The sequence below is a fragment of the Chionomys nivalis genome, chromosome 3 (genome assembly GCF_950005125.1).
Source record: "Chionomys nivalis chromosome 3, mChiNiv1.1, whole genome shotgun sequence".
NCBI classification, from domain to species: domain Eukaryota; kingdom Metazoa; phylum Chordata; class Mammalia; order Rodentia; family Cricetidae; genus Chionomys; species Chionomys nivalis.
Genome location: NC_080088.1, coordinates 7,159,475 through 7,303,653, shown reverse-complemented (window position 1 = coordinate 7,303,653; position 144,179 = coordinate 7,159,475). Strand labels below are relative to the sequence as shown.

General features: G+C 46.9%; 1 protein-coding gene and 1 non-coding gene across 5 annotated transcripts; one reads left to right on the top strand and one right to left on the bottom strand.

The window, feature by feature from the left end:
• The first annotated feature begins 51,766 nt into the window (after positions 1–51,766).
• LOC130871178 (interleukin-10 receptor subunit beta-like) lies at positions 51,767–138,062 on the top strand. 4 transcript variants are annotated; one of them, XM_057764486.1, is made up of 14 exons: positions 51,767–52,053; positions 64,185–64,276; positions 65,284–65,325; positions 65,493–65,525; positions 66,350–66,473; positions 68,385–68,554; positions 71,674–71,840; positions 73,606–73,771; positions 88,645–88,768; positions 92,084–92,241; positions 95,581–95,747; positions 99,923–100,070; positions 103,946–104,103; positions 109,156–110,031. In XM_057764486.1, exons 1-14 carry the CDS (start codon positions 52,040–52,042, stop codon positions 109,399–109,401), a joined length of 1,809 nt encoding a protein of 602 aa, XP_057620469.1. In that variant the 5' UTR covers positions 51,767–52,039; the 3' UTR covers positions 109,402–110,031. The 4 variants fall into 4 exon arrangements, with proteins under 4 accessions (XP_057620469.1, XP_057620467.1, XP_057620468.1 ...); XM_057764484.1 differs by lacking the exons at positions 51,767–52,053; positions 64,185–64,276; positions 65,284–65,325; ... (3 more) ...; positions 71,674–71,840; positions 73,606–73,771 and adding an exon at positions 86,860–86,873 and having other exon boundaries at positions 109,156–110,068; XM_057764485.1 differs by lacking the exons at positions 51,767–52,053; positions 64,185–64,276; positions 65,284–65,325; ... (4 more) ...; positions 73,606–73,771; positions 109,156–110,031 and adding exons at positions 87,182–87,410; positions 138,007–138,062.
• On the bottom strand, positions 99,550–99,684 carry LOC130872298 (small nucleolar RNA SNORA70). Its single transcript, XR_009056908.1, has one exon. It is a non-coding gene; the product is annotated as a small nucleolar RNA SNORA70 (small nucleolar RNA).
• Positions 138,063–144,179: the final 6,117 nt, after the last annotated feature.

Below are 144,179 nucleotides of genomic sequence, written 5' to 3'. Positions count from 1 at the left end.
CATCACAGGAAACAGAATTAGTACTTCGTAGTGGTACTGGTGGCCACGTTAGTTGACGTCTATCCTCTTTCTGTATCTTTGTTTGGATTTCCCGCCTGGCTTTACTTTGCTAAGCCATTGGCCAAAACAGCTTTTTTCATTAACAAATAAAAACAAGGCATATACAGAAGGACTTCCCATATCAGATTTCCTTACAGAATATGGCCCAGGTAGCCCAACAATGACTGTTTCACACTGATCAGGATGAAAATCCGGTGATTGTTCAGCACATGAGGCTGAATGTCTTAGAGGTCCAATCTGGATTTAAAGGCCTGGAAGATTCCTGGAGAGCTACTGACCTCGATGCAAGCATCCCAAAGAAGCTGCTTCTAAGACTGGTGAAGGGATGCTGTCACAGCAGGTTTGATGAACTCGCCAGCAAGAAGAAGCAAGCAAACAAAAGCCAAGTTTCTTCTACATCCTTTTATTTGGGCTGTCATCTGAAGGTGCCACACAGATTTAGGGTAGATTTCCTGCTTCAAATAATCTGATCAAAAAAATCCTTCATGACCAGGTGTGGTGGCACATGGCTTTAATCCCAGCACTTGAGAGGCAGAGGCAGGAGGAACTGTGTGAGTTCAAAGTCAGCCTGGTTCACAGAGCAAGTTCAAAGACAGCCAAGGCTTCACAGAGAAACTGTCTCAGGAAAAATAGAAGCAAATCCTTCACATGAGTGATCAGGAGTTGTGTTTTCGTTGATTCTAGATATAGTCAAGTTGACAGCCAAGGTCAGCCGTCACAATCCCCATCCTTGGAGAAACAATAGCTTAACTTTCACCCCACACCATTGGCTGGAAGAAACCCTTAGGCTACAAATCCTTGACTGTTGAACTTCAAGCCAACCAAGCTAAGGTTCAGAGGGCAAGAGGAGTGAGTGAGTGACCATAGACCTAAAGAAAGCAAAGTACGTCTCAGTTAGGCGTGGCTCTGCCTGTGACACCCTAGCCGTGATAGACGCAGGCTGGAAGTGCTTGGGGTCACCCCATGCACCGTATGCATGGGGTGTTGAGCAGTTGAGTTGTACTTGGGGTCACCCCATGCATCATACACCTTGGGATGTTGAGCAGTTGAGTTTTCAAAGTTGTCATCTGCAAAAGAATGGAAATCCTAAATACATGGCTGGGAAGGTTTTGGAATCCTTTCCCAGGGCTAACATTTATCACTTAGCTATGCATGAATTCATTCATAAAATAATAGCGAACCGTGAAAAGAAACCCATAGACCACAGCACTGAGCCCATCCACAAGCATGAGCAAGGAGAAATCAGATGGATTTATTCATTTGTTCATATTTAGCTGCCACAATTTCATCTTTCTTCCTAAGCCTGTGTGACCCACACAGAAACTGTGTTGGTTCTTACTTCTCCCCCATCTCTGCCTGTCTATTCTCCTCTGCGCCTCCAATATCTGCACTGCTCCAGCACCAGAGACTATACAAAAGCAGAACGAAGCCAGGTGAGGAACCTGGAAGCCAGAAGCAGTGGTTACTGCCGATGTACTCTTAGTCAGTATCCCTGCTGTCTTGAGAGTGTTCTGATCATGTGTAATCCATTTTCCTATCTCTGTGACCAGACAAGCTAACTTTACGTAGGAAACAGCTTCCTTGAACTCAGAGATCTGAGGGTCAAGGGCATGGTGTCAGCATTAGTTCTGCTCTGGCGAGAGCCTCACATCACCTCACAGGACAGCTTTCAGAGGCTGAGACCTCAGGGGGCCAGAGAGGCTGAGACCCTGCAATAAGACCACACCTTCAGCAGCCTCCCCTTGGGCTTCACCTTTCAAAGCTTCCACCCACATACCACCATCACGCCAGCTTATGTGTACTTGGGGACAAACCGCATTAAACCACAGCGGGCTGTGAGGCCACACTGGGCCTGAGCAAACAGTGAATGTTACGTGTTAAGTGTTCACATTCTCAGATGAATGGTGGAGAGGAGCCCAGCTTCCTTGCCCCTGCCTGATCGTCACTCACTGTCCCACAGAGGACCCCAGGACACTGACTTCTGTGGTGTGACTAGTCTGATAGCCCACTTTTCAAACTGGGTTTGCTTCTTTTGCAAGAGTTACTCCCCTACAATATTTCCTAGAATCATCTCCCTAATACGTTCTTTACCCTGGAGTCTTTGCTTCAGCCTCACTCTAGATACCATGCTGATATGTCACTGTCTGCGACCTGCTTGTCTGCTTCATAAGATGTGTTCTTACAAGGCCATCTTCATCCCTTGTACGTGGAGGACAGGAGATTCCGTCAGCTCTCAGCTGGGTTGGATGACATCAGCTGCCTCTGTGAAAGATGGAAAGTTTTTCCACAGAGCTTTCCGGAAGGGGAAAGCCAAACTGACGTAGGGCCATTGTAGAACAGTCTTGTCCAAGAGGAGAAAGGAGAGGTCAGGCAGGAAGTGAAAAGGAAGGGACGAGGGAAAAGACACCAAAGTCTGTTTATGTCACGACAACAGGTCAGGGAGGACACCAAGGTTACTACGCTCAAGAAAAACCATGACACAACATCTGCACAGGGATTTAAGTAGACTTCACTTTCCCAGGTCACAGGGCTACAATGTGGCCATGAAGTTGATGGGGTAAAGTTGATGCATTAAATTAGCAAACTTCCCCCTTTCTCGGGAGACCCCCCCCCCCTTCAGTAACATTTGCTGTTAGAACAACGAAGTTAGAGGAAGGATGAGACATTCACTACTCCTTGTGTGTAAAAGGCAAGGGAAGCTGTGCGTGGTCCCTGGTGGCTTCTTGGCTTACTCCATTGTTTCTGGGCTCTGTAGCCTACCACATATGGTATGCAATATTATCCAAACACCATCACAGGTGGACAAAGGGGCAGCCATATCCCTAGTCTTGGTTCTGTGCCTCATTTTAAAGCACTGAACTTCTTCCATGTCAATTCTGTGCCTCAAGGAAGAGTGAGGAAGCAGAGTGCAGGGTGGAGATTGCAAAAAACCAGCTTCGGCCACAGCCCCAACTCACATATCAATTATAATATGGCTTTATAATTAGGGGCTGTGCACAGCACAGAGCTGCACCCCAGAAAGAGCCGGTGTTAAGCCTACCGTTCACACATCGGTAAGACGGGGAGTGAAGCGCCCGTGTTCTGATCTGTTTCAGCTACTAGGAGAATCTATGTGGTGCTTCTGGCTCCTGTAAGCATCAAACTGTTCCAGTGCGCCACTTGGAATAAAGGAATCAAAAAATGCAAAGTTCCTATAGATGCCAACATTTCACTTTTTAAACTCTCCCCTCTCTCTCTCTCTCTCTCTCTCTCTCTCTCTCTCTCTCTCTCTCTCTCTCTCTCGTACATACACACACACACACACACACAAAGCTATACAAGTGATGAATTTACACCAAGTCCCCCCCTCACAGGAAATTCGCAATGGAAATGGCCACTGGCTCTTAACTACAGAGTCCAACATGTAGCATCATTCCGGTGTCTGATTTGGAATTCACTTCTCCCCAAGACAACAGCCCTTTGTTACACTTCTGACGCTCACTACCTTGCCTTCTGGCTGGCTGCATCCCATGGACCGCATATCCTTAGAACAATTCTAACTCATCGGAAGACATTGAGACAACTGGCCAGAGGGAGCCAACCACTCAGAGTCACTGAACTGACATCCACACACCTCCGGCCCCAGGATCCTGCTGTCGGCCATCGGCTGACCTCTGTGGCTGCCAAACCAGTCTCCTTCGGAGTGGAAGGGGCCATCTCAGTAGCTGCCCCAGGTACCTGTTGACCAGCCTCTCTCCCCCACCCGCTCCAGCACAAAACCTCGCTGCTGTCAGTGACACATGCTTCCTGGTTCATCTGGGTGGCCCAGCCTCATTAGGAGGGGATTTGGTGTCTGTTAGTTAATTGAGGCCTGCTCCTGCCACCTGCCACTCGCGGGCCTCATCTGCACACTAACTGCCCCTAATTGTCGTCATACGGTAGATCCCCTCAACAACTTGAGAACAGGTCCTCCCAAGTCCGTGCGGGCCCCCCGATATTGCGGGAATCAGGCTTCTGGAAGCATCGGGTGTGGTGGCAGTTAATCAGAGGCTGGAGGTTTGGAGAAGAAAGGCACCTTGGGCTAACATTCGTCTTGCTTGGTGAATCGGGAACACAAAGCCTTCCTCGGATAGTCTGAGCCCAGACTGCATGCACAGTGTACCAATATGGTTTGCGTATTTGTGCAAGAGTACAGGCCATACGTGTGTTTAACCAAGAAAGGCTGGGGTGTAAAGGCAGTGGCCCCCACCTTGTTGGAGTAGAAAAAGGCTAGAGGAGAAATTAAAGAACTACTCCCAGGAAGAAAGCCAAACACCCAGGGAAGGATGGGGGCAGGAGAAGGACCATGGCATTGAAGAGCTGGGGAGATTTCGACGTAGAGACAGGATGCCTATCTGGTAAGAAACAAACGTCTGCTCTAAGACACTGTGTCAGGGCCCTATACCCACAGAGAGGAAGAGAAAGGGGCTGTTACCAACCAGACCCTTGTCACCAGCTCCAGAATTGTGCCTGTCCCACCAGCTCACCACAAACGTGCCAGAGGGGAGGGCAGCTGTACGCGGGAGAACCAAGTCCTCTTCTTGTTTCCACAGTGAAACAAGTTTTTAAAACACTTGACACCACCAGTTTTCTTTGAAGTTTCTTTGAGGAATCTCCCAAGCTTTCAGAGATCTTGTGTACACTTGCTGTCCACGCAGCCAAGCGTTAACTTGCCCTGAGCAGCCTCACGCTGCACCTGTGTCTCAGGAAATCAGCCCCAAAGCTCCTCTTCTCACATCTTACCCAGAGGCTCCCAGATCTCTGAGTCCCCCTCCTCCGTGTCTGTCCTTCTCTGGATGTCACTCAACACCTTCCCTGCTTGCTTCCTCCAGCCTGGGAACCCGAGGGGCCTGGTCTAGGCTGATTCCAAGAGCTGGCAGATTTCAGAGGAAAAAAAAAAAAAAAACAGGAAAAAAAGAATGGCAGTTTGACACCGCACTGTCACAGTTAAAATGGGCTCGGCGCGTGACCCGGGCTTGGACACTGATGCCTCGTGCCCAATCACAGCTGAGGTTGCATCTGCCACGGTTCACGGCCGCTGCTCCATGCTGGGGGACCAGATGCCTCTGTTGATGCTGCTCTCCTCCCGGCCTTCTGCCGGACACGCGGCCGCAAGACACAGCCCGGCCACCCGTCACTGGACATCATCTGCCTCCACAGCCTGCCCCTCCGCACATTCCTCCCTCCATCCCTCTCTGTTCCCACACCTCTTCACAAGCAGAGGAGATAGTTCTTAAAGTTTGACCCGAAGGAGCCAGTAGAATAAAATGCTAACCAGGGAGCATTTGATTCCTGCCACATGCAAAACAACAAAGAGTGCTCAAAGATGGGGCCAGGAGGCCAGCAGCACGGCCTGCTCTCTGTCCCCCACCAAACTCCTGTTTAAATGTCACAGTGGTCATTGAGAATATTGGCATTAGAGAAGGGAGTTTAAAGGCTACGCACTTAACCTCCTTAGTGAGTTGACCTGTTTTGTGGAAGTTTGGAGGCTGGGAGATAAAGGAGCCAAGCCAGCAGCTCACTGTCATCCGTGTGACTTCAACATGGATTTGGGTTTTGAATTTTAAGTACATCTTCCTGGAAACAGCATCTTTTCTCTCTGACATCCCTGCAGGTCAGGAAAGCAAAGCTCAGTCTGTAAAGGCACTTGTGCCTAGTCTTGTTTGTCCAGGACTGGTCGAAGGGCCAGTGGCTGCCTTGTGCACTCTCCAGAGTCCCACAGCTACTGGCAGGCCCCACCCACTGCTCTTTGACTCCGCCCATCATTCTGGGACTCCGCCCACCAGTCTGGGACCCAAGCACCACACATTTGACCAGAGGGCACAAGGTGGTTTCCACTGAAAAGCTCTATCCAGGTGCCCAGGTGACAGCTGTCTCTCACATGCCACAGGTTGTTCTCTCTGGGGACTCGTGTGTCCCCATGACTCTACGGAGATTCCCTTCCTCTCCTCTCCACTTCCCACCCCTCTCCTCACCCACACCCTGCTGCTGAACACATCTCTGTCCAAACTCGATTTCAACACTCCTCGCCCAGCAGAGCCTGAAACTGCAGATAGACCCCAACCTGACAGTGCGATTTTTCTTACACATGAGATACACGGTAAAGTTTGGCCAATAAGTTAGACACCGTGAAAGTTAGCAATAACCAATAGTAAACTACAACAATTATAATTAATTTCAGTCGGTAAATTAGACACCTTGAAAGTTAGCAACAACTAATAGCAAACTACAAAAATTATACAGCACAATAAAAGTTATTTCAAACTTAGGAATTGTTTGTGACTGGAATTTTCCATTTTGTGTTCTTTGGCCACAGTTGGCCATGGGTCACTGGCACCAGAAGCGAAAGCCATGGGTCAGAGGACAGCAGTGGGTTCTCTTCGCTCTGATCTCACCACAGGTGATGCTCACTTCTAGGCTGGCCCAGAGCTGTACCAAACACACTGGGATGGGTGTGAGAGACGGGCAAGCAAGCAGCTGAGAAGAGCACACAATAGCAGGGAGATAGGGATGAGACCAGCTAAAGATTAGTTAACATACTAACTGAGCTTTTCTGGATGGGGCTGCAGAGGAGGAGCCTGAGATTGTGGCTGGGGTCAAGCAGTTTTCCTGACGGCATGGCATTGTGTTTGAGCCAGAGATGCTTCGGAGAAATGCGCCAGAGGGGAGAGAAGAGAGGGGACCGTTTGTAAAGAGGAAAACTGTGGTCCTCTCCACCACTGAGCACGCGCTACAAGCCACACATGGCTCTGGGTAACAGAGACAAATGAAGAAGACTTCATTCCCTTCCCCTAGGTGTGATGACATTTTTATTGAGAAATTTGCAGTAGAAGCCTCATGGCGATTTAACAAATGAGGCTTCAAAAAACAGCGCTTCTATAATCTGGCAGTTAGCTAAATATAAATGTCAAACACAGAAAAACAATTTGTTATATTTAGTCCTTCACGATTCCCTGGGACCAACGTGTATGCAACAAGATTCAGGGTGACCATTGTATCAATACTCCAAACTTAGAAATAATGTTTATCATTCCTCAGTACATAAAAAGCACCCAGTAAGTGAATTAATAAAAAGCATTTGGATTAGTAGATTTGAGTTTATACAAACCAGTATGATATGATCTGATATATATGATGATACAGCACACTATAAGCAACGATACAAGGCTATAGATACTCTATATCATGTTTTCTCAACAAGATCGGTTAATAGTAATAATTTTAGATAGTCATCACTCAGAAACCCTATCATGTGCTTTTTCTTTTAGAAATGACTTAACACCTGAGCCAAAGCTCTTTACACAAGGTGATAACAAGACAGGGACGCATGTAGACCGATCAACGCCATGTCAACACCACAAAGCCTTGGGTCTTTCCAGACACTGTCAGTCCCCTGGGCTGCTGCTGCTGCTTTAGTAATATTGATATTTCTGGGGTTTCTCTGCTCAGGACAACCCCATGTATGTCTCCAAAGACAAGGCAAACAACAACCCAAGAATTCCAGTCATTCTCTTGCTCCCAACTCCCTCCTCCTGTGTGTGCATCTCATCAAAGCCAGGGTGTTCATACACAGCACCAAGGACACCTCCCACTCTGGGTCCTGCTACCCTCATTCCATTCTGATAAAGGTCAAACAGGGCTGGTGAGTCTGACTCAACTGGTGAAGATGCTTACTACCAAGTCTGATAGGTTGAGTTTAGTCCCAGGCACAAAAGACCTGATTCATGCAAGCTGTCCTCTGACATCTCCATGTACACATGTAAACAGACAAAATATGAAGTTTATTATTATATTAATATTTAGTAGTATCAATTTAACTTATATGTCTCAAAGATAAGCCATAAAAAACTAGCTGAAAAGTTTTCATTTATAATATAATAAAAGGCACAGATGACCTGTCTGGGGCCTCCAGGAATGCTGACTGCACATGCTCCTTATTTTGTAGATGATCAGGCCAAGCTCTGTCAGGGTGGAAGACCTGCCTGAAGGTCATTAGTCGGGAACTCTGTCTTACCGACTGCACCCTCTTCTAAGTTGTGCCCAAACACTAGGAAGCAGATTTATAGCTAGACTTGCTCCATATCTCTGCTAAGGCATTTCCCCCCTTTAATAAATGTCTTAACCAGCAGGCTTTTCAAAGAGTATCTCTTTGGGGATTTATACATCATCAGCTTTCAAAACATTCTTCCTTTCTTTTTATCCACTCCTCAGGCTAAACAAGGTCCGGATCCTCCATCTTTGTCAGGTCTCTGGTGCTAGGGGCTCCTTGTCTCTATCACCTTCATTTCCACATCTGAGTGCTGGTGAAGGAGTAAAGACAGGAACAGCCAAGTTCTTACCCAATAGATGGCAAGCAGAAGGACCCTCCCCTGCTCTGATTCCTAACCCCTTTATATGTATCCATCACCTCCTAGAAACCATCGGCTCTGTGACTCTCTGCTTAGAAGAGAAATCTCCATATAAAAGAGTGTAAACAGATCTGGAGAAGACAATAATCAACTTTATATGGAAAAACAAAAAACCCAGGATAGCCAAAACAATCTTATACAATAAAGGATCGTCTGGAGGCATTACCATCCCTGACTTCAAACTCTATTACAGAGCTACAGTACTGAAAACGGCTTGGTACTGGCATAAAAACAGAGAAGTCGACCAATGGAATAGAATAGAAGACCCTGACTTTAGCCTGCAAATCTATGAACACCTGATTTTCGATAAAGGAGCTAAAAGTATACAATGGAAAAAAGAGAGCATCTTCAACAAATTGTGCTGGCAAAACTGGAAGTCAATCTGTAGAAGAATGAAAATAGATCCATATCTATCACCATGTACAAAACTCAAGTCCAAATGGATTAAAGACCTCAATATCAGTCCAAACACACTGAACCTGATAGAAGAGAAAGTGGGAAGTACTCTACAACACATGGGCACAGGAGAACACTTCCTACGTATAACCCCAGCAGCACAAACACTAAGGAAATCATTGAATAAATGGGACCTCCTGAGACTGAGAAGCTTCTGTAAAGCAAAGGACACTGTCACTAAGACAGAAAGGCAACCCACTGACTGGGAGGAGATCTTCACCAACCCCGCAACTGACAAAGGTCTGATATCCAAAATATACAAAGAACTCAAGAAATTAGACCGTAAAAGGTTAATCAATCCAATTATAAAATGGGGCACTGAGCTGAACAGAGACTTTTCAACAGAAGAAGTTCAAATGGCCAAAAGACACTTAAGATCGTGCTCAACTTCCTTAGCAATCAGAGAAATGCAAATCAAGACAACATTAAGATACCATCTTACACCGGTCAGAATGGCTAAAATCAAAAACACCAATGATAGCCTCTGCTGGAGAGGTTGTGGAGAAAGGGGCACTCTCATCCATTGCTGGTGGGAATGCAAACTTGTGCAACCACTTTGGAAAGCAGTGTGGCGGTTTCTCAGGAAAGTCGGGTTCAACCTACCTCTCGACCCAGCAATACCACTATTGGGAATATACCCAAGAGATGCCCAAACATACAACAAAAGTATATGTTCAACTATGTTCATAGCAGCATTGTTTGTAATTGCCAGAACCTGGAAACAACCTAGATGTCCTTCAATGGAAGAATGGATGAAGAAAGTATGGAATATATACATATTAGAGTACTACTCAGCAGTAAAAAAACAATGACTTCTTGAATTTTGCATACAAATGGACGGAAATTGAAAACACTATCCTGAGTGAGGTAAGCCAGACCCAAAAAGAAGAACATGGGATGTACTCAATCATATTTGGTTTCTAGCCATAAATAAAGGACATTGAGACTATAATTCGTGATTCTAGAGAAGCTAAATAAGAAGGTGAACCCAAAGAAAAACATATAAGCATCCCCCTGAATATTAACCTTCATCAGGCGATGAAAGAAGACAGAGACAGAGACCAACATTGGAGCACTGGACTGAAGTCTCACGATCCAAAGGAGGAGCAGAAGGAGAGTGAGCATGAGCAAGGAACTCAGGACTGCGAGGGGTGCACCCACACACTGAGGCAATGGGGATGTTCTATCGGGAACTCACCAAGGCCAGCTGGCCAGGGACTGAAAAAGCATGGGACAAAACCGGTCTCGCTGAACATAATGGACAATGAGGACTACTGAGAACTGAAGAACAATGGCAATGGGTTCTTGATCCTATTGCACGTAATGGCTTTGTGGGAGCCCAGGTAGTTTGGATGCTCACCTTAATAGACCTGGATGGAGGTGGGTGGTCCTTGGACCTCCTACAGGGCAGAGAAACCTGCTTGCTCTTTGGGCTGAGGAGGAAGACTTGATTGGGGGAGGGGGAGGGAATGGGAGGTGGTGGCGGGGAAGAGGCAGAAATCTTTAATAATTAAATAAATTAATTTAAAAAAAAGGAAAAAAAATAAAATAAAGCAGCAAAGTAGTAAACAAAAAAAAGAGTGTAAAAACACTAATTTTATAATATCCACTGTTTATTCATTTTATGGCTTGACTACCAAATGTTTTCCACTTGGGTCCCAGCTGGTGGTGCTATTTGGGAGGATTCTGGAACCTTCAGAAAGTGGCAAGTATCTGAGGGGAAAGGACTTCTGGAGCCTGGAAAGTCTGGGCTGCTGTGCCGTGGACACAGCTGACCCCCACCTGAGCCTATTCTGAGCTTTAATTCCTTATTGCAGCATGTTGGGAGGAGAGGTCTGGTGGGAGGTGGTTAAGTCGCCGAGGGGGAGTGTTGTAACACAGTCACGATTTTCTCCAGTTCTGAACGAGGCAGAGCAGGAGTCGGCCCTCTCTCCTCTGTTTGCATGCCGCCTTTGCTTTCACACCGTTGTCTAAAGCAACATGAAGCCCTCGTGAGAGGCGGCTAACAGACCTTGAACTTTTCAGACTCTACAACAATCTGCCAAAATCCCCTCTCTTCTTTATCAGTTGTTCAGTCTCACGCATTGTTAGAGCAACAAAAACAAAAAGGAAACTATCATTTTCGTTTACTTCCATCTATTCATCTGAGTTATTCAACCAAAATAACAGAGTAAAATATTTTCAGACAACCGCAGTAAACCCTGCTTCACCATATACACATCCCTGCCTGAGTTCAAGCCTAAAAATAAGACACGATTCCCATCATTCCTTGCGGCCCACCAGACATTTGTTGTCCCTCCTGCTTGTCCGAAAGGGCTGGAAGGAACTGCTGTGAATTTTACAGACGTCACTGCGCTGTGACAAAGGTCACCGGCTCCCTGCACCACCTGCCTCTGACTCCCACCAGAAGCCATCATTCCTGAGTAAAGCAAACACTGTCAGTTCAGCCATAGCCCAGGCCATTCGGGTCCCCTCTGAAAACGTTGCCAAACAGCTCTCTGACTGGGTCATGCTAGGTCACGGTATCCACGGGCGGACAAAATGGAGTAAAAAATTTTATGGGCCACTTGAGACCTCTTGGATTGGCAAGGAACAAGCTAGGTCCGAGTCTTTTCAGAAACTGCCCACATATGGAGACTTCCCCAAGACTTCTCCACCCCTCCTCAGCCCGTGTATCTGCCCATCGCTCTTGTCAGCCCAGCCAGCCGCAGCTGTTCTCCCTCAGCTCCCATGAACAAAGAAAATTTTAGAGCGGGGTCTCTCCATTGTGACAACTGCAGAGAGACCAGGGAACAGGGTGGAGTTGGGGGTGGGTGGCCTGCGTCCTCTCCAGAAGGCATTATCTTTCCCAGATGCCTGTGAGGCTCCACGTAGCGGGGGCTTGACTTCGAGGAGTCCTATGCACACGTGTACATATGCTCTAGTCCCACCGCGGAGGGCCCCAACCATCCTGCACATTTAAGTCTGTTCTTGCGGGTGCTGGCGGCCACTGGAGGCCTCAGAGCAAGACAGCGAGCTGCCCTCAGCTCTGTAGGGCCTCCGGATTGTCACCAGCATCCAGGAATTACAGGAGAGTCCTGAGAACCCGTCAGAATCCCTGAGGGTTCCGCTCCCAAGGGATTCTGGGGAGGCTTCGGTGTAGAAACCACAAATACAGACTCCTAGTTTTGTTATTGGCTGGGCCCTCAAGGTCTTTTCAGAGCCTCAGTTTCTCCATTAAGAAAACAGGAAGAAAGGGTTGTTGGGTATACAGCCACACTTCCGCCAACATTGCTAAGCTATAGCAAAAGGAACAGTACTTTATGGCTTACCCCTCGACAGCACTTGGCAGGCTTCTGAGGAGAGGCCTCCCAGCTCCAGGGTCACACAGGGAAACATTTGACTCCATGAGAGCCGTCAGAAGGAAGGTGGCTCCCCTCACCACAACAGACCGACCAGCAGAAGAACTTGCTGTGTTTTCCTTTTCTCCAGGCAGAGTGTCATGTAGCCCAGGCTAGACTTGAACTCGCTATGAGGCTAAGGATGACTTAGAATTTCTGATCCTCCTGCCTCCACTCCCAGAGCACTGGGATTGATAAGCATGCAGCACCAGAAACTTCCTGTTTCTGAAGTAATGTTTGATTTAGCATGCAGTATATAAGGTCATGTAGAATTGCACATGAATCTATTCACATGCATAACTATTCACATGTATAAATATGGTACGTTATTATATATGCAGAAGCAATCGTCAGCATCTGACCTTCTATAATGGAGCCCACACTTCTCCCACGGGGAGCGGTGTCTGCCCATCTGCCTTGAAGGCAGGCACGCTTGTGTCTCACCTACAGCCGACAGTCTAAGCCAGGAGTGAGGTGCAGGACTCCTGGAGCAGGGTCATCCAAAGCGCTGTGGCTCCCACGCTGGCCCTTGGGACATGCGTACCCTGAAATGGCTGAGAGACAGCCGCACTGTGAGAAAGCCGTAACAACAGTTTTATGTCCATTTGATACAGGCTATGGTCATTTCGGAAGAGGGGACCTCAATTGAGAAAATGTCCCCAGCAGATTGCCATGTGGGGTATTTTCTTTATTGATGACCGCTGTAGGAAGACAAAGCTCACTGAGGGCCACCCTAGACTGGCGGCCTTGAGTGTCCTAAGGAAGCAGACTGAGCAAGTCATGGGGAGCAAGCAGTAAGCAGCTCTTCCTCATGGTCTCTGCTTCCGTTCCTGCCTTCAGATCCCTGCCCTGAATTCCTGTCCTAGCTTTTCTCAGGGATGGACTTAGAGAGCTGGAAGTGGAAATAAATACTTTCCCGCCCAAGTGGCTTATGGTCACAGTGGTTCATCACAGCAGTAGAAACCCGAACTAAGACAGAAACCAAACAGTTCCACATCGAAAGGCCTCCTGGGAAGGCATCTGAGCACACACGCTTCAGAAGCCCTGGCTTTCTGGTTTCTAGTCCTGGCCACCATCTGGCTGTCTTTAGACAAGAGACCCTAAGATCGGCCCGCAGCTCAGCGTTGCCTGGGCTCAGAGTGTCACGGGTACGAGGGCTAATAAAACAGTGGCGCTCGGGCCGCCCATTTCTCTTTGGTGTGTGGTGGATGGGACACAGAGACAGCAGAGTGACAAGGACCAAGGATGCCGAAGCTCCGGGCATGGTGTCGTGCTGGCCTGCTCTTCTCCAAACAGCCACCAGCAGCTTGATGGGTGACAGGAGCACCCACAAAAGCTCTACACATCTGAACCCCTGGGAACAGTCTTACCATCGGTACCTGTCACCTCTAACCACAACCTCTGTGAGGGACTTGGCCTCTAGTATACTAGGATTATCTGGGTGAGGGGACTGAGCCCATCCTAGACAAAGGAGGAGAGCAGCTCCAGGCTATGTGGCCAGTGAAAGCAAGTCCACCAGTAACGCAGAAGCTGCCCTGGGCCCTCTCTTCTCTGCCATCTGTCCCTGTCTGTCTGTCAAGCAGAGTGAGTGAACAGGATTTCTCCAGACCTGTGACAACTGGCTTGTGGCTCCATGACAAGGCTCTCAGGGAAGGACCATCTCCAGGGAAGGCAGGGAGGAGGAGAAGCCTGCCTGGTCTGGGGGCAGGGAGGTGGGGAGCTGGAGCAACACGGGGTGTTGGGACAGATGGGGCTTCGTGGGCACCAGGGCTAATTAAGAAGCCCAGCGGCTCAGGGCCTGGGCCCCAAGATAGTGCCCACAGCCTCCAGGGGCTGAGCACACATGGCTGCACACCGGTTCCCAGACTGGCAGTCTAAACCAAAGCGCTCAGCACTGAAAGAAGGACGGAGGGAAGGGGGCTATTGCAGGACTGCCTTGTCTCCATCTTGGACCCAGAAACTGCCATCAAAGAGCGGCAGCTTCTAATTCCCTCTGAGCAGTCAGCTGCGGGGTGCAGGACCCTATAGGGGATCCAAGGAAAAGGAGGGAATGGATGAAGAACTCCATACAAGAAGATGCTGCCCCTCCCTGCCCTAGGGGCCAATAGGACTGACCCTAGGTGATAAATGTGAAATTCTCAGATTGTTTGTGTGTATGTGCACACATGTGTGAGTGATGTGAGTGTCAGAGGGTATGCACGCGCGTGTGTATGTATGTGTGTGCCTGAGCATGTGCGTGTGATGCTAGAGATGGAACCCAGGACCTTGCACATTGACAGACAAGCACTCTGCCACTGAACTATACTTTTTAAATTCTAAGCGAGAAGTTACCAGCGGGTTCCTGACACAAACCAACTGTACATGCCCGTGCCACAGAGGGCTCCAGCAGCATTTGCATCTGAGTGCGTGTGCTTGTTTTGCACAATTGTTCCCTGGGTCTTGAACATGCTAGGGAAGGACTACCCTCCTGAGCTCCAGCTCCAGCTCCTGTGTTTGTGTCTGTGTTTGATCAAGGCTAAGGTCGCTGGCTCTCTCCCAGTGTAGAGTGTTTTATCTCTGAAAACTCCATGTATGTCGGGTTCCTAGCTTGAAATATTACAAATATTTGCTGAATAAATCAGTTATTCTTTCAATAACAATCCGAGACCACATAGAAACTGACATGTGTGTGTGTATATAGACACATATATATGCCATTTTGTATGTGTATGTGTGTGTATTCATGTGTGCACATTAATGTGTGGGCACACATATAAGTATGTATAATGCATGTGGAGACCAGAGGCTAACATGTGTCTTCTTCAATATCATGCTACTTTACCCTGTAGCTCACCAATCTGACTAGGCCATTTGGCCAGGAAGACCAGGGATCGCCCTGTGCCCACTTCCCGACCCAGGGATCGCCCTGTGCCCACTTCCCCAGCACTAGGATGACAGGCACACACGCCCAGCCTTTCATGGCTAATGGGGGTTGAACTCAGCTTTTCCGGCCTCAGTTTACCATCTGAGCCATCTGCACAACCCTGTTCTGCTGGACATACAGCTCCCAAGCAGCAAGTCACAGAGACAAAATCATTCTGGAATTAGGTCCTCTCCACAAACCATTTATTCTATATTGATGTGTGTGTGCATGTGAGTGGGGGGGGGAGAGGGAGAGAGGGAGGGAGAGAGAGTTTACTTGTACCACATGTGTGCAGGTGGTACAAAAAAAAAGCCCTTTTGGTTCTGTGTATTCTATGCACTTTGGAAAATGATTTACAGTCCTTAGGTTTTTAACCCTTGGTTCCAAATTCAAAGCTATCCAAGCACGTAAGCATTTACTATCTAAACAACAGTCCAGGAAGCGCTATTCTCCTGGCGGTAAAATGAGCCGGTGTATTTGGTCTCAGCAGTGCCAACCAGAAGACCAGATTGCCCCATCAAAGAGATCATCTGTAGGTGACCAAAGGGACATACTGCACTGTAACAACTGTCCCCAGCCTGGGACCTGAGCGAGCACGACCGGAAATGCTGGGGCTGGATTTCCAAGGGACTCCCAGATGACCTTGGCGACTCAGTGCGATGAACTGGGTACTTTTGAAGGGGAATAGCTGGACTTGGGAAAACAGCCTATTCATGTGCTGGATCCCGGAGACAGAAGTAGGAAGAAAAGAGAGGGCTCGGCTCCAAAGGATGGGCCTGAGACATGAAGAGCATTCCTGCTCTCTGGTAATTGTGATGTTTGATTTTACATTATAAGCAATACACTGTTTTTCCACCTTTAAAAACAGACATGTTGGCTGGGCAGGTGGCATACGCCTCTAATGCCAACACTAGAGGCAGAGGCAAGCAATATCTATGAATTCTAAGATACCTTGGTCTTAGTGAGTTCTAGGCCAGCCAGGGCCACATAGTAAAACCTTGACTCAAAACAAACAAAAAAAAGGTATCTTGACATTTGAAAATGTGGAATTTTGGGATAGCTGGAGCAATTCAGACATTCCTATGAAAATACCCTGTGATACCTCTTCTGTGTCGAAGCAGGAAGCAGTCAGGTACATAGACGTGAAGCAGAGAACACAGGGGTGGTTTTGCAGGGTTTGGGGCTGGAGGAAACAGAACATTGGTTAGATAGAGTGAAAACTTGTGGTGACAAGATGAACCCATTCCAGCCCTAATGTATGACACTGTGGCCATAGTCAAGAATAGCGAAATACATGCTCAAACTCGTGAGGACGTATCTTAAGGGTTCTCATCCTCACACCATGCTCACACACAAAGTAATTATGGGATGTGATTTGCTGGTCAGGGTAACTATAGAAATCATTCCAGAGAGCTTATGCATGGGCAACACATGGCCACCCTGAGTGTGCAGTCAGCCGTTGTCTGTGGGGATTGTAAGTCCAGGTCAGGGGACTGGAGAGATGGCTCAGAGCTTAAGAGTATTCGCTGCTCTTCCAGAGGACACGGTTTGACTCCCAACACCCACATGGCAGCTCACAGACATCCAGAGCCCCCATTCCCAGGTGCGCAGATACAAATGCGGGCAAAACACCCACACGTACAAAATAAAAATACTCTTTCTTAAAAATTAAAGCCAGGACTCGCAGTGGGAAGTCTGGCCAAATGCTGGGGGACACAGGGCTGTTTTAGAAGAAATGAAGAACATCAGCCAATCTGTGAGTGGACAGACAGGTTGTGACATCGTGGGAGCAGCAGGTGACGCCTAACCTGAAGTCATCCCTGCTCAACTGTGGTCAGCCTTGGACTCTACCCTCTCTCACCACATAGCCCGTCTATCCCGGAGTCATCCCCTGCTCAACGGTGGTCAGCCAGCACCTTGGACTCCGCCCTCTCTCACCACATAGCCCGTCTATCCCGGAGTCATCCCCTGCTCAACGGTGGTCAGCCAGCACCTTGGACTCCGCCCTCTCTCACCACATAGCCCGTCTATCCCGGAGTCATCCCCTGCTCAACGGTGGTCAGCCAGCACCTTGGACTCCGCCCTCTCTCACCACATAGCCCGTCTCCTGGAAACTCCTATGGAGAATGCGACCACTGCTCTTGCTCCACTGCCTCCTTGGGCCACCGCTGTGGTTTTCCTGGGTTGCAAGTCTCACCAGGAAGTTGTTTTAACCGAGCAGCAAACCAGTCCTTCGCAAAACCTGAGTCAGACCATGGCTACTGTCTGTCCCCAGCTCTCCTGACTCCTCCACTGCATTCGTCAAACCCAGGTCTTCACTGTGCTTCAGGGTTCTGCAGGGTCTCCCCACCACAGCCTTACACCCTACATTCTCTAGTGGACTGTAGGGCCTTGTAGGATCTTCTCTCTCTCTCTCTCTCTCTCTCTCTCTCTCACTCACACACACACACACACACATGCACACCCTCCAATGACAACTTCTGAAGGGACACAAACATTTAAGTCAAGCACTATATAAACTTGATTTCTCTGTGACAAGATGAGTGAAATTAAGTGGCTCAATAATGTTGCTAAAGACCGTGCACCATGCCCAGTGTAATGGCTCACACTTTTGACCTGGGTGTGAGGGATCAGAGGCAAGCAGACCTCTGAGTCTGAGGCCAACAAATTCCAAGTGAGCCAGAGCAACAAAGCAAGACCCTATCTCAAACGTAAATAGTAATAATGATAACAATAATTTAATGTGTGGCATGTCCAGGCACAAAGCTAAGTGTTGCAAGATTATAACATTCAATTTTCACAGCAACCTGAGGACAATTTGCTGAGCTAAAATCTGCTGAGACTTGCCTGGGGGACCTGTTTCACAGTTTCATCAAGTGTCCTAAAGACTGGTTCTCCCCCCCACCCCCCCTTCCCCGCCAACCAGGGTCTCAGTCCCTGCAGACCTTACATAACTGTCATTCCCCAGGACTCTGGCTGTCTCCATGAGCTTTCCATGGTGGTCCTTTGTCCATGAGTTTGGCTGTCACTCGTGGGTTCTCCTCTAGGCTTTGGGCTCACGATCTAGACTCACACGTCAGTCATGCTGGCCTTCTTTGAACCTTCTAGCATTTATCTGCTCTGTGCCTCCCAGCCACTGTTAGAGCCCTGAGGAGGAGGAAGAGAGGTGACGAGGCCAGCTAGAAGGACGCGCCCTGGTGAAACTGAGAAGGGCCCTGTTGTGTGCCCTGCTGACAAGCCCACACTCCAACTCCTCTGAAGTGGGAACCATTCACAGGCGATGCCTAACTCAGGACGAGGAGGCTCAGGTACGCGACTAGGAGTGATGTATTGGCTTCCTCGTACTTACCTGATATGCCCCTCACTGCTGGTATTATGCCATGGCTTCCAATGTGCTTGTGCCTTTGCTGATAGGCCGTAGACCCTCCTTCTGGTTGGGTTGGAAGCTGGATGGAGGAAGGGCATTTGCTCATTGCCAGTGAATCTTCAGAGTCACCAGTCAATGACACTACATGAAAACATTATCATACTCTCAGAGCTGAGACAGGACAGTGGACAGTGGGGTTCACAGAGGCATACATGCAAAGCTATGGGGCTTCCCTTCTAGGAGAGGTTTTAGTGAAGGGGCTGAAGAGGGTCAGATCTCTGAGGAGAAGAGGATGACAACATGGTGGAGGATGTGACTGAAGGGAGAATCAGTATGAATCAAGGCTGGAGTATGTGAGTGTGAGCCAAGGCTGGAGCGTGTGAGTGTGAAGCAAGGCTGGGGCATGTGAGTGTGAACCAAGGCTGGAGTGTGTGAGTATAAACCTAAGCTGAAGCATGTGAGCCAAGGCTAGAGTGTGCCATTATGAACCAAGGCTGGAGTGTGTGAGTGTGAACCAAGGCTAGAGTGTGTCATTATGAACCAAGGCTGGAGTGTGTGAGTGTGAACCGAGGCTGGAGCATGTGAGCCAAGGCTAAAGTGTGTGATTATGAACCAAGGCTGGAGTGTGTGAGTGTGAACCAAGGCTTGAGTGTGTGAGTCAAGGCTAAAGTGTGTGATTATGAACCAAGGCTGGAGTGTGTGAGCCAAGACTGGAGCATGTGAGTGTGAACCAAGGCTGGAGTGTGCTCAGGAAGTGGCCAGGATGCTTCTGCAGTCTTCAGAGACTGGATAGGCCTGAAATGACCCTGACCAACTGAACCACTGATACCATAAGCTGCATGCACTTAGTCCCCAAGTCCTAGGCAGATCCTAATTCCCTACAGGCACCTCATGGGTCACCAGCAATGACCAGCCGTGTGCTCCCCTGTGAGTGGGGCTGGTCCATGGCATCACCTCAGTGACTAAAGGAGTGCCAAGGACTTTGATTATTTTCCTTTCCTTTCAAAGAGTATGAAGTATAGAGACTGGATTCACAGTGTAGAGAAGAGAACCCCGCCTTCAGAACCATGAGACTCCCCATCCCACCTCCAGTGTTCAGGGAAGAAGGACAAACAGCAGGTCGGCAGAATGTTCCAGAACACTCTTCAGCCAGAACAAAATGAGTTCTGCTGGCTCCCAAGAGGAACACTTGGGCAGAGCAGGATGGACTGGCCTGTGTTTTCTCTCTCCAGAGGGAAGAAAGGATATGAATGACCTTCCACACTACTGAACATAAGGAAAGGTCTCACCGCCATGTGGAGGGCAGAGCTGGCATCAGTTTCCTCACACCGGAGCCAGGACCACTGATGCAAAGTCAACCCTCCCTTCGCCAGAGGCCGGTGGTAAAAGTTAAAATAATTACCTGTGTCTGACTGGGTATGTTTCTGTCGTCTAATTAGGTAATCTGCCCAGGTGTTTAGCACCAAGGACTCGGGGCTTTAATTGGAAAAAGTTAAGAACAGAAACTAATTAGCAGCCACAATGCAAACCAGAAGCCTAATGATATTAATCCACGAGTCATCATGGCGCTCGGGAACCGTTACCTGCACTTGCTTGGAAACAGAGGAGGACAACGCGTGTGTAAGCGTTCACATTCTGACGTTCAGTCACCAACCCAGGCGACTTTGACCCACAGTGTCAAGGAATGGAAAGGACTGTGATCACAGGCAATGTAGAATCTAACTAAATAGACGCTTCACCCACGCCTCCTCCCCTTTTTGTGCATGTGTGCGTGTGTGTGTGTGTGTGTGTGTGTGTGTGTGTGTGTGTGTGCGCGCGCGCAAGGCTGTATATATGTATGAATGTGGAGCTAGAGGAAGCCCCAAGTGCCGTTCCTCCGGAGCCTACCACTTAGTAAAATGAGGTCACTCCAGGACCTGGACATTACCAAGGAAGCTGGCCTGGGAGGGCAGAGAGCCCCCAAGGATTCTCGGGTCTCTGCAAACACTTCCCCAACTGAGCCATCTCCCCACTCCCTCAACACCCCACGTACTTACTTACTTTCCTACTGATTTATTATCATTTATTGTGAGTGCATGTATGTGCACCCACATGCCACACTCCAATGTGGAAGTCAGAGAAGAATTTTTTTTTTCAAGACAGGGTTTGTCTGTGTAGTTTGGTACCTACCCTGAAACTAACTCTTGTAGAGCAGGCTGAACTTGAACTCACAGAAATCAGCCTGCCTCTGCTTCCTGAGTGCTGGGATTAAAGGCGTGCACCACCATCACCTGGCTCAGGAAGCAATTTTTAGGAATCCATTCTCTCCTTTTTAGTCAGGGTCTCTCTTGTTTCAGTCTCTGAGCTCCAGACTTCAGGTGAGCCTTCAAGCTTCTACCAGTTCTGCTGATCTGTCTTGTATCTCAGGGTGGGAGAGCTGGAGCCACAGAGACATGCCATTTCTTCTGGCTCTTGGCTGGGACCCAGGGCTCAAACTCTGGCTGTGAGGTTTAAAAACTGCAAATTTTGTACGAAGAGCCACATGCCCTAGCAGGTACATCTGTTTGGGAAAGAGTCTATTGTTATGCAGCTTCATCAGCCTGGTCTTAGACTTGCTGTGTACCCCAGGCTGACTTCAAACTCTCGATCCTCCTCCCAAGAGCTGGAACCAGAGGTATGTGCCACTGCATAGGGCTCCAGACTGTGTTAAGCAAGACATCAATAAAGCCATCCTAATATCGGTTTTCATTCTTCTCTCATTGATGAGGAGCCACAGGAACCTGGAACCCTCAAAGAAGCAAACTGACTGATGACCCAAAATGTCTTCCATATTTTCCTCGGTTCGGTCCAGCTTTCCTTTCGAAGTGGGAAAACTGCTAAAGTCCTCAAGCAAAATCCCTAGTTCCAAGATGGCTGCTGCACTGTTAACTAACAAATCCAAGAGGCTGGTTTTTTTTTTTTGTTTGTTTGTTTTGTTTTGTTTTGTTTGTTTGTTTGTTTTTATCAGGGGACTTTCTGCTTTCCCCTTGTTTCTGTTCTAGACTCTTCCCTGCCTGTGGTGTTTATTTCAGAAAGCACAATGGAAGCAGAGCGCAGCGCTGAGCGGCTGTGTGATGCTGTTCTTCACTACAACACGGCGTTAGATCCTTTTACCTCCCTGGCAATGTGACATTTAAATGACCAATTAGCTGCACGAGAAAGTAGGTGGGAAGCCAGAATCAGGTTCCAGAGAAAGACAAAAAGAGACTCTCCGGTGAGGACCAGAAAACTCAACATGTATCTTTTCTAATTTGTTGTGTCTGCGTGCTCTGTTTAACCCTTCTGCCCCGAGGTAATTCCAGCTCTGTTCAAGAGGCCAACAAATCCCTCAAGGTTAGGGCCAAATCGCTTAAACCTGGGCCCCACCAAGTAAAGGAACGAGAGCTCTGATCTACCTCTGATTTTCTACTCTTTCTATTCATTCTATTCTTTGTTCCTCACCTTCACTATTTCTCAACTCCCTCAAAAATACAGCAAATAACAACAAAAAAATATGTTTAAGCAAAACTTCAAAGAAAACAAAATTTGATCAGTTTGCATAAGCCAGTATCTTTCTTCATAAAAAAAATAATGACGGGAGAAAAAATAGTTTTATTTCCTCTCCTTGTAGAATGTAAATGGACTCTGCCTCACGAGGACATACCTGTGTCCCCAGCATTGGCCCCTGAGAGGCTGCGGCTTAGAAACAGGAGCTGGTAAATAAACCTTGTGTATGCGCCATGCTCCCTGCAGCTGCTTCCAGAGAGCATTCCGGTTTGTTTACGTTTTTTACCCCACCGTACTCTCTTTGTTTGACAGTAGGCTTTTTCTAGCTAGCTATCAAACATTGCTCATGCTCAAGGGTTAAAATAATGGGGTCATTATGGGACTATTCGGAGAAACACGCCAGAGAGACCCGCAGCGGACTCCTCGCCCGCCCGCCGCAGCTGTTGGGAGCCACCGCGGGCCCCTGGGGAACTTGCTTATTTCTCTATCACACTCTCCCACCTTGATACCACGGACAAAAACACACCACTGCATTTGGGCCCTGTGCTAAGAATAATTGTCACCAATATTGATTGGCCCTTGGGGACTCGGCTGAATTCAAAAACTGCAGGCTGTTAATTCCCAGTTGGAACCGCCTCCTTGAGACCGAGGCTTATTTGTGCCATGTTCCTATGTTTAAACTTATCTGTGAAAACTGTGAAATTAATAACCTCACGTTGAGCACAATATGGTAACACCGCCCTGAGCACCACACAGCTATTTTTGTTCTTTCTGCTTTCAAGCTGGCTCCAGGCTCCCCTGGAAACTCCCTGAAAAGGAAGCCTGGTGTATTTGTTACCTGGCATTTCACGTTCCCATGGTTTCCAGAGATTGTCTCTCTCCTTTGGCTGGACATGGACTTTCAAGCTGGTTTGGGACCTACGCCAGCTCCCGCATGGCCTCAGCCCTGGTGTGGAATGAAGTCAGCTGTCAGCTGAGTTCTGCCCTCCAGGAGGGGTCAGACTTAAGAGTTTGCATTTGCACTTGAGTCCCAGAGAGGGAAATGTGCTAATATGGGCTGCAAAGATCACACATGGCAGAGATAAAAAATTCCAAACTATGCCGAAATCAATCACAACTCAAAGAGAGAAGCTGATTCCACTTGGACTTGAGTCACCTGGAAGGGTGTTTCTAAGTCTCTCTCTCTTTCTCTCTCTCTCTCTCTCTCTCTCTCTCTCTCTCTCTCTCTCTCTCTCCCTCCCTCCCTCCCTCCCTCCCTCCCTCCCTCCCTCTCTCTCTCTCTCTCTCTCTCTCTCTCTCTCTCACACACACACACACACACACACACCCCTCTGTGATGAAGCTTCCAGGGAATCCGGGCTGTTTCCCTGACACGGTTAAAAGCCACTGAAGATCAGTTCTGCTTCTCCTGCACCCAGAAGCCCTTTGTGTGGACACTAGTGTCGCAGTCCTTGCAAAAGCTCTGCTTCCTTCCTCTTAACCCGAGTTCCCCTAATAATAATTTAAAAAAACAAAAACTAAGTGATATATTTTTTAAAATCTATAAGAAAGAAAAGCAGTCGAGGTAGAGAGTGTACAACCCTCTGTCTTGCAGCCTGGAATTTTTATTTTCTCTGGCTTATCTCCATGCCGCAAACCTGCAGCAGCGTGCGGAGTTAGGTTTGGTAACAAGAATTGCAATCAGGTATTTAAAAAAAAAAAAAACACACAACTGATAAAAATAAATAGCACAACTTCTATCCCTCACATGTAAATTATATACACAATTCCCCTTGTATCGTAAAGTGGAAAGTCAATAAACAAATGAAAATAATGCCAACTTTAGCGTTCACCTTTATACTCTGTCTTTAAAGAATTCACTTTCCTGTCCAGTTTCTGCAAGTTCACCCTAAAGCCTCCCGGGGGAATATTCAGATATGGCTGCTCTGGTTTCTTGCTAATTTGCACTTTGAAATGAGGGACTATTATTATTATTAATCATCTGAGGTTTCTAAAACAGAGCCTCAATAACATAAATATGAACCATAACTAATGAACCAGGGCACATATATGGGATTGCAAATGCAATATACACTAAAATTTGTTTCATTGCCTGAATTTTCGAAATAATTCTTAAAAGAGCGACCATGCCTATACCAGACCAGAACAGAGCAGAAAGGCAGTGGGAAGCCTCTGCCTGGAATCTTACTCAAGTCTCTGTGTGAGCCACGATTTAATCTGCATAGCATTTAATGTGTTGTCAAATACACTTTGTTGCTTTTTACTGAAAATAAGGTCTAAGGGACAAAGACAAAGTGTGTGGCTACTTCCCTGGGACTAAAATTGTTAATGGTGGGGATATTTTTAGCATGGATGTATTTGGGACTGCTTGGTCTCGAGACCCAATGAGCAGCAAAGCAACTCCGGATCAATAGCAGCATGCTCTATCTTGACGTTTGCATCATTTTTACAGTGTCGATGTGAATCAACACGTCGTACCTGTCAGGCCCGAAGGGTGTGCATTTTTTGTCAACTGACGACAATCTGATAAAGAGGGAGAATTTTTTTAGTAATGAAAAGTAAAGTGTCTCAAAATTAAAATGAGGGCGTGGTTCTGCTTGTGCTGCTGCTGTTTTTCGTTTTGTGTCTCAGACAAGATCTCATACTGTAGATCAGGCTGACCTGGAGCACACAGCGGAGCCTAGATTAGCATGGAAGTCACGGGAATCGTCCTACTTAGCCCCTCCGGTGCTGGGACCACGGGTGTGAGCCACCACCGGGCGGAAATAAAACAGTCTGGAGCCGTGGCCACAGTGTCCATTGGGCTTGCGACATTTTTTCTGCAGAAGTTATTTCCTATTGGGCCATGCGGTCACTGCAGACTACAGCTACTATTACAGGCTGGCGGTCTCTGCTGCTGCCACCGCCACATAGAGAGGTCCCCAGACATCAAAGAGGACGCTGGGTCCCTAAAGCCAGCTGTAACTGGGGTGTTCTGTAGTTAGTAAATGCAGCCACCACTTGCTTTGGGTGTCACTTTTTTTTTCTTTTTTTATTGATTTTATTGAGCTTTATACATTTTTCTTTGCTCCCCTTCCTGCCTCTCCCCTTCAGCCCTCTTCCACGGTCCCCATGCTCCAAATTTACTCAGGAGATCTTATCTTTTTCTACTTCCCATGTAGATTAGATCCATGTATGTCTCTCTTAGGGTCCTCATTGTTGTCTAGGTTATCTGGGATTGTGAATTGTAGGCTGGTTTTCTTTGCTTTATGTCTAAAAACTACTTATGAGTGAGTACATATGATAATTGTCTTTCTGGGTCTGGGTTACCTCGTTCAATATGATGTTTTCTAGATCCATCCATTTGCCTGCAAATTTCAAGATGTTATTTTTTCTGCTGTGTTTCAAAACTAAAATGAGGGCGTGGTTCTGCTTGTGCTCCATTGTGTAAATATACCACATTTTCCTTATCCATTCTTCAATAGAGAGGAATTTACGTTGTTTCCAGGTTCTGGCTATGACAAACAATGCTGTTATGAACATAGTTGAACACATATCCTTGTAGCACGATTGAGCATCCTTTGGATATATACCCAAAAGTGGTATTGCTGGGTCTTGAGGAAGGTTGTTTCCTAATTTTCTGAGAAATCACCACACTGACATCCAAAGGGGTTGTACCAGCTTGCACACCCACCAGCAATGCAGAAGTGTTCCCTTTTCCCCACAACCTCTCCAGCATAAGTTGTCAGCAGTCACTGGAGTTTTATAAGTTGTCATCAGGAACTGAAGGGAAGATGGCAGCCCTACCTACAAGGTGACTTCGGCTAAGTCCAGTGCAGTAAAACCACCATTTCTCTGATCAGAAAACATGAAAACTTCGTGTTCTAGTGCAATCTGTTGAGCTTGGGAGTTACAAGAGGTAATTCCCCCAAATGGGCGAGACCCATGTTCTTTCTGACACATGTTCTTTCTGACCCATGTTTTGTGTTCTTTCTGACCCGTGTTCTTTCTGACCTGTGATCTTTCTGACATGTGTTCTTTCTGACACGTGTTCTTTCTGACCCTTGTTCTTTCTGACCTGTGATCTTTCTGACACATGTTCTTTCTGACCCGTGTTCTTTCTGACACATGTTCTAACGTGTGTTCTTTCTGATCCGTGTTCTTTCTGACCCGTGTTCTTTCTGACATATGTTCTTTCTGACGCGTGTTCTTTCTGACCCATGTTTTTGTTCTTTCTGACACATGTTCTTTCTGACACATGTTCTTTCTGACACGCGTTCTTTCTGACGCGTGTTCTTTCTGACGCGTGTTCTTTCTGACATATAGTCTTTCTGACACATGACACACTCTCTTGCTTTAGGTATGGCTCAAAAACAAACATAGCAAAGGAGGCCGAGGACACAACATAGAGATGGAGCTCTCGCCTGGCAGTGGGAGACCCTGGCTCCGATCTTCACACCCACAAAGGAATATTAGATAATAATCAGTAATGCAGAAGAGGAGCAGGGCCTTCGCTCATTCACATTTGGGAGGTGCATGGCTTGACTCTAAGCTCAGTATGCAGACGTCGCTGTGGGTTCCATGGGGAAGAGGAGGAAGAAGCTCTGCATCAAAACAGTGCATGCAGCTTAGGACAGCACGCTGAGGTTTCTCTTCAGGAACATTCAGCAGGGCTTTGCAGGGCGAGCTACATGTGACCCTTCCACCCTGCTGTGAGCACCTGGGGGGCTTCCCAGCTGTGTGTTGGTCACTAGAAAAGCCTTTCCAAGGTCGTTTATTTAGAAGGTGGGTGCACAGGATCAGAATCCAGGCATCTCCGAAGGAGAAAGGTAACAAGGCCGCAGGTGGCCACTGGCGCTGAGCCCCTCCCTCTTGTGGCCACCAAGAAGGGAAAGAAAGGGTTTTCCCTCTGAGAACATTTCCATCGCAGTGGCCTAGTCTAGAAGCCCTGGTCACACGAGAGCAGAGTTCACCAGATAGAGAAGAGGACACATAAGAGTCACTCTCTTGGCATAAATATGCCCCAAATGTCGCAATGTACATACTGAAAACCTATTCCAGAAACGATCCGTTCTCACAAATCTCCCTTGGCTCTGAAGGGAAACAACACAAGAACAAGGAATGGGATGAACCCAGGCCTGTGATGGTGTCTGTGGTGTGGTCTCCAGAAAGGGTCCAGTGCCGTGCAGAGGCAAGTCCTACGCTTCTGCGGACTCTCTAAGACATGCTGGCAGCATTCCAGCTCCACCGAGAGAAAGCAGAGCCATTCCTGACTCTGCAGTGCTCCCCAACTTTTTCCCCCAACTTTTGAAATAAAGAAAAACCACTTGTTTTGGAAGTTCTTGTGTGTTTTCTGTAGATGTGATGAAAAGCAACTCAAAGAGGAAAGAAAATATTTAGCTCCCATATCACCACACAGTCCATCCCTGAGGGAAGTCAGGGAGGCCCTGGAGGCAGGAGCTGATGAGAGACCACAGCGGGGAGCTGCTTTCTGGCATGCTCCCTAAAGGCTTGCCCAGTCTACTTTCCTATCCATCCCAAGGCCACCATCCCAGGGATAGCACCACCCACAGCAGATCATCAATCATGAAAACGCCCCCACAGACCTGCCTACAGGCTGGTGGGATGGGGGCCCCTGTTCAGCCGGGATCCACTCTTCCCAGAGGACTCCAGCTTCTATCAAGTTGATCAGAAACTAACGAGGACATCAGAGTAGGCAGCTCCTAAAGGACAATTTCAGAATCTGTTCACCTGTGGAGCGGCACTAGCTCTGCCCATTCCTAGCAGCTTCGCTCTGAAGAGCGAGGTCAAGGATGGCTGCCTGAGGGTTGCTTCTGTTACCCATGAGCCCCTTCTTAAGTCTGTAACCACCGTGTGTGTCTTTACACAAAGTATTTTAAGTTTACCTACATTTCAAGGAACACAATGCAGTGTTTAATGTCATCCACTGTGATTGTTCTTCTTCATTTAAATGTGGGAAATATGAGTAGATTTTCCACTAAATCACAAATATAGTCAAATGACTTATAATAAATTGCAGCTCGATCCTGGCTTGTAATTGAGAATAATAGACATTGGAAGAGGCAAAAAATTCAGCAATTTAATGCTTCAGAAATATCACCAGTTTAGCTATCAAATGATTCGCTCTGTTTTCGAGTTATTTGGTTGGTGTAGTGTGGTGTGCGTGCATTCGTGTGCGTACGTGTCTATCTCGATTGGAGTGTAGGTATGTAATTGTGTATCTGTTGTGTGTGTGTGTGTGTGAGAGAGAGAGAGAGAGAGAGAGAGAGAGAGAGAGAGAGAGAGAGAACATTTAGCATTTACAATCAGAATACTTACTGAGGGGGAAATTGCAGAACTTGTGAACCAGGACTCCTGTGTCTGGCTTTGCCTCCGTTAGAAATCTGTAGTGTGACTTTGTGCAAGAGTATTTGGTTTGCATTTTCCTTTCGGTCTTTGGATCTCCGCGTCTTGCCAGGAAAATGAAAGAATGATGAGCCACCTCCTGTTACAGTCATTTCACACACTGAAATGAACAGCCACCTTGCTGGCTTCCTCCCTTTTCCTTGAGAAATGGCGCCACCTTCTGGTGAGAGCAGCCATAACGTCTGTCAGTGGAAAAGTTTGACTAATGTACTAGATTTTTGTCAACTCGGCAGAAGTTAGAGCTGTTGGGAAGGGGAAACCTTAGCGGAGGAATTGCTTATATCAGATTAGCCTGTGGGCAAGTCTATGGGAACATTCTCTTAATTGATGGTTGATATGGGAGGGACCAGCCCACCATGAATGATGACCGTCCTGGAGCAGGTGGTCCTGGGCTATAGAAGAAAGCAAACTGAACATGCCAACATGCCGCGGGCAGCAGCGAGTCAGTAAACTGCACTCCTCTGTGGTTTCTGCTTCAGTTCCTGCCTCCAGGTTCCTGCCTGGAGTTCCTGCCCTTGGCATCCCCTGATGAAGGAAGGTAACCTATAAGTGAAATAAACCTTTTCCTTACCGAGTTACTTTAGGGAGTGGTGTTTGTCATGGAAACTATTACAGGAGTGATTTGCTCTGAAGCAGCCATATTTCCCAATGTATCCTTTGGTACATTGTGAGTCTTCCCCTGGATTAGGATTCACGGTCATGGCCACGGACCCAGGCTGTCAGCTGGAGCAGAGAGGCAGATGAATCGTCCTGGCCTCGTCCTCACAGCTAGTAACACCTTCCTGCAGAACAGGGTTTTAAAGGAAGCAAAGACTGTACCAGATCACTAGAAGCTGAGAAACAGCAACAGAAAGCTTCTTTCTGGGCAATTCCACTTGTGGCAACTCTTACCCGTTCTCCTTCTAAAGAAATAGCGCTACTTGGAGACTATGGATAGGTTTTGTCTCTTGAGACCACTCTTTTAAAATTACTCTCCTTTGTGAGATTATAATCACATCGTTGGAACTTCTCTCTGTTTAACCCACTCTACCATCAAGATTCCGGTCCTCCTACTGCCTTCTCCCATCTACTGGAGCTGCAGTTGCCATGACGACTGGCTGTGTATACTTTGTTAACAAGGAAGACACTTGGGTGTCTGATGTGAAGTTTCCTCAGGCAGCAAATGTTTACCCAGCCAACTGCGAACCAGTCTAAAGTCACACAAAGTTGTTTTTATTGCATCTTCACACCACTCCTTGGGAGTGAATTGCCACACTTTTCAATAGTAGGAACCTGACACCCAGGCCCAGAGCCAGCCGAGCTGAGTCAAGCTTGCATAAACCACCTGTAGACCGTCCTCCCCCACAGACAGGGCAGTAGCAGCCTGACCCGCAAGGACTCCCCTCTCTCTCAGTACAATGTTGCCATCAGCACTTCAGGTGCAAAGCTGAGCAAAGAGCCCCACTGCCTTCTCTGAAGTAAGATCTCCACCTGGAAAGCAGCCCCATCTTCGCCAGCCATGCTCGGCAGCTGCACAGAGCCAAAGCTGTGTGAGGTAGGGGTTCACTACTAGGTACCTGTTTCTGAGGGACAACCCCTCCTACATACCTGATGCAGAACACTTACTATTTCCCCTTCAATGACACCTCAAACTCATGGAGTCCATAGAGGTGCATCAGATAGAAACATGACATCATTTCCTACTCAACAAAAAGGAAGAAGGCAGCATCTCTTGTCCATGCTGGAGGGGCTTAGGAAGTCTGCCTCAGGCCTATGACCACATATACATAGATAAAATGAGAAAGAAACTGGGGCTTCTGTTTTTTGCCTCCTCTATATCATTTTACATAATTCTGGTACAGGAAAATGAAGTAACTAAATATTTACATATATACTAGGGAAAAAAAGCATACGGTGCTGGACCCTACATGCTGCAATAGCAACCTGCAAAGCACGAAGTACTCACCAGTGCAGTAATGGCATGGCTGTTAGGTGGTAACCAACTACTTTCTGCATGGATTTACGGCCTCTTAGACAGAAGGAAATTCCATGTCTGGTACTGTGATCCTGGTCAAAGGCCCATGGCTAGAGATGTTAGATCCCCTACTGTTTCCACTTTATTACATGTTCATATTGTCAAACTGCCTTCTGAATACTTACTGTATCCGTAGACCTGGGCTGTTCTCAACCTTGGTCACAGAAGCTCCTCATTCAGTAGAGAGGTGCATAACTGGTCAAGGTGTTGAGACTGTAGACTGGGTATTTAGCCCCAAATGAGACACTTAGTGACACCACCATCTACACACACCGAGGATCAGGGAACATCTCAAAAGAGAACGTGGGAAAAACGGAGGCCTGGAGGGTGCGAGGGAGGGATGCGAAAGGCTGTAACCTAGACATGAGATGGCTGTCCAATGAACTCATGGCAGCCCTAGTTACCTGTATGTGTCCTAGGTAAGACCAAGCCAGCAAAAATCCCAGCATGGGTGGCCTCGTAGTTACAGTTTCTATGGCAACAATGAAACACTGGGACCCAAAGCATCTTGGGGAGGAAAGGGTTTATTTGGCTTACATATCCTGAATCACACACAGTTCATTGAGAGAAACCAAGGCAGAAACTCAAACAGGGCAGGAACCTGGAGGCAGGAGCTGATGCAGAGGCCATGGAGGGTGCTACTTACTGGCTTGCTCGGCATGGGTTGTTCAGTCTGCCTTCTTATGAAAGCCAGGACCACCAGCCCAAAAGTGTCCCCATCCAAAATGGTCTGGGCCTTCCTACATCAGTCACTAATTAAGACAGCTCCCCACAGACTTGCACACAGCCCAGTTTTATGGAGGTATTTTTTCAACTGTTCCTCTAGCTTGTTATTAAACCAGCCAGGACAGTGGGGTAGACAATCCCCAGCCCCCACCAATTACTGAGGAGCTAATGGCAGTTGATAGATGCTGGAGAAGTGAGGTTCTCTTTTGAGGACGTGGCCACTGGTAGGGTTCCCCTCCTCTAGGGTATGAATGGCCCCACATCCATGCACATGTGTGCGGCACTAACTGGACTTGGTGGATTATACAACAGAACATGAAACTGGAGCGAGAGCTGCTGGGGAGAATATGGCAGGGGTAGAGATGGAGGAACTGGAAGGAAATATGATCATACTTCAGTACATATCTGTGTGAAATTCTCAAGAACGAAGGAAAGTAAATGCATATAGACAGACAGATAGATAGACAGACAGACAGACAGACAGGCAGACAGATAGAGTGCTGGATGATTTTATGTCCATTGAGAGTACTTTTGGAAGAGGAAACCCCAACTGAGAAAATGCCCCCACCAGACTGACCTGGAGACAAGCCTCTGGTGCATCTTCTTGATTGGGTGATTGATGTGGGAGGGCCCAACCTATTGTGGGTGGGACCACCCGGAGCAGTGGTCCCAGGGTATATAAGAAAGTAGGCTGAGGAAGCTATTAAGAGCAAACCAGCAAATGGTACCCCTCCATGGCCTCTGCACCAGCCTTCGGGTTCCTGTCCTGTGTGAGATCCTGTCCTGACTTCCCTCACTGATGGACTGTGGCCCCAGACTGAAAGCTGAAATCAATCCCTTCCTCCCCATGCTGCTTTTCTTCTTGGTTTTATTTCAGCAACAGAAGCCTAAGGAGGAATGCATATATTACATACATAAAACAAGAACTTCATAAATTGGAGTGTAGATATATCAGAGATGGTAGCTAAATCACTCTGGGATAAAGACCTCTCCAAGAAACTGCTCACAAGGGGAAGTGCTGGCAACCTTTTGTGGAGACAGGAAAAGACCAGATTGAACAAGACACCAGGATGACTTGACCCTTCGGGGAAGAGAAGCTAAGATATTGCATGTGACCCATAAGGCAGAGCAGAGGACAAGAATAAAAACACATTACATAGGGTTGGGATGCAGTTCTGTGGGTTGCGTGTTTGCCTGGCATGTGTGAGGCCTTGCTATCGATCCGCAGGGCCACATAAACCAGGAGCGGTGGCACACTTCCGTAATCCCAGCACTCACTAGGTGGAGGCAGGAGGATCAGGAATTCAAGGCCATCTTTGTCTACACAGAGTTCCAGGCCATCCCAGGATACATGAGATCCTGTCTCAGAACGATGAGGAGGAGGACAATGATAATGATATATCATATAAAGCAGTATATGCCTCAATTGCGAGCATTTTTATGCTCAGAGGAAACTGTTGCTCAATGCCTAATGATTGCTAAACTGCAACCAATCCCGATCTCGTGAAGAAACCTGGCCATTGTTAGTCAGTGTTGCACATAATCAGAACTGTCGTGTCAGCTCTGTGGTGTCTCAGAACAGGAAAAAGAAGAAGGAAGGGAAGGGGGACACAGGTCTTGCCACATAGCAGTCACCAAGGATGAAACAGAGAAGAAAAGCAGAACCGTCTACAGGGCATTGAGAGCTCCAGCAGCAAACCCTCCGTGGAGGCAGCAGAGCCAGCGCTAACTACAGCCGGTAAGAGCTTTCTCGAGGCCGGAAACGATGGCATTCGATTCGCACGGCCTGTTGTTGAGGTCATGCGTGTCTCTACCCCACTAGCCACTTCTTTCCCTTTATCCCCCACCTTCAACTAGCCATGCCTCCCTTCTGCGGTGTCTAACCTATTGGAGTCTTAGACAACAGAGCATCAAACGTAATTGTTGTTTACACAGGAGTTACAAAGCCAGGGCTGCTCGCCAAGTGGGTTCTGTGGTGTCAAGAGCGAAGTCCACCATGCTCTGCTCTGTGGGGTGTTCTCAGAAAGCGCTCCTTCATTTCAGAGCACAGATTCACCCAACTATGCATTTCCTTGAAAGCAGATGAGTATCTAACTGGATCCAAAGGATTTAAAATCTCATGCTTTCAGACCGTTAAGACTTCGCTTAGCCAGGGTCATCACTCTGTCCAGATGTAGCACATAGTAGGTGTGCAAGTAGATGTGTAGGAGAGCAGTGTCTGTGACTTCCAGTTCGCTGTCAAACCCCCTGCGTGCGACATGTGCACAAGATGCCGTGATGTGTGCCTAAGATGACTATGGAGATATTTTACTTATGTTTTAAATAAATAAAGCTTTCCTGAAAATCAGAGGGTAAAACTAAGCCACTAGAAACTGGCAGTGGTGGCACCCACCTTTAATCCCAGTATCTGGGAGACAGAGACAGATGGACCTCTGTGAGTTCAAGGCCACCCTGGGCTACACAAGATCAATGAATAATCAGATCCAGGGGGTGGAGTCTCACACCTTTAATCCCGGTACTGGAGAGTCACATGCCTTTAATCCCAGCACTAGAGGGGAATATAAGATGGGAGGAGATGGAGGCTCAGGGCTCAGTCTGCGGTCGCCCAGCCTTGGTAGAGGTGAGACTTCTCTAGTGACTTGACTGTTCTGCTTTTCTGATCTTCAACTTGAACCCCAATATCTATGTGTCTCTGGGTTTTTATTATTCGTGCTACAGATGACTTCTCAACTTTGTCTTCAGTATCACAGTCTTGGAGTTAACAAGAAGTTCAAGCCACTGGGAGCTGCCTTGCTCTCCCAAAGGGAACAGTGACCACACTGCCTCCCCTCTGAGCAGCCGACTGTGCCAAGACTTTCCCTGTATAAATGCTGTCCGTGCTCAGGCTAAGGCTGGACAGACTAACCTCATTACTTCAATTAATTTCCCTTGTGTATCCAGAAAAGGGCATTCTTTGCTCCCCACGAAAATGTGCCACTCCTAACCCAGACTGAGAGACAAACCGAGAATTTTATAAAGGTTGTTGGAACCCAGCTGTGAGATTTCCCCTTTCATTTTGTTTTATTGCTATTTAAAAAAAAAAAAAGCCAGAAGGATATGTGGGTCTTGCCTAGCCCTAGCCAAGAGGCTAAGTCTCCCTTTTCCACCATAAGCCTTAATTGTTTTGGTTGCTTGCAGCTCACACCAGCAGCTCAGAGGCTGACGCTGGAGGACAGTCTAATGTTCTAACCTAAATATGTCAGAGTTTGAACTCTGGCTTTGCCCATAACCTTCACAATGGTCCCTGACCTCCGGGGGCACAGGGCGGGATCCAGGTTGGTGATGATAAACCACAACTAGACAGCATTTTCTTCTTGGAAGCAGAGCACTCATGGAGTAAACCGTGAACAACAGACAAAGTTAAAGACTGCAGTTTTACAATAAAATTTTAGGAAAATATCTTTTGTTTGTTTGGAAGTAGGATGAGTGTACATGAGTGTGGAGGTCAGAGGTCAGTGTTCCAGCATCTCCCCTCAATCACTCTTCATGGTATTTTTTGAGACAGGATCTCCTGGTGAACCTTGAACTCAGTGATCTGCTTAGAGGGCACAGTCGGTGGGCTCCAGGGACCTGCCTGTCTCTGTCCCCCATCCCAGGTTTGGGGTCACAGATGTGTGCTCCAGCCTGCTTTCACAGGGGTGCTGAGACCCTGAACTCAGACCCTTAGCTCACACAGCAAGCGCCTTACAATGTGCCATCTCCCCAACCCCAGATGCAATTTCTTTTCAAATATCTTCTGCCTGTGACTTATTAAACTGGTCATTGTGGAACCCAGGGGAGGAAGAACAATTGTTAACACTGGATCAATCATGAATAAATGGCCGGGCTGTTGGTATATGCCTTCAGACAGATCTCCGAGTTTGAGGCCAGCCTGGTCTATGTAGCAAGCATCAGGCTAGCCAAGGCTATATAGTGAGACCCTGGCTCCAAAAAAGAAGATAAATAAATATAAAAATAATTCCATAAAATTATTATAAAATATTATATTATATATTATAATATATTATATTATATGGAATATTATAATAATTCCATAAAATTTTATATTGTTTAAGCATGCCCATAAAGAGGTCTGTAAAGAACATTTAAATATCCGCAGTTCACACATGGAATTCATTAGTTCTGAGTCCCTAACATAAAAGAACCAGCAGAGAGCACTGTTTCCTAACAGGGAAGAAGCTATGGGACCCAAAAAATGGCCAAGGGGTGTTTTCTTAGGGCTGCTCTAACAAAGAGCCTCAGCCTCATACAACAGAAATACCTTTGCTCACAATCTGGAGACTGAAGCCAGCATTAATGTATGCGCAGGGTTGGTTTCTTAACCTAAGACCTCACTGGCTGGAGTCTTTCTGCATCTTCACATGGTCCTTCCTGTGCTTGTGTCCTGATCTGGACAGATGTCTCAGTGGTATAAGTCTTGCAAAAGACTCTGGTCCAGCACCACGTGAGTTTAACATCCTGTAACTCTGGGTCTAGGGGACCCAGCATCCTCTTCCAGTCTCCTTGGGTACCAGGCATGGTCATGGTACCCAAATACAGGCAAAGCACACATGCACATACCATCAAAATAAACAAATCCTTTTTTTAAAAGTCATTAATTAGAACCCAGACTAATAGCCTCATTTAACCTTTTTAAAGGTTATATATCCAAATACAGTCGTATTTCTAAGATTACGGCAGGTTGCAACACCAGCATATGAATGGGGGTTGGGGCATGACTTGACACATACAAGCTTCTCTGTTTCCGGCGTTGTTAACGTTTTTAAGGACATGGACAGACATCCCTAAGCTGCAGCAGTTGCCTGGCCTTGCAAGGACGTGAACCTGCGAGACTGCACAGTGGGTCTGGAATTTGACTCTTTTCCTAGGCTATCAGTTCTCTCTCCATGCTGCTGGACAGCATCAGTGATCACAGCTCCCAGTGGGACCAGTCAGTGGTCAAGAGTGGAGCCACTGATTCTGCCTGGTGCAAAGCTGGGGTGTCCGGTAGGTTGGCCGCAGTCAACACATTTCCTTGCTGCTTCCTGTACTTTCAACACAGAAGGAAACGAGCAAGAAATATCTGCATGTCAAATAGTCTTTTGTTTCCTTTTTGTATGGTGTGTGTGTGTGTGTGTGTGTGAGAGAGAGAGAGAGAGAGAGAGAGAGAGAGAGAGAGAGAGAGAGAGAGAGAGAGATGAGTGCTCGTGCAGATACTGGTTTGTGTGGAACCCAGAGTTCAACCTTCCTTGTTGGTTTCTTGGTTTTTCAGTTAGTTGATTTGCTGGTTTGTTTTGTTTTGAGATAGCATCTTCGGCTGGCCTGAAGTTCTTTAATTAGTATAGCCTGGTTGGACAACAAGCCCAGCTCCATCTGCCTATCTCCACCCCCACAATGCCAAGGTTACCTGTGCATATGACCACATCCAGCTGTTTTTTTAAAATGTGGATTCTGAAGTCTGAAGTCCGATTCTCATGCTTTTAAAGTAAGAACTTTATAGACTGAGTTATCACAAGCCCCGTTTTTCTAGAATTACATAACCTGCATGGTTTTGAGTCTCTCAATGATTCGATGGTGTAAAAACTTCCTACTGAATTTCATCAGTGTGTGTTCAGAGAGATTGGAAGTGAGATCTGGGCCCCCTTGGCAGACCTTGTGAGGTAGCCTACCTAAAGATACAGAAGGAAAGCAAAGCAGGGCAGAAACAGGTAGTTGGCACCCTCCACAGAGGCCCAAAGGTTCCTGAGACTTATGTCACAACAGGACAACAGGTTGCAACAGTAGCCAGGCAGAATCTCTCTTCTCGAACACTTCACACACGGGCAGCACAGTCCTCCGAGGTGCCTGGCCTGCATCTGCACCTCGAGGACAGTTGAGCTGATTCCAGGAAGGAAGGAGGGAACCAAGAAAGAGACAAAGGGCACAGGGTTTATGTGCAGCGAAGATCTCAAGGTAGATGCTGGGTTGGCAGAGACGCTGCCGAGTGAATCTTAATAAAGAGGATTGAGGTGGGAAGCCTGTGCAAGGGCAGGGAGCCCTGGTCGTCTTAGTGGGAATCACATGTTATCCCGCACGCTGTGGGAGCCTGGGGAGATTTGAGCAAAATCATCTGTTTGCATTAGGAAGCTGGCTTGCCTGGTATGGGGAAAGTAGGGAAAAAGCCATGGGGTTTCAAGGCTCTGCATGCTTGGATATGACCCACAGGAAACAAAGCACAGTCCAGTATAAACATGGGCCACATTCTAAGTGGACACTCGTCCATTTCTGAGGCTTGTATGAGGGTCACCTTGGCCAGTTGCCATGGTGAGGGCTTAGCCCTTAGGATGTTGCTGTTGGAAGGGGTAGAACTTTTAGGAGGTGTGCCCTGTGAGAGGTTCTTTGGTCATTGGGCATGCTCCCAAAAGGGATCATGGGATGTCAGTCTTTCCTCCCTCCTGCTTCTGGAGTGGATTTTGCTCTGGCACACGCTTGCCATGACATGCTACCCTCAGTTCCAAAGCCACTGCATTCCAGAATCCTGAGCCTGAAATAAACCTGACCTCATTGTAAGCTGCTTGTCTCTGGCATCGCAGTGTGATGAAAACTATATCCTATATTTAAGGATCCTATATATATCCTTATATAATATTCTATATAATGCTGTATCCCTAATTTAAGAAAAGGAATGCAATAACATAATATCCAATAACCAAATTAGGAGGCTGAAGAGATGGCTCTGCAGTTAAGGGCACTGGCTGCTCTTGAGGGGACCCAGGTTCAGTTCCCAGCACCCACATGAGAGCTCACAGTCACCTACAACTCCAGCTCCAGGAAACCCAACACTCTCTTCTGGCCTCTGAAGATACTTACACACATTTGCACATACACAGAGAGACACATTAATAAGGTAAAACAAGTCTTTAAGAAATATATTTAGCTACAGAAATTTAAATATATTTAAGAAATATAGTTAGGTCCAGAGCTTTGCAAAGAGCTGGTGTTCCGTTAGCCTCCGAGTAAGTCACTTCTCATCACAGTGCTGATGATAGGAATACACATGCAGACACACACACACACACTCACACACACACAGTCACACATACACACACACAGACACACACACTCACACACACAGACACACACTCACACACACAGACACACACTCACACACACACATACGCACACATACACACACTCACACGCCACAACAAACCTCACCTAGACATATACACCACACACACCCAGTAGCCCCAGGAGACGGAGCTGTCGGCTAAAATCTGAGGTGTATTCCACTTAGGAAACTGGGGTATGACTGGGATCATAATTAATTAACAGGAATTAATTGCAGCATGAATCAGTTGAAACAAAGTTGGGTTATTGAGTAAAGAAAGGGAAATAGATAGTACATGCTTTAGATTTAAGCAAGGAGGGTGGTGTCTATGGGTCTTAACATTATTCTGTGGTTTTCTAAAACTACACTCTCCCTAAAGAGCATTGACAACCAGGTTCAGAAGCTAAGTAAATATGTTATAAGTTTGAGTTATAAATATGAGCGGTCTTACTTATTTCTCGTACCTCTAATAATTTCCTTTTGTAAGTGAAATTGTGAGGTGATTTACAAAAGTTATTGCTCAAGATTAGGGATGCAAGGGGGAAAACTGACAAGGTTAATGTCAAAGGTCACAGACCTCCAACCCATTGGTCTAAGGCAAGCTTGTTTCTCTTCCTGTTTTCACTCTTCCATTTAAAGTCTCTTAGAAAGGCAAGTGCTGGCTTTCTGTAGGCAAGCTTCACGGTTTCCTAGCTGTTGACAGCACTGGTGCCCTCCTGGCTCAGCCAGCAAGAAACACAAACCAGGTGCAGAGGGGAGGGGCTTCTGTTCCTTCCTGGGTCTCCTCAATCTACCTTTCTATTCTGTCTTAAGCCCACAAGCAACACTAGAACTCCTAGGCACATTCTCCCCGCCATGAACATATATACTACGTACCACAAAACAGACACGCTCAGATCCCTATACACGCATGCCATACACACCGCACATAGGCAAAGCAAGTCCACACGTGTCTCACACAATTCTGTTCCCTCCCCCCACCCCCGCTCTGTATCTGAGGCTTGCTAAATTAATTTCATGATCCTGAGCAGAAGCCTGGAGAACCGGGACTTCGAGGGAGACAGAGGAAATCCACAGGCCTCTGTGAAAGGGATCTTTGGTCTGTGGTCTGCCCTTGAACTGTAAGTGGAGCTCCTGAGTGGAACCAGGGCCTGAGGCTCCTGCTAAAGCTGAGGGTTCCTCACACTGGCAGCTGCCAAGGACAAGAGAGGCCGAGTCGGGCAGCTTGCCAGTGGGCATGTGGGAGGGATCCCCAAAAGTATACACAGCTGCTTTCTACCTGGAAACACCCTCACGATTTCGGCGTTACCTCTTCATTTCACAACACCTTGAGTGTTCTTTACTATTTTCTGAATCATTGTTTTCCAAACGACAGCTGAGTCATAAACTGTTTAGTCAGCGCTTGGCATCCGCACATTCCAAATTCCTGGACTTAACCAATCCCAGACGGCAGATATTCAGGAAAAAGCACGGGGTCTGTTATAAACATGGGCAGACGCTCCTCGCCATTGTCCCCTCCACAGCACAGTAGAGCAAGGACTGACGTAGCATTTCCGTGGAAGTGGGTATTAGAGTGGTCTAGAGATGGTTTAATACACAGAAGAGGGGCAGGCCTTATGTGTACAGAGCTTGGGCCTCTGTGGAGCTGGGTATAGAGACAGGAACCCTGCAGACAGTTCTCCACAGACACGGGTGGGAGCGTGGGGTGGATTTCAGACAGCGTTAGAAGACAGAGAAGTGAAATGGGATGAGCTTTGCCTGCTGGGACAGAACCGAATAGGACAGAGCACACAGTAAGGCTAAGTTCCGATGCGAGAGGGGTGGGTATGGATGGATTTTAAAGTTTCTGCAGCTGTCAAGCAAGCTACAGAATAGATAAAGCCATAAATACAAGGCAGAGAGAAAAGGTCATGTTCATGATTCAGACACAGAAGTACAGAATGGAGCAACCCCAGAAATTAGCAAAAAGATAAAAATCGGAGGCCCACAGCCAATGGTTGACCCTGCCGGGCCAAGGCATTTACTGTCTCTCCATCACTATTTCTCCTGGCGAGTGTCCAGTCGGATGATCATCATCCTGCTGCAAGCAAGTTCACTTCTTGGCAAAGAGCTGAGGCCTCAGCCATGTGTGATTTTCTCTCCTAAAGGACTTGGTTCTTGTCCCTGTATGAATGGGAAGCCATGGCTTTGCAAGCTGGAGGGTCAGGGAAGGCTTCAGCTGCAGCTGGAGCCAGGAGGCAGCTGGAGGCAGAATTCCCACACCTACTACAGAACATAGCCTGCTTTACTCAAGGGTTACTGGCATAGTGCTCACTCTTCTTTTTTTTTTTTTTTTTTTTTTGAGACAGGGTTTCTCCGTAGCTCTTTTGGTTCCTGTCCTGGAACTAGCTCTTGTAGACCAGGCTGGCCTCGAACTCCCAGAGATCCGCCTGCCTCTGCCTCCCGAGTGCTGGCGTTCGTCCAAGCTGACGGGTGAAATTAGTATCGCTCATTCCACCGTAGTGCTCCTCTAATACCTGTGAGAAAACATGCTATCAAAAAAGAAACCCAGGGAGGACAGGGTGTATTCGACTCACAGCTCCGTCAAGAAGCTGGTCAAATCACACCCACAAACAAGAACACAGAGAGAAAAACGCACCCACACTTTCTACTCTTTTGCTTGCTAGCTTTCGTCATTCTTACACAGTTCAGGACCCCAGCCTATGGAATGGTGCTGCCCACAGTGGGCTGGATCCTCTGACATCATTAATAATCTAGACAACTGCCCCCAGACACACCTACAGACCAACCTGAACTAGATAATTCCTCATTAAGATCCTCTTCCCAGGTGGTTCGATAGTTGAAGCTAATCAACACCCCACCTTCGGAAATAGTATCGTCATCTAACCTAACACCCTTTCTGTTATTAGTAGATACTGAATTCAGGGTGCTGGGAGTTAAGTTCGTTTCCTTACGTAACCCATGCCGCAGGGATAGTCTAGCACCATATTCTAGCACCATCAGCCTACCCATGTCTAACCCCTTAACTAACTCCATATCCTGGATGGGCAGAGGTCACTCCCAGGGGACATTGTAGAACGTTAGGAAAGCACCTCTGGTATCACGTTGTTGGGGTGAGTGTTACCAGCGTTTGATGAGCAGGGGTCAAGGATGCTGACCACTGTGTGATCTCACAACTGTCTTCCATGATGCGTTCATGGCTAGATCTATAAGGGAAATTCCTGTTTGTAAATTATTCAAGCTTAGAACCCATTTCTGTTTTACATCTAGCTATATATTTTTGGTACTTGACTATATAGTCATATACCAATATTTACATGTATCCAAATTCATGTGTCTCTCTATCAACAGTGAATGTGATTTTCCCTAAGGAGAACTCTGTTCTGGAGTTCACACCCCACACTAGCTGACAACCGCCGCTCCCCCCCCCCAGCCCCTGATCTCATTGCCTTGGCCGAGACTCCTCCCCTCTTCCCCCTCCCCATGTTGGGACCTCAGCAGGCCCACCACAGCCATTTATCTTGAACCCTACTCCACAAAAGCCAGCATTCTTGCCGACTCACGTTCTTTTTCTGGCTTTATTATTTCACAGTTCTCTCCTTCCTGTTTCTCACCCCCAGTGGGAAGTCCTTCTCAGTCTCTGATCAATGAATGAATCAAGATTTTGAACCCCAAAACTATCACTTACAAACAAATGCAATCCTCACTTTTCTTGGCCACTCTGCTCAAGAGATAGACAGGAAGGATCTAGACAACAAAATAACCCTGAAGATTGTCCTGGGTGCTCCCCTTCTGTTCAGAGGATTCCTGGAAGCAGGAGTCTGGGTTCTTCCTTTGCTAGTACTGCAGTTCCTTGGGGTCCAGAGCCAGGGCTATAGCTTTACAGTTTTACAGGAATTACCCCCAAAGCCTTCTGTGTCTCCAGGTTCTAAATCCACAGACTCAACCAGCCTTCTATTTAAAATATTCAGGGAAGCAACTGGGGAGACAGTATAGCGGGTAAAGCATTTGCCAGGCAAGTTTTAAGACCCAAGTTCAGCTCCCCAGATCACCTGGGATGGCCCAGCCTAAGTTCCAAACAAGCTCTCGGCTTTGGAGCTCTCTCCAGGTAAGGGTTCTGCAGTAGACATTCCCACTGTTCTAACACAGCCGTGTCTCCCCCACCATCGCTAACACAGCCATATCTCCCCCACCATGGCTAACACAGCCGTGTCTCCCCCACCATCGCTAACACAGCCATGCTGCCCCCTCCATCGCTAACACAGTCATGTCTCCCCCTCCATCACTAACACAGCCATGTCTCCCCCATCGCTAACACAGCCATGCCCCCCACCATCGCTAACACAGCCAAGTCTCCCCCTCCATTGCTAACACAGCCGTGTCTCCTCCACCATCGCTAACACAGCCATGTCTCCCCCTCCATTGCTAACACAGCCGTGTCTCCCCCACCATCACTAACACAGCCGTGTCTCCCCCACCATCGCTAACACAGCCATGCCCCCACCATCGCTAACACAGCCGTGTCTCCCCCACCATCGCTAACACAGCCATGTCTCCCCCATCGCTAACACAGCCATGCCCCCCACCATCGCTAACACAGCCAAGTCTCCCCCTCCATTGCTAACACAGCCGTGTCTCCTCCACCATCGCTAACACAGCCATGTCTCCCCCTCCATTGCTAACACAGCCGTGTCTCCCCCTCCATTGCTAACACAGCCGTGTCTCCCCCACCATCGCTAACACAGCCATGCTTCCACTATCGCTAACACAGCCATGCTCCCACCATGGGGAACTGCAATCTTCTGAGCATCAGGATGTCTCTCTTTCGACTCTAGAATACCTTTCTGAGGAGATGGCTCCATCAAGTCAAGCGCCTGCCTTGCAAACATGAAGACCCAAGTGAAATCCTAGAACCCATGTGAAAATGTGGGTGTGGCAGTGCACACTTGTAATCCCACCTAACACTAGAGCAGAGACAGAAGGATCCCTGGGGCTGCTCGGTCAGCCAGCATTCTAGCCTAGTTGGTGACTGCCAGGCCAATGAGAGACCAAGTCTCAAAGAATGTGGGTGGCAGAGGATGACACTCAGGGTTGTCCTCTGGCCTCCACTCACATGTGCCCATATATATATATATATATATATATATATATATATATATATATACACATTTGTGCATACACACACACATATATATACATGTGTGCATTCACACACACATATATATACACACATGTATGCATTCACACACATACACACACACACATACATACATGTGTGCATTCACACACACACATACATACATGTGTGCATTCACACACACATACACACATATATACACACGTGTGCATTCACACACACAAATAAGTAGATAATTTTAAGAGAATTTAGAGAACCATATGGAAAGGTGGGGTGTTAGATTAGAGGGAAAGAGGAAGGAGAAGCATCTCCCAGGGAAAACTGAGCCACTGTCCCTCTGGAAAGACACTGTATGGATAACTATAGTCTCTAAACGTGAGGGCAATGCCGTAAGCTCCATTTAGATCTGCTTGACTGGAGGAGCGCTGGCTCAGTGATAGGAAGGTGGCTGGCAGGTGAGGAGCAGACCTCAGAGTGTGGTGCTGACCCTGAAGACCAGTGAAAGAAGGAAATGAGTCATTTTAAGACTGAGGTGGGGGAAGGTCACGTGCATCTTAGCCAAGTATTCGGGTTGAGGTTGGGGCAGAGAGGTTGGGGCAGCGGTGGCAGCTGCCTCTTGCCCTGTCAAGCAAGGTGGAATGCCCCACTCACCACAGTCTCAACACCCCATGAGCAGATCTCTTGCAGCCCCTGCTCCACTTCCTATATCTGCTGGGTTGAGGCTGCATGTGAGCAAGTGGGGTTTGGGCTTCTCAGCCCAGAGACTGAGGAACTGGCTCTCACTCATCTCGCACGTGCAGATTTGAGGGAAGTTCATGACCTGCCAAGGGGCACAACCATCTAGAATGCCAGCCAGGACCTGCCAAGAGAATGCTAAAGTCCAGAATTTGGCCTCAAATGTAAATTTGACCCAGGGTGTGTTTACACTAGATGCAGGACTAGCTTCAGTCCCCCAGGCACGTTATTTGGGGCTCTCTCCGTTGCCCTGGAAGAACAGGAAGTTTCTGGGTACAAAGCGCAGGAAAGAGAAGGACCAGACCTACGTTGCTGCAGCTCAGAGAACTTCACTGAATTCTCTTTTTCCGTGAAGCCTCCGACACACCCAAGCATTCCATATCTAGAATATGCTTTCTCCACAATTCTCTCTCTTGGTTCTTGTTACAGGCCTTCTCTGAAAGAAAACACTGCCGCACACTTCCTGTAAAAAGCAGAAGCTGTCACTGGGGCTTCTTCCTCCAAGTCCACATACGGCCTACCTTCATTTCCTCCTTTACAAAGGATGCTAACCAAGGCCTTCTCTGTGTTCCTGGACTCTCACCCTCTCTCAAACACTTCCGTCTTGCCTTCATCTCCCTTTGCCAATGGATCCCTCTCTCTACGGTCATTCCCAACGGGCTATGCTCATGACCAACAATCCTCCATCTTCCAGACCCACTTTAGACAATGGCACATCTTTTCGAATGGCTCTTGTATGACAGACCTTTCCTGGGGAGACGCAGCACACACGCCTACTCACTCAAGATAGGGAGCCCATGACAGAACAGAGTTTATACACCACCAAAGCCCCTCTGGGTGAACTAATGAGTTTTATGGGGGTTACTCACAGGAACCTAGGTGAGGGGTTACCTATAGGAGCATGGGGGACGGGTTACCTACAGGAACATGGATGAGGTGTTACTCACAGGAGTGTGGGGAAGGGGTTACCTACAGGAATGTGGGTGAGGGATTGCTCACAGAAATGTGGGTGAGAGGTCACTTACAGGAGCAGAAGAGACTCCAGAGCCCACCCCAGCCTGAGTGACAGCTCACAAAGCTGGGAACCTGGAGCACACTGCACAGCCTGCAGGCAGCTCCATGGTTGGCGAGCATCCTTTCCAGGTGCCTCAGCTGGTTATAGCCCCTTTCAGGAAGCTTGAGTAGTATGTATATATATACTTTTGGATAATGATATCCACTTTTTGTCTCTTTTATTTTATTTATTATTGTTTTTTATTGAGCTATATATTTTTCTCCTCTCCCCTCCACTTCTACCCTCTCCCATGGTCCCCATGCTCCCAATTTACTCAGGAGATCTTGTCTTTTTCTATGGTGCATGTAGTTTAGATCCATGTATGTCTTTCTTGGGGTCCTCATAGTTGTCTAGGTTCTCTGGGGTTGTGAATTGTAGGCTGGTTTTTCTTTTCTTTGTGTCTAAAAGCCACTTATGAGTGAGAACATAAGATGTTTGTCTTTCTGGGTCTGGGTTACCTCACTCAATATGATGTTTTCTAGATCCATCCATTTGCCTGCAAATTTCAAGATATTTTTTTCTACTGTGTAGTGCTCCATTGTGTAAATGTACCACATTTTCCTTATCCATTCTTCGGTTGTGGGGCATTTAGGTTGTTTCCAGGTTCTGACTATGACAAACAATGCTGCTATGAACATAGCTGAGCACATGTCCTTGTGGTATGATTGAGTATCCTTTGGATATATACCCAAAAGTGGTATTACTGGGTCTTGAGGAAGGTTGTTTCCTAATTTTCTGAGAAATTGCCATACTGATATCCAAAGGGACTGTACCAGCTTGCACACCCACCAGCAATGCAGGAGTGTTCTCTTTACCCCACAACCTCTCCAGCATAAGTTGTCATCATTGTTTTTTGATCTTGGCCATTCTTACAGGTGTGAGATGGAATCTCAGAGTTGTTTGATTTGCATTTCTCTGATGGCTAAAAATGTTGAGCATTTCCTTAAGTGCCTTTCAGCCATTTTAGAGTCTTCTATTGAGAGTTCTCTGTTTAGGTCTGTATTTGTTTTTCTTATTGGATTATTTGTTCTTTTGACGTCCAATTTCTTTATCTTTGTATATTTTGAAGATCAGCTCACTGTCCGATGTGGGGTTGGTGAAGATCTTTTCCCATTCTGTAGGCTGCTGTTTTGTCTTGTTGACTGTGTTCTTTGCTTCTCAGTTTCAGAAGGTCCCAATTATTGTTTCTCTCAGTGTCTGTGCTACTGGGATTATATTTAGGAAGTTGTCTCCTGTGCCCATACGTTCAAGTGTACTTCTCACTTTCTCTTCTATAAGGTTCAGTTTGGCTGGCTTTATGTTGAGGTCTTTGATCCATATGGACTTGAGTTTTGTGCATGGTGATAGATATGGGTCTATTTTCATTCTTCTACATGTTGATATCCAGTTATGCCAGCACCATTTGTTAAATATGCTTTCTTTTCCATTTTATATTTTTTTGCTTCTTTGACAAATATCAGGTGTTCGTAGGTGTGTCAATCGATATCAGAGTCTTCGGTTTGGTTCCATTGGTCCTCCTGTCTGTTCTTATGCCAATACCAGGCTGTTTTTAGTACTGTAGGTCTGTAGTAGAGTTCAAGTCAGGGATTGTGATGTTTCTAGGAGTTCCTTTATTGTACAGGATTGTTTTGGATATCCTGGGTTTTTTGCTTTTCCATATGAAATTGAGTACCAGTCTTTTGAGGTCTGTGAAAAATTTTGCTGGGTTTTTGATGGAAATTGCATTGAATCTGTAGATTGCTTTTGGTAAGATTACCATTTTTACTATGTTAATTCTTCTTACCTAAGAGCATGGGAGATCTTTCCATTTCCTGGTGTCTTCTCCAATTTCTTTCTTCAGAGATTTAAAATTCTTGTCATGCAGGTCTTCACTTGTTTGGTTAGATTATTTCAAGATATTTTATGCTATTTGTGGCTATTGTGAAGGGTGATGTTTCTCTGATTTCTTTCTCAGCCCATTTACCATCTGTATACAGGAGGGCTACTGATTTTTTTAATTTAATCTTGTATCCTGCTACATTACTGAAAGTGTTAATGAGTTGTAGAAGTTCCTTGGTAGAATTTTTGGGGTCACTTATGTGAACTAGCATATCACCTTATATACTGAGAGTTTGACTTCTTCTTTTCCAATTTGTATCCCCTTGACCTCCTTTTGTTTTATTATTGCTCTAGCTAGAACCTCAAGAACTATATTGAATAGAAATGGAAAGAGTGAACAACCTTGTCTAGCAGCCAGAAACGGGAGCCAGAAGCAAGAGAGTGGGCACACATTCACAGCATAAGAGACCACACCCAAGTGGGCTGGTATCTTAAAGGCTATTGGCTGAAAGAGCAGAATGTGCTCCCACAGCACCTCTGCCTTTTGTTTAAGTAAGAGGGTTCCAAACCCAATACAAAACTATATCCACTAGGAATAGATATCAAATATAATTAGAATTATAACCAGCATAAACAATGTTAAACAAGGAATGTATGCTAAATGTTTTAATAAACATCCTATCCTAAGGAGTCTAAGTCTTTTATAGGAAATGGCTTGGCTAGATCATAAGAGTACAGTAACTATGACGATCTAATCTTCAACCCCATTGAAGGCCTGAACAGGCAGAAAGTACCATCAAGTAACTTCCAAAGCAAGCAGTATATGATAGAGACAATTAGATACCTGAGTAATCACTCAAAGTCTCATTTTGCAACGTAGAAGCAATCAACTTTGGCTAAGGCCTAGCATAACTGACAGACCATTTTCAGAGGAAGGAAAATTTTCAAAATCATCTTACCCTGTCTTGGCAAAATTTGACAGTCCTGCTTATCCATTTTTGGATATCATGTAATTTGTCAGTGGTTGAGGTATGAGCAGTTCCTTGCCCAAAGGCCAATGGTGCCAAGAAGAAAACAAACTCCTAGTGGAGTGTCTTTGGTGCTCAACATTCTCTCGGGAATAAATTGGTGCTGTCAGGAGCAATCACGTCTCATGTCAACAGAACCCTAAGTTATTTAAATGCCATGTTCTACAGATCCTTGAAGTGGTTGAAGATTACCTATCTAGACAGAATACAATCTCTAACTATCTAAAGAACCTAATTGATCTGACTGTAAGTACAACAAACAAGAACAACTATTGACCTATAATAATTAATACCTGTATACCTTAAAGACTAAAACTTCACATCAGAATATTAAATAATCTGTAAACAAATGTGCAACAAATGAGGACGATGACCTCAAAATGTAAACAATGTATAAGTATCTTGATCAGAGGTAGGAGTAATATATAATGTAATATGAAAATATATCCTAAAAGTTGTATCAATATAAAAAATGTCCTAAACAGAAGTAGAAACATAAATATATATACAATCTGACAGAATAACTTTGCATAGGTATACAAATAATGTAAACAAAAATAACAAATTTAATTTGAACTTATATCAATATACAAAACCATACCAATGTAAATTATCCATGAGAAGGTGCACCATTTCAGCAGCTGGTACCCCCCAAAAACACAGTCCTATAGTAGCACTATCAGCATCATGATGTCATCTCAACCAGGTGGAGTTGTTGCTGTGGGGCCCATCTTCTTCCTGGAAGCTTCAAAGATTACTACAGGAAAAGGATCTGTAGGAAAATCTATTGTTCATCGTGGAAAACTTAAACATCTTTCATATAAATATACATTCAATGAAGAATACAATATAGACAAAAGCAATAAGCCAAGGCGAGGAACACAGGATGTGAAAGAGGAAAAGGGACTCCCACAGTCCCTTCCAGAACACACTATTAACGGATGGGGTCTCCCAAAGGGCTCTGCTTCTTAGGGCTTTCCAGGAGAGCCAAGATGAGAGCCAGGCACCCTGGGATACATCATACAAACTCGAGTAAGCGCTTGGTTGGAAAGACTGTCTTCCTTCTAGGGAACTGTCTGCCACTGGGTCATGCGTGGTTCTTTTACTAGGCTGCTTGTCTAGCTGATCTGTTTGACCTGAAAGTAAGATTGAACACTCAAATACAATTGATTAGAACAATGATACTTTTTCCCCAAGGGCATAAATGGAAATTTCAACAATCCCATATATGTGTGTATGTATACATATGTGTATATATATATGTGTGTGTGTGTGTGTGCATGTATGTGTGTATGTGTGTGTTATATACATATATGTGTGTGTGTTTTGTGTAGGAGGTCCTTCTGTTTGTGTGTTGCTTTCATTGGTTGAATAAAGAAACTGCCTTGGCCTAGTTGATAGGACAGAACTCAGGTAGGCGGAGCAGACAGAACTGAATGCTGGGAAGAAGGGCAGAGGGGCAGATACCATGGATCTCCTGCCTGAGACAGACGCTGGTTAGAATCAAGCTGGTAAGCCACAGTCACGTGGCAATACACAGATTAATATAAATGGGTTAAATTAAGATGTAAGAATTAGCCAATAAGAAGTTAGAGCTAATGGGCCAGGCAGTGTTTAAATGAATACAGTATCTGTGTGATTATTGCCGGTGTAAGCTAGCCGGGCAGCCGGGACAAACAAAGGGCTCCCGCTACACGCAACATGTGTTGTATATATGTGTGTGTATATTCATGTGTGTATATGTATGTTGTGTATATATATGTGTGTGTATACATATGTGTGTGTGTGTGTATATATATGACATTGGACTTTATTCCTGTCCCTTGTTGCCCTGGTCATTCCCTCCCCCTCTTGCTGTCCCCTTCTTCCTCCCAAATATGCCCTATTCTGCTTTCGTGACATGAATATTCGTTATCCTCTCTGGTCTACCCCTCCCTCCCTTTAGAACTCTCCTTCCACTCTCATACACGTCTTTTTATTTTCATCACCTATATTGAAATTTGCATATTTATATATATTTAAATCTACATTCCATATATGAGGGAAACATATTATTGGTCTGAGTTTGGTTTATTTTGCTGAACATAATGAGCTCCAGCCCCACTCATTTTCTACAATATTCCTACTTTTAATGCATATATTATACTTTTAATGCTCAAATGGAGGCACTCAGCACACAGTTTTGTATCAGCTTTACCCCATCTGCTGGAACCTTTTCTGCAGTTTCTTTGAAACTGTGGCTGAAATATTTGTTTGGTAGAGAGCCAGGACCCCAGATAAGAGCCTTTCAAATTTGTGAGACTGGTAGGAATTCTGCCCCGGGGAACACAAGAGGTAGGCCTGTGGCACCTCTTCACGACAGCCCACGAAGAGGCGCCCCACAAATGATACTCCTGGATGAAAAAGTTCCCTTAAGCTGAGTGTGGAGGCTCTCCGTAGTCATTCCAGCACTTGGTGGGTGGGGGAGGGAGATCTCAAGTTTCAAGTCAGTTGGACACATAAAGAAATCTTATCTTTAAAGAAAAAAAGAACATTTTTATGGGGAAAAAATCCCTCCACAAAAATTGTGCGTTACCCCCCTCCCCCCCCCCCAAGAGACCTGAAAGTGAGATTCAGTGCTCAAAACAGGCTGAAAGTGTAGTCAGCCTCACACCTTGTCTGGGATTTCCACTGACATTTCCTTCTCGGTAACATTCGTGTTTAGACTAGCCACACGCCCCTGAAAGCTGCCCAGGTTCTATTTTAGAAGACAAAGAATATCAGTGTTTGGTTTAATCTTAATAAAAGCCTCTCCACGGATGCAAGAAACTCCATTCAAACGAGATTAGACCAAATTAAAATGCCCATTTTTTAATAAATGCGGCACTCTCTGGTGGACCGAGAGAGCATGGCAGGGAGAAAAACCCACGCAGTCCTGAAACCTGTGGAAGTGGTCCTGACGCTCCCCGGGGGAGGGGTCAGCGCTTGGCCACCGACTGGGGCAACTCCCAGGCCAGGGGCTTCCAAACAGCATCTAAGTACGTAAGGAAGGATTGTTCTCTATCTATTTCTTGGGGGAGTGAGAGCTGGGGAGTATTAAATAAAGACCCAAGGAGAAGCAGGGATTGGGTTTTGGTATTTATAATTTTTGCTTATACCCTGGGTGAAAAATGACAATCAGAAGAGTTTATAAACAGGTAAGCGCGGGACCCAAGAGAGAGGGTTCATTCGTCCGTGCCTTCGTTGATCGGACCTAGGACCTAGTCCACGCTCAGCAAGTGTTCTGACACTCAGTGACAGCCCAACCCCCTTTTCCTTTGTGTTTTGAGCCAGGGTCTCACTGTACTGCCCAGGCTGGCCTTGATTTTGCTCTGTATCCCAGGAAGGCACTGAATTTGAGATCCTGTCGTCCCGGCCTTGCTCGGAGCTGGGAGCACACACCCGCACCACTAGTTCTGCATCCTGTATATTTGTATCGAATTATTTCTAGACACTAACCTAGGCCCATGAGGAGGCCAAGATAATAAAACACTCCCCCCACCCCATCCGTTATCTCTGGCTCCCTAGACTGTACTTGAAGTGGGTGGGGATGCGGCACTCTAATGGATAAGAAAGTGTCCAATCTGGTGGCCTTGCCCCGGCCTCACTCCGCCCCCGGCCCCGCCTAGCGCCTCATTCCCAGGTCGCCGCTGGTCAAGCGGCTGTGATCGCGAGGCGCCCGCGCTAGCGCCGCCCGGGTCTAACTCCAGACTCGAGGAAGCCCTGCTGCTAGAGGAGACTCTCCGGGTCGCGGAGCCCCTGCCACCACCCCGCGGTCTCCCGCTTTCGGCCTGGGTCGGCTCTCGCCGGCCGCCGCTGCTCGCCGGCCGTGCGCATCAGCGCCTGCTGCCCAGGGCATCTCCGAGGTGGCCCCAGGGACATCTCCGAGGGAATCTGCGAGATGCAGCTGTCCAGGTACTGCGGGGACCGCAGGAACGTGGGTGGGGACCTCAGGCCTCGTCGACTGTAGGGCAAAGGCCGCCTCCCCGCTGCCAGTTCCCGGAATCCCCCTTTCATTTCTCCTCCTCGGGACTCCGCCTCTTCCTGCCTGTGTTCCCTGGAGATTCTGGGGACTCTGGCTCCTGCTAGCGCGCACCCCACGGGCTGCGACCCGGGGGCCGTCTCCACGCGGCGGCTCGCCCTGCACCGGCGCCTTTTTTCATCGCTCCTGCGGTGAATCCTGGTTTTTGTGGGCTCTCCATCTGCCTTCACCCAACCCGCGTCGCCTCACCCTGAGTGTGCACGGGACACCTCAGCACTAGCCACTGTCAGATCCTAAAGGGTCGACGTTTCTCGGGATCCACTCCGCCTTGCCAAGCTGGATTACCCTCTCCAGCCTCTGGGTCCGGGTCTGCGGCATGATCCCCCCCCACACACACACACACACCCGGCCCGCAGCAGAAACCCCAGGATTATTTGCTCACGAGCACACGAGGTCACAGCAGCAGGCATTGGAGTGTCCTGCATCCCGACCGATGCACCCCTGGGAAAGTGGGAGATCGGAGACGAAGGGTCACGGCCACAGAGGCAGAGGGTGGACAGGGATGGGACGTTGGAAAGGCACTGGGTGAAGAATACTGGGGTTATTGGTAGCTTGTTTTTCTATTCCAAGCAGGCCAGTAGTTGCTTGCCGTAAACAGTTGGCCCCGTTGACCCATTTATTTGGTGAACAGGGTTTCACTGGGAAACTTGTGATAACCTATGAACTTTTACGTTTTGATGTTTGTTTGATGTTCTTGTTTTGCTTGGCAAGAGGTCTTACGAAACAGCCTGAGAGTCATCTAAAAAAGGTCTACCCCATCATGCCAGGCCCTTGCCTATCGGTCCTTCTCGGCAGCCTGAGGTGGGGTGGAGATGGTGCGGTAACAGAGCTCACCGAAAGTATGTCTAATTCACCAACACACTAGAGACTGGGGCACGTCGGATGAGGCCCACCAGTTTGTCTCAGGAAATGGCTGTTGTTTCACAAGTGGTCTTTCAATTTTAAGTCATAAAAAGGAAAACCCAGATATGATTTAAAAGGGTTTTTCCCCCCTGTTTATTATTTAAACATTAAAAAGGAGCTGGCGATTAAGTTAGTGATAGAGGCCTTTCCTGGTAGTCTTGAAAGCCCTAGCTTGGATTTCTAGGGCTGCAAATTTAATTAATTATTTAATGTTGAGTTAAAGAAGACCCACTTGGGGTTTGGTTTGGGTAACTTAACAAAGTGTGATGGCCTGGCTGAGAGAAAACCAGAAGAGGTACCGCTTTAGAAATAAGCTACTTTTTCTTTTTCTGTTTTTTTTTTTTATGATTTGTTGGTTTGTTAGATGGTAGTGGGGACTGAAACCATATCTGATGAATGACAGATACTCTATCGCTGAGCCACATCTCCAGCCCAGAAGTAAAACATACATACATACCTACATCTACATCTACACACGAATACACACACACACACACACACACACACATATTTCAGTTACCAGGTGTGGCGGTTCACCATGGAACCTGCAGCCTGTAAGTTCACTCAAAACTCAAGAGAGAGAGAGAGAGAGAGAGAGGAGGCGCTCACAAAAAAAAAAAATTCCCAAATGCCAAAATAATTCTGTCACTCCCTCTGCCCACACAAAGCCTCGCCCGACTCATTTCCTGTTTCATCTCAAGGCCTTCAAACAGTTGAAGAGTCAGTGACACAAATATATTCTTTGATTATTGTTTACCACACACACACATATTAAAATGTCATTGACTTTTAAGATTACCTTAAAAGTGTGTAACCAAGTATGAAAAGTCATTCATACCAGCCTGCCTCATTCCAGGAATGTCAAAGATGTACTCTGTCATCTAGGAAATCTCAGTGTGCGGACATAGGTGCTTATCAGTCCTTTTTGTGGTTTTTTGTTTTTGTTTTTTTGGGTTTTTTGAGACAGGGTTTCTCTGTGTAACAGCCCTGGCTGTCCTGGAACTCACTCCATAGACCAGGTTAGCCTTGAACTCACAGAGATCTATCTGCTTCTGTCTCCTGAGTGCTGGAATTAAAGGTGTGCACCACCACACACAGCTATAACAGTGCTTCTTATCTGCAGCCATCATGACTGCAGGTTGAGCTGGGGCCTATACTCATGTGTGAGCTGTCTTCACGTCATTATCCCTTACACAGAACAGTGTGGTTGTTTGAATGAGATTGACACCCGCAGGCTCAGGTATTGTCACGCTTAGTCCCCAACTGATAAACCGGCAGAGAAGGATTAGGAGGCATGACACTGTTGGGGAGGCTTTGAGGTTTCAGAAGCGCACTCCAGAGCCAGTCTCCCTCTCTTTGTCTCTACTTTCTACTACTATTCCAGAACCTGCCTGCATGCCATGAGGTTCCCCATCGTGATAGTAATGAACCGAATAGTAACCTATCAGAGATGAAACTGTAAGCAAGCCATGCGGGGCTACATAGTAAGAAGCAAAAGAAACAAACCACAAAAACAGAATGAACTGCTGGTGTGCAATCCAGAAAGGAATAAATGAGAAGCATGTCCTATGAGGGGAGGTTGACGACTTAAGAACAGTGAGAGGCAAATCGACCATGGAGAACCTTCAAGGGCCTGCCTTGAAGGCGCTCATCCAGGGTTCAGAAAGAGAAACCCAGATAAGCGTAGGAGCTCAAGTCTGATGGCCGCAGGAAAAGAATCTTCCCTCACACGGTCTTTCTGTTCGTGTGCTCTTTATTCTACTGCCTCTACTGTCTCCTGTCCTAATTGTCTGTAATTTCTTAACTCTAATTCTCCGTCTCAATTCTAATTCCAGTCTCTGTTACAAATCTCTGCTCCAATTCATTCTTGTTCTAATTACTCTACATTTTCTCCTCCTCCTCCATCTTATTTCTTCTCAATCTAGATCTCCTGCCCTTAGAAATTCCCAAGTGTGTGTGTATGTGTGTGTGTGTGTGTGTGTATTCATTCATTAGCAGCAACTTGTTTGTAATACAAAAAACTGCAAAAAAAAACTGCAAGGAAAATTCTCTGGGACATAGGTATTCTTTGAAGATATGTAGCAAAACAAATCAGCTAGTTTGTAGCTAACGACAGCTGCAGCTGTGAGGAGGTCAGGCAGTCCTTTAAAGGGACTGCTACAGGTTACAAAGGGAGAAAACTAAACCATTGAGAGATCTAAAGAAAAGACAAAGAATATGTGCATTATTTTACACGTCTGAAATGCGATTAATAATATCTAGACACAGTTAGTAATGCGATTAATAATATCTAGACACAGTTAGTCAGTTGGGAGCTATTGGTCTCTTGAAGGACTAAGATAGAACAAGGACAGACACCTGCAATACAGCCCTAATTTATCATAAATCCACTAAGGGCCTTAGATTCTACAAAGCCAGAAACCTGCAATTTCATAAGTAAAATCTTAAAAGTTCCATTTGTGATCCAGGACACATGTCTGGCTGGCTGGCTCCATCTGTAAGGCTAATGACAGAGGACAGGCTTCTGAGTTTCTCATCGTGATGTGGAGAACATAGTGTAGAGAGAAGCCATCTTTCTGACCATCCCGAAATGTGTGCATCCATAAAATTGAGATGTATTTATGAGATTACATGTGCACGTTACATGAAAATGCATGGGAGTGGGGAGCTATCATAGCTGTTATTGTACAAACAAATTCCAGACGAAAGCAGCAGTTCTCAGAGTCAGGGCCCTGCCGGCTCTGCCAGGCAGGCCTCCTCCATCTGAGAGTAATTCCTCTGGTGGATTGACATCTGAACCATCAATCGCTATAAGCTGTAGTTGCGTCATGGCCACAGTAGCTCCTAAAAAATGCTCCTGACAGTAGGCCAAGGATGAGGAATGGGGGTGGGGATGAGGTGCAGGAAGGGGTGGATTGGAAATTTTTATTTCTGGAACCAACAGGAAGATGAACACACTAGTTAGCCTAGAAGCCAGTTTATAAACTGGATATCCTTAAACTTTATCTTAGTTTTTGTTTGTTTATTTTTAATTCAGATATTCTTCAAAATTTCTTATTCTTTAAGATTTAACCATACTCTGAGCACTAGAAACTGTTCTACAAGTCAACACAAAACTCTTTAACATTTTATTTTATAATCACCAGGAAAGAAGCAGGTGGGCAGACGTGGCTTTTTCTTTTTCTCACAGAGGAGCAGTAGTCTTTTGTGTGCACAGAGACCAGCAAGAGGGGAAAGGTGCTCCAAGGTTCTGCCCCAGTTGGAGACCAACCCAGGCTGAATGGTTGACGTCACTTGCCTCTCCCCTCCTGGCAGTGAGCAACGTACCAGACACGAGTCTCCGTGGAGAAAACACGCACAGAGTTCTGCAGCAGGCCACACTCTCTTGTGTGCCTTCTCCCTGGCTCTAGTACGAGCTCCTCCTTCAGGGACATGAAGCTGCCCTTGCTCTCCATCCAAGCAAAATCAGGCTGAGATATGAGAAAAAAAGCCATGAGATTCTATATGAGATTCCAACGCACTTCTTCACAATAGCAGTAATGGAAGCCAGCCCCGTGCAGCAGAGAGGGCTGGGAGGCCGAGGAAAGATAGGGTAGCATGCAAGGAGTCTTACTTTAAAATATCTATAAGGGACTGGGCTGTAGCTCTCTTGGTAGCGTGCTGGCCTGGTATGCATGAGGCCTGCTAGGTTTGATCCCACCTACCTGGTGACACGCCTATCACCCTAGCATTCTGGGAGGTGGAGGCAGAAGGATCAGAAACTCAGGGTCATCCTTGTCCATGTAATGGTATATAAGACCTTATCTCAAATACACAGGCATAGGTTTAGTGTGTGTGTGTCTGTGTGTGTGTGTCTGTGTGTGTCTATGTGTGTGTCTCTGTGTGTGTGTCTGTGTGTATGTCTGTGTATGTGTGTGTGTGTGTGTATGATAGCTTTTGGCTGATATATAATTATATCTTGGAGCTGAAGAATTTCCGTACAAGTTAATAAAATGGAATTCATGATGGAATATTGACTAGCCTGGTCTTGTTCAGGTAACCATAGTGAGCTCATAATTGCAGCGAGTCTGTCCTGTGTAGAAGAGTTTTCCCCAGTCCTCCTGCCCCTGGCTCCCTTCCGTGCTTCCCTGAACCTTGGGAGGAGGACACATTATCTAGATGTCCCACTTACTCTCTGCCGTGGCCAGCTGTGAGTGTGTGTTAACCGTCACCCTCCCCGGGCCGCTGCTCAGAGATGCTCCCCTGAGGACCGAGGCTGCGCTCAGACGCTTTGATGCTGTGTCCATGTAGCAGAAGGAGAACAGCCTTTCATCCCTGCTAGAGAAGAAATTGTTTCTTCATGAGAGTGGCCTCAGGGAGGTTGGCTATGCAGCAGTAGACGGCCCCACAGACATTCTTGTATTGGACCCAGTAAGCTATTAAAAAAAAAAAAAGCTGCTGTGAGATTAGCTGAGGGGTTGGGAAGGGTGTGGGTCTGAGAGATCAGCTTCCTATTAATCAAAATGCATCATGTGCATATATAAAGCTTTCAATAAAAATACTGGATCAGCATTTTAAATCACTACAACAAACTCAAAGGTGAGGAAATGGACATGAAAGGCGAGCCTGGATGCAGGAGACTGCACGTGAGTGGAAGACCACAGGGACACAGTCATAGAAGCCATGAGTCAGGGAAGGGCATGGGAAACAGTGACAAAATGAACGTATATATTTCATTTTTAAAATTAGATTTATTCATTTTGTTTTATGTGTATTTTGCCTGCATATATGCATTGTGCTATGTGCATGGTTAATTCCCACAGAGGTCAGAAGAGGGAGTCAGATCCTCTAGAACTGGAGTTACAGATGGTTGTGAGCCACCATGTGGGATTAGAACCCGGGTTCTCTGCAAGAGTAACAAGGCCTCTCAACTGCTGAGTCTTCTCTCCAGCCCCCAAATATGTTTTTTGTTCGTTTGTTTTTTGATTTTTAGAGTTAGGGTCTCTCTGTGTAACAGTCCTAGCAATCCTAACTATCCTGAAAGTAGCTCTTGTAGACCAGGCTGGCCTCGAACTCATAGAGATCTGCCTGCCTCTACCTCCAGAGTGCTGGCCATGCATGGAGGTGGGAGGGGGGGATAAGCAGGATCAAGTCTGGCGGCTGGAAAGGGACACAAACCAAGATGGTCCTCAGGCAGACTGTTCCGGTCAGAAAGCAAAACCTCAGGCTGGGGAGGTGGCTCCGTGGGTCACTTGTCACTCAAGCAGGGGTCCGTGTTCAATCCCCTAGAACCCAGTTTAAAAAAAAGAAAAGAAAAGAAAAGAAGAGTGGCACAGCCCTGTAATCCTAGCTCTGGGTGATTGACACGGGGTGGGGGTGGGGGTTGGCACCCTGGGCAGCCAAAGCAGCCCTATCTGTAGGCGCCAGGCTCCCAGTGAGAGACTCTGCTTCAGCAAAGTGAGGTGAGGCTGCCCTTGAGCATTCTGGCTCTAGGAGCTCGCCGCTCCTGTAGAGTCATCTGTCTCTTTAAATAAGATTTCTTGCTGCTTGCCAAAAATAAACAAAGTGAAAGAGTGATGGAGAAAGACACCCCATATCGACCTCCGGCCTCCACACGCATCCACACACATCGACCTCTGACCTCCACACACATCGACCTCCGGCCTCCGCACGCATCCACACACACGTTGACCTCTGGCCTTCACACGCATACACACACACATCGACCTCTGACCTCCACACGCATACACACACACACACACACGCACATCGACCTCTGGCCTCCACACGCATACACACACACATCAGCCTCTGGCCTGCACATACCAGCGCACACAAACCTGATCACACCTGCACTCAAACCAAGAAAAAGCAGCCATTCCAGTATTTCTCAAGCCTCAGAAGGTGCTGTGAGACTCCTGATGATGGTTTGTTGGGAAGATTAGGTTACTGACCTACTAATATCTGGATCTAAGTAGCAACTTACCTCTGTGGAAAAATCTCCAAGGTTCAGAAAAGGATGTGTGGTCTTCTTGTGACCGTTTTTGTAGCCATTTTTACTTTTTCCATGTTTTTATTTTTTTCCATACCAAAGGATGCAAAGAGGATCCTGGGGGTGAGGAGGTGCACTGGGGGGGGAAGGTGCATTGGGGGATGGGAGGTGGGAAGTGCACTGGGGGATGGGAGGTACACTGGGGGTGGGAAGGGCACTGGGGGGAGTGCACTGGGGGTGGGAAGGGCATGGGGGGAGTGCACTGGGGGTGGGAAGGGCATTGGGGGGAGTGCACTGGGGGTGGGAAGGGCACTGGGGGATGGGAGGTACACTGGGGGTGGGAAGGGCACTGGGGGGAGTGCACTGGGGGTGGGAAGGGCATTGGGGGAGTGCACTGGGGGTGGGAAGGGCATTGGGGGAGTGCACTGGGGGTGGGAAGGGCATTGGGGGAGTGCACTGGGGGTGCTACAGATCCCCACAGGTGTAAAGTGTGGGTTCTGCTTCGGTGAGGACTCTCGGCATGAGTGAATATAGGCCTGACATACTTTGCTCCTTCCTGTCAGCTCCCTCGATCCCTTTTCTAAGGACCCACCCTCCTGTAGCTGGCTGGCCATGTCCTGTGGCCTTCTGGCCATGTTGAGGTATCTGCAGACCTCTGTTGTAAGTCTGCTAGTGTCTGGGGTGGGGGGGGGGGTAATCAACTTGTTCCCACCCAGACTCCAGCCAGTTTCCCATTAGTAAAAGAACAAATGGTCCCAATCCATCCACCCCACCCTGACCTCCTGGCACTTGCCTCTGGAGGGCTTCAGTGGAACAATGAGATCCCGCTTCTGTAACCTAGTTGGCACCCAAACATGGAGCAATAGCATTCCTGAGTCCTGGTTAGCCCATCTTGCTTTGGGAAGAGAAAAGAGCTCAGATCAGAACTGGGGCTTTGTGCCCTGAATGCACCCCCCCATTAGAGGGGGTCTAAAAAACCATAGTCAAAAGTACCTTAGGAATCTTAAGACAGGAGAATGTGAAGCCAAGTGTGGAGTCCTTCTACATCCAAGGCCCTGAGACTGACAGGGGCTGACTCCAGAGAGGAGACAATAGGAGCTCTGTTTTAGGAAGGCCGAGCTGTTTGGGGTCAGGGAGACTTTTCAGGGTCTCGGTTAAGAATTCAGGCAGGACTCCAGCACTGGAAACTAGAGTCAACGAAGAAGGATTTAGTTAGAAGCCATCTGGTATGAAACGGAGCCTGGTTTGCCTGGAACAAAGCAAGGGAGAAGATTTTTCTTGGCCCAGAAGGAGAAGAAGAGTGTGTGTGTGTGTGTGTGTGTGTGTGTGTGTGTGTGTGTGTGTGTATGCATGCATGTGGGAGTGTGTGCTTGCACACATGTGGGCATTTGTGCATGTGTGTATGTGCAGATGTGTGTGTGTGTGCTCCCACTACTGAAGCAACTGAGTCTTGCTTGAAATACATCATGAAAACAAAGACCCATTACCATAAGAAAAACAAGAAGACCAAGGGTACAGGCAGGTGTCCAGGTGCAATGAGTCATCTCAGATGAGACCATGAAAGTGTCCCCTGCATCCAGGAAGGCTCCTAGCCATGCACGCTCTCCCGTGGAGTTGTGATGGGAAGTGATGACACACATCACAAGGCTCTCCCGAACGATGCTTCCACAGGAGAGTGGGGAGGGTGATGGGAAATCTCTGCAAAAGGGCTGAGCTGAATTTTAACCTGGAGTCTCATTAAGTTGTTTGTAGCTTAAGCTGAGTCAGCCGTTTTGTGGTCCTTTTCCTTTTGGTTTCCATCTCAGATAGTTTTATTTTGGAGTGGGAGAACCAAAGAATCTCTCTGTGACCTCTAAGACCTCAGTGAGAGAAAATAAATAAGATCAAATGGGGCTCCTTTCAATCTTAGAAACCCGTCTCACCTTAGAGTGGGGAATGCTTTCGAAAATTCAAATCCCAGAAACTGAGAAAATAAATATAGTCATTCCTTGATAACCATGAACTCCCAAATGATGTACACACACACACACACACACAGGTGAATGCACATGCCAGCACTTGCAATCAAAGGGCAGGCAGAGAACTCTCTAGAAAAAGAAAAAAGAATGTGATTCATACCGTGAATTGCCACGTTCTCATACTTAGAAAGAGTCCCTGCCAAAAAGAGAAAAACATCAATAGAAGTGGAAGAAAGAGCTGACAGAAAAGAATGGTGCGTAGCCTTCAAATGTGTGGAGAGATCCTTGACACCCACCAGAATAAGAGATAAAAACTAATATTAGGAAAGAGGGTTTTTATTTATAAATTTGATAAAAAATAAAACCAAGGTTTGGATGCTGTGGAGAGGCGTGGAAGGCAAACACCTCTGTGAATTGGTACAGCCGTAAAAGCCAGCAGCAAGACAATTTCTGTCAAAGTTAGAATGTTTAGCCCCCCACCTGGGTGCTACTGTTTGTCCCCCAGGCCCAGCTTTTACCGTCTTCCCTTAGGCTCCTGTCCTGCAGGCACACGCCACCGCCCTAGCTGAGTTTGGACATGTGATATAATGACGTAATGAAAGCCCTGTGTCCTCAGTCCCACCCTGAAGCCTCTGTGGCCTGGAGGTGTCATTTCGTTGTCTGTCATACTCTTCAGATGGGATTCTCCGTACAAGCTCCTGCTGGACTTGTGTTTTCTCTTCAATGTCCGAGTAGTGATGCCTCCCCTGTTGCTAGCAGGAGGCCCCGAATGTTCCCTGCTGGTAGGTGCACACCTTGTTCACATGTGTGTAACTAGACGGTATTAAAATCTTCCTGTGCTGTTCCCTGTAATAACCTAACAGATATACCACGGTCTTCGCTCATTTTCTGCTAGACTAATAGAACAGCACAACTGGGTAATTTTTAATAAGCAGAGGTTTGTTTGGCTTACAAGTCTGAACACTGGGAAATCCACTATCACAACCACAGCAGGAAGGACTGGACCGAAGCAAGACCAAATCCCAATACCAAATCCTAAAGTTCCACCTCTGGGATCTAGGGTCCTGGAGCTATTGCAGTCTTGGGCAGCCCTGCCCCTCCAGTTCTGCCTGTGGTACTCTTGACCTTCTCCTTGGACCAGCTCCAATTTGCCACCTTAAGCTTTCCTTGGTGAACATCCCACATTTTTGATGTCTTCGATAACCTAAGCCCATATTACAGTGTGGGCTTGACCCCCACAGCTTCACACGCAGCCTATTCGGGAGATGAATGCTAGAAACACATGCAATACCCTCCTCAGCACTGGTAGAAGACTCCTTTAATCCACGCATTCTTGGGTCTTGCATTCCTCCAAAAACAGCACCACACAGAACACCAAGATCTGCTGCCACCTTGAGATGTAGGCTGGCCTCCCTGTGCCTCAGCTGCTGTCCTAGGCAGCTGTTTTGCAATGGGGCATGGGGAGGGGGGCGGGTACCAGTGGATTCTGTCTACCTCTCAGTGGCCTTCTTTTCCCAGTGGAATGCATTGTTATAGCCCGGAGCGCTCAGTGGGCGGTGTCTTGCCTTTGGGATAACTTTCTTATGATCCTAGTGCAAACTCCCTGGCTTCTCTTTAGTGGCGCTAGCATCTTTAACAGTTGCCAGTGTCACCCACACCCACCTTGCCTGCAAGCAGCTTTCAACGCGCTGCCTTCCTTGCCAGGCTGCATGTTTCTCCGTGGTTTTCGGCATCACCTGTTGCTCTCTTTCAGCACAGACATGGATAAGAGCGGTGAGCAGTAACCATGGCAGCCTGCGTGCGCATCCCATCTTTAATTAAGACCTACTCCTTCAAACAAATCAGCCCGTGACTTCCAACTCAGCCTCCTCAGGCTACAGGCGGAGTCTTTGCCAGACTGCAGCATAAATGACCTTTAGCCAGATTCCCTGGAGAGTCCTTGTTCCTCTCTGAAACCATAGAGTCTCTACTACTTGTGTATCTGAGCATTTTGGCCTTCCAAATCCGTATTAAAGCTTTAAGCACTCAGTAGGCACTTAAAAGCTTCTGTAGCCAAATGCTCCAAAGTCTTCCACATTCCTCCTGAAAACCCTCCCCAAGACTTAGGAACCGCAAGGTCAAGGTTGTAACAGCAATGGCTAGTCTTGTTACTAGTGTTCTGTTTTAGTTACTTTTCTCACTGCTGTAACCAAATACCTGGTGGAGAGGATTGTGTTGGCTCACACTTGGAGAGGGGCTAATCCATCATGGTAGAACCAACGATGGGTGGAGAAACTTCCTAAGTGATAGTGTGTCCATAGAGGCATACTGAACATGAACAACTATATTTTAAAAACAATAGCATTTTCTCTGGTAGGAATACCTCTCAAACTTATTTTTTAGGAGAAAAAGAATTAAGTAGGAAATGGTTGAATATTCTACCTGTTGTCTGAAAGAAAGGGAAATTCATTTAGCCAGGATGGTGGTGCCTGGCTGTAATCTTAGCACTTGGAAGGCTGAGCCAAGAGGCTTACTCAAGTTCAAGCCAGCCTGTGTCACATAGTAATAACATAGGTGCTAGAGAGATGTCTCAGCAGTTAGGTTTACAGAAGATTCAGATTCAATCCTCAGCACCCACGAAGAGAGGCTCATAACTTCCTGTAACTCCAGCTCCTTGGGCCTCCACAGGCGCCCTGCTCACATACATATACCCACACACAGACACAGTCAGATTTGTTAATTTAATTTTTTAATAATTAAAAATCAATTAACCCAATACTCATTGTCTATTCAAACATTTAACCTAAAAAAAATATCTCCTTAGCTAGGGATTGGTACCACAAGCTGGAAGAAGAGCCGAGCAAATTGATGGTCCAGTCCCAAGGAACTAGGGAAGATAAAACCAGGAATTTGGCTGCCTTGTCCCTGCTGGCTTCAAACTCCCTGTGTAGCTGAGGATGACCTTGAACTTCTGATCTTCTCCCCATCTCTCTGAGTGCTTAGATGACAGATGTACCCCAGCACACTGAGTCTATGCCAGGCTGGAGACCAGTCCGGGTCTACCAACAGAACCACATCCGTAGCTCAAATTCCGCCAGTTCTTACTTGCCTTTTATTATTGCGTGTGTGGTGTGTGTGACAATATAATTGGGTGCTTCTGAATTTTTGATCACATCAATATTATTTTTTTCAGATGTGAGAGCAGAGGAAGGACTTACAGACTCACCAGGATGCTTTCCAACCGCGCCTTCTCTGCAGTCAGTCTCTGTAACCTGTGTCTCGGGGGTAAGTGTTACTGTTCATCTAACGGCTGTTAGAGGAGCAAACCTGTGTCCATGTCATCACACACAGCTCTGATGTGGTTTGGCAAACCAGTGTCCATGGCTGGAGGACCCAGATCGCAATGACCAGTATCAGGCACCCTGTGGTTTTCTGCCTGTTAATTTGAGTTAAGCCAGAATAATATAAGCTACAATCATATTAGGGAAACACCCTTGTTTCTAACTGAAGGGTGGTTGCTCTAAGTCTAACCCACAGTGGAGTGGAGAGGACAACCCCTTTATCTCTTCCCATGGACACAAAATTGGAAATCCAGCCCTGAACTTGGGGTTATGCAGTTCATTTATTTATTTATTATTTATTTCTAGCCCTTCATTATAGTTCTATTTTATCCCACCCCTTCTCCTTCTTCCTCTTGACTGTTTCACTGACAGATCATCTGTCCCTTCATTTGTCCTTAGGGACTCCTGAGTGTGACAGTTGTCCCAGTGTAAGGACCCATGGATAATGTGTACCACCCATGGACTCCACCTTCTGTAAAATGCCAGGAATCCCACTCCCCTTAAATCTTTACCAGATCTGGAAATAAATGCCCCCCTTAACTTAAGCCTGCTCCAAGGGGACAGCACTCCCTAGTTCCCATCCCAAACCCCTCTCTTCACCGTCCGCCCTTGGTAAATATCTTTACCTTAAAGTGTATTAGTGAACAGTATGATGACTTCTATCCTGAGAAATGTTTCACATGCACAGCTGCTCCTCAGACACTCTCTTCCTACCCAGTCCTCGCTGTGTCGGGTCCCAGAGGCCTCACCTTGCTTCTGCCCTGATTGCCACAAGTGTTGGTGGTGCCAGTGTTGGCCAGGAACATTTCTGTTCTTCACAGTATTTTTGTTAGCACAAGCAAATCTCAGTGTTTGTGAGTGCACGCGTGTCAAAGGCTCTTAAATTTAGCGTGATGCTGATAATCTGAACCCAGAATAAACATCTCTGTAACTTGTTTTTCTTCCTCCTAGTGTGCATGATCCTACAATTTGGTTCGTCATCTGCTTTTGTTGGTAAGAATTATTCTGAGTTTGGCTATATTTAATGTAAGGGTCAAAGTGTCGGGCTAACAGACAGGGAAAGCTTGATCTCGGGTGTGCTGACAAGCTTATTGGAATCCTTTGTCCAGAAGAGGAGCTAGGATTGCCTAATTGAAGTTTTCATTATCTGTCTCCTATAGCTGCCGCAGAAGAAACATACCAGAACGTTACTGGTAAGTCATAGCCTTGTGGTGACACGTAGATTAATAGAAATAGGTTAATTTAAGATGTAAGAGCTAGCTAGTAATATGCCTGAGCCATTGTCCAAGCAGTGTTGTAATTAATATAGTTTCTGTGTGATTATTCGGGTCTGGGTGGCCGGGAAATGAAAGTACAGTCTCCATTTACAATCTCCTAAAACCATCATAAGGAAAGAAACACTAGCGATCACTAAGACACCCTCTTACAGAAACACTGAAGTTTTAATCTCTCACTAATAAAAGAATGAAGACAGAAAATATGATGCAGACATAGTTTCTCTTTAATATCTCATCTTCTACATACTGGTTTCAGGTAAAGGAAAATACATTTTTAAAACTAGAATTCTTCCTCCTTTTTGTGACCAGGGGAATTAAAGTGCAGTGGGGAACTGAGCTGGGGAAAGGGAGGGAGGAAGAGAGACAGGGAGATAGAGAGAGGGAAAGTCTAAAGTGGGTGGGGCGATTTATGGACCAGTTGAGCAAAGAGGATGAGAAGGTTGTGGAAGAAGCCCCTGGTCCGGAAGGAGTGTGATTATTTGGGAACCCTTTGTCCAAGTTACAGGGTGCTGGTTTCTGTTTGTGAACTTTGCTCCTCTGACAATATGTTGTCGCTAGCTGAATTACTTCATTTCCCATGTCCAGCAGACTTCCTGCATGTTCCAGATGCCATTGTTCTTAGGCTTCCCTGGGGGACGTTGGGTCTAAGCTCCCAAGCGGGAGAGCAATCCTGAATTTCAGATTTCATTTTTTTGTTTGTTTGTTTTCTTTTCTTTCTTTTCACCTCCCGTTCCCTCCAGAGTACCCAAAAGAATCTTGCACTGCGAACCTGATATTACGAAACTTCCGGCTAGTTTTATCATTGGAATTAGAGAACAAGTCGCTCCCACCCACTCACTATACATTTTGGAGCACATTCATGAGGTTGGTTGGTGTTTCATTTTCTTCTCTTGCTGAATGTGTTACCTTTCTTTCATATTGTGCAATTTCTCCCCTCAATATACACACTTTTGGTCCCAGACTTTTTTAAGTTAATTTATGTGTGTGGGGGGAACGTGTGCATATGTTTCCTGAGGTCAGAGGTTGGTTGACATTATATGTCTGCCTCATCCACTCTCCACCTTAAGTTTTGAGGGAGGGGCTTGAGGCTTTTGCTAGGTTGGCTGGCCAGTAAGCCCCAGGGATCCCACAGTCTGTCTCCCCAGAGCTAGGATTGTAGGTGCTGCCTCCGTGTGATGGCTGGGGATCGAACCACAGATCCTCATGCCTTCTGGGCAACCACTTCCCAACTCTTTGTCTTGGATTTCTCTTTTTTAAATTCAGAACCTTAAAGGGTCAAAGTCAAAACACTGATCCTTTCTTAATTAATTTGAAATCTTTAATAACCCAAAGCTATTTGGAGGCAACGTTTGTGTTCATAACCAAAGCCAGATTCTTGTGGTTCACAGTGATCTGTTTTCAGTCACTCTGACATTTAAGGGTCTCACTTCCCATGGGGCTCAAAGTCTGTTGACCATATAATGCTTTCCGTCCACATTTCTTTACTCATGGAGACAGGTTAGATTCTAGAAGCTCTGCAAGCTTGGGTTCAACGTCATTTCGCTACTGACAAGCTTGATACTTAGTCCAGAGCATTTTGTCTCTGCTTAAGGATTGCTACAAGGAGTAAAGATGGAGTTGATGGAGCCTACCTTGGCCCTCTTGCTCCCACGTTCATCTTTCCTGCATCCTTGTTACGACCAAGTAGCTCTTTGAGGAGAGAGTATTGTATATGTAAGCTCTGTGACCTGGCCCAAAATGTCCTTTTCTTGATTATGTACCTGACGTCCAACTGTTAAACTGGCCAGGAGAAGGCAAAGGTCTCTTGTGAATCTCCCTTTCTCCTGACAAGTCTGTTTTTATCTTCTTGATGATCACACATGCTTTTAACCTACCCAGTCTAGTTTCTGCCACTATGATAAAACACCCTGGCCAACAGGAACTTGAGGAAGAAAGGGGTTTATTTGGATTACAATTCCAGGCTACAGTCCATTGTTGAGGGAAATCAAGGCAGGAACTTCAAGTGTCACATCACAGTCATGATCAGAGGAACAAATCCATGGAGCCTTGCTTGCTCGGCTTAAGCTAGTCCCTCAGCTACTTTTTTCTACTCATACAGTTCAACACCCAGGCCAGGAAGCAGGGTCACCCACCTTCAGGGTGCTTCCAACGTCAATTAACAATCAAGATAATCACCTACAGACTTGACCACGGGCAAACTCAATCCAGATAATTCTTCAGCCCTAGGTTCTCCTAGCTAACCAACACTTTCCCTTTCTTCCCCAAGCTTGGTAGACCAGATGTCCATGTTGTCCCTAAACTAACACAGTTCTGACTTAAGACTATGCTCTATGACCTTCAGCCAGAGAGGGAGGTCTTGGTAAAGCAGTCGTAATGACCTGAGAGTGAAAGGGAGGTCTGAGGCCAAGGCCAGGAAAGCCAGCCTCCCTCCCTCCCTCCCTTCCTCCCTCCCTCCCTCCCTCCCTCCCTCCCTCCCTCCCTCCATGCAGCAGATTGCATCCATGAAACAAAGCCCTTTCCTCTAGGCACAGATGTTCAGAAAGAAGCTGGGGACATTATTAAGCAAATAAAGATATAATGAATCCTTAGGGGAAAAAATCCAAAAGAGATTAAAAGTGTGGGGCCAGGTAGAGTTTAACATGTCCAATTTTAAGATAAAGTAAGTGTGGAATATCTGGTCAGAGCCCTGAAGGAATGAATGAGGCCCAGAGAGTGGACTCTCAGAACACATATGCTCAGCTTTTCCTTTTTCATCTTCTCCCCCACCCCACAAAGCACACAAGAAGATCCGAAGGTGCTTGAGAACTGTAGAAATATCACGGAACCATCTTGCGACGTGACAGACAAGTGGAATGACACGCATGCGGTCTATGTTCCCATCATCGTCATTTACAGAGGAGACTCCATGCCGAGCCATTGTGATCCCTATGTCTTGAACACAGACAGTGAGCATGCCTCTCTCTCTCTCTCTCTGTGGTTTGCTACATAGAGAAAGGTTTGCAAAGGTGTTTGACTTGAGAGCTGGGTTGACTCTTGGCCCTGCCTTGTGTGGTCATTGGTTGCTCAGAGCCTCAGCTTTCTGATCTGAAAAGTGGGTCCATAACCTGGTCTTCTCAGATTTTGGGCAGGTTTTCAGCAGTAGCTGCAACTGTTTTCCTGATCTCTTTGCAGCCTTGCAGGAAATGGGGAAGAGCCTGATAGGAAGTGGGGAGGAGCCTGGCAGGAAGTAGGGAGAAGCCTGGCAGGAAGTGGGGAAGGAGCCTGGCAGGAAGTGAGGAGGAGCCTGGCAGGAAGTAGGGAGGAGCCTGGCAGGAAGTGAGGAGGAGCCTGACAGGAAGTAGGGAAGAGGGTTTGTATGTTTCTTTCTAAGCTGTTGTGTCAGTTTAGGCCAGTGTCTTCCTGACTACCACAGCCTGTCTGAGACTATAACCCAATGAAGCTGCATATGTGACCCCTAGGACCCTCAGCTCACAGGGTGGAGTGACCCTTTCTCTCTTTCCCTGTGTCTGAGGGCCACCTCCTGGGCACTTGTGTTAGTGGTTCCAGCTCCTTTATAACTGGTTTCCAAGGTCATGATTTGGTTTTGGCATGCTCTTACAGATCGAGTAGGTGTGTGTGTGTGTGTGTGTGTGTGTGTGTGTGTGTGCGCGCGCGCGCAAACATACTTGGCAAATGATAATGTGCCTACCATGACCCATGATTCAGATCTTACGAGGCATGAGACCACTGCAGTGGTATGCAGGCTTTGGATCACCATTTATATCTGTGCATACACTCACAGAAAAGAGATTGAAGAATAATTTATAGATCATGATAAGGAATATGTATTCAAGTAATAAGTATTTTTCATGATCCAAATAATAAATATGAAAAGAATACTAAAACCTAAGATCGCCAAGTATGGTAATGCACACATGTAATTCCAGCCCCGAAGAGCCTGAGACAGGAGGATTACTGCAGGTTTGAGGTCAGCTTAGGCTGCATAGAATGTAGGAAGTCAGTCGTCAGGGCTACATAGTCAGACCCTTTGTCAAACAAATAAAACCAAACCCCCAGGACTAGAAAAGCAACACAGACCTCCTGCTTTGACACCGTTCTTCTGAACAGATTCAGCCACATGTATTTTAAGAAAAAACAAAAACAAAGCAAGTAACATAAGCCAGCAAGATGGCTCAGTGAGTAAAGGCATTTGTCCCCAAACCCAATGATCTGGTCGGTCTCTACCCACATGGTAGAGACAGAGAAGTTCCCAAAAGTTGTCCTCTGACCTTCACACCTGTGCTATGATGCATGCACACACACATGTGCATGCACACGCACAAATAAAGTAAAAAAAAAAAAAAAAACCTTAAAATAGTAGATGTATTTCTATCAAATATGGAGAGAATAAATAAAACTAAAAACCTTTAACATGTGACGACTCTAACCAAGAATTCCCTATTGATAATTTGTTATTAAAAAATGGCCAAGACAATTGGAGAGATGGCTGGGCAACTAAGAGTACACGGTGTTCCTACAGAGCTGAGTTCAGTTCCCAGCAGCCACAGCTCACAACCACCTAGAACTCCAGCTTCAGGGATCTGCTGCCCTCTTCTGGCCTCTTCACGCAACTGCACTTATGTGCACATTCCCCATAAGTGTGCACACATACACGTAATTTAATAATTTTTTAAAAGCACTTTAAAAAAAATCAATGTAATTTTTTAAGATTTATTTATTATGTACACAGTGTTCAGCCTCCATGTATGCCTGCAGGCCAGAAGAGGGCACCAGATCTCATTACAGATGGTTGTGAGCCACCATGTGGATTGCTGGGAATTGAACTCAGGACCTCCAGAAGAGCAGTCAGTGCTCTTAACCTCTGAGCCATCTCTCCAGCCCCTAAAAGTACTTTTAAAAGGAAAAAGATCCTGGCAGTGGTGGCACATGCCTTTAATTCCAGCACTCGGGAGGCAGAGGCAGGTGGATCTCTAAATTTGAGATCACTCTGGTCTACAAAGTGAATCTCAGGATAGCCAGAGCTGTTACACAGAGAAACCCTGTCTCAGAAAAAAAGAAGACGACACAGAGAGAAAGAAATAGCTAAGGACAAATGCAAAGATTCAGCTCAAGAACACTGAATGACACATTGGTTCTTTTCATAAATATTAAGGATAATCAATTTGTTCAAAACAGTTGGGGTCTAGAACACAAGATTTTAAATTCATCCTGGAAAGGTACGCGGTGAGTTGGAAGAAGGACACGTTAGACTTCGTGGCCCATATACAGGATACAGGCTCTGTTGGGTTGTCCTTCATGTTTTCCTTTGAGATTCCCACCCCCCCAAAAATGCAAAACCATCCAAAAGAAAAAGATCTGAAATTGTAGGTTGTGCCAACATCTAACCCATGAGACATGGTTTTCTAGCCCTTGGGGTAGATAAATATGTTTATGAATTATAGTTAAGTGAGCCAGGAATGATGACTCGTGCTTGTAATCCCGGTACTGAAGAACCTGAAGGAGAGAACTGTGAGTTCAAGGCCAGCCAGGCTGTGTAGGGAAAATCTGGGTTGTTTTGTTTGTCTGTTTTGTTTTTTAAGTAGTTAAGTGGCATAAAAAATGTGGGTTAGAAGGATTTAATTTCCGTGTGTATATTTATGAACATACATACGCATGTATGACAGTTATACGCCCCAGTTAATACTTGTGAACACGTATTTATTCATATACGTACATCATGGAAGTTAATTATACTCAAAGGAAATTCCCACCTGTATTTTCTGCAAGTGTATATTATTGCTATATATTTATGTTGAGTTATGAAGACAAGTCACTTTAAATTTTGTATGTAGAATACAGCTTGAGAACTGGAACTCTGTTGATGTCCATCTCAAATCTGTCTCAATGTGCCATAGGAATGTCATGAATCATTTTACTTTTGTAAACGATTTCACCAGTAAATCCAAACAATGCTATCCAGCTAGAATTAGAAGCCCACTCCCACAGAATGAGCCTTTCTTAGGAGGCGCAACCTTGCGTACCAAAAGACCCACTGGAGCTCATTCTCGTTCTCTTTCCTACACAGTTATACCTGAGCCGCCAGAATTTGAGGTTATTGGCTTCGTGGATCACATCAACGTGACAGTGAAATTCCCACCTGTCACCCCCAAGATATACGGGGAGAGCATATGGGAAGTACTAGGCTCTAAGTCATTTGTCATCGAAGAGCGGGCGGGCAAGAGCATGAGGATGGTAAGTGCTTCCTCGGGTTCAGATCAAAGCAATGCCAAGCTGGCCGTGGATGTTCCTCACTATCTCTTCAAGAGCTGTGTAAAGTCAGGGGAGGGCTGCATATTTCTCTCGTGTTCCACACTCAGCATTGCAGAGAGAGATGGGGCAGGGGTAAGAAGGGGAAAGACATTGTAGCATCTACTGTTACATTTCAGCCACACTTCTTCATGTTCATACCACGAACTGCAGCATTTTAGACTGCTTCAGAAATGAAGTGTGTTGACTGGGATAATAATGACACTGCGGGATGAAAACTATAGACAGCAGGTCTCTTCTTTACTAAAGAAAAATCCTCTTTAAATCAAATTAAATCTTGGAATAAAAGAGGCCATTGGTGTAACCCAGGCAACAGGTGGGAGTAGCCTGGACCAGTTGGCCGTGGGACCTGCCAGTGCTACAGTGTATTTTATAAATGGACTCTAGAGTATGGTAGAGAAATGGGAAAAGTTAAGGCCACAGCATGTTACAGTTGCCACTAGCGGAAGTAATGAGGACTCTGTCTGAAGCTCAGTTAGGTTTTGCTAAATGGGAGATGCCAAGATGGTGTTTAGCAGGAGGCTGTGGCAGGCGGGTCCCATGTCTGGAGTGAAGGGAGGGCCCTTTGATAAGGGTGCCTCTGATGAGTCGTGGGACAGAGCCTGACTGGAATGGGCTTCTTCCCGAAAAGCATGGCAGAGCTCGCTCTCCTCTGGAGTGTCTCTTTTAAAGGGAAAGAATGCTCTGTGGGCTGGGGAAATATGGCCAGCTGCGGTCATGGGCACTCCGGACCTTGGGAGCCTGTCTTATTCCCTTCCCCTGGGAGGTGCCAGCTTCACTGCTGCACCGTGTCCACCCCGCCCCACCGTCTTTTCCATGACTCCCTCCGTGCATGAGCTTGTGTTTTGTTGAGCCATCTGCCTCTTTGTTTAGTAACCCCTCCTCCTCAGGAGAAGCTGATAGAGACACTTCTTACTGAAGACTTGTATGACTATAAGTCCCAACTTAAGAAATTGCTACTGAGAGTGCCCTTGAGGAATTGCGGAATAAGACTTTTTGCAGAGTTAGTATTTGGAGTAGAGGTGGGGCTAAGGGAAAATGGTGATACTGTAGAAAGGGTGTCATGGTGATACTGTAGAAAGGGTGTCATGGTGATACTGTAGAAAGGGTGTCATGGTGATACTGTAGAAAGGGTGTCATGGTGATACTGTAGAAAGGGTGTCATGGTGATACTGTAGAAAGGGTGTCATGGTGATACTGTAGAAAGGGTGTCATGGTGATACTGTAGAAAGGGTGTCATGGTGATACTGTAGAAAGGGTGTCATGGTGATACTGTAGAAAGGGTGTCATGGTGATACTGTAGAAAGGGTGTCATGGTGATACTGTAGAAAGGGTGTCACAGGGGTCTTCATGCCCTTCAGTACTTTTTTTTCTCATCCAGAAAAGGAGTTGATGGGCCAGATGTGGTTTTAAAATATGTGTGCATATGTCTAAACATGTGGTTTGGTGATAAACTGCTTGCTTCTAGAGACTTATAACCCTTTTCACAATTAATCCTATGATGTTTTTAAACCTGTTTACAATTTGAAAATGGGACCTTTAGAGCTCAGAGCTCTCACCAAGGTCTTAACTGATCTCTCTCTCTCTCTCTCTCTCTCTCTCTCTCTCTCTCTCTCTCTCTCTCTCTCTCTCTCTCCTCTCCGCCCCCCTCTCTGTGTGTGTGTATCTGTGTCTGTGTTTCTTTTTACAGCACAATCCCAAAATGAATAACCCCACGGGGAACTTCACCTATGTCCTCCGAGACTTACTTCCAAAGACAAATTATTGTGTGTCCGTTTATTTTAATGCTGGAAAGATGGAAGACACTATTAAGTCCCCCTTTAAATGCACTCTCCTTCCGCCTGGCCAGGAAGCAGGTATGGTTGGGCTTTTAAAATATGTACTTTTGTTTTGATGGAAAATCTGCTGGATGAAAAAAAATCTCCAGTTCTAGTGTGCTAAATGTACTTCTTCCAATAAATGCATGTCACGGAGCTGTTCCTACTGGTCCGTCTCTAATGTCTGCCGGAAGAATAACCAGATGTCTGCTTGAGAAGATCATATCCTCTCTGGCACTTTAAGGAATTCTGGGTTAAACTCAGCGCTGTGTTCCCTTTGGCCATTGTTTGTGCCTAGGGCTAGAAGACTGGAAGTGACTTGAAGCCCTGGCATTGGACGCCTGGGAAGGTACAGGATGGAAACTGAGTCCTAAGAGAGGGAAGGAGACAGCCTTCCTATTACAGACCCTTGAACAGCCAGTACTGTGACCCCAACCTTTCTTTACCTGAGAAGCTGAGTAGCCAGAACAGGGGAGCAGCGGTAGGGAGCATGGGATGTGGTGGTGCATACCTGTACTCTGACCTTCTGGAGGGGAGGGAAGGTGATGAGCTTGAGGTCATCCTGTGCTCCACAGTGAGTTTCAAGCCAGCCTGGGTTATGTAGCAAGACCGTGCCTCAAAAGAAGAACAGTGATGAGAGCTCTTGTCTAGGACGGTCACCAGCTCTCTGGCATCTCACTGAAAGAAAAAGGTTCTGAAAATCCACTGCCGCCCCTCCCCCGCCCACCCTCTCCCCATCCCCCGCCCTCCCCCACCCTCCGCCCTGCCCAGAGTTGTTTTGAAATTCCTCAGCCCCAAAGACAGCCTCCTCAACACTGTCGCCCAGCAGAGTAAAATTAAGGGAACCAGGAGATGGTTCGAATGGTAAATGACCCCACAGATGGGCTCATGGTCTGAGCTCTTGACTTCCTGCTGATGGTACCATTTGGGGTCTTTCTGGAAAACTTTGGGAGGTTGGCACTAACTGACCAGAGTAGGTCACCGGGACTGGCTGGCCTTGAAGGTCATACCCATCTCTGGCCCTGCCTGCGGCGTGTTCTCTGCTTCCTCGTCCACCACCTGAACGGCTTCCAGTCCACACTCCTGCCACCAAGCCCATCACCTCTGCCCTCCTTCCCTGACGGGATGGACACACTCTCGGAAACCATGAGCCAATCCTGCCCCCTCACATTTCTTGCCAGGCAGTCGGCCACAATGTTGCCAAGGTAACTATTACAAGTGACTCAGCTATTTGGGGACTCACTAGGTAGGGCCTGGCACTAGGTGGTCTGGTAGCAGTGTGACTTCATGGTCTAGTGTTCCTCAAAGCCAGAAGATACACAGACTGATTGATACTGAAGGCAAAAGCCAACCCTTACCTTAAGCTGAGTTCCAGTGTCTGTAGCTTCTAACTTCTACAAAACGATTAACATAGGCCCCAAGCAAGTCAGCCTGTTCATGTCTGGCACCAGACCTCTTAACTCCAAGTAGACAGCCAATTCTCTAGCTCTCTTCTGACCCACCACCCAGTCAGCAGGCAGGATAAATACCTGTTGTCACAGGACGTCCTACCTTCAGATGCAGGCCACAAGTTCAAGGTCTTCATGGCACTTGGACTCCTGTCCAACTGGGCTACAAAATCAAGAACTCCCCAAAATTCCTCTCAGATCCAATAGTTTGATGACATGCCTCCCAGAACTCCTGGGACTTGCGTGACTAGTCTACACGAGTCTAGTGAAGATGTTAGACTCTCGGCACAGGAGATAGAAGAGTCAACACAGCAGCTTCTCCTCCTGTGGCGGCAGCCTCCCCAGAACGCAGGCATGTCCACTATCCCACATTCAGGGATTGAGCTGGGTCTAACGAAGTCGTTGGCTGCAGCATTAGACTTAGTCTCCTAAAGGGAGGAGGAATACACCTCCCTGGTCGTACCAGTTCTTTCCTCTACAAATCAGACCTCATCCTGACACTGTCTCCCTGCTCTCCAGGGGGTCGCCTCATTAGCACAGACTTAAATATGGTTACTACCTTAGTCTCTTTACTGCTGCTGTAAGGAAATAACCCAAGTGGATAACTTTACACAAAGAAAAGACATTTAGGGGGCTGGCGAGATGGCTCAGAGGTTAAGTGCACTGAGTTCAATTCCCAGCACCCACATAGTGGCTCACTACCATCTAAAGTGGGATCTGATGCCCTCTTCTGGCATAAAGTTGTCCATGCAGACAGAGCACTCATACATAAAGTAAATAAATAAACCTTTAAAAAGAATGATAGAGATATTTATTTCTCCTAGTAGATTGTGGGCTGGGAAATGCAAAATGGGAAGGGTTCCTTTCTGAATCTGTAGATGTCACATGCCATGGAGGGGAAGTAGCAAGCTGTTTTATGACCACCCATTTCCCTAATGACAGCATTAACCACAACTGAGGGCAAAGTCTCATGACCCAAGTCCTTCCTAACACCCCCTCCCTTCTCAGTGGGCACCATAGCAGGCCTCAAGTAGTGCTTGTTAAAAAGAGCGGCTCTCGGTCAGGGAATTTCATGAGGTCAGAAGCCTTGTGCCTAGAACCAGGAAAAGGGGACGGGGGGAGGAAGAGAGAGAGAGAGAGAGAGAGAGAGAGAGAGAGAGAGAGAGAGAGAGAGAGAGAGAGAGAGAAAATATGAACATATGTATATATACAGGTACAGGAAACATCATGATCTTTTATACAGATAAAACTCTCACAAGCAATAATTCAAGTCAGGGTGGATGAGATGGCTCGGGGTAAAGGTGCTTGCTGCCACGTCTGATCCCAGAGCCCACACAGTGGGAGAAAAGGACGAACTCCAGAAGGCTGTCCTGAAACCTCCACATGCACACTGTGGCGTGTGCACACACACACACATGCACACACAAATTTAGTAAAACCACAGAGGAAGGTTTACTGTGACCCAGAGTCGTTGACCCGCAGCTGCCCATTTTCTGAAAATTGACCTCTTGTCCTCTCTCCCCACCCGGTGCTCCACCCGCTAAGGCCTGGTCTTACAATAGCACGCTGTAGATTCATCCCACCATGACCTGGTGTTAACACATCATTTAATGTGTCGTCGGCCTCCCTTCCATCTTTAACTGAGACAGCTCCCGTCTACAACTATCCTGATACTTGTTCTTTCTTGTCTGGCACTCAGCAGTCACAGATTCAGATAGTAAGACCCCTCCCTCTGTCCAGCTACCATCTGAGCTGCTCTTAACGAGCAAAAGCAGCGGTCAGCAGATGCAGCGTGATGGACAGCTGAGACCAGGGCTTACTCTTAGGGTGGGAGCCACAGGAGGAGGACGTTAGCCCAGAGATATGGTGAGGCATCTTCCCCTTGTTAATCCCCAAATCCATCAAATGGCTCCTAGCAAACCCCGAGGGGATTCAATTCATGTAACAAATACAGCAATGACAGAAATAGAAATCTCTGGTGTTGTGGGACTCCCACAGCAGAAGGACACAAAAGAGATTAAAATGGAGAAATAAAGTAGCAGTAAGAACCATGGGGGGTGTGGTGGAAATAAGGCAAGAATGTCGGCAAGGAAGTGTCTAGGGGAGGGGTGGGCAGTCACTGTTTCAAATGTGGCTGTCCGGGTGCACACACCCTTCGATTCCTATTCACTTGTGATTTGTGTGGGGGTGGACGAACCCCAGAAGGGGGATGAAGGAGCAAGTGTGGGCCAGCAAGGATAAAACTAATGGGTACCCTTGGCATGGGCATCCTTGGCTCAGCAGCCCAATCCCAGGGGCTCCTCAGAAACCTGTCACCCTCAGTCACTGGGATGATTAATAGTCCCGGATGATGTGACCTCCAGGTGGGAGCAACTTTGTCTCAGTCAGGTCAAGTCCTTCAGAAGCATCTCACGCTTGGCTGTTAGCTTGCACCGAAGCACCCAGGCCTCACTGATGGGTAAGGAATGTGGGTGGGGCACCTACAGCATCCGCCACAGACGACTGAAGTGAGTGGTTCCTGGATGAGGACCCCGGGGATATGTGGTAGACAGAGTAACAGCCACGTACAGACATCTGTATCTCAAGACACCTGTATCTTGATCCTAGACCTGTGACCAAAGAGACTGGGTGCTTCCTGATAAATTCAGAATGGAGATAGATTATCCCGGGCCACCTATGTGGGCCTCCTGGGAGCACAGAGGACAGTGACAACGGAAGCAAAGATGGGACAGTGAGAGACTGAGAGCCGCTGGTCTGCTGGCTCTGAGGACGAAAGAGAGCTCTGCAAAGCAGAGAAAGACTTGGGCATAGATCTCTGATGCCATCCCGCAAACACCCTGGTCTTTATCCCAGCGAAACTCAATTTGAAAGTCTAACATAGGAATTGTATGCCAATCTGAGTTGAGCCAGGTTTTGCCACCTTGCTTCTGTAGGCTAGACCACAGGAACAAAGCAAATGCATCTAGGAGACCTAGCAGGGGGGATTCCATGTGATGAGTCCAGCAGATGCTGACTAAGGGCCTCAGGCACGCTGACTTGGAGTGAAGAGAGCAAAGAGGAACAGTCCTGGTTTAGGTCAGAGGGTGTGAGACTCTAGATGGTATAAGTCTTTAAAAGACATTAGAAGGGATGAGGACCCCAGGGGGACTTGAGCAGATCTGACTTAGGATGTAGTAGGGACAGTGGTGTGCCATAAAGTGGGAGATCCAAGTGGCTCCCTGACAGGCTCTGCAATGATCTAAGTGGTTCTCATTCAGAGAAACCAGCAGGGAAGAACTCCAAGAAGCATCAGCTACTGCATCATCCGCTACATCATCTGCTACATCATCCATTACATCATCCATTACATCATCCGCTACATCATCCGCTACATCATCTGCTACATCATCCGCTACATCATCCATTACATCATCTGCTACATCATCCTCTATATCATCCGCTACATCATCTGCTACATCATCCGCTACATCATCCTCTACATCATCCGCTACATCATCTTCTACATCATCCTCTACATCATCCATTACATCTTTGCTACATCATCCACTGCATCACCTGCTACATCAACCGCTGCATCATCCTCTACATCATCCTGTACATCATCCTCTACATCATCCATCCACTACATCACCTGCTACATCAACCACTACATTATCTGCTACATCATCCACTGCATCACCTGCTACATCAACCGCTACATCATCCTCTACATCATCCATCTGCTACATCATCAGTCTACTACATCATCCGTTACATCATCCATCTGCTACATCATCCACTACATCATCCTCTACATCATCCACTGCATCATCTGCTACATCATCCACTACATCATCCATTACATCATTGCTACATCATCTGCTACATCATCCACTACATCATCCATTACATCATTGCTACGTCACCTGCTACATCAGTCTGCTACGTCATCCACTACATCACCTGCTACATCAGTCTGCTACATCATCAGTCTACTACAGAGAACGGCATTTATAAAACACTATCCTTGCTACCCAGGCCTTTTAGGTTTTAAAAGAAAGACAAGACACATCCCAAGGCCAAGATTTGAAGATATAAATCTGGCCTCTGCTTCCCAAAATGAGCTGTTCTAACCCTCTTTTATGAAAACAATCTATGATGATAACATACACGCATAATTGGCCACAACCCAAGAGATTGTATTTTACCTTACCATTAAGCTAAAATCAAACACAGAACCTTCAAGTTGTGAAGACCCTTAGGACTGATGCCGCATGGCCCTGTGAGAAGCGTTGCTCTAGCTTGCTACTGACTACAGTCTGCCTAATGTGCTTGTGGGTTGAGTTTACTGCACTGCTCTAGTGTAGACATTTTAGAAAGTTGGGTAGGTCCGTGAATCATCTGTGAGTCGAAATCCTCATACCGTGCCTCTGAGGCCAGGCCTGAGGATCCTTCACCATCCACCCTCTTCATGGGTCTGCATTTGGAAGTCAGGGTTAACTCCCAATGCCCGGGGTCTTCACTGAGCTAGCCATTCATTAATTCACCTTTTCAAAGACTTGAAGTATGTGATCCATTTTCAGTCCCTTATACCTCTTCTGCCTGTTTTTCCTTGAAGCTCTGATACAGGGTTCATACTAATATAGATCCTTTCTGGAAATCTAAGAGAATGTCACCTGTGGTGACTCACTGCACCTTGGTCCAGTTGTCCTTAGGGGAAGCAGCTGCTCTCAACGCAGAGGTAGAAATCTTCCAAGAGGAAGCTTGAGAAGAGACTAGGAAAGGTCTTTGCAGGCAAAGCACTGGCCGGGTTTGGGTTCCTGCTGTGGCCAAGGCCAAGCCTCAGAACACCCTAATTAGTTTTCCAGGCTGGCGTTCCATCCTCTAGCTGGGCCACCACGAGGGCTGAGTGCCCACAGGCAATTGAGATCTGATGTGACAGAGAAAGTAGATTCCAGTTTTGATCGTTGAAATTTCAAGAAGCTCAGACAGCTAGCTACTCTATTGCATTTGTCTAGCATAAAACTATTGATTTTGAAAACCTAAATATATTTGGTTTCAAATAATGCATTTATATTAGCTTCCTTTCTTTGGTATTTAGCAATATAATTTTTTCAAACTTTTGCTTCCTCCGCATTAACTTCTGACACCAAACTAATGTGAGTATACCCCACCTGTGACCATGCGTTCAATTTCTCCTGAATAAAGTCATGTATCTTTTCATCAACAGGATTGTCAGAATCTACCACAGTAGGAATAATTGCTGTGTGTTTCATAACGATGAGCGCCATAAGCTTCATCATATTTCTGAAACGGATTGGTTGTATATGCTTAAAAAATAGTTTCCCCAATGCTTTGGTATGTAGTTTTTTATCTTTATTTATTATTTAATTTAATAATTTTATTATAGATGTAATGTGTTTGCAGAAAAAAAATCTCATCTTCTAAAAACATCAGTCATCTTGGTCATGCTAGATCCTTTGTCATTCCTGCAAGTGTCAAATGTATTTGAGCCTTTTCTACTTTCTGTATTTTCTACCTATATTCATCTCTCTCTCTCCCCTCCCCCCTCTCCTTTTCCCTCTCTCTCTCTTCTCTCCTCCATCTCTCCTCCCCCCAATACGTACTTGTTCATGGTGTCTTTCTCAGTGGCTCCCCAGCTTATTTTTGTTTAAATATTTCTAATTCAGTCTTTGAGAATTCCATACAGTATCTTTTTTCATGTTCTTTCCTGGGTCCCAACTCCTCCCAGATCCTACCCACCCAACCTCATGGTCTTCTCTCTTAAAAAGAAACAAAATAACTAAATTAACATTTATTTATTTATTTGTGCTGGCGGGGGGGGGGGGGGGGGCACATTCCATGGCATTCTTATGAAGTCAGAGGACAATGTAAGGAGGGGTCAGCTCTCTTTCCGCTCTCAGGTCCCGGATGGGGCTCCGGTGGCCAGTCTTGACGTCCTGATTTCAAGGGCTTTCACCTGCCAAGCCGTCTTCCCCGCCTTTTCCACTTAATTTTTTTTGTTGTTTTTTTAACATGTATAAAACATTCTTTCTGTTTATTAAATTTAATTGATTTTTCTATTCAACCGCACAACTTTTCCAAAACAAGCTAATGGTTGCTTTTTGCAAACTTTTATAATTTTATGTTTTTTTGAGATTATAGCTAAATCATTTCCCCCTCTTCCTCCCTCCCACCAAACCTTCCCATATACTCCCCCTTGCTCCCTCTCAAATTCATGGCTCTTTTTCTCATCAATTAGTATTATATACATATGCATTGCTATTACACACACACACATATTTGTGTGTGTATATACATATATGTGTGTGTTCCTGAATACATAAGTACGACCTGCTCAGTCTGAATAATATTATTTTTATGTGTATTTTCAGGGCAGACCATTTGGTACTGAATAACCAATGTGCCCTCCCCTGGGGAAGACTATTTCTCCAGCTCCAACTCCCAGCTGTCCTTAGCTGCCTTTAGCTCTTTGTGTGAGGTCGAGTCCTCCTGGGCTTTCCTGGACCTCAGCCTACTTTGCATGTCTATTGATGTCGCCCTTGTTCAGCTCCTGTTTAGGCAGTCATGCTTCTGCCATTGCGAGGAGACTCCTCGGTCTCTGACCCCTACAGCCCTTTCTGCCCCTCTTCTGCAATGTCCCTAAACCTTAAGGGTGGGGTACCGTTTCCCCCTTATCTTTTTAGGTCTCTCACTGAACCTGGAGGCCATCCGTTCAGCTAGGCCGGCTGACAATGAGCTTCACGGTTCCGTCTCTATCCCTCCCCTCCCATGCTGGGATCCAAACTCCAGCCTCACGTAACAGTTACTGAATTCAGTAAGAGTCGTTACAGGCATGTTGCTGAACAGGCTCTCTCAGCCCCCACCTATTATATTTAATGATCATGGAATTACATTATTATCAAGGCATTGTTTTTTCCCAGCTGTAGGGCATTTGGGTTGACTTTCTTCTCTTTTTCCTCTCTCCAGTTAGGAATAGTACAATGGAAATTTTTATGTGGGTCACCTTTTCATTTTAGATTACTTGAAGGGACCACACACACAATAGATTTATCGTATAAAATGTCATGACGAGCTGGTTTGTCGTGCTCTGTTCGCTGTCCTGTACTTGGTGGCTGCTCACACTTGTTCTCGCCTGCTGCTCCCGTTGGTCAAGACAGCCGTTTGCTTAGCTCTCGTCTGCTTCTGCTTGGAGCTTGGGTCCGGCAGGCTCTGAGTGTTGGTCTCCTCTTTCTAAACGTCCTGCGTTTTCACTCAGCTGCCATCCCCGACCACTTGTCCTTTCTTCTATCAGATTGTCCCTTTCACATCGCCTTTGTGACATTTCAATAGAAATACCTCGTTTTCCCCTGGTGTAGCTCATCTGCCTGATTCTATTCTCCCGGCAGCCACTGCCCCTCCAGAACTGAGCATTTTAGTCACTTTCTTCTAGTGGCAGCTTGGGTCTGTTTTCTGTTTCTCTGTTAAAAATTATTGCTCTCTATTTAAGCAAATCCACCAGAAAAAGGAAACTATGACCCTCTAGGCCTAGTGTGTTTGTAATCCATATTTACCAGAAAGTTCAGTTTAGGGGGAATCAAAATCAGGGTCTGAACATTCTAGTAAAAATTTTAAATGCTTTCTGTTTTGAATTTGATAAATCCTTGTTTACTTACTACTGATTACAATGTATTCCAAGTGTTGGTATGTGGAACAGGGCAAATGAAAGCCCCGCCCATGGGGCGGGACAAAGTGAACAAAAGCCCCGCCCATGGGGTGGGACAAGGCAAACCAAAACCCCGCCCATGGGGCAGAGCAAGGCAAACAAAAGCCCCACCCATGGGGCTTAGTATGACGAGTAGGGCAGACAATAATAATTTACGAATAAGAATATTAGGTTCAAAAGTTTATATTACTCTGGAGCTAAATTTTTATGTCAGTAATCTGTCCTACGTAGTGAATACAGGGCCAGCAAGAGCACACAGGGAGACAGTCTCAAAGAAAAAAATCAAAATGTTTGGCAAGGTCATTGCATGCTTAAATTGGGTGTTTAATTAGAAGATAAGGGTGAAGCTGTTTCCAACCTCAGAGAAAAAAAGAGTACACAAACCATTGTGTAAAGCCCACTGAATCTTGCACAACCCAAACAACCGTGTAACTTACGCCCAGATCAAGAAAAGAAAAAAAAAAGCCAACTCTCCCAGAATTCTCTCTCTTGCCACCTGCCAAAGCACCAGTGCTCACTAAGATTAAACCAGGAATGGAGTATCATTATCGATAGCCCTACAATCCATAGAATTACAGGGGCAGCATTTTTTTTTAATTTAAGAAATAAATTAAGCAGCATGCATAGCCATCACACAGGAAAGGATCCAGTCTTACTGAAAAGAGAAACGAAAGCCTATCAGAGGAGAAGCTCAGAAACACGGGTCCTAACACAGAAGCCTGCTGTGTGACAGTCAGCTGTGCAATCTGCTGGGGGAACCATGGCTGCTGACGGTGTTAGCTGTTCTAGAGGAACTCTATGGGATCCCTCTCTACCCCATACCACACACAGTTAATTGTGTGAAAGTCTAGAGGCTGGGTGTCCGGTAGCACGGGGTATGCTTAGCATGCAAAGAGCCCTGAGGTCAATCCCCGTGTGAGGCAAAGGGACTTAGAGAATGAAGCATCCCCAGGCTTCACCCAAGCACACACAGGGCTTCTAACCAGACTCGTTCTTGGCAGTGTTCCCTCAGCAATGTTCTCTTCATTCACACAGCAGTGGTGTCGTACTGAGTTCTGTAAGCAATCTCGAGGTGGTTGAAAGTGTACAGGAAGGAGTGCAGAGGAGACACCCAAACGCTGTGACATTTCATGTGGGTTTGGAAACACAGGAGTGGGGCCCAGCAACTAGCAAGTGCGGCATGACCGTCAGCTTCTGTTATTATATGCCCACATCCACATCCCTTCACAGCCAATGCTAAGCTTTATCTGTTGAAGAGCTAATACGAGTGAAGGCCTTTCTCTCTCCTCTCTCCCTCCCCCGTGCCCTCCCCGCTTCTAGAATCTCCATAACATTTTATACTGGATCTTCCCTGAAGCACCTCCATCCGAAGCAGTGGACAAGCTGGAGATCATTCCTACAAACAAAAAGAAGAAAGTGTGGAACTACGCTTATGGAGATGAAAGCGACAGCGATGAGGAGGAGGTGCCCAAAGCCAGCGCCACGGGTTACACCACGCACGGACTGATGGGCAGGCTTCCGCACCCGGCCTCTGACTCCTCAGCCAACCCTCAGGAGGCCCAGCTTGAAGAGGACTCTGCTGCCGAGGAATACGAGGAAGCTGGAGCCAGAGCTGGTGCTATGGCAGAACTCCCCACAGAGGCTGAGGTGGGGTCAGATCTCAGGCCCTCAGAAGACCCGAGCAGCCCCTATGAGAAGAAAGAGAGGGGGATCCAGGACTCTTTCCCCGGCGATGACAGCAGCTCCGTGAATGGGCCGGGGGACAAAGTTGTCTTCAATGTGAACTTAAACTCTGTGTTTTTGAGAGCTCTCCACGAAGACCCTGAGGAAGCCTCCGAGGTCCTATCTCTTGCAGAAGATACAGGGCACCTAGACGAGGCTCCCCACAGGACAGAGTCAGGTCTTCTGATGGCCGGTGGCGATAGCACACAGCTGCCCCAACCCGGCATCTCTTCCCAGGTTCTGTGGACCGAAGATGAGTCTTCTGAAAGAACTGACAGCTCAGATTCTGATGCTGACCTAGGGGATGGCTATATCATGAGATAACTTCAGAAGCGGCTGGTTGGCTCGATCTGAACACCTACAGGGTTCTCTTGAAGGCCTGCCTTGATCCCTGTGTCCGCGAGGGAGGGACAAGGGAACTGGAGACCCTTGTGGTTCTTGCTGATGGCCTTCTCTGTGCATATTCCCAGTTTGGGGGTTCATATTGTTTACATGGGTCATGAGCATGACCCGCCCACGCCCTGTTCAGCGATGCTATGGAGGGGCTGTGTTAGGTTTCCCGGGGAACAGTGTTCAGTGCAACTTTCAGAGGCAGCCAAGGCCTCCCATTCCTGTGTCATTTCTAGGAAATGATTAAACTGGGGAAGAGGAAAGGAAAGAAAAACGGGTCAAGAAGTGTTTAGCCGGCCTCCTGAAAGCAGGCAAAAGCGAAGGAGGAAGGGCACGCCGTCAGTGAGGAGAAAGGGGGAATATACGCAAAGGAAGCCAGCGAGGTCTGACCCTTCTCAGATGCCATGGCCTGTTTCGTCCACTCTGAGACGGTCATTCACGTCCACCCATAAAGCCCTCCACGGTAAAGTGGGGTGGGGAAAGCCACGTGATGACTTTCAGGATCCTGCAGTTGACTCCCAGAGAAAGCCATCTGGCCAAGCGGAGGGTGAGGGGCAAATTTCAGTGCCCACCGTATTTTAAGGTTTTTGTGTCTAAGAACAAAAGCGAGCATTTTAAGGCCTTCAGAACAAACAGGGGATACCAGTGTTAGGGGCGCACTTTGCAGTTTTTAAAGTACTCTGTATAGATTTGGATGACAGTCGCTGGGAGCAACAGTCGCAATGATCGAAGTTCTAAATGCCATGGAGGGGGAGCCAGTGGATGACTTTGGGGTTCCTGTATGGTTTTTATTTTATTTTGTTTTATTTGGACAAGGTCTCTCATATAGGATGATCTTTTGATCTTCCTGCCTGCACCTCGCCCAGCGCTGTGGTTACAGGAATGCACTGTCATAAGGTTCAACCCAGGGCGGCATGCAGGCTAGGCGAGCACCCTGCCAGCCCCCCTGGTAGTTTTGCTTCACCTCTTTGAGCTTCCGTTTCTTTTTTTTTTTCTTTTTCTTTTTTTAATTTTCGAGACAGGGTTTCTCCGTAGCTTTTTCTGGTTCCTGTCCTAGAACTAGCTCTTGTAGACCAGGTTGGCCTCGAACTCACAGAGATCCGCCTGCCTCTGCCTCCTGGGTGCTGGGATTAAACCGCCCAGCCCGTTTCTTTATGAAGTCAAGGGACTGGGTCAAGTCATCTCCACCGTCCCAGAGTCCTGGGACCAATGCTGGAAAGAAGGGGATAAAGACCCTTGGAGGTGCTGAACCTCAGAGGCATCCAGGATGGGGCCCTCCCATCTTGCTCCTCACCCCAAAAACTAGTTTCTCACATCTTCCTTCTATTCAGAAAGGGAAAACTACATGGGTCCAATCTCAAAGGCTTCTGATGTAACTCATGTGACTTCTTCTAAAGCGATTCAAAAGAAGACCTAATATAATCTCACAGGAGAGAGATCCTATACACAAACCATTTCTCTGCACTCTGAGTACGTCTTCTTACCCAGACTCATTCGCTGCCCAGCTTTTCTTTGAAGCTTTGCATGATTGCTGGAAAACACTTATTTTTTTTTAATTTTGTATGTTTGAAGATTGTCAGAGGTAATACAAAAAAATACTTTTTCATACCAGCCTGTGGTCTTTTGAGTCATTTCTCTATAGAATGTGTCTCAACCTGGAATGTATTTCTTTAGCATATTTGTGGTTCTGCTGGCCTATCAAGATTATACCGTCTTTCTCTAAGTCTGCGGTGGCCTGCTGGGATGCCCCCCCCCCCCACGTGACGTGTTCTTAGACGTTCCTCAACATGTAGACAGCCAGCCTACTGTGGATTTTCCCACCTCACCACCTGGTCTGTTTAAGAAGAGGAAATTAAAGCTTTCTCAGCAATCTTGTGTAAGAAACATGTTACCAAGAAGTGAACAACTTGGCCTTGCGCCATCTCCTTGGGGTGGGGAGGGGCACTAAAGCATTCCGAAACTGTGCTGAGGGGTGCTCTGATTCACCTTTTGTTTGGGGGACAGGACTTTGGAGAAGTGATGCTTCGGTAGGGAAAATCAAAGAACACTAAGCGATACTAAGAAAAGAAAGTGCCCAGCACTAGGGAAGCTGAGACAGGTGGATGGCTTCGGATTCCGTCTACCTGGGAAAAGAGAAAGAAACTCAAGTGGGGAGGGAACTGGAGGATGAGGGCGGGTGCGGGGACGACCCTGTAACCCCGGACTGGCTTCTTAGTGCCTTTAGCTTGAGGCCACCTGCGCAGCTCTGGTCCCGGCGGGCTGCGGCCGGAGGGAGCCGAGGGGTGTGGCCTGGCCGCGCGGCGTCGGTTCCCGGAAGGGCCCCAGCGGCTGCCGGCTGCGGGGCTGCGGCGCGGGGCCATGGCCTGGGCGCGGAGCATGGTGGGCTGGCTGGGCGGCTTCCTGCTGCTGCCAGGTGAGCTAGGTGGGCAGGGGTCCCGGGCGGGCAGGTTTCCCGGCTTGGGAACTCAGAGGCGGGGCGTCCCCAAGTCTCGGTCCCGTGGGCGCCCCGAAAGGGACCCTGTTTGGCAGGGAGCACTGGCAGGTAACCCCACCTCGCCGCGGCGGGAGGCACACACGCGGGGTTGCGCTGCCTGGATCCTGGGTGGACCACCATCACCCCCAGCCCGCAGCCGGGAAACTGAAACGGGATGCCGGCACAGCTGCTGTCAGACCCCCGAGAGTACTAACAGAAGTCGAATTTTGTGAAAGACCCAGACACTCCGTGGTGTCCGTCCCGATCCTCGGGGACAAACCCTGAGTCCTCCCCAGCCGCCCGCAACCTCCCTCTGCCCCCTCCTCTGCCGGGCCAGCTCCCCGTCCCCACGCCCTCCTCGTCACACCTCCACACCCTGAAATCTGAATTCTGCCCCTCAGCTCCCCCAAATAACTTCTGGAGACTCTCAGCAGCGTGTGTCTCTCTGGGCCCTGCGCTCTTGGGATTCCCCATCCTCAGGCGAGCTCTGCTTGAGGTCCTCTGTCTTCTCTCCTTCCTTAGCATGAGACTTTGAGAGAGTCCCTGGCAGATTGGTGTTGAATAGTTACTGCCACACTTCATCTCTAATGACTCCAGGATAAGTGGTTTAGAATTTTCTAGTAAAATCTAAAATAATAATAATAATGTCTGACCCTAGCCCAAGGCTATATATTCTTTGCGACCTCAGGCTCACTCACGCAAACGTCTCCTCTCCCTGATAACCCTTGAGTCTCCATGGTGGATCCAGTCTGTTGCAGCTGATTTGAGACTCCTGGGTTCCCTGCTCTGCCTGTGCACCCCCACCCCAACCAGGGCTCCAGGGCCTTCAGCCAGAAAAGACCATTAACCCTAACTGGTCCCCATCAGGTCTATATGGAGTGTATATTTATAAAACTGGATCTGAAATCACCTGACCCCTTATACATTCCTACCACTCAAATTTCTGCCACCATCATCCATCCCCAACTATCATCTACCTCCAAATTTCTTCTCCTTATTGCTTCAGACAAAACATAGCCTCCTCAGCTTAGCTAATACCCCTTCCCCCTCCCCCACACCACATTTGAAGGTGAGGCTCAGGGAGACTAATACTGGCTATAGTCATTTTGCTGATCTCCTTTTTGAGGAAAACATTGCAGTCTTTCCCCACCGCCCCTTTATTTTTTTTTTTCAGCTCTAGGAATGATTCCACCTCCTAAGAATGTTAAGATGAATTCAGTTAACTTCAAGAACATTCTACAATGGGAGTCGCCCGCTTTCCCCAAGGAGAATCTGACGTTCACAGCTCAGTATGAAAGGTAGGCATGGAGGACTGTGACCCTAGGCTGGAAGTCGGAGGGAGAGAGTCTAACCGCTTCCATCTGTGTGGCTGTGACAGCCCAGGGGAGGCGTTCTGTTGGCCCTTTTCTTTCTCTGAAGGAAAATACTGTAGTCCACACTCTCTACCCCTCCCTCCGACTCCAGGTCTTGCTCTGCTGGCTGTGTCATCCAGGGTAGGGGAGAAGTCACTATGTAGCCCAGGCTGTCCTCAGACTGATGCATCTGAAGAGGACAGCGATGCTGCTGTCATTCCCAGTTACACAGCCAACAGTGGAAAGTCAACAGGTGCAGTGGATGCTGCCTGAAAATCCCAGGCGGACAGAGCAGTCAGGAAGGCGCTTGCTTCGCGCCACCTATCCTTCACTGCAGGCCTCCTAGAACATTCTAGCATGGGCCTCCACCACTGCAGGCTCCTCTTCTTGTCTGTCTGTCAGCAGGTCCCTGCACCTGGTGAAGAGTACGGGCCAGCCTTCCCCAACAGCCCGCCCTTGGTCACTGCCATAGGCTGGATGACAAGTAACACACCAATAGCACTGGACACCCAAGGGTCAGCCAGCACAGTGACTCAGAACCGTGGGAGACAGACAGGCCCTTCAGTGAGACAGGAGAGCATTCTGCCCAGAGCTCCGTGGCCCCGCCCTCTTTTCCATGCAGCTGTCATTTTACACACACACATGAAAGGGTGGCAAAGTTCAAGAAGGAACAGAAAGGAGAATAAAGTGACCCATGCCTACACGCTGGGTTTTTAATGTTTTTCTTAGTTTGAAATGATTTCATACAAACTGAACATTTCAACTTTGGTTGGTTGGTTGATTGGTTTTGTTTTCCAAGACAGAGTATCTCTGTGTAACAGTCCTGGCTGTCCTGGAACTCACTCTGTAGACCAGGCTGACCTCAAACTCACAGAGATCCACCTGCCTCTGCCTTCATAGTGCTGGAGTTAAAGGTGTGCGCCACCACCACCCAGCGCATTTCAACATTCTAAATACAGTAATAAAAACGAGAGCACCTACATTGGGATTTATCAGTTTTTAGTATTTGCTATATTTTTCCTCCCTGAACTCTCTGCCCTACTCTATTCCTTTCTTCTCTTGTTGCTATGACATCTGACAAAGCGACATGAGGTGGGAAAGGTTGTGGGGGGCTTGGTTTGGGGGTACAGCCCATCACCGTGGGGACCGTGCCTGTCCCACACAGACTATCCAGTCAGGAAGCCGAGAGAAAGCTGCTCCCTCAGAACTGAATCTGAGGCCTCAGTTCCTGAGAAAGCACTGCTCACATTCAGGCATCCAGGATGTGTCCAACCTTCCTGCAAAATTGAAAATTGACCACCGTGCACACCTGTGTTTCCGTGTGTGCCTCATAAGAACAGGCTGTTCTTTCCCACCGCAGGATGGTTATCTATGGTCCAGAGTCCAGGGCTAGACAGAAGGCCTGCGGCGTCTCTAGTGAGGTGGCTTTTCTCACTGCATCTCCCTGCTTTCTCCTCTTGGTCTGGAAAGACATGGCAATTTCACTGTGGAAACATAGCTTCCTCTTCTATCAGCTGGAGTTGTTGCTGGAATGAAATACCTGAGCTGGGCCACAGGTCTCTAGCTGTCGTTGGCCTTGATGGCAGAGACACAAAGCGGTGCAGTGGGGATGTCACGGGCGAGTGACAGAAAGCATTCAAGCATGTGCTGGTACTGCTTTCTCTTTAATAAAGCCACCAGCACTTAGTCATATTACACATTTGCCCAGCAAAAGTGCTCATTGGTGGCAAAAAGGACAGAGGAGTTACTACAGAATGACCTTAGAAATACATGTGTCGGCCACCTGATGTATTAGGTGAACAAAATGGCCAAGAAAGAGAGAACCCCTCAATGAAGTGACCCCTGGACTTAGCCATCATAGACTGTAAGGTTGGTATCCATGAGCAGCTGGTCGGCTGGCAAGATGTTTGTGACGTGGGTAAGGCAGATTGTAGAATACTATGATCTCAGCAGTCCCTACCTACTTTTCCAAAGCTCTGGGTATCAGTCATGATGCAGTGAGCCGTGATGTATTCCCTAGAACCCTGACATCAACAGAGCATGTGTTAAGGCCTCTTGCTGATCTTGCAGAGGATCGGAGTTCGGCTCCCAGCACCTGAGAGAGACAGCTCGCAGGTGCCTGTACCTCCAGCTGTGTCCATTTCTGGCCTCCAGGAGTTTATGCACACACACATACACTTAAATAAAAAGAAAATAAACCCTTTTGAAAGGCGTGAAAGTGAGCCGAACACACACACATGCGTTCTCTGCTCCCCTAACCATTTGCTTTGAACCCCAGATGCCTTGATTTCCCTGCAGTGAGGGACTGAAATCCGCCCCCTTGAGCTAGGATAAACTTTCTGCCTTAAACTGATTTTGTCAGAATGTTCTATCATAGCTACAGGAAAACTAACCAAAACAGACAAGGAGGATGGCTGGCCCAATGGGCTCTCACACCTAGACATGCAGGTGTGGTGGAAACCAGTCAGACAGCTCTGTGCTTACCAGGAGGGAGCTGGGAGGGAGCTTGTGTTTTCTTGGGTGGGGGGCAGCTAATTACACCCCCGGGGCTGAATTCCACTTGCCACCCTCTCGCTGTGGTTGTTGCTATTGCTGTCATCCTGAGGATGGATGAGTTGTTTTGTAATCTTTCCAGAAACATTGCATTGTGACTCATTCTTGGGACATTATTCGAAATTATCTAATTATTTACTAATCTGTGTGTCAGCCTCTCACAAATCGTAGGCCAGTGCTTTCCGAAATGCACACTCCAGGAAGGAAGCGTTCTCAGTCCCGTGTGCTGAATGCTCAGCCTGGTGGTTGGAGCCATAAATGCTTGTTGGGCTATTGAAACCTCTGTTCCCAAGATGTCTATTTTTGTTTAACTCAATTTCTCCACAGATTTTTTTGGCTATAGGATAGACTGTATTGATATGCCTTGTGATTCCTCGGGGATCTTTAAGATCTCAGGAAACATGCAGTTTGAGAAATATTAATTTCCTTGTGCATACCATTTATCCAAATTAGTGATTAAGAATTTTCCAGGCATAGTGGTACACACCTGAAACCCCAGCATTTGGGGTGTTGAGGCAGGAAGATCTTAAGTTAGAGGCCAGTCAGGGAGACTCTCTAAAAGCATGAAACAAAAACAAGCAAACAAACAGAGACGCGCATCTTTCCTTCGCCGTCACCATCCTACAGCCGTCTTTGGTGTCGCGGGGAATAGCGTGAGCATCAGCCCAGAGACCAAACTTTCCTTCTCTTGTCTTTCTGATTGTGTAGTTACCGGTATTTCCAAGATCAGTGCAAGAACACTGCCTCGACCCAGTGCGACTTCTCACTTCTGTCTAAGTATGGTGACCACACGGTGAGAGTCAGGGCAGAGTCTGCAGACGAGCTCTCCGAGTGGGTACGAGTCACCTTCTGCCCTATGGATGACAGTAAGCCATTTGTTCTTTGTTTCGTTAGATGCAGTCATTTTACCATGCTTTTGTCCACACTGGTCGTCCATCAGTAAGGACTGTTAGCATTGCCTCAGAGGGATGGCTTAAGCGATACCAGGGAGCTCAGGATATAGCAAAGAAGCTGCGCCCTCAAAGAATCCATGGGTGAAGCAGGAAAAGAATAGACTTGACTGCCTCCCGGGTGTGAATGAGTTAGGGCCAGCACTCCAAAGAGAGGAAATGGAGAGCTGAGACAGTTTGCTGGAAGAAAGTCTCTGTGGAATTAGGCGTTAAACCAAAAAATATGGGCCTGGAGAGGTGACTCAGTGGTTAAGAGCACTGGCTGCTCTTCCAGAGAGCTCAGGTTCAAGTCCCAGCACCCACATGTCAGCTCAGAACAGTGTGACATTCCAGCCTCATGGAACCCAACAGCAGTTCTGGCCTCTGGGCGCCTAGTATATAGAACATACCTGCAAGCAAGACACCATACACACAAAATTAAAATCAAATAAAAATTAATTTTTAAAATGTGCCAGAAGACAAGCCGTTAGAGGTAGATGCAGGGAGAGAAGGCTCAGTGCAGGGTGCAGTTGCCTGGCGAAGGTGGAAGAACTGGTTGAGGCTCACTGCTCAGCCGCCGAAAGAACACGCCCTGGTCAGAAGTGAGGGCTGTGGGGACCAACATGTCCAGAGTATCGGGTTTGAAAACCAGTTAAATCACCATACAGCAACTGGGAGAGCAGAGAGGTCAGAGGTCACGGGACATCAGGAAGAAAGCACACACAAGGCCCTGGCAGGCGCATCAGAGGGAAGAACCGTGTCCCTGGGATTGCCCATAAACACGTTATTACAAGGGGGCTCTGCCACTTCCACAGTGAGAGCCACCCTCAGACAGAGCGAGACTGAAGCCCATTCTCTTCCCGCTTCTATCCTAGGACAAGAACAAAACTCTTATCTCTGCTGCTGGAAAGGCTCAGAGTTAATTTTCTTTTCAAAAGAACAAAGGAAACAAATGTTAAAAGAAAAAAAATACAGCTCATTGTCCGCCAGGCTCCAAAACTAAACTCTCTTCAGTGCTGTTATGTTCCCGCAAACCCATCATAAACTGAAGATATCAGAAGTCAAACATGCGTTTGACAGGCCTAGTCCACCGCACCCTAGCTCACCAACACAGCATGCAGTGGAAGACTGCTTTTTCTCTCCTGACCCCAGGACTGAAGGGGGGGGGGTGGCTCACAGCCATCTGCCTGCATTGAAAAGGAAATCGAACCACGGGTCCTTAGCTTGAGGGCTACTGCAATTCAGAGGCAGAAAGAAGTACAGCCCCTGTTTAATGTTGGTCTCGTTCATACCATAAGCCAAACCATTGTACGTTGGGGACCATTTGATATACAGGCTTCTGCTCCTGTATGTCTAGCTGGGCCTGGCTGTTTCTAAATCCATCCCATGGAGGCCAGTTCCCTGTAGACACAGATCCAGGAGCATGACCTACAGTCACACATGTAAAGGTGAGAGAGCAAAGATGCTGACTCAGGCCCCTATGGCCTATTAGCAGCAGCCCCCCAAAAGTAGCAGCAATCAAAGAGGAGGACACGGGACATAACTCAGCGTGCTTTCCCAGAGTCTTTTGTTATTCCTTCTGTCGTTATTTCTGAGCACCTACTGTGTGCTCGGCATGGTCTTAGTTTTGAAGCTATGGCAACAAACAGGAACAATTGTTGCCCTCATGGAGAATAATAGGCTCATGGGAAGACTGACAGTGACCCAGAACATGGCTAGTTTAGGACTCAGTGTGCCTTTGACGCTCACAGTGGAAAGGAAGGAAGGGATGCCTCTCTTCCCATAGCGCCACAATATACCTGCGCCCCAGGAGAGGAGCGTGAATGGCGATCCAGGTGGAGTGACGAGCCTCGCCACACGCACAGCTGGTGACAGAAAAGCTGCCAAATGTACATACTTATAGAGGTAAATATGAGTAATCTCTACAATAGTAGAAATCTCATTTGTAGTTTTAAGGCCAGAAAACAGAAGAAAATTCAAGTCAGGAGAAGGAAGAAAACAACGGTACAAAGGAACTTTGGGTGACTGTCCAGGCAGCAAGATGTCTCTGTCATTTCTAGAGTTTTCTTATTTCTTGTTTACTTAGGTAATATTATATCCCTCTGGAGTCTTTGATGGAGTTGAAGAATAAATAGATAGTTATAGTTTTCCTTGGTTATGATAAAAGATAAAATAGATATAAATATTGTAACTGTAATTCTTGCTTGATAACTGTTTTTGCTCCATGTAATCTTACTATGTTAAAGTGAAAGCCTTTCTTTTTTGTTTAAACAGAAGAAGGGGAAATGATGGAGGTGGGTCTTGTATTAATCTGTTGCTTTCATTGGTTAATTAATAAAGAAACTGCCTAGGCCCATTTGATAGGCCAACCCTTAGGTGGGTGGAGTAAACAGAACAGAATGCTGGGAGAAAGAAGCTGAGTCAGGGAGTCACCATGATTCTCCCACTCCAGACAGACGCAGGTTAAGATCTTTCCTGGTAAGCCAGCTCATGGTACTACACAGAATATTAGAAATGGGTTAGATCAATATGTAAGAGCTAGCCAATAAGAGGCTGGAACTAATGGGCTAGGCAGTGTTCAAAAAAATACAGTTTCCATGTAATTATTTCGGGGCATAAGCTAGCCATGCGGGCAGCTGGGTGCCGGGGACGCAGCCCTGCCGCTCCTATTACAACAAATTAAAAATTTAAAATTAGACTTTTTGTCAAGCATGGTGGTCCTGTCTGTAGCAACAGAACTGAGAAGGCTTAGGTACACGTTTGAGCTAACACGAGATATGTACAAGGGCATCCCCCACCCCTCAAAAAAAGCCATTTTTACAAACAATGCAAAACAATATAGTTGAAACAATCCTAAATATAGCTAGGTATCACTGTAAGAATGGTGGTCCTGCCTGTAGCAGCAGAACTGAGAAGGCTTGGGCACACATTTGAGCTAACGTGAGCTATGTACAGGGGCAGCCCCTACTCCGCAAAAAAAAAAGAAAGCCATTTTTACGAACAATGCAACAATATAGTTGAAATAATCCTAAATATATCACTGTGAACATGAATGGATTAAATTTGATTAATAAGGACAAAGGTTATTGAATCTTTTTAAATAGGAAAAAAAAATCCGTCCATCTCCCTTAGCGACCTCACTCGGTGCTGTAACAGTGGCCTGCAGAGACCAGGGTCCTCCAGTAGCTGTTGCACACATGTAAAACTGCTGTTCAAGTGAAGTGTTTAAAATGTGATTTGGTTTTGATTGTCATTTTATTGTGTTCTTATACTTAGCCATCATTGGACCTCCTGAGATGCATATAGAATCTCTCGCTGATTCTCTGCACATGCGTTTCTCAGCCCCCAAAATTGAAAATGAACCTGAGAAGTGGACCATGAAGAACTTGTATAACTCGTGGGCTTATCGGGTGCAATACTGGAAAAACGGGACTAGCGAGAAGGTGAGCTTGGCTGTCGTGCGCATTTCAGATGTAGGTACCCATGCTCTGTTCGGTTCGGTAGGCCATGATGACAGGAAAAGCCACACAGGGGCTGGGGTGGTGTATCCATGGGGGAAGGGATTACTGTGCAAATGTGACAACCAGAATCTGGATTCCCTAACATCCAATTGAAAAGCCAGGCATGACGGTGCCCAGCTGTAACCACAGTGCGAGATGGGGACAGGAGAATGCTGGGTACTCACTGGCCTGCTGGCTTAGTCCGTGGATGAGCCCCAGAGTCAGGGAGAGATCCTGTCTCAAAAACAAGGGGAGCAGAGACAGAGGAGGACACCTGATGCCAATCTGGCTCCCATACACACTCGCCTGTGCATGCACGCAGACACGTGACCAAGCTGAGTCTGGCAGAATGGCAGCACCTGGTGCCCGGGGAGTCTAAAGCCTGGTCCTTTACAAGCCAAAAGCTCCTGGACTCCCGTCCATCAAGGGACACACATGGGGCAGACTCTCAGGGTGAGCCACACAGCAGACTTCCTCTCCTTGAAAGGAAGTTTCAGGAGACACAGGGCATCGTCAGCATTTGACCAGGGGAAGCTGGAGTCAGCTGCCACCCCGTCGTCCTCCACAAACCACAGTCGCTTTATGGTAAGAACACCTCCCGACTGCTGACATGTTTAAGCACAGTGTCATTTTTAACCCTTCCTACCAGGATTTTCCCTGCTGCTCTCTTTAGGAAGCTTTCTTTCCAAAGAAATGTGTTTCTTTATGCTATGGGGCACGCTGTAGTCCCGGAGATCCCGTATCAGGCCTTCATGGCTGGGTCACTTCACAGCTTGGGGGACAGTTCTTTTCAAATGAAGGCTGAAACTCCCAAGTCTGGTTGGAATATTGCTTCTGTCACCCTGTTGCTGGTCCCATGACCCCAGCTTCCTCAGCTCTAACAACGGGCACAACAACCAACTTCACTCCCAAAACAGGAAGAAAAGCCCAGTTCGTAGAACGGTTATGGGATTTGCTGACAAAGGCCAAATGTTTCCCATTATCTGCAAAAGTAGGAGTCTCTCTTCTCTTTTTGTAGACATGTTTATTCATTATTAGTCAGACAGCGCTTCTGCGATAATACCATTTGTGGTCCTGGACTGACATGTGCTGTACAAATGAATTCCAATAGATATTCATCCGCTTCTTCCCAAGAGCCTGAGAGTCTTAGGGTGATATGATTAAATCACACACACACACACACACACACACACACGAGCCAAACACAAATCTCAAGTTAATTTTTTCACCTCCCAAAAAAATCTTCCCCAGACTGGAGCTGTGCTGTAGTCTGCTCCCACGCTATAAGAAAGTGGGCAGTTTATAAATGAAGATTCTAGATCAGAGGAGTCCAAGGTCAGGACACAGTGGCAGGCCCGAGTCTCCTGAAAACCAGCTTGCTCTGTTTCCCAGGTAACGCGTGAGGATACATCCTTTGATGACCAAGGTGGAGGTCAAAGCAGTGGCCAGCTCCCTGGCCCCTTTTGTAAGATCATTAATGGCATTCATGAGGGCTCCTGCTGGTCACCTCCTGAAGACCACAACTTAAAAACTTTTTTAAAAGATTTAATTTAAATTTTCTTCGTGTGTGTGTGTGTTTGTGTGTGCTGAGAGGTCAGAAGACAGTTCATAGGAATTGGCTCTCTCCTTACACCATGTAGGTCCCAGGTTGAACCCAGGTCGTCAGGCTTGGTGGCAGACACCTTTACACATTAAACTATCTCGACAGCCTGGCCTTCCCTTTTAATATGGTGTTTAAGTGGCATCATAAAACACATACATTAAACCACAGGACGTCTGCCTTTGCAAGAGGTGGTTTTGCTCACAGCCAAGACTCCAGGAAGTGCATGCCTCCAAAATACCTAGTTTCATAATCACTCGTGGGTGTAATATCTCTGCTAAGCCCAGCAACCCAGAGATTAGACCATTCACTACTCTCCAGGGATCACCAGTGTCTTCTAATGAAGGACCCAGTTCCGTAGTCGCCGTGACCAAGTGCCTCCCTCACCAAGTGTGATGTGCCAAACCCTTCATATTTGCTTATCTAGAACACGCCCACAGTGCTGGCGCGTGGTTACATGTCCATCTTCTAGCTTCACTTTGCTGTGCCAATGCTAGAAAGTTCACCTGCTCCCTCCTTCCTGCCTCACACCACCGTGTAGCATCCTAAAGTGCCACCCTCCCTCCGATGCTGATGCTGCCAGGGCAGTTCCCTAAACTAACAGCGGGCAGGCGGGCGTGAAGGGCTTTTGGAAAGAAGTTCCATTGTCTTGATGGGGGAAAAGGGGATGAAAACAGAATAACCCCGAAATAAAAGGCAAGAGAAAGCCCCGAAGGAGATTTCAGAGGGACCATTCACTTCCCAGTGCCTGCGCTTCAGAAATCACATGACAGGGTTTAGAGGCACTGAATTATTAGAAGGAAAATCTAGCATTTGTTATGTTTTCTTTTAAGTCTTTCATTGGTGGTGGTGGTGGTGCTTTGTTTATTTGGGGGCGGTGTCTGTCTCTTCTTGGATTCCACAGCTGTAATCTGGTTCCTGCCATCGATACTGACAAGCTGGCAACAGCCCCACCCCCACAGGGAAAGGAACCAATCATGAAGAACAGAGAAGAGTCTGTATTCCCTTAATGTGCTCTTTTATGTCCCTCTTTTTTGCTGAGGAACTCTTGGTTTCTCAAACTCAGAACCTTATCATTAATAATGATGTTCTTGTATTTGAATTCAAATGGTGTTAGTCCGGGACTCCAGCCACCAGAAACAGATGCAGGAGTATCCTGAAGAGAGCAAAGACCTGGGTGTCGGAGCCCACCCAGGTCCGTACATGGGGAGTCCACACCAAGGATCACAAATCTGCTGTGAACCTGGGGGCAGGGTGGGAGCACCCCGAGTCTCACCGTACGTGACTCCTGTTAGCTAGCTAAGTTAGTAGCTTCAACCACAGATATTTATTGTCTAACATTTCTGGAGCCTCAGAGTTGAAGATCAGCATGTCTTCAGGGCCTCTCCCCTGAAGATGTGGGATTCGCCCCCTTCCTCTCCCCCAGCTCTTGCAGGCTTGCTGGCAATTGTTTGGCTCTCTTTGGCTTCAGGGAGCATCTTCAGGTCTTGGTTGTTTCTGTACATGGCTTTCTCCCTGGATGCCTGCCTATATGACCTGCCATAATTTTTATTTATCATTTTTAAAGGTTTGTTTTAGAGTGTGTATGTATATGTGTGTGTATGTGTGTGTGTATGTGGTGTGTGTTGGAATTAAAGGCATGCACCATCATGCCCAGCAATAAGTTTACATTTTAAAGGAGCTACATCCAAATAAGGGCACATTTACAGGTACAAATACATGAAATTTTATGTATGCAGTTCAACTCATATATATATATATATATATATATATATATATATATATATTAACTGAACGTATTAGTTAGTGAACAGCACCATGGAAACCCTCATGAGGGCATGGCTCACCAATTGTCCAGTGGACCACGGTTGGGGAATAGTTAACCCATAGCTATCAGGATGAGCTGCTTCTCTGCAATTTATCTGCCTTCAACTCGGGCAAGCCACACTTGAGATGTGGAACTCGAACTTGGTCCTGCAGAGTCTCAGCCACGTGTGTCTGCTGCTGCTGCATGTGTGACGGCCTGGCCAGTGCGGATCCCGGCCAGTGCTCACTGGGGCATCCCCAAGGCTCCTCACAGACCTGTCTGGAGCCTGGAGTAGGGATACCATGACAAGATAGCAGAGTGTGAAGATCTACAGGAAATTCTGTCTCCAGGGGCCCTTAGAGCAATGCATACAAGCAGCAGGCTGCGCATGCTCCCTACGAGACTGTTACTTGCAGGCCCTGCACACTGGGCCCCCATGAGGAAAGGAACCTGGTTGCCTTAACTGGCTACTGTATTTTTTTAAAGGAAGTGTGATGGTTTAGATGCCACATATGTTACAGGACTGAAGCAATGAAATAAAGGTTTTCCGGCCTCATGGTTGGTCTGGTCACATTCTTTAGGATGTCACATGTATCGGGAGCTGGAAGGAGTTCCAGCCGGTGGCTCCTTCTGAAGCACAGTTTATAGCACTGGGAGAGGGAGATAAGAAAGAGATGGTGTCCCTTCACACTGTGTGTGTCTCCCTTATAGTTCCAAGTCATTTCTCGGTACGACTCCGAGGTCCTCAGAGGCCTGGAGCCATGGACAACTTATTGCATTCAAGTTCAAGGATTTCTTCTTGATCAAAACAGAACTGGAGAATGGAGCAAACCTATCTGTGAGCGGACAACCAACGATGGTGAGTGCGGACATGTGCACCTGTAACTGCCTCCCCAGAGGCACATGGACCCCACCCATGAGTCCACACCATGACAGTCAGCTCACATATCACCGCAGGTCAGAGATCAGCCTCCCCATCATCTGCATGGTCCCCAGACCCCGATGACTCTGCTTCATGCTATAAATGAGATGCCCCATTCTGAGGAAACTGGCTGTCCCTCGCCAGCCTGCTGGTCTGAGGTCTGCCTCAATGAATGCCCTTTTCTGCACTCCATTGCCCTGTCCGCTCTCTGAAGTAGGTTAACTGGTCCTCATACAGTCACCCAGCAGACTGAGCCCTGCTCATTCAGACACCCAGCAGACTGAGCCCTGCTCATACAGTCACCCAGCAGACTGAGCCCTGCTCATACAGTCACCCAGCAGACTGAGCCCTGCTCATACAGTCACCCAGCAGACTGAGCCCTGCTCATACAGTCACCCAGCAGACTGAGCCCTGCTCATACAGTCACCCAGCAGACTGAGCCCTGCTCATACAGTCACCCAGCAGACTGAGCCCTGCTCATTCAGACACCCAGCAGACTGAGCTCTGCTCATACAGTCACCCAGCAGACTGAGCCCTGCTCATACAGTCACCCAGCAGACTGAGCCCTGCTCATACAGTCACCCAGCAGACTGAGCCCTGCTCATACAGTCACCCAGCAGACTGAGCCCTGCTCATACAGTCACCCAGCAGACTGAGCCCTGCTCATACAGTCACCCAGCAGACTGAGCCCTGCTCATTCAGACACACAGCAGACTGAGCCCTGCTCATACAGTCACCCAGCAGACTGAGCCCTGCTCATTCAGACACCCAGCAGACTGAGCCCTGCTCATTCAGACACACAGCAGACTGAGCCCTGCTCATTCAGACACACAGCAGACTGAGCCCTTCTCATACAGTCACCCAGCAGACTGAGCCCTGCTCATACAGTCACCCAGCAGACTGAGCCCTGCTCATTCAGACACACAGCAGACTGAGCCCTGCTCATACAGTCACCCAGCAGACTGAGCCCTGCTCATACAGTCACCCAGCAGACTGAGCCCTGCTCATACAGTCACCCAGCAGACTGAGCCCTGCTCATACAGTCACCCAGCAGACTGAGCCCTGCCACGGCTTGTCTTTCCTTCCCTGCATTTCTGACTTTGGGGACCTGGAGCACATATCAGCATCTCAGCTAGGACCATGTCTTGAGGCCCCTTGTAAAATATGGAGCCAAGGCACAGTGGCATCCAGCAGGGCGCTCTCCACACTGTGTATTAACAGAACAATGGTCAGGGGTGATTCTGTGATAAAGGTCTTATCTAGCATGTGTGGCCTGGATTCTACCCCAGCACAAACTTCCCCCAACACACACATGTGTGCTGGGCAAGGGAGGAGGAGAGAGGAGGGGAGTGGGGAGGAGAGGGTTGATCCAAGAGGAGAGAGAGAAGACGTGCTGCTTAGCCTGGGCGCTGCCTCTGCACAGATACACTGTGCCTGTCGTCAGATGAGAATATATTGCCCAACGTCTGTAGTGGCCAAAGAACTGTCAGGATGCAGTAATCTGGGAGCACGAGAGGCAGACACCTGTAGGCCACTGGTGCCATGAAATCTGATGTAAGAGACACACTTTGATCTAAAAATACTACTTCAAGCCTGGTGCGGCGGCTCAAGCCTGTGATTCCCATAGTTGAGACCTAAGAGTCACCATGAGGCCTTGTTGGACTGTGCAGTGAGCTGCAGGCCGACTGAGGCCACAAGAATAAGTTTGTCTCCTGACACGATCCAAACTTTTTTTTAAAGGAGAAATGGCCAAAGTCACTCTCAGCTAGTGAAGGACAAAGAGAACTGAGCAAAGGCCCTGTGTAAACACAGCCCTGTTGCGTTCTCTTTACCTCATTGCCTACAGACTAATTCCAAAGGTAAACTGAGGCACCCGATCCTTAAAGTAAGACCAAGAAACGGTCTGCTGATAATACAGTCAAACATGTCTGCAGGCAGGGGAAGAACCAGGCCGAGCGTGTGGAGAGGTAGGTTACCCTGCAGTTCACACCCTTTCGAAGGCACCCTCCCATCCTCAACCTATGCACTCTTCCTGAGAAATAACACATGTCACTGTCAGCCAGGTGTGGCCTTATCTAAAATACCAGGAAACTAGCTGTTATCACCCACCTCAACCTGAGAGAGCCTGGAACACTGGCGCGCCTTGCCACACTGGGGTGGAAGCTTGCATGGATGATAAGGAAAGCCTGAAACTTTCTCAGGAAAGTTTCTGAGATAGGATGACCTCATATTGCCAGATTCCTCCCAGGGGCCCCTCCAGCCAGCTCTCTGGACCCTCCATTTATTGGGAAAAATACATGGCCAACGAGGCAAAGGGCTGTTCAGCGTGAAACAATACCCTGGGACAGGGATGTAGTTCTTCCAATCTGGCAAGGTGTAAAGTGGGATGGTCAGGAGTTTGGTGCGTGTGGACGCTAGACCAGAGAGTGAAGGAGGGAGACTGAAGATGTGACGGTTTTTTCCCAGTCTCTCACCCATAGAAATACTCCATCCGCCCATCTGTCTGTCTCCATCCATCCGTCCTTCTGTCTGTCCATCCATATATCCATCCATGTATTTATCCATGGACATTTAAAGAGCCAGGCACCATGACAAATTTGATCAAATACCAGCAGATGCCTACAGTCAATGGGATACTGGAACCACCATCCTGGTCAGGATTCTCTGGTCTCTGTGTCTAGGTGACAGTTGGTGTTCTCTCAGCCGCACTGTGTACCAGATGCGCATGTCCTTGTTCATGAAGGTGATGCTGTCTGGCAAGGGCTGGGTAGAGGAAGGTCAACTGGAAAAGGGACTGGGGTGAGGGCCGGAAGTTGGGACCATAGCTGACCAGGGTGACCTCCTGGACGCTGCCCCATAAACCGAGCAGGATTGACTGAAGCAGATACACTGATTCAGTGACTGCCAAGCTCCACCTGTGCGGAGAGATGTCCAAAAGGGAGAAAATGGAGAGGGAGGTGCCAAGTGGGGGAGTAAAAACATACCAGCCGAGTTCAGTGCCATCACCACTCACCATCTGGGTCTGCCCACTGGCATTTATCAAAACCTACCGATCTCCTGTAGAGACACGCTTCCTGTTGGCATCACAGAAGTGGTTATCAGTCACTGAGGAAGATGCTGCTGGGTCACAGCACCCTAAGTATGATCCAGATAGGCAAGGGAGGTCTCAGGTGGGAAGGCCTAGCTAGAAAAGCTCACTGCAAGTAATCAGAGGCATGTGGCCACTGCTGACAGCAGCCCACGCACGCTGTGCTGGCTCTGGTCAGGAGCTCCAGGAAGAACGGACGGTCCCAGGGACAAGGTGATGGTCACTTGGGTTTGTGTGTGCTCCTCTGTGGGGAGCTGTTTTCTGCTCTCACTACCAAGCACGGGGCCTGCGGTGTCAGTGCAGAATATCCAGCATAGTCACAAATAGGGAAGTAGACCAGAATCCTTCCTTCTTGTTCTTCTGTGTACCATGCTATAAAGAGGGTTGGGGAAAGAGGTGAAACTCATTGTAAACACCAAGACCCTGCAGCCAGCTGCCATGTTTCTGGGTCATTGTGACCAGATGGACCTGGTTTTGTTTTGTTTTTCTGTTTTTTCAAGATGAGATTTCTCTGTCCTGGAACTTGCTCTGTAGACCAGGCTGGTCTCAGATTCACAGAGATCCACCTGCCTCTGCCTCCCGAGTGCTGGGATTAAAGGCGTGCACCACCACCGCCCAGCCAGATGGGCTTGTTTTGACCACAGTGCTTGGAATGGGTACATGATCCCTGTGACTCACCCTGTGTGTGTGCCAAGAGTCTAACCTACTCCACTGTCCCCAACAGAAACGACCCCTTCCTGGATGGTGGCCATCATCTTGGTCACCTCCGTTTTCGTGGCCTTCCTCTTCCTCCTCGGCTGCTTCGTCTTGCTGTGGTTCATATATAAGAAGGCCAAGCACACCTTCCATTCTGGGACGTCAATTCCACAGCACCTGAAGGAGGTAGGCGGGATGCAGTGAGGGACCTCTTCTCTCAGGTCGAGGCTGCCCAGCGCCGGGCAACATGTTCTACAAGAGCATGCTACATGCCCATGTGCTGGCCCATTCCCATGTGCCAAGGCAACAAAGGTTTGTTCCAGAATTCCTCCTGGATCTGGGTTGTTCCTTTTTCACTGCCCAGTTCAAAGGTGGTGGTTCTGGCAAGAGAGAGCAGAATTCACTGTGAGATAGGATAGAACAGAATGTTCCAGGCTGAACACTGGCGAAGGGAGAGTGGAGGGAGGGGGAGGGGGACCGTGTTTTCATCCGGGAACGTCACCATGATTGATGTCCTGGGGTGTGTATCATGGAAGGGGGCTGTTTATGGAAGTTTAGAGAGACGCAGAGTGTACGGCTAAAGGCTGTAAGGCTGACTAGTTCTTAAATGGTGTTCTGTGCTACAGCCAGCCTTCCGTGTGAGTGGCTTCTCCATATGTTGATTCAAACAAACGCAGACCACATATATTATTTTAATTGTGTCTGTAACTGCTGGGGTCCACAGCTCAGGAGTAGAGCACTTGTCTGGCGTCCTAAGTAGCCTTTTCTGTTGCTCTTATAAACACCATGACCTACAGCAACATGGAGAAGCAAGGGCTTATTTGGCTTACAGATTATAGTCCACCATAGAGGAAAGCCGGAAGCTGAAGCAGAATCTGGATGCTGCTTACCAACTTTCTTCCCCTGACATTCTCAGCCTGCTTTCCATATAGTCCAGGCCTATTTGTCTAGGGGAGGCACTACCCACAATGCTCTGGGCCCTTACATCAATCAGCAATCAAAAAACGCCCCAGAGACACGCCTACAGGCCAACCCGATGGAGGCAGCTCCTCAGTTCAGGTCCCCTCTAGGTATGTCTGGCTTCTTGTCAAGTTTACAAAAACCAACCAGAGCAAACAGCATGGGTAAGGTCCTGAATTCAATCCCTGGTAGTGTGTGGTTGCAAATTCTAATTGGTCTTAATAATAAAAACCAGAGTCAGTTATCAGGGTAAATGCTGAAAGAACAGAGAACAGAGAGGTAAGGAAGGCAGCCATTAGAGAGACCTTTACCACTACCAAATTCTCAGACCAAAGTGGGCAAGATCCTGTCTCCACGAATCCTCAGATTGAATAAATGCCTTAAACTCCTGTCTCCTCCCACCTTATATTCCTCTCTCTGCCCAGTCATATCCCTTCCTGTCTCCACCTCCCTAGTGCTGGGATTAAAGATGTGTGACTCCCAAGCACTAGGATTAAAGGTGTGAGCCATCACTGCCTGGCTCTGTTTCTCTTTGAGACTGGATTAATCCAGTGTAGCCCAGGGTAGCCTTGAACTCACAGAGAACAGTCTGCCTCTGCCTCCCGAGTGCTGGGATTAAAGGTGTGAGCCACCACTGCCTGGCCTCTATGACTAACTAATAACTTATAGCTCCATGCTCTGATGTTCAAGCAAGCTTTATTTGTTAGATCACAAAATATCAAGTGTAATATTCAGATATCAAAATGAAGCTGTACTGAGTGCATACTTGCAAAAAATAGCCAAGAAAATTTTTCATATGGCATTTGTACTATGTTCGGTGGTATAGACAGACGGTCTGTGGTCTGGAGGTGATGGCTGAGGTCCCTGACATCCCAGCCTGCTTCCTGCTAGTTCCCTGACCACCAGCATAGCCAGTAAGGTTCTCCAGTGATTCCGTGGCAACCCTGGTCTTGGGATTCTTATTTATACACCAAGAGGTTGGTCACATGCCCAGGCTGAAGCCCAACCTGTGGAGGGCTTGTTCCCACAATAGGATGCCCAGAGACTATGCCCCCCCCTCCCTGGAGAGCAACGTCGGCCTTCCTGCCTACATCTGATTATGAGGATGGGGCTCCTGATATGGTCACAGTATGAACATAAGTAGAACTGAGACGGGGGCTAAGGAAACTGTACCACCCATGCGTGTGGTTGACCGGCAACCTCTAACCTCATATAAGGACAGGACGGGCCTAACAGCCATACAGTAATGTCACTCTGTGTAATAACAGAAACGCTCTTTTTTTTTATTTTAAATCATTTTATTAAAGATGGGGCAGGGAAATTTGCGATTCCAGAGTACATGTCGTGGTGAACAGAGGAAGGGCGGGGGAGGGGCAGTGGTGGTGGTGATCTTAGGTATACTTAGGGAAGTAAGGGAAAACATATTTAAGAGTAAACTGAGGCAAAGTTCACTAGTACTTTTGAAACAACAACCCTTGTCTGAAATATCAGTAGCAACATTGATGCTGGCTCAATGTTTTGAGAAAAGCAACCACAACCACTTGGGTGAATGTCCTTGCAGAGGTGGCCTTTGTCTGAGGTTGTGGTTCAGTGGAGCGTCTTGCCACAGCTGGGGTCATAGGGCAGATTGTGCAGGAAGCCCCTTCCTGTGTGACCTCATGGGTCTGTTTTGTCTGGCTTTGCCAGGTCCTCACAGGCCACACTGCACTGCAATGCATGGGCCAGCCTGAGCTCATAGCTCCACTGTCTGCATTGCAATTCTCCTCACGCAGTTGACCGTGAAGTCCATCCAGTGTTTCCCCATTGCACACTTGACGGATCCGCGGGGTCACACATGTGCCAGGCTCGGTCAGCATGTAGTCACTGAGTCACACGCCAGCCTGAAGGCCTAAGCAAGACTGCCTGCTCCACAGCTCATCCATGCTGTAGGGCCCTTTTCTGGTCTATGCTCCTCCAAGTGCCAGCAGCCTCTCGATGAACACAGTATGCCCTATTCCCACGAGTGGAATCTGCTGGTCAAGCAGCCAGAAGTACTTCCTTCTCAGTATGGCATGGATGATCTATTGTTGGCCTTCTTTGGTGTGCCTGCTCCCTGAGGCTCCTCAAACTTGTCTGATGTACTAGGTCTCCGGTTCTTCCTAGGGACGATCCCCCACTCGGCCCAGCTTTAATGATGCCATCATGGTCACTACCAGTCCCTTAATGTACTGTGACAGCCGGTGTTCCCATACCAAAGACCGGCGTGAATGACTGCAGAGGAGGACATGGGTCTTATGCTAAGAGTGTTGCTCCCAGAAAGGGACCCAGTGATGAACAGTTCCAGCTACCAGAATTCCTAGAAGCCGGGGATACTTTGAAAGGGCTCTGGGTACCGCAGGACAGCACCCCCCTCCAAGGCTAGGAAGCAAGACCTGGGACTATAGCGTTTCTGAGCAGAGAGGATTTTCTGGAAGGCGAGCGAACAAGCCATGCAGCAGCACAGCTGAGAATCTCCGGGGCTGAGCGGGTGTGAACCTAGTTGGAGCAAGAACAAAGAGGGGCAGGCCTTGGTTCTGGGTGGAAGATGTTTTGTTGCCTGAGAACCAGGAAGGAACTAAACTCCCCCCCTCCCCCCATGTTTCTGCTGCTTGGCTTCACCATCTAAAAGAAACTGGCCAGACAGGAAGAGATGGATGGATCAAAGCTAGGCAAGGCAAGTGCATTCAAGGGGCCAGTCTGACCGAGCCCCCACCTCCAAGGCCGGCAGGCCTCACAGTTGCTGGGACTGTGGTGGGGGCATGGAGAGGAGCTAGACAGTGAAGGCAAAGGAACTAACACCCCCACATCGCCGCTCTCCAGTTTGACTCATGATGCACAGTGCATGCTAACTTGGCGTGTTCAATTAGGGGGGCTGACCTAAGGACACTGGGTGGTCTCAGCCTGGCGCTGTGGAACCCGCGGGTGTTCCAGTATTGCAGTATTTTATGAAACACAGGAAATCTAAAAACATTGTTTCAATATTCAACCAGTATGTTTTAAGTTATTAAAATATTTTTACATTTTTTATACAAAATCTTCAACATTACATGTCTAGTTCACGATCACACATCTCAGTTCAAACCAGGCACCTGTCAAGTGGCCAGTAGCCACATGTGGTCCTCGGCTACTGGACTGGACATTACCAGGTTAAAGGTCAAGATGGAGCGCCAGAGAAGATGCTGGTAAACTTGACCCGAGACACGTGAGATACACCATGAGTCCATCCATGGCCTGTACACCCCTCACCATCACCCCATCCCCCACACACACCCCGCTTCCTAGAGGAAATGGCAGCCAGACGTGTGTCTTACTGCCTGGAGATCAGGCTAAGAGTGTACCTTGTTTTCCAGAAGAACTATTGGAGAGTGACAACTGAGCATTCTGTGGACAAGCCACCAGTTCTTGTCCTGCCTCTTAACCATGGTAAAACGCAGGCAGCATCCCCCACCTTAACCACACTTCGGAATGTAGTTCAGTGGCATTAAGCCGCCAACGCCGCCAGCGCTACCACGCACCCCCAGAGCCCTCTCCATATGCATGGCAGGAACTCATCCTGCTGAACGGTCCCTGGTACTCCTTCCTGACAGTCACCATCCTAACATCTTCTGGATCACTCTTGATCCCTCCCGTAACTGCAACCCCACACACTGGTTATCTGCCTGTCTTTCTCTTTTTAAAAACTGGGTCTCATATAGCCAGGCTGGCCTCAAACTCGTGACGTAGCCAGGAATGACTGAACTTCTGATCCCCCTGCTTCCACCTCCCACGTGCTGGGATCATGACCGTGGACGTGCACCTACCTGCCCAGTTGTCCTCTGCTGGACAATCGTCTGTTAGCTGAGCTACACCTAGTATAGGAGAGAGGACAGCTCTCAGGAGCTGGTTCTGTCCTGCCATGGAGGTGGGGGTCACACTTGGGGCACCAGGGGTGCATGGAAAGCACCTTTGCCACTGAAGTACCCGTGCACGGCGTGTTTGCTTCGTTTGTGTGTTCATCCCTGGGTGACGCTTGCCTTTGCTCTGCTGTACCAGCACTGTTCTCTTCAGCCTTCCTTTCCTTTGAGAACATACCTGTGAGTGGAATTGGTAGGTCATGTGACAATGTTTTCAAGGAGCCACCCCAGCATTACTGTTGCATTTTAAAGTGACATCCTCTAACCCTAAAGTTTTGCATACAATCCTTGTCAGCCCAGAAAAAGGAAGAAGAACGGGGATGGGGAGGATTTGGTTCTTAAGTAACTGTCTTTAACTTTTCCACAGTTTCTGGGCCATCCTCACCACAGCACTTTCCCGCTGTTCTCCTCCCCGCTCTCTGATGAGACCGAGGTGTTCGACAGACTGAGTATCGTCACTGAAGTGTCTAAAGGCAGCAGGCAGAATCCTGGAGACAGCTGTGCCCTGGGGACCCTGTGTGAGCCAGGACCTCAAGAGCTGGGATCCAAGGACAAAGCCCCCTCATGGGCACAGGAGGAGCCCTTGCTTCTCACGTCCACCTCAGAAGTATGATCAGAAGGGCTGGTTGGGAAACTGATGGCCAGTTGGGACTGGTGTTGGACTTGTACAGACAACCCAAGAGCCAGGTTTTCAAAGCCCCAGTGAGAAAAATCCTCCATTTGGAAGTTTGCAGCTTTATAAAAACTAATAGTTTAGGGGCTGAGGGTGTAGCTGATAGAATGCTTACCCAACATACATGGAGTCCTAGCTTCAATCCCCAACACCATGTAAGCTAGGAATAGCGGTGACTGCCTTTAAGCACAACTCTTGGGAGGTAGAGGCAGGAGGGCAGGAGCTCAGGGCCAAGCTGGACTGGAGACCCTGTCTAAAAAGGAAGAAGAGAGAGTCTTTAATAACTATTTTTTGAGCGACCACTGAATGTAATTTGAGCCCTTTGTGCTCACTGAAGCTAGAACCACACTGAAATTGTGACAAGCAGAAACAAGGGGCAAAACTGGAAACGCAGTAAGACCGTAAGAACGTCTGTGGACGGCCTCATCTCAGAGGTGGGTGGCCCTATGCTGGACAAGCATGGATGTTTTGGATTCTCAAGGATCAAAGAGAGTTCCTTCCTACCTGTGTGTTTTGTATTTACTGGTGTACTATGAATATTCTATATTTGTTTATTTGTGTTTTCTCGCTTTCTGCTGTTGTAACTAAACACCTGACATAAACTATTTGAAAGGAAGAAAGGTGTTTTGTGATGTCGTGTCATGACTTCAGAGGTTTCTGCTCCTGGTCTCTCTGCCCCTTTGTTCTGGGGCTGTATTCCGGGGCATTACACCACGTGGGAATACGTGCTAGACCCTGTTCACCTCATGGTAGCCAGGAAAAGGAAAGGTGTGGGGAGGGTCCAGGTCCTCCGAAACCTCTTCAGGGCAATCTTCCCATGACCTAACTTCCTCCTTCCAGGCTCTGCTTCTTACGATTGCACTACTTTCCAACAGCACCACAAGCTGGCCACCATTATCCCCATATCTCATTGTTTAGCTATAGGATTGGGGACATTGAAGATCTAAGCCATAGGAGAATTAGGCACCACATTACCACATGCACGGAAGAGGCCCCTTTGTCCCGGTCCAGACGGCCAGCCCTTGTTGACGCTGAGCTCGTAATCTTATTCAGTAGGGATGAATCTCCGTCTAGGATGTCTCCAAAACCAGGAAAGTCCTGGGCTTTGCCCACTCGGACATTTCCTAGCCTGTGGCCTCTCTGCTTGACCTGTCTGTGGGGTTGAGAAGACAATGATTAAAGATACAAATGTAGAAAGTGGCTACCCCAGGATCAGCACAAATAGTCCCTCGATAGACGGCGTCCGTTCATAATCCATGTGATCCAGTAGGTGTGACCAATAACAAACATCCCCCATTCTGTGCCAGATGGACCAATAAAGAAGATCCATCAAAGGCTCCCAAAGAGGAAAACAAACTTTGATTGTTTGAGACTGGGCTGTGGATGTAGCTCAGTGGCAGGCCCTTGTCTAGCATGGGCAAGGCCCTGACCACCACCGCCACCCCGTATCAGTCAGGTCTCTACTGCGGTGCCACAATCAAAAGCAACTTGAGAGGGAAAGGGTTTGTGTGTCTTACAGCTTAACAGTCCCTCATCTGAGAAAGCAACTGAAGCAGAGACCACCGAGGAATGCTGCCTCCTGGCTTGTTCAGTTTGGCTTTTCATAGACAGCACCTCCCCCAGTGAGCTGGGACCTCCTACATCAATCAAGAAAATGCCCGATATGCTTGTCCACCACCAATGTAATGGGGCATTTTCTTGATTGGGGTTCTCCCAACTCAGATGACTCAGATGACTTGAACCAAGTTGGCAGAAAGCTCTCTCTCTCTCTCTCTCTCTCTCTCTCTCTCTCTCTCTCTCTCTCTCTCTCTCACATACACACACACCATTTTAAAAACAAAAACAGAAAGAGAACATGGTTTATGAGCCAAACACTTCTTCCTGAACCCTTTGTTTCCAGCTCTTGACTGGGACAACCTCGCTCTGCTGACCTGCCAGCAATCACTGTGCCTCTAGCTCTCTTCTGAGAAGCCAAAGCTGTGAGGGACTCCACACAAAACCACAATGTTCGACTCAACAGGAATAAGAGAGAGTTTGTTCTGGAGCTAATTATGAGTGGCCAGGGCTCAGAACACAGAGTTGGGTTCTCTCAAATATGATGTTCCAGCATAGGAGTGGTTTTGTAGAGATTTAATGTAACAGAGCAAAGAAAGCTATAAATCAAAGCATTTAAGAATGCATAAGGAATCTCTCAGCTATGGGCTGCAGACACTATCTGACACTGTTCCTAGCCCTTCCCTTGGTGGAAGATGGGGTTGTGTTAGGACAACACATCCCAAAGGTTTTATCTGCTCTTCAGGATGTCAGGTCTGCACACATGAGGACAGGTATCTGCTCATTAGAACCTCAGGTCCACACACATGTGGACAGGAGGCTGTCCAGGACTAAAATAACCAGAGAGAAGCTATTATATAAGCTGTGATAAGACTTTCCACCTGGAACGCCCCACAGTCATTCAGGTTTTTCATCAGCCTTTGTAGGAGGCCTCCTTTCAGAAACTATATTACTTAAATCACTCCTTGGCCAACTCCTTGAGTGTATTGCTAGCTAGCTCCTATATCTTTGGTTAACCTATTTCCATTAATCTGTGTATTGCCACATGGCTGTGGCTTACCCGGTAAAGTTCTGTACAAGCGTCTGTCTCTGATGGGGTTACATGGCTTCTCTTTGACTCTGCCTTCTCTCTCCTCCTCTGTCTACTTGGAACTCCTGTCTTGCCCTATTCTGCTAAGCCACTGGCTGAAACAGTTTCTGAGTGGTTATTTTGTGGTCTAGACAGCCAGGAATGAACAAGCAGCCTCCTACAACAAGCTACCACTTGGAAGAACCTGGGTTGAAGCTCATCCAGAAAGCCAATGCTTTTATTAAAGAGTTATTCTACATTCAAACTTACACTTGAACAAACAGAAGGCTGTTTGATTGACTACAATCTGTGAAAGAAAATCCCCTTAGGCATACCACTGCGTGTGACACAGGAATCTATATTACAATTTATATAAGAGACCAGAATTGATAAGGAAAGATAGATTTACTTTCAGCCAGAATTTGGGACAGAAGAAAACTCAACCTATTTCTCCCTTGCCCACAGCATTGTTGCTATTTATAGAAATCATGGGACAAAATTAGAAACACACACATTTAGTTGTGAACTCAAGCAATCAGAACTGGGAGGTGGGCAGTCAAGCTGTCAATCAGAACTGGTAGGTGGGTCATATCTACCAAAAGTGAGTCCCACCTCTGGGTCAGCACACCAAGCATGGACTTCCCACAGAAGTTATAACCCTTAGGACCTGTGAACATGAAAACAGCTCTCACACCTAAAGAACAAAGCTGTTTTATTCTAGAGCTAAATATGAGTGGCCATGGCTGGAGAGCAGAGACTCAGGCTGCCCCCAGTACCAGGCTTTGACCCAGCAGCAGTTTTGTCTATTACAGACCTTAGACACCGACAACTTTCCTTAGCTGATAAGAATGTTTGAAGTTGGTGGACAGTGAGGGGTCTGTTCATGCATTCCAAAGGATTTACCTGACAGTCACAAGGATGCTATACCACACAGAGATGAGCAAGACTTGACAAAGGTGAGGGCAAATATAGCCCAGCGTAATTTGTCTCTGGACTTGTGCCATTCCATCCTCTTACATCACTGAAGTTCTAATCAATCGGCCTTTGTAGTCACGACTTCATCGCAGAAACCTGGGTTCATGGTTCCTCACGCTGGCCAAACGTCCCATTCTGTGCATGTGGGGGACAGATGTTATCTCATTAAACATGTACTGCCTCACATTGCTGGGAAGGCTCTTCCCCAGGATCTCATAAGGATGAGGCCAAGTAAACAGGAAAGCTGTCTTCGGGATGGAGGAACAGCCGGTCACCCCAACAAGGTCATACCGAACCTCTTACCCATCGTGAACCTGACTTGATGACTTTGTCCTCTGCACACGCTACGACATTTACGTGCCACGTGTGATGGGAGTATTGTACTTACCACGAAGACAATCAAGAGCAAGTCTGGCCAAATGAAGCAAACATAGCAAACAAAGGAAGCAGGCAGCCTAAGCGACCCATAATTCAGGACCTGTCACCACACTCCTTACCTGGATGGATGATGTATTCTTCCCCTGTGTCTACAGTCACTTACACAAACTTGATTTACTGTTTGGAATGTTTGAAATAATCAATTATCCTTTGTTCTTATGACAAGATTGGCTCCATAACTACAATCCCATGTGGAGTGGCTAGCTCTAAATCTAGCAAAGGCTGGTCTTTCATATCTAAATTATTTATAGGTAACAAAGAACTTGATCTGCCCTGTTATCAAGCTCCACTTTGAGGAAGTAAATGGACAGTCACATATCAGAAGGAACAGAGCACAGGTGACATTTTAAATCCCCACCCAACAGAATCATCCTTTCCCCATGTACCAAATATTACTCATATAACAAGAGGCAAAACCTGGGAGAAGTCAGAATTCTATAGGTTTTATGGTTGCAACCAAATCTTACTTTTCATTCACAGTCAGAGAGGAGCATGGCACTCCAATAGATGCTATTTTTGTGATATTGCCCATCTGTTTCCCAGTGAGAGACCACAGATATTCTTCAGGGTGTTTCCAATGCCAGCTAGCTGTACTACAGAACACCTGGGAAATGCATCTAAGTAGGAAGCGTGGGTTCTTAAAGGACTGGGGCTTAAATTACAAATCCTGTGTATTATTTTCCATAGTTGAGATTTTCTATACAATTTCCACAGCTCATTAGCCCTAGCCTCTGCATCAGAAGTGTTGGCCACAGCCCCACGGTGACCTCAGACTCCATCTATCAACATTATCTACAGTCCCTGCCGAGCTGATTTACAGGTCCCTACTCACCTCTGAGTCTGGGAACAGTTCAGTATGGTTTGCCTAGTGCTTTTAACCTGTTCCCGTAACACATCTTTCTTCCTTAGAAGAGTTTCCCATCGCTTTCCCTCCTCTTAAAATAGCATCCTCTATATGCCGTGCTTTTGAAAGTGGATCTTTCTTAATTTGCAAGGAATTCACCCCATGCTAAAATTCTCAGCACAGCCGCCATTCTTCAGTAAGGTCTCTTTTTGGCTTGGCCAATTTTGGTGAATCCACCATAAATACTATTACCATTATAGACGATAGCTTTTGTATAATTTGAATATGAAGGGTCCACCCAAAACCTGTGACGATCCCATACAAGTGTCAACAAAGTACAAGTCAGCCCAAGGTAGATGGATGTCTGGCTGTGCCACTGGGCTTGTCAGGACTTTGCAGACTAACGGCAGATCTTACTCAACTTGGAATTTGAGTCCACCAAGATACTCCTTTGATTGAAGTTCGTGTGGCTCAGTGACTTGGTGAGGTCCCTTACTGTAAGGCCTCCAGCCACAATTACAAGAAAATGTTCATTATGGCAACTTGTACCTTTGCAAGAAACACAAGCAGCTGCAACAGGCTGGCCAATAAATTCAGGAATCTGTTGGAGCTTTTCATTTTTGATGCCAATGGCAACCATAATCTAATTGGTTGGGCCCAGTTATAATACCTCCTTCTTCTCTAGCAAGAAGAATTTCTATTGTCTTTACTATCAGGGCTTGTAGCTCTAAAATAGAGCTATCCCACAAAAAGAACTCCCTTGGGTAGGTTTAAACTAGGACTCTGCCAGTCTAAAACCTGAACTTTTTCTTCATCTGAATTATACTGAATAATAAAGGAATCCTTTCCTGGGGGTAGTGAAAAATTTGAATTTTTCCAAGAGGACTTAGTTCAAATAAGGCTGGAGTTTGGGGTAAAAAAGGAGGCCTAACATGATTAACAAAGGGGCTGAATATCATTAAAGTCTACAAGATCAACATTATTGTTGTCATTTTAGGCAATATAACAAGGTAAAATTTAAATTCTAAAATATATGTCTATAGGAATTGAGGTTTTAAGTCATTTACTTATGGCTCTTATGGATGCAGAAGAAAAGCATCCAGTCTTTCTAAAGTTCACGTGGGCCAGGCATTGACAGTACATGCCTTTAATCCTAGCACTTGGGAGGCAGAGGTGGATCTCTGAGTTCGAGGCCAGCCTGGTCTACAGAGACATCCAGGACAGCAAAGACTAAACAGAGAAACCCTGTCTTGAAAAACAAACAAACAAAACAAAACACTGAATAAGTTCATGTGGATAGGTCCTCATGTGGATACATCCTCACGTGGATATGTCCTCACGTGGATATATCCTTACGTAGATATGTGCTCAGGAGGAATTGTCACCTTCAAGGTGACAAGTAGGAATGCAAGAGTTTGGTTCTTGCTGTTTGCAGCACAGGTGGTGGTGAAAAGTACCTGGCAGGTCCTTTATCATAGGATGAGGGGAGTCCTCAATGGGCTGTCTTTTCCAATAGTCGAAATCACCTGCTTTCAGTGTATTTAGTTTTTTGTCTTCTGGAAGGCCACCATGGAAAGATTCTGCAACAAATTTTGAATTGTTAGTTCCCACCACAATCATATACAATGCCTTACTTTAGCAGAAATGGCTTACATGATCCTTTATGGCACCTTATGAGGGAGAACATGAGAACAGGCCTTCCACATACTAAAGTGAGCTCAGGGGGAAAATGGTACACCCTGCAAGTCAGAGCTGTGCAAGTTGAGAAGCTGTGCAGGGAACTTCCAACATCTCTGCAACGCCACATCCGGGCATGACACCACTGTTTCTCCCGGGTGAAGGCAAACATAGCTCGGGTGTTTGGTGACACAGGCGTGCTAAGAAAAGTCTTGCCAAGATCTGTTGCTGACGGACAGGCTGCATTTAGGGGGATGTTAGATAAGACAGTGTGAGGACTGACATCACTGGATGGCGAAGGAGGGCTGTCTTATTTATGGCTCTCAGGTCTTGCCCAAATCTCCATCCTCTTCCATTTGGCTTCTCTCTAGGTAACCTTGGGATGTTCCAAGGACTGGTGCAAGGGTTATGCTCCCCTTTTCTTAGAGTCTTTATAATGGATTTGCTTCCTGTTAGGGCTTCCAGCAAGGGTTTACTTTTATCTATTGCTGTATTCCTCAGGACAGCTGACCTTATCAGTCATTATGTTCGCTGAGGGTTTTTCCCCTCATAATTCCTCCACAAGTGGCATGCAGAAAATGGGGAAACCATAGGTTCCCAGCGTCCACTACATTTAAGGTCATCTCTCTGTTTTGAGAGGAGGAGACATGAGCATTTTGTTTTTCTAAAAAGATCATGTCCTAACAAATGGACAAGGGTGCAACTTACCAGCAGAGAGATACGCTACCCGACAGTTTCTCCCAATAGCGGTGGCAGAGGGTTTGTCTTAAGTAGTTACCAAGGCCTTTGCTTCCTGTTGACCGATCATCATTTCTGTTTCTCCTGAGGTAAGGGAAAACTTCCTGGTTTCCCCCTGGTTTTTTTTTCAAGGTCTCTCTCAGAGACCTGCTGCCCCTTCTGGGAGAACATCCGCTCTGTTTTCCCACAGTCCCTTTTGAAAGAGTTAAGTCTTTCATAGTAGTTAGAAACAACTTCATCTCTCTCAAGAGGGAGGAGGGAGGAGGTCTCTTTGCATGGAAGCCTGTTTAATTGTAACTCATAATTTGGGTAGCCATGTCTTCCTTTCCAGTGATCGGCCTTAAAAGTTGGTCAGTAAAGCCACACGGGCACCATGAGAAGCAAGGCCCACACTGGATTGTTTCTGAACAACACGGCCAAATCTTTTTCCAGCCCTTACAGAAAAATATAATTTAACAAGACATCACGTCCGTGACCTTCATTGCTCTGGAGGTGGGGGTTCATAGGTGATGATAAAATTATTTTGCAAATCTGACATAGAGGTCAGACGTGATTTCCTCTGGCCTTAGCTTATATGACTGCGCTTTGGCCCAGTTAATTTGTGGGGTAATTTTGCTATCACAGCACAGAGGAAGTTTCCTAACTCATGACGGCATTTTTAGCATCAGTATTCATTTTATTAACATCCTCAGGGGTTTCAACAACCAAGAGAAGCCATAGACAAATACAGATTTAGACACCAGGATTTTCAAGAGACAAAGTCTGAATTCTAGCAAATCACTAAGCCAAATGCTGCGAGAGCGATAAGACCCGACTGAGCAGCCAGAAACCTATGTTCTGAGCGAGCAAACAAAACTGGTGCCTTAAGCCAAGCCCTTCAATCAAACGACAAATAAACTAAACCAAATGAAGAGGACTTTTTAAAAAATCAGAATAAACCACTGTAGCACAAACCAAATCTGGAGGGTGGGACAAGCCTGCGAAAGAACTCATCAGCACCTGGGGCAATGAGACACTGCCGGATGCTGGCGCCTGGCCCAGTCCCGCTGATTCTGCCAAGGAGAAGCTGATTGGTGTTTAGGGGCCCACATCTGGTGGTCAAAACGTGCAGACATAAACACACAGTTCTTCTAGGCCCTCTAAATGTGGGTGACAGTCATGTGGCTTGGTCTGTTGGGGAGACCCCTGGCAGTGGGACCAGGAAATATCCTGGGTACATGAACTACTTTTTGGAGCCCATTCTCTATGGTGGGGTATCTTGTTCAGCCTTGACACAAGGGTGAGGGGCCTGGTCCTGCCTCAACGTGGTATACTAGACCTTGTCAACTCCCCGAGGGAGACCTCACTCTCTTCTGAGGAGTGGATGGGAGTGGGACGGGAGGAGATGGGAGGGGTGGGAAAAGGGGAGGGAAGGGAACTGGGGCTAGTATGTAAAATTTTGATAATTTAATTTTAAAAACTCCACAGTTCTTACATCAAAGTAAAAAACAGACTGGAGCCAAGTATGACCTGACCAATGGATTTAGGTTGTCCGGAAACCATGTTCCAAAGTGGCAGCACTTTGGTCAGGTTCCCATGACAGGGTTAGGGGAAAAGTCAAACTTGCAAGAAGTCAACCACACACTCAGTGGCAGGAGAAACTCTTCGTCGTGTATGGGCTTGAAACCAAGATGATACTTTGAAAGGCCCAGCAGGCCCTACAGTTTCTTAGAGCCTTTCACAGGTCAGGCAACATCATCTTTGTGGTCATCTTGGAGCAATCTGTGAGCCCCTCAAACATTCAAGGGACTTTAGTTAAGGATCCCTATAGAAGCAAAAATTGTGGGGACAGTTTTGTAGGTAGATATTTTTCGAGCAGCAATTACAATGTGGAAACATCGGGTGGACACTAACATACAGGCATTTGCAAATAATAACAGACTTTTGGCAGGTACGCGGATGCTTTCCTAGCAAGCAGAAGCAGGGTGGGCAGCATGACGTTGTCTGGACAGCTGTCTTGTTAGGGCGTTATTGATGTGAAGAGATACCACGGCCACGGCAACTCTTATAAAGAAACATTTCATGGTGGCTGCCCTAGAGTTCAGAGGGTTGGCCCATTATTGTTATGATGTGAGGTTCGGAAGCTAGGGCACCTGTAGCTTCACAGCCCCTGCATGTGACAGGATCTCACCTTTTTTGTCTGCAGATTTGGTAGAGGTAAAAGGTCTCTTTTGTGGTTGGCTGCTTTGCTTTTCTGATCTTCAACTTGAACCCCAATATCTGTCTCTGGGCTTATAGTATTTGTGCAATACCCCAAAGACTGAGACCCTTGGTGAACTGGGAACGAATGAGTCCTTCTCCTCCATGCCAGAGTCCCTTGACTAGTGCAATATCCCCACACGCTCGGTAGTTAAGACGGCAGAATTAATTTTCAGAGTTTGAGACTCCAGAATCACAGGGATGAGAGCAGTGTCCACAGGGACTCCAATGGCTCTGAAGAGACTCCATTTCTTGCCTCTTTCAGCCCTTATTCCTTGGCTGGTGGCCACACCTGTCCTTCCTCTGCCTCTCCTCTGCCTTCCCTCTCTCTTCTAAGGGCTCTGTAGCTGCTGAGTCTGGTTTGTGCAATCCAAGACAACCTCCCTCTCAATATTCCTAGTCACATTTGCAAAGGGCACCCTGACAACAGTCACAAGTGCCAAGGACAAGGATCTGATGATCTCAGGGCTCATCACTCAGGGCCATTGCATACCTGTCTTAACTACAAGGAAACCATTTTAGTTTGTATATCTTCCTTAACTACGAGGAAAACATTTTGGTTTGCTTTGGTGTTTGGCTTGGTTTCTGAGAGATGAAGCCAAACTCTATCTTTCCTGAGAAGTTCTAACCTCATAGCTGTCCTCGTGGTGGGTCGCAGTCCCAAATCATCCTATCTAGGCGGTCAACCCCTGAAGACCACAAAACCCAAAAGGGGTTCTCCAACTAACTAGAGCCAGCGGGAGCAATGACCAGCTACCAAGCCAGACAAGGTGAGGGGAGCCCAGGAAGTGACCCAGACATGGACCCCAATTTTCCATGGAGCTTTACAGCAAAGGCTGTTTCTCACTCATGATCCCAGCAGCTGGAGGAGGACTCAGTCTCTACAGCCCGGTGCCAAAATCTACTCTGAAGGACACAAAAGGGAAGCTGAGCCAGTTCCCAAGGCTTACACTCCAGCCCTCTGCCCAGAGCCCCTGGGGGCAGGAACTGGCCAAGACCAGTGTGAAGGAAATGAGGAAGTGGATTCCTCCCTGGGCAACAGCTGCCGACAGTGCAGCGACCAGGTGGGAATGAGTGATTTTTTCATTGTGCTATGTATGACCATGTGTAGATGTGTATGTTCATATGATGTGTACATGTGAGTACAGACATGTCATGGCTTTCACAAGAGTGAAGGTCAGAGGGCAGCTCAGGTGTCTGTCCTCACCCTCCACTTTGCTGTTGTTTTTGAGACACAGTCTCTCTGTGTAACAGCCCTGGCTGTCCTGGAACTTGCTTTGTAGACCAGACTGTCCTCAGACTCACAGAAATCCTCCTGCCTCTGCCTCCTGAGAGCTGGGATTAAAGGTGTGCACCACCACTATGTAATTGGATGGTGAGGGTTTATTTTTAAGAAATTTGTTTTGTTGTTACTTACAACTATCATTTCTGTTGTTGTTGTTGTACTGTGTAATGTGTGTATTTGTGATTGTGGTCAACACCGCTTTTGTTGATTGTGAGTGTCACAGCCTGTGTGTGAAGGCCAGAGAACCACTTTACAAAAATGGTTGTTGGATGCTACCATGGGATCTGGGGATTGAGCTGAAGGTGTCAGGCTCCCCTCGTGACAGGCACTTTTACCCACTGAGCCATCTCTCTGGAAGACATTTCCATTCAAATCCGAACGTCTGGGAGCCAGGGGAGCGCATATCTTTTCTCATACTTATTGGCTGGAGGTTTCAGGACAGAAAGATCAGCCCCGCCCCACATCTAGAAGCTGGTACGTGTAGAAGTCTTCAACCGACAAAGATTCCCGCCTGCCACCGGTACTTACAAAAGCCTGCCCGACACTTAGTTCCGGATTCCAAAGTGACCACTGGACTCAAGCCACACCTACCCGGCCCCCAGACTCAGGCAATACTCCAGTACCCTGTCAATCATGTCGCTGCCTGGCTCCTGGCTCCCTTAGGGCCAGGTGGAGCCACTAATCCCTTAAATATACCTCCTTTTACATTTTAATTCGGATGAGGCCCATCACCTTCTAGAGTAAACTACTCTGCCCAGATCTTACGGTTTTAATCCTACCTAAAAGAAAAAAAAAATACTTTCAGAGCATCAGGGACTAGCTTTTCCTAGACTGTGTGTTTAGAGAAATGCAGTTCTCCTAAAATTGTACCTTAAGAACCTCGTTAAGCTAAATAGCTTTATTGTAAAATTTTAGAATGCTTTAGGCAAAAAAACACCTTGTCTGTAAAAATGGCATCTTACTTTTTTTACTTTTAATTTTTTTTAATTTTTTTTAAAACTACCTTTTTTCGTTTTACATACCACTTCCTAAATATAACACCAGTAGCACAGACACTGAGGGCATCTTACTTTTAAACAAATGGTTTTCCAGAGCAGAGTAGAGAAAAGCAAAAAGACAGAAAGTGTGGGCAGTTCCCATAAGCAATAACGGAAGAGAGGAGCGCTCTGTTATATGTCGGATCGTCCAGCACTGGCCACGTCTGAATGTCTAAAAAGAAAACGTCCGATAAAAGACACGGTCCACAAGTTAGACATCTCAAACCCCAATTCGCTTCAAAAGTGGAGAAACCACATGAGAGCGAAGCTGCAGGACACGGAGACCAGGACGGCAGGTGTTCCGGAGAGGAACCGGTTGGTCGCACTGAGGCCGGGAGGGGCGGGACGCCTTCTGGGTGCTCCAAAGCCTGCTCTGCCTGGGCTTGTTTACACGAATACGCATTCATCTCTAGGGAGCTTTACTGCACAAAGTATCAGGAAGAGAGATACAATAACGACTCGGCAAAGTCAAAGAGTTAGATATCGGGAGATCTTTTTCATGATCTTAGGCATTATTTTGGGAAAAAAAGAAAGTGATCTCAGAGGGGAGTGGTACCGTTTTAAAAAGCAGGAAAAGTCGGGGACATACACTGGTTAATCAAAACAAATACTGACTTTTCATATCAAACAGTAGCAGGCCAAACAAGCTCTCTGTAGTGCCCAAACGCGGAGCGAGACCTCTGGAACTGGAGCTAACCAAAGAAAACTTCTGGAACTGGAGCTAACCAAAGAAAACTTTACGTTATCTCAACATTAAAAAAAGAAATCTTGTCTGTATATGTTAGTCATTTCACAATGCAAACATATTTCAAAATGTCATGTTTTACACAATAGAAACAAGTTTTGCAATTAAATATAAATAAAAGCCAGGCATGGTGGCTCACCCATTCATACCCAGGAAGGTGAAACAAGATTACGGATCAGCCTGAGCTACATAGTGAGCTTGAGGCCAGCCTGGGCTACATAATGGCACCTGTCTAAAAAAAAGTTTGTTTTTTAAACAACTATAGTTTTTAAAAAATAACTAAACAGGGGAAGAATTTTTTTATATATTACATCATCTCCTTTCTTCTTCTATTTTTGAGATTATGATTATTCTCCCTTCCTTTCCTTCTCTCTAAACCCCTCCTATATACCTCACCTTGCTCTCTTCCAAATTCATTGTCTTTTTCAAAAAGAAAATGTCGTTGCATGTATCTATGTATGCATATAAATATGTATGCACATATATTCCTAAATACAACCTGCTCAGTCTGTATAACGTTACTTGTATGTTTTCTGGGCTGACCATTGGTATTGGGTAGCCATTGGTGTGCTCCTCGCTGGGGAAAACCACTTCCCCCACTGTCGGCTGGCTTCAGCTGCTCTGTGTGGGCTGAGGCCTCACAGGCTTTCAGAAGGGGAAAATCTGAAATCCAAGTATCTCTTGTGTTCTCGTCCGGGAGGAACAGGGGAATTACAGTGGTCTCTCTACAGTGAAACACACACGAGTTAAACATGGTAAAATTTCTAGAGCGGTGTCATTACCAGAGAAGTGCTCCTCAGTGGGAGGTGGCTTTGTCTCCAGGGGACATCTGATCCGGCAGCGTCTGGAAACATACTGACTCTTTCAGCTGAATAGACCATTGCTGGCACCTAGAGAGTAGAGCTGGCAATGTTATGAATTACCAAATTATACAGGCAGCTCCCCCCATACACACAAGTTACCAAATTATACAAGCAGCCCCCTGACACACACAAGTTACCAAATTATACAAGCAACTCCTCCACACGCGCACACACACAAATTGCTAGGCCTGAGATGGCCATAGCATAGAGGTTGAAACCCTCTTCTAGAGGAGAAAGTGGACTAAAAATAATTGTTCGATGAAGGGAGAAACGGTAAACCTTTTCTGAAAAAGGCAGGACAAAGGAAAACACACACAATGTCAGGAAGTCTGAAACCGAAAGGACCATATGAGCCAAGAGACGAAGTTGTCAGACCACTTTTGCTTGTTTGTCTTAACGTGTCTGGGCGTTTTGACTGTATGTATGTCTGCACACCAATTTCTTGCGTGGTTCTTATAAATATCTCCGAAGAGGGCATCCAGTCCCCTGGAACTGGAGTTTTAGAGAGTTGTGAGCCACCGAGGGTGCTGGGAACTGAAGCTGGGTCTCTGGAAGAGCAGCCCATGCAATTAAGACTGAGCCATCTCTCCATCCCAGAGTCCATGGCTTTTATTTTTATTTTATTTATTTTATTTTTGAGGCATGGTTTCTTTGTGTAGCCCTGGTTGTCCTGGAATTAGCTCTGTAGACCAACCTGGCCTCGGACTCAGAGATCTGCCTGCCTCTGCCCCCTGAGTGCTGGGATTAAAAGCATGTGCCACCAATTCCCAACAAGACCATGACTTTTAAATGTTGGTAAAGTTTTAACAGTTTTCAAAAGACTCACACAATACAAAAAGATACAGAGAAATTGGAAATAAAAGAGGGATAAAAGATCATGAGGAAAAAAACCTATTATTACTGTGGTAATAATAACTGAAATTTGTGTGGCACTAACAATGAGCCCAGTCCTGTGTTGGCACCTGAGTGTTCTGTTGTCTTTTGAGTGAAAGTTATCAATTATAAAATAGGTTATTAGTGCTTGAACCACTGAGTGAGGGCTGTCGCTAAAAATATATTCCTCACCACCAACAGGGAAATACATCTAAACATCAGTGGTGTGTGTGTGTGTGTGTGTGTGTGTGTGTACACATCTAAACATCAGTGGTATGTGTGTGATCAGTGGTGTGTGTTGATCAGTGGTGTGTGTGTGTGTGTGTGTACACATGAACACATGTAACCCTCATGTGCGAATAGAGAGAAAGAAAGCAAATACGTCAGAGAAATATGTCAGAGTGCCAATGTTGATCTACACAGAGTATCCTTTTAAAGATTTAATTTTTTTTCAAAATGAAAATTAGGAGAAAAATGTAATCAAACTACAAATGTTTTCAGATAATCTCATTCCCAACGTGAGTTTTATTCCTACATGAATTCCAAGCATGCAGTGGGTTTTTATTCTTTTAGATAACTTGGGCCTGGAGAGATGGCCCAGCAGTTAAGAGCATATGCAGAGGACTTGGGACCAGTTCCCAGCCCTCATATGGCAGCTCACAACTGCTTGTACCTCCAGCTGCCAGGGATCTGATGCCCTCTTCTGAGCTCCTTGGGCACCAGGCATGCATGTGGCACTCATCCATGCCTCCAGATAAAATAGGAATAAATATTCAGGCTTTGCCAATTGGTGTTGCTAGATGGTCTTAGCAATCTCTTTGTCTCAGTGTTTTTCTGATGGGTAACATTTCCAGACCAGATGACAGGAAGGGTGCCATCGGGAGTCACCCACTTAGTGGCAAGTGGGGGGGGGGACCTCTGCCTGTGCTGAGAGGCAGCCCCTAACAACTGAGAAGTTATCTGTGATAGCTGATGGGTGGCCTGAGCCTGCAATCCCTGGTGAGCCTCCGGAGCTGGCCCACTGGGAGCCCGAGCTGGCCCACTGGGAGCCCGAGCTGGCCCACTGGGAGCCCGAGCTGGCCCACTGGGAGCCAGAGCTGGCCCACTGGGAGCCAGAGCTGGCCCACTGTGCACTGACGCCTTCCTTTGTATTTTGTTGACTCTGCCCAGGGTTTCCCAGACGCCTTCTCTCAAAATCAAAATCTCTTTCCACACCGAGAGGCTCCCTAAGGTCTGGGGAATGAAGGCAATGGTTGCCTTCCTCAGAGTGTGTTTGGATTTTTTTTTCCTTCCTTCTCTTCCTTTTGAGGCAGAGTCTTGCCGTGTAGTACAGGTTGGCTTGAACTCATTACTTCCTGCCTCAGCCTCCCTGGACCATCACACTCTGCCTTATTGTTTAACAACACTGATAAAAGCACCTGTACCAAACACTTGCTATTTGCCCAGCCTTGAGGTAAACAAGCTGCCTATATGATCTCGTTTATCCTTCTACAGGAATTTCCCACATTTTATAGCAGAGAGGTGGCCTTGGAGTCACAGAGTTTGTGCTGATGAGCGGCACAGGCTGTGCTTAGAGGATGTGGGCAAGCAGGTGTCAAAACTGGCAAGACACAGCCCGGAAGTGAAGGGAGGAAGAAAACGGTCATCAAAGCAATGTCTGAGCACCCTGGGGCCTGAGGAGCCTCAGCAGGTGTCTTCCAGGATAGCAGTAAGATGACGTCCAAAACCGTGTGTCCTGTTCGCAGAAGGCCCCCGAGATACCACCGTTCTCTTCCTCCACCTCCTACGCTGGCCCTTCCTGCCAGCCCAGGCTTGGCCGGCTCTAGGTGCGCTTTCTCACAGGCCACCGCTCCAGTGTCTGGATTCACTTCAAAGAACCCTGTTCTTCTGCAACTATGAGTCTCAGCTTTGCAGCCACGGGGTTTGGGGTGGGTCCGTGGAAATGCCCTCCCTTACCATGACCAGTTCGTTCTGGTCTCTGGGGTGGGCATCTAGCATCACTGTTTGTTTTGTTCGGTTATTGATGTTGTTGGCAGGGGGCTGTGTGTGTGTGTGCATGCGTGTGTGTGTGTGTTATGTACTTACGCTTGATATATGCACTGAGTGTTGTGTGTGTGTGTTTGTGTATGTATGTGTAATATGATGTGGGGGTGTGCACTGGAGTATGTGTGTTTATGTATGTCTGTGTGATGTATGCGTTGGAATGTGTATACGAGGGTTGTGCACATGTGGAGGATATAGGTACTGGAGTATGTTTGCGTATGTGGTCTGTATGTATGTGTGATGTGTGCACTGGAGTGTGTGGGTAAATGTACTTGTGTGCACCTGTGTGAAGACCACAGCTGGATGCTGGAGATTGTCTTCCATCACTCTTTGCCGTCCTGCTTTGAGAACGGGTCTCTCACCAAAACAGAAGCTTGCCCTTTCGGCTAGGTTGGCTGGCAGTGAGCTTGTGGGATCCGTCTATCTCTGCCTCCCAGGGCTGGAGCTGCAGGCATGCACATGCGTGGCTTTTAACGTGGGCACTGGGGCTTCAAACTAAGCTCCCAACGCTTGCACACACTCTTCCCACCAAGTCATCTCTCTGGTTCTTGTTTTTGTTTTACGGTTGTTGGTTTGTTTGTTGCAATAGGACCTAATGGAGCTGAGGCTGCCCTTGAATTCCTGATTCTCCTGCCTCTGCTTCTCCAGGCCTGTGCTACCACAGCTGGCTTCCATTTCAACACCAGTTTGGTTTTTTGTTTGTTTGTTTGTTTGTTTGTTTTTTAAAGTTCCCCAGATGATTCCAATAGGCAACCAAGGTGGAGACCCCTAGCTGTACCAAACAGACATGGTAGTCCATGGGGACTTCAGCATGACTTCATTGTATTCAAGGGATCTGGAGAAGTGCAGTTTGACTGACCACAGCCGTCATGGTCAACTCCAGCATGACTACATGAGAGAAACCCCAGTCAGTTTTCCTTGCATAGTTCCCCAACAAGTCACAGGTGAAAAACCACGGGAGCATAGGCTGAGCTTTACGACCAACTGACCCTGGCACCTTCAACACAGGGATGTGCCCGTCATCTCTGATATTGGCTTAAGATAAACCATGCACATACTGGTTCAGATCAAGTCACTTTTGGTCACCCCCCACCCAACCCAAAATTGAGACTCCACTGGTCTTGCTGTCACCCCCAATAAATTACGCTGGATGCAACCCCCGCTAGCTGCCTCTGTCTTTCATTCTATGATTCCTGAGACTCATTCCAGCACCCCTGGGCAGGTGTTTTCTGGGAAACGGTTACTTTTGCTATGAGTTCTCATCTAGCTGCATGTAGTGATACTTTGTGTTTTAACAAATAAAGCTTTCCTGAAGATCAGAGTGCAGAGCTAAGCCACTAGAGGTCAGAGAGTGGTGGCACGCGATGCCAGGACTTGGGAGGCAGAGGGATCTCTGTTAATTCAAGGCCACCCTGGGCTACACAAGATTGAATCTGTCTAAAAAGAGAAACAGATCTCACACAAAGGTGTCCCAGCACTTGGGATCCCACACCTTTAATCCCAGCATAGGGAGGTGGAGACGGGAGTGATATGGCTGGGCAGAGAGAGGAATACAAGGTGGGAGGAGACAGAAACTCAGGGCAGTCTGAGGAGCAGTGAAGTCTAGGCAGTCAGTCTGAGGAGGCAGTCTGAGGACAGGATGGCCCTTTCGGTCTGAGCGTTGGTAAGAGGTCAGACCTCTCTAGCAGTGACCATCTATCTGCTTCTCTGATCTCTCAACTCCCCCTGATATCTGACTCTGAGTTTTTATTATTAAGACCAACTAGAATCCGTGCTACAAGCTGCAGTCACTCGATACTCAGTTCTGGTTCATTTCAGTGGTTTATCATCATCACTGAGCAATGCCTTTCTCCCCATGACCCCCTCAGTTTTTCCTGGAAAGAGGTTCTCCATGTCGCAACTCCTCCCTGTGTGCTAGCCCCTGGCATGGCGCGATGTATACAGCTATTACTCAGAATGACAACTCATGAGGGTTTTTTTTTTTTTTCAAACTGAAGCCTTCTTGGCACAAGTCAACATGCAGAGTCGAGTCACTGATTCATACAGATCAAATAAAAAGCTAACCAAAACATGCGTGCAAGAGAAAAACAAAACTAATTTAAAAAAAAAAACTATTCCAGATAAAAGAAAACTGTGTCTGTGCAGGTTATCTTGATGCGATGATCTAGGTGTTGAAATCCAGTCCGGTGGAGTGTGACTAAATCAAAGGGATGGAGGATGGAGCCCTCGGGCTGGGGCCAGTCTTTCTAACAGGGGACCGCTTCTTCCAACCATCCAAGGACAAACGGAAGGCGCCATCTATAGGACAGGTCCGCATCTGGCATCCAGTCTGCTTGCACCTCCATCATGGACAACCCAAGCCTGCAAAACTGAGACCAGAAATTTCTGTTGTTTAAAAATGACCCAGCCTATGGTATTGTGTTATATTACCCTGGGCATACAGACCCCTGACTTCCAAAAGCTGCGTTATAGCTGGTTCTCAATTTCCATTGTATGTGTCAAGACATCCAGCATTTTACAGCATCTATGTGAAATATAGCGTGTGAAAATATAAAAATATTTTGATACTTTTCATATTGCTAAAATATAGCCTTGTCTTAGTTAACAGAACAGTAGTTTTAAAATTACACCCATAGCTGCAAACTTTGTTTTATCCATAAAAGCCATATTGGAGCTTAGTAACAAATAAAATTTTAAAGTTTAGCACTTGGGCTCCTCAAATAACTCTAGACACATTCTAGACTCAGTATTTAATCAGAAGTTTGCGGTGTCTGACCTCCGTCAGAGACAGATGTAGGAATTAAGGGTGGTGTAGCTCAGGGTGCTCACCCACCAAGTCTGAGACCCTGGGTTTGATCCCTAGCAGCCTGAACACTGGACGTGGTGGTGCATGCCCGGCATTCCAGCACTTGGAGGGAGAGGCAGGAAGATCAGAGGTTCAAGGCCAATCTCAACTATGTAGACCTAAGCTTCTTGAGACCATGTCTTCCAAAATTAAGGAGTTCCTGTGTCCCCAATGTGGTTTCTGCTCAGATATCAGTTTTCAGAGTTCTTGCAAAGACAGTGTTCTAAGTCCCTCAGAGGCCCCAGAAAAGTCATCTGTTGCTACTTCAATCCCACCAAAGACAAAGAAGGAGGAAGCAAGCCACAACGGGCAGATTCAATCCTACAGAGTATTATGTGTTTTTGAAAATCAGCCCATTCCTTCCCTTCTTCCAGACCCACAGAACTCCTAGCTAGAAAACGTCATTTAAAACAATAGCAACAAATTGCTCTTGTTAAACCAAGTGATGGAACCCTCATCCTTGTATGGTACCTGCCTTAAGCCAGACCTAGCCTTGAAGCTGATCACGATGTCACAAACTGAATACCCTTGCACATGGCAGACATCACTGCATCCAGGAAGCTACTCAAAGAATCAAGGTGACAATACTGTGAACTCAGGAAGTTCGCGGCAAACCAACCCTCAAGGTACCTTAGTTACCATCCTCAGACCTGCCTGTACATCCCGTAACAAATACAGTTTCATTTCTTTAAAAAACATCAGTTTTAATGGGAAATGGACCAAAAACCTTATGTCTCAGCCATGCAAAGTTTTTAATCTAGTTAGTACGCTTTAACTCCACTGCTGCAATCCACTTTCCCAGCCCCAGAAGAAGCCCCTTGCCATTACCAGCCCTCTCTACACCCTGCCCAGCCCTCCTCAGCTCCAGCAACCCCAAGCTGCTTTCTGCATCAGTGATTTCACTTCTTCTGGAAAGTTCATGCGAGTGGAGCAAAGGAGAATGTGCCCTTTCGTGTGTGACTTCTGTGACTCTGGAACTTGTCTCAAATTTATTTGTCTTGATCACAGTTTGCGGACAAACCTTGTTTCGTTCATCGACCGACTGCTAGGTGGATGTTGATGAAGGTCATGATGAGCCGGGGAAGAATTCTGGCGGTCTCAGTCCGTGCCCAGCACGGTACCACTAGTGACACCCCCAGCATGCCGTGTATAGATCCGTGTGCAGATTCGAGTTCTCATCTCTCGTGAGCATGTATGTATCTGGGACTGAAAGGTGTGGCTCATGTGATAATTTTATGCTTAGCAGTTTAAGAACTATCAACAGCCGCTGTGCCCTTCAAACGCTGTCCTTCCAAGGACCTCTCCCCATGATTATCCCTTACAGCAGTCAGAGCTCACGGCAGTCTTGCCCAGGTCTGCTCCAACTGGAAACAGCAAAGGTGCTAATACATTTGCTGAGACCGCTTCAGTTTTCAAGTTCGTCGTTCTTCCCTAGTCTGCTCGTGACCTGGATGCTCACTGGAAAGTAGAGGCACATTCCTTGTTAAGATCTGAGAACCTGATAATCCTGCCCTAGCCAAACTGGGTTACCAGTTCCCTGCAAACAGACCATTGGCTGTCAGGAGTCCCCTGCCGGGCTACGCATCTTCACCTGCCTGCTTCACATGCGCAACAGAGAGGTGGGAGATGGGGGTTGGAAAGTAGCCAGTTTTCAGGGACTGTCACATATGCCTGGAACAGCTAGCGTGAAAGAGAAAACTGGCTTGTTTTGGCTCACACTTGTGAAGAGTTCAGTTCCTCCAGCCCACGATCAATTAGTCACATTGCCACTGGGCCCATTACAAGCAGAGCGGAGTGGAAATGTAAGGGGACCAAGATGCTCACCTCATGTCTGGGGTGAGTGGGAGGTGGAAACGAAGAGACTCAGTCCACTTTGAGAGCAAGTCACTGTGACTCAAAGCCCGTCACTAAGCCCCACCGCTCCCAAAATTACCAAGCCAGAGCCAGGTCTTTGATTCATGGGTCTTTGAGAAACGTATGAGATCCAAACTCAGAGTATCTGAGTCCAGACTTCCTCAGGGAAATAGGGAGGGAACTACCCAGGATCCAACTCAGCAGATTCAAGAGCTAGATATACTTCTAGGGCTGAGTGTGGTGACTCAAGTCTGTCACCCCAGCACTTGGGAGTGTATGTAAGTGTGACGTGAGAGAGGAGGGAGGGAGAGAGAGAGAGACAGAGACAGAGAGAGACAGAGGGAGAGAGAGACAGAGAGAGAGAGAGAGAGAGAGAGAGAGAGAAGCTGAGCGGCCCATTTGAAACCGCAGCATATCAAATGTTTGATAAAGTTCTCTGTAGCTCTTTCAACCCAAATCTCCCTCTCGCACCCATATCTCTAAGTTAAAATTATTTTCCGGGCTGTGGTTAATACAGTCTAAACATCAAGAGTCAAGCTAGGAGAAGTGATGAGGTGCCCCCCCTTTCTGGCCCTCCTGGTTCTTCAGGGGTCTTCAGCACCACAGCCCTTACTCCTCAGGTCGGCCCAGGTCTTCTGGCCCAGGCAGAGGTGGCTTTTTCCACCAGCTTCTTCTCTTATACCTTGGTTGTGAGCTACCCATCAGCATGGTTGTTCTTGCTGTCTGTTTCTTTCTGAATTGTCTCCTAGAAGAGGAAGTCAGAAGCAAAAACAGCAAGTCAAGAGTTTCCTCCTGGCTCCCAGTTCTCAAAACACCTCCTCAAAGCAAAAGGCCTGTGCCCTTTGTTCTCCTGGCTGAAATTGGGCTTTGCAACACTTCAGCACGCTGTGTGCATGTTCGGAGCTCTCATACTGAACCACCCTGATACTTACAGCTAATACCTGAACAAAACGATACACACAATTGCTGGTTCAGTCTGGGCTGCGGTTTTGATAGACCACTCTGGATGTTTTGAAGCAACGGTCGTGTGCTCACTTTCAATCTTTAGGAAGCATCTTTTCTGAGTAATGCTTACAAATATTGGAAGAGATACTGTCAGACTGGACGGGGTGGTGCATGCCTGCAATCTGAGCACTGAGGAGGTCGAGATACAGAGTTTCTGGAGAGTTCGAGGCCCACCTAGGCTACAGAGTGAGACTGTCTCAAAAAGAAAAAAAACAAGGAAGAGAGGAGGAAGAACAGCAACGAACAAAGGAACATACTTACTCTTATTATTGCCCTCTTTGTCATATTTAGTCTGGGAGGCCATGGTAGACGACCTAACAAGATAGTCTTAGATGTTCCTCACTGAATTGAGGTCACATGAGACAAGGTTCACAGGAGGCCAGAGTCGCTGTGGTGGATGATGAGCCAGCCCCACGGTGTGGCTGGGCTGACAGCTCTTCTGGACAGCTCTGGGAGCCAAACCTGTGTTCTCAGTATGTCTGCCTGCAGGATGTGAGGGCACGGACCCAGTCTGGTTTCTAAGATACCAGGAGCATGCAGACACATCTGGGTGTGAAAGGTGTCAAGGGGTTTCCTGAAGCAGACTTAAATGATTTCAAAACAGAAAAGTTGACAATGCAAAGGAGCAAAAGCACCAAAACCCTTGCAGGGTGCAGGGACCTCGGGCCACCGCGGAATGTGCAGGGTCCCAGGGCCACCGCGGAATGTGCAGGGTCCTCGGGTCACCGTGGAATGTGCAGGGTCCCAGGGCCACTGAGGAATGTGCTACATACTAGAAACGGGGTGAGCTGGATGAATTATTAGTCTACAGCAAAAAAGGCAGAACTCTCCTGGCTCTTTTAGTAGATTACTGGAGAAGAATCAAGATTCTTCCTTCTGCTCAAGGAGCAACCCTTAGACCGGGGCGGCTCGGCAGTTATGAATGCTTCCTGCTCTTCCCAAGGACCGGAGTTCAGTTCCTCATGCCCACGTCAAGCAGTCCACAACCATCTGTAACTCCAGTTCCAAGGGATCTGAAGCCCTCTTCTGGCCTCTGTGGGCAACACACATATAACTGGTGTGTGAGGTCCTTCTGTCTATGTGTTGCTTTTATTGGTTAATGAATAAAGAACTGCTTTGAGCCTATAGCAGGGAAGAACAGAGCTAGGCGGGGAAAGCTAGGCTGACTGCTGGGATGAAGAAGGGCAGAGTCAGAGAGAGGCACCATGGAGCCAATGCTGGAAATAAACGTGCTGAAACTTTGCTGGTAGGCTGCAAGCTCGTGGTGATACATAGATTAATAGAAATGGGTTAAATTAAGATGTAAGAGTTAGCCAATAAGACGCTAGAGCTAATGGGCCAAGCAGTGATTTAATTAATATAGTTTCTGTGTGGTTATTTTGGTTCTGGGCAGCTGGAAACCAATAAGCAGCTCCCTCCAACACATAACATACACTCACATACACATAAACAAAGGCACATCTTAAAAAGTAACAATTCTAACAGAAATTGAACTTGAACTTGGACATAGTTGTCTGAATCTCTGGGAATCTTAACCTCATACTAGGAGTGACATGAAACAGGGGCATGCACCTCAGAGCATGCCTCAGCCATAAAGGGGTACCACTCCTCCTTCTCCCCTTTCTGTCTTCCAGTTAGAGCTATGCTTCCGATTTAGAAGGAAAAAGAGAGGCTCTCTGCTCCCAACACTATCCTCAGGGGTGTGACAGGACACCTATACTGCTGCAGACCAACACATCCAAGAGTGAAACTCAAGCCTTGCGTGGTGGCACACCCATGTGATCCCAGCCCCCGGGAGACGGAGGCAGCGGGATTTCATATTTGAGTTCATCCTGTGCTACATACTGAAACCTCATCTGAAAAATAAAATAAAAATAAAAATGCATGCTAGAACCGGTCACAATATGTTCCTTACTGCTCCACATCCGCAAGGACTTTAGATCCAGCATGATAACCGGTTAGAAACAAAACAATTAGTAAAAGTGAAAATGAGAAAATGTTCGGTATTTGTACCCCCAAACCATCTTGTCGACTCAGTTCCTCAGAATAGGACTTTCTGTGAAAGGGGTTTGAGGGCATCTTGGGGGTAGGAGCAGGACGGCATGGTAACACTGCGGGCCTGCCAAGACTTGGGACTTCCTATCGGAAGCTGATAGAATGAACTTCTGTTGTTTTAAACCACTGAGAAACTTAACGAGCAATGAAAACATTCTCTGTGTTCTCACAGCCCGGTCTAGCCTCTTCTGAGGGCCTGAAACAGAAGAAAGGGGTGGGCGATTGTTTCCGTCCCCTGGACAGGAACCCGAGCCATCCTGTTCTCTGCTTGTGACTTGGTCTCTTTTCCTGACTACTGCTTCAGAGAATGCACAAGTCCACCCAGGTTTGGAAACAACACAGCGTTTTCTGCTGTTGTTTTAAATCTGTCATGAAACAGATGAATGAGGCTTCAGTCAGGTTTGCGGGTCTGAGTCCTGGCTGCCTTATCCACTTGGTGGGCCAAGCAGATACGACATCATGCTTCTGTCTCCATGCTCCTCAGTCTTAAGCAGTCACCAACTAACAGGCTGGCAGTTTATGAGGCCAGATTTGCTGCTGTTGGTGTTAAATGAAAACATTGCCAGATAGACATACGAGGATAGTATTTATAAGCTGGGGGAGGGGGCATGACAAAAACAGACTTTATTATTATCAATGTTCTTTTTTAAAGATGTATTTATATAATGTATATATGTGTGTGTGTATGTATGTATGTATGTATGTATGTATGTATGTATGTATGTATTCTGTCTGCATGTATGCCTGAATGCCAGAAGATGGAATCTGATCCCATTATAGATAGATGAGAGCCACCATGTGGTTGCTGGGAATTAAACTCAGGACCTCTGTGAGAACAGCCAGTGCTCTTAACCGCTGAGCCATCTCTCCAGCCCCTTATTATTTTTTTTTCTTTCAAGACACAGGTTTCCCTGTGTAGCTTTGGAGCCTGTCCTGGAACTCTCCCTGCAGACCAAGTTAGCCTCAAGCTCACAGAGATCCTCCTGCCTCTGCCTCCCGAGTGCTAGGATTAAAGGCATGTGCCACCACCACCTGGTGAGACAGTGTTTCTCTGTGTAGCTTTGGAGCCTGTCCTGAAACTCGTTCTGTAGACCAGGCAGGTCTCAAACTCACAGTGATTCACCTGTCTCTCTCTCCTGAGTGATGGGATTAAAGGTGTGTGCCACCACTGCCTGGCCTACTATTTACTTATTTATTTATTTGGTTTTGCAAGATGGGGTTTCTCTGTAGCTTTGGAGCCTGTCCTCGAACTAGCTCTTGTAGACCAGGCTGGCCTACTATTATTTTTAAAATAATTTTGAGGTAATAATATATATTATTATATTATTATTATAATATAACCATTATTCTTCCCCCTCCCATTTACTTCCTCCAAACTGTTCATGTAACCCTCCCCCTTGCTCTCTTTCAAATTCAAATTGGCCTCTTTTTCTTTAATTTTTGGTGATGATGGTGGTGGTGGTGGTGTGTGTGTGTGTGTGTTTATGCAAAGACACCACCAATAGACATGCTACATGGTAACTTGGAAAGGCAGTTTTTAAATCAGCAAACCACTCAATGAAAACAGCAAGCATGAGGCAGCTACAACACTGCTGGGTCGATCTTCTGATGGAGTCTGCCATGCTAGGAATACTGTCCTTGATCCATTCTTTGCACACCTGCTTCTGTGTCGTTGAGAGCATGGGCACAACAACTGTCAACCGATGTGGGATTCCCCTCTGTAAGAGAAAGACACCAGACACCAGCCAGAACCTTAACAGCAGACCACAGCCTCGTGACAATGCACAGATTAGTAGAAATGGGTTAATTTAAAATGTAAGTTAGCTAGAAATATGCCTAAGCTATTGGCCAAACAGTGTTGTAATTAATAAAGTTCATTATATCACTGTGTGATTATTCATGCCTGGGAAACCAGGAAACAAATAGGCAGTCACTGTCTACAAAATGGTGCCAACATGAGCCGACTACATCCACATAAAAACTGAGAGAGCTTGGGAAGGAATTCTAAAAGAACAGAGTTAAGCGCAGCTTCTTGGTAGCCATATTTTTTTCAGACTCTGTTTGCTGGCAGTGAGCAGAGGTGCGGCTCTAAGAGAAGGCTCCTGACTCAGCACTAGCAGAAAAAAAAACTGTGCAGCTTCTTTAAAAATAATGGAGGCTTCCTGGTTTGTGCTGGCAGCATGAGCTCTGGCTCTTTCAGGAGTTCCTGCATTTTACTGGGGTTTGTGAGCAGTGTGCTACAGGTTACTTAATAGCAGCATAGACCCGATGCGTTCCTGGAGCTGGGGCAGAGAGAATGGCTCACAGAGCTGGTGGTGAACAGACCTCTACCATGTTGGACTGAGTGGGGCCAAAAGGCAAAACAGCCTTAGTCCTAGCCATACCACTTAGCATTTAGAAAAAGAAAAAAAGAAATTTAAAAAAAGGCAATCCTGATGAGAAAATGGTTACAGATATGCAATAAAGACAGATTTGGATGGAAAAGACCTCTGAAGGGTCACAGTGTTGGATAAATGTACATAGACTTAGGAGAGAGAAGAAAAAGAGGATAGAGAGTTTTAAAAAGAAGAAAATGGTTTTACAGGCAGTCATAGATTAAAGGAGTAAAGAAAAATAAGCCCCATAAAGATGGAAATTTTACAGAATCTGGATTATGTATATTATTGTGCTTTGAATTTTTTGACTGAAGGAGCTAAGTACAGAGACATTTCATTGTATGAGCTGCTAAGCTAAGCCAGCATGTATATTATAAAGATATCATGACTTCCAAATTTGGGTCTAAGGATTTGTAGCTTTGGAAAAGTTTTTTGTTGCTTTTGTTTCCACAGAGGATGAGAACCTGTGGATTCCTTCCAGGCTAATATGGTTTGATCAAACAAAATCCCCTGAAACAATGGCCCAGATGGTCCAACATCTAGATGTATAGAGATATATTTCAGATAGATAGGGATTCTTCAAATCTTTCAAAGACCTTCAGAATATTGCATTTAAAACATTTTAAGGACTTAGGACTTTTCATGACAATGAGACACATCTATTCCTGGCAACAACAATCTACTTCAAGAGGATGATGGGCATCGAAGAGGCTCCTTATGGCGTTGGTTAGCCATTTGGGCAAGAAACTGCTCTTGCCTGGACTTCTTGATGTTATGCTGTATGAACTGGACATGCAGGACCCACAGAGAAACAACTGCTGAATTTGCCTAAAGGTGAGATCATCATTCAGGTTTCCAGCTTCATGAAAGAGTCTGCCAGACATTCTGCATGATACAGAAGAAAGTGACTGACAAGTTGCCAATAGAGGCAAAACAATCTTTCAAATTTCCTGCTTTATGGAAAAGTCTGCTGGATACTATGGGCCTATAGGCTAAAGATGGATGACCCAATGTTACAGAAGAACTTTGGGTGACTGTCCAGGCAACAAGATCTCTCTGTCAATTCTAGAGTTTTGGAAGTCGCTTACAATGCACTCCCTGTTAACTTAGGTAATATTATATCTTTCTCGGGTCTTTGATAGAGTTGAAGAATAGATAGCTACAATTAAAGTTTTTCTTAGTTATGATAAAAGATAAAGTAGGTATAAATATTATAACTGTAATTTTTGCTTGATACCTGTTTTGTTTTATGTAATTTTACTATGTTAAAATTAAAACCTTTCTTTTCATTTTGACAAACAAGGGGAAATGATGTGGGATTCCCCTCTGTATGCTATGAATATGCTTTATTACCATTAGTTATTAGAGAAGCTGTTTTGGCCAGTGGCTTAGTAGAATAAAGCCAGGTGAGAAATCTGAACAGAGATATAAAGTAAGGAGATATCATGTAGATGCTGAAGGAGAAAAGATACCAGCTGCCTGTCAAAACCTTACCAGTAGACCACAGCCTCATGACAATATACAGATTAATATAAATTGGTTAATTTAAGATGCAAGAGTTAGCTAGAAATATGCATAAGCTATTGGCTGAACAGTGTTGTAATTAATACAGTTTCTGTGTGATTATTCATGTCTGGGCAGCAGGGAAATGAATTAAGCAGTCTTTGCATATAGTCAATCATTATTATTCTAAGCAATTTTGCTTATTTTCACATCAACTCAGACAGAGCAGATGCTATTGCTTTTATTGATTTTTAGAGAAGAAATAAAGGCACAGAAAGGCTAAGGACTTTACCAAGGGTCACACAGGCAAGAATGATGGAGCCAAGACTCCAGAATATACAACGAGAAAACTCAAAGATGACCATCATGATCTCCACCTCCTGAGAGGTGCAACTTTCAAGTAATCCCCTCTCTTGAACTTGCTTCCACCTGTGGACTGAGTCAAACATGATGGGGCACCACGTATGAATTTGGGGTGCATATGACTATGAATTTCACCTCACTAGACAACTCTCAATTCCCTCCTCAGATGGCACCCCAGCAAATCATGCAACCATGTTGAAGAGACCCACAGGGCAAGAACTTGAAGATGCCTCCAGTCAAGAGCCTAAGAACTGAGGTCCTCAGTCCGACCCTCAAGGAACTGACTTCTACCGATAGACATGGAAGTTTAGAAATAGGGGCATCCTTACCTTGGCCAGCACCTTGATCGTAGCCTTGGGTAAGACTCAAACCTGAGGAACTAGTTAACTATCTTTAGATTCCTGCACCCACCCCAAGCTGAACGCTAATAAATAATTGCTGTTTAAGAGAAGTTTAGGGATAATCGTTACACAGCAACAGATACTAATACATCCCCGCTGTCACTGAGTCCCAGCCTGGTCATGGACTTGATGACCAAGTACCATCCCTGAACCCTAAGTCCTTTGTTAGTTAAGTGAAAGATGGACTTGTTCTGTGCAGTTGCTCAACACTGTTTACTGAAAGGTAAGGTTCTGGAGAGTGGCTTTTTCCCCCTTTCTCTTTTTTTTTCTTTTCATTTTTCCTTTTTTCCTAGATACAACAGAGAATGAAATGCAGAGTGCTTGTCCCCAGGGATCTTTATTTTAATGAAGGGAGGAAGCAGGCTAGCATGTGAACATTATCTTAATTAATTAACTTAATCCTGCCCACTTCAGATTCTTCCTGAGTTTCTCTCTCTCCCCAGAAGTCCCGCTTATTCTCTCCTGCCTAACTATTGGTCATTCCGCTCTTTATTAAACCAATCAGAAGGGGCCTTAGGCAGAGACACATCCTCACAGTGAACAAAGGTTATCCCACAACACATGTCTGACTTCTTTCTTCAATGGAGACAGTGGTATACCTGAAGTTAAGACACCTGGGAACACTGGTACCTTAAACACTGCCCAAAACCAGTTTGAGAAGGAAAGGGTTTATTTGGATTACAAGCTCCAAACTCATTGAGAGAGGTCAGGGCAGGATCAAGGGGGAGCAGAGGCAGGAACCATGGTGAAAGCTGCTTTCTGGGTTGCTCTCCAGACTCCTGTTCAGCTTGTGGCACCACCCACAGTGAACTGGCTCCTCCCACATCAATCAACAATCAAGGAAGTGCCACAGTACATGCCTATAGGCCAATCTGATGGAGGCATTTTCCCAGTTCCTCAGTTAAGCTCCCTCCTTCCAGGTGACTCTAGCTTGTGTCAAGTTGATAAAAACTAACCAGCACAAATGGGTAGCATGTGCACAGATACACACACACACACACATGTGTATGCATGCCCACACACATGTAAAACATGCACATCACAAACATAAAAGATGGAAAAGGCAAAAACACTTTTCAACATTCTGAAGGCAGAAAGCATCAGTGACTTGGTACTACTGACTCAAAAGCCGCAGTTCTCACCTTAAAAGGAACAAGAGAGAATTTATTCCAGAGTCATTTTGAGTCACCATGGCCCATGAACAAGGATTTAAGTTATCCTGAATCCCATGTTCCAATGTGGAAGCAGTCTCATGAAGTTTTATAGATTACAAAGAGAGTCATACATCAAGGCAGGTTTAAAATACATCAGTGGCTACACCAGAGAAACAGGCACAGCAAGATAGGGGACATGTTTGTATACGTATCAGATGCTATCTAAACTTCTGAAAGTTTTTTAATCTGTCAGTCACAGAATGTTAGCATGGGCACAGAGGTGAGCAAGGAATGGCTGGCAGGCCGCTGCCTAGCAGAAGCCCCAGCTAAGGTAACTGGCCTCTGGGCCTGTGACAGTCCAGTCTCTCCAGTACTCCCTAGCACTGTACTCCTTCTCACCCGACCGCTCTGCAGACACAGCTTCCTTCCAGGTGAAAAGGACACATCTGAGCAGAAGGCAGAAGGAGCTGAAAGAGGACGATGGGCAAATACAAAGGATCACACTCTCGGGTGGAGTGGCAAGTTCTAAAGTACTCAGTGGTGGCGCCTTTGCCGTGACAGAAATGTAGATTCCAGAAGTAAGAATGTAGAAATAAAGAAATACAAGTTGTAAGCCCGGGAGAACAGAACCAGGCTGTCAGCAGCTTGGGGATTAACTATTAACAGTGGTTCCTTTGCTTTACAAACTATAGCTCTGTCTGCAAAGTGAGGGTCAGCTTTTAGAAAACCCCCTGGCCAGTCATGACCAGCAACTGATGTGAGCTGAGTTAAGCATCGTCCCTGCTACATGAAACTGGCAGACTCAGGGAGTGAAGGGTAAACACCATCAGAGTGTGCCAGACGAAGACAACGGCCTAAATACAAACACCAGTTTAACAAAAAAACAAAAACCCTGTTAATGGAAATTGTACAAAAGGCAATTTGTATCTGAGTTTTACCTCGAGATTGTAAAATATTCTTTTGTTCATGCCTAATGCTTGCTTCTTACTATAAGAATGGGACTTAGGAAACAACCCATTGCCACAGCCTTACAAGTCCATCTCTGGCTGTGGTCTCAGCTAGCTGATCATCTTTTGGTGCCCCATGGAGATTGATTTTTTAATTTTTTTTCCTGGAATAAAGTTTGCTTCTGGTTTTCTAGGCTTTGGTGGTCTGTCCGCCATCTTTGCACGACTCCATGGACCCAACAGTTGCTGTGAAGTTCAGCCCCCCACAGGATGCTCCGTTTTCCGACTTTAAGTTGTATGCTAGTAAGAGGCGGTTGCTTCATAACTAGATTATCTCTTGTGTATCTTTAGGTCATGCTGCATATTTTTGGAAAAGAGGAGAGGCAGGCAAGGAATCATATGCCTGTAATGCCCGGAGTTTAAGATGCAGAGGCAGCAGGCGAGGGGTTTCAAAGCCAGTCTCAGCTACTTGACAAGTTTGAACACCAATCTGGACTACAAAACACTCTGGAAACAAGAAGTAATCTGTTGTGGTACAAAGCCCCATGTGACATCAAGGCCACAGATGTCCTTGTCCAGCTCCACGTCCACTGTCATGGCAAGCAGACATGCGTGGCCATAGGGACTTCATCTGAAGGATGGCTATGATCTTGACTTTCGCCACAGAGAGGAATTTTAGGACATACTGGTAGGAAGACAAGCTGAGTCACTAAGAGAGATAAAAGAAAGTGTATTTGTGTAGAGCTGTGTGTGATTGGGGAGGGAGGGGAGGAGGAAGGACAGGAGATGAAGGAGAGGGAGCAGGAATGGGGAGTCCCAAGCACCCTAAGCATAGCTCATGGCTTTTGAAGTTACATTGTTCAGAGGGGCTCAAAGAGGGACTGAGGTAAGAAACACTAAGAGGCAAAGCCAGGCTTGTGCGTTTAGTTGGGCCAGCACGTTGGTACAGTTGGTCAGTCTTGTCAGAAATAGCTTGTTTGTAAAGGAAATTGTGAAATGGTTGATGGTGTGAGTGAGTTTCAGGGACGAGAGAGAAAAGCCCATGAGATCAAATGGAAAGGTCATGGGTGCTGTGCCGTGGGCGGCTTCTCGGCCGTCTAACTCCCACTTGAATCATCGCTCAGAAGCCTCTCTGCTAGCCATCCTCCCCACGGTCCCGATCTTGCCAGATTTGCTAAAGTGGCTTGACTCTGTTAGCATTCTGGGCTGACTAGCTCCTTTTTCTGCCCATGTTGCCTTAATTTCCCCTTTTTATTTTGCCTCACCCTTTTGTGCTTTTTTTCCCCCTCAAATCAAATTCAGCTGATTCAACTTCCAACTGGCTGTCTTGAGGAAATGCCTTAACCCATCATGAGACCCCGGGGTCCTATTGGAAGCCACCCAGCTCACATCACAGTGATATTCAAAATGTAACCACACATACAATGTTACTGGGAGAGCGACAGACAAGAGATGTCAGCATATATGTGGCTTCTGAAAAGTCAACTTAAAAAAACAGTCCTGGAGTAGAGACCCTGAAAGCCCTTTAAAGGAGGGCCACCTGTGAGAACCTGGAACCCCCCAGAAGGCTCCAGGTAGGGAACAAGCCTCATACTCTAGGCAGCAGGTCCAAGGAGCCAAGCTGAAATAGAGCTTGCTCTTCCGTGACATGCTGGGGAAATTGAAGAGAGTGAGGTTAACGAGATCTGAATAGAGTCACTGGTCTTTCATGGCGAAAGAAGGGAGAATCATGTTCTATAAACAGCTACATTGCAACCCCACTGACAGAGGGTCTCAGCTGGAGAGTGGCAGGGAGGTGGCAGGACCCAAGCAGACACAAAAACCTAAGGCAGCACCACAAAGGGACAGTTCACCTCATCTCACCTTTGCAGTCTCCAACCAGGATCACCCAGCCCCAAGACAACCTTCTTCCAAGAAAAAGGCAGGCTGAAGACATTGCCATACCCAAATGGCCTCCGTGACCACTTGAGACAATTCAAAGAAGCCCCTGAAAGTCCTCACGGGCCCCACACTTGGGAGAGCTGCCCGGAGTTCACAGCTGAGCTGCCTCAGAGTGGAAGCCCACATTTAGCCACTGATATCTAAGCCACTATGGTTCGGTGCCATCTTGAAGCCAGACCCAGGTAGAATCTGCCCTGCCCTAGGGACTGGAATCCCACAGTGGTTTTCTTTTCTAAAGACCCCACAGTTACTCCACCATGTTCAAACAGTGACCAGAGGACCACAATCCCGGCTGCTCAGAGCTCACATCCAGCAGGAAGAAGGCAACCTCAGATTGACAGTGTGGCCTCCTAGCCTTCAGCAGACGTGGACAGAGAGGAAGGTGACAGACACACAGCCAGCAGCCTGACATGCCCATGTGTCTTTGTGGCCAGCCCCACAGTTAGCCAGAAGTCACTGCCTCCTACCCAAGGAAACCATCACACACCTGACCAGACCACAATGTACCACACTCAAATGAGACAGAAGAGCCTAAAAATAGGCAACCTTCCCTCCTCTCTGGAGAGCAGGCTGAACGCCAACCTTGCCCCTCCTCCACCTAGTCCAACTGTCAGCCAGGTGGCAGCTCAGCTGCACAGCCACACGGCCCTCAGCTCCCAGGCACACCCAAACCCAGACAGTAAGTCAGATAATGACCCCACCCACCGTGGAGCCTGCTGTACAGCCAGTAGCTGATCGTACCCACAGGCACCTGTGCTGGCCCAACAGCCAGGCACAGTGGTGCAAGCCCAGGAAGACCATGCCACACTATGACAATCACAAAGACAGTCAGCCCAGACCCCTGGCACAGCTGAGTCCATTCAGAACCAAAGTTGACAGCCACAGTGTTCTGTACAGTCCAGAGAATAATCCAACAGCCACACTTTCAGTTTTTGAATAAGTGAGATTATTAAGGAGATAAAAAGTCAAAGTAAAAGAATAAATAACAAGAGCCAGGTGTGCAAGCACGAGCCCTAAATTCCAGCATTTGGGAGGCAGAGGCGGGTAGATCTCTGAGTTCAAGGCCAGCCTGGTCTACAGAGTGAGTTCCAGGACAGCCAGGGCTACATAGAAAACCCCTATTTTGAAAGAAACAAAACAAACAACAACAACAAAAAAGAAAAAACAGTAGGAAGGTAATGTCATGATACTGGGGGCTTACAAGACATCCATCAGAAACCAACCAAAGAAACCCCATTAAGTCAGTCAGCACCTCAGGCAGAACAAGGTGTCTCTTCAGGTGAGGTTCCCAAGGAAAAGAACAGCTACCCATAGCTTCCAAATCAGGCCCCCGCAGCATCCCGCAGAAACTGCCTGAGGAAAGTGAGGCAGCACTGGAGTTCTCAGCTTTCCCAGGCTGAACTCTGGTCTCTCTCACTGTGGGCATCCTGCATTATAGGATACAATATACATTATAGGTTACAATCGTAACTTCTATTGGAAGTGATTTCCTTCTAGCTGTTCTCGAAGGCACACGATTTTATGATTAATTTTTGTAGTATCCATTCTCTTTGCTCACCATCAAGGAGGATGGGAGGGTTAGGCGGCCCCCTCCACACAAGGGGCCTTGAAGGACACCTAAGATGAACCTACTTTGGTCTAAAATGGGGGGGGGTAGCTTACTACCAAAGCCGTCTTCTCAGTGAACTCAAATAGCACATGACAACTGACCAACACAGTGCAAATTATACACTGCTAGTGTTTCCTGCCCTGGGAGCCATAGACACAAATTTGGTGTGTGAGTGTGTGTGGGGGGGGGGTATTGCTTTCATATAGACTGTGTGTGTGCATGTGTGTTGCTTTCATCTGACTGTGTGTGTGTGTGTGTGTGTGTTGCTTTCACATGACTCTGTATGT

Excerpts from the sequence above, each read along its gene's own strand:
- LOC130871178 (XM_057764486.1), top strand. Across the intron at positions 95,748-99,922 it reads AAAACGGGACTAGCGAGAAG|TTCCAAGTCATTTCTCGGTA; the intron begins GTGAGCTTGGCT and ends TCTCCCTTATAG. Across the intron at positions 104,104-109,155 it reads TTCCACAGCACCTGAAGGAG|TTTCTGGGCCATCCTCACCA; the intron begins GTAGGCGGGATG and ends ACTTTTCCACAG.